At 39.9% G+C, this 144,179-nt stretch overlaps 2 protein-coding genes across 9 annotated transcripts; both read left to right on the top strand.

Moving 5' to 3' along the window:
* The first annotated feature begins 45,794 nt into the window (after positions 1-45,794).
* On the top strand, positions 45,795-80,746 carry IL1RL1 (interleukin 1 receptor like 1). Of its 2 annotated transcripts, XM_030827165.1 has the most exons (11): positions 45,795-45,914; positions 66,586-66,795; positions 67,308-67,518; positions 68,862-69,036; positions 69,430-69,592; positions 70,951-71,022; positions 71,764-71,905; positions 71,998-72,143; positions 76,664-76,810; positions 77,797-77,964; positions 80,245-80,746. In XM_030827165.1, the coding sequence occupies exons 2-11, from the start codon at positions 66,735-66,737 to the stop codon at positions 80,628-80,630; spliced, it is 1,671 nt and encodes a 556-aa protein (XP_030683025.1). In that variant the 5' UTR covers positions 45,795-45,914; positions 66,586-66,734; the 3' UTR covers positions 80,631-80,746. The 2 variants fall into 2 exon arrangements, with proteins under 2 accessions (XP_030683025.1, XP_030683026.1); XM_030827166.1 differs by lacking the exons at positions 66,586-66,795; positions 76,664-76,810; positions 77,797-77,964; positions 80,245-80,746 and having other exon boundaries at positions 67,452-67,518; positions 71,998-74,824.
* An 8,951-nt stretch (positions 80,747-89,697) lies between these two features.
* IL18R1 (interleukin 18 receptor 1) lies at positions 89,698-131,788 on the top strand. Of its 7 annotated transcripts, XM_030827161.1 has the most exons (13): positions 89,698-90,041; positions 90,207-90,323; positions 96,380-96,465; positions 101,542-101,785; positions 105,670-105,835; positions 107,639-107,695; positions 109,603-109,759; positions 115,372-115,434; positions 118,652-118,772; positions 119,929-120,068; positions 123,150-123,311; positions 127,497-127,655; positions 129,544-131,787. In XM_030827161.1, exons 6-13 carry the CDS (start codon positions 107,693-107,695, stop codon positions 129,897-129,899), a joined length of 1,161 nt encoding a protein of 386 aa, XP_030683021.1. In that variant the 5' UTR covers positions 89,698-90,041; positions 90,207-90,323; positions 96,380-96,465; positions 101,542-101,785; positions 105,670-105,835; positions 107,639-107,692; the 3' UTR covers positions 129,900-131,787. The 7 variants fall into 7 exon arrangements, with proteins under 7 accessions (XP_030683021.1, XP_030683019.1, XP_030683020.1 ...); XM_030827159.1 differs by lacking the exon at positions 107,639-107,695 and having other exon boundaries at positions 89,698-90,323; positions 129,544-131,788; XM_030827160.1 differs by lacking the exon at positions 107,639-107,695 and having other exon boundaries at positions 89,698-90,323; positions 123,153-123,311.
* The last annotated feature ends 12,391 nt before the right edge of the window (positions 131,789-144,179 follow it).

The following is a 144,179-nucleotide window of genomic DNA, read 5'->3' as shown; positions in this document are numbered from 1 at the left end:
ACCCCAGCACTTTGGGAGGCTGAGGTGGGTGGATTATGAGGTCAAGAGATCGAGACCATCCTGGCCAACATGGTAAAATTCTGTCTCTACTAAAAATACAAAAAATTAGCCAGGCATGGTGGTGCATGCCTGTAGTCCCAGCTACTTGGGAGGCTGAGGCAGGAGAATTGCTTGAACCCAGGAGGCAGAGGCTGCAGTGAGCCGAGATCACACCACTGCACTCTAGCCTGGTGACAGAGCGAGACTCCGTTTCAAAGAAAAAAAAAAGAATGAGGTAAGTTGGGCCAAGGAAACCACAGACATGCTGGTTGTAGTGTTGTGTTAGTGGAAACTCAAAATGTTGAAAGAACGTCCTTTGCCTGTCCTCATGGTGGACTTAAAACCCACACCTCTCTCTGTATAGTACATAAATGTAGACTGCCAGTGACTACTGTCCTCCTTGCCACAAATAAGACTGAAAAGGCATTACTGCCAGTGGGAGAGGCCAGTACGTGACAGTTCATCCTATCTTGTGACAGAGATCCCTGTCTGTATTAATCCACTCAGGCTGCCATAACAAAATACCACAGTCTTTGTTGTGTAAATAACAGTTTGGTTTCTCCTGAGGCATCCCTCCTTGGCTTGCAGACAGCTGCCTTCTTGCTGTGTCCTCATGTTTTCTTTCCTCTGTGTGTTCCCATCCCTAGTGTCTTGCCCTCTTATGAGGACACAAGTCCTATTGGGTTAGGATTCATCCACATAAGCTTATTTTACCTTACTTACATCTTGAAAGGCACTATCTCCAAATACATTCATATCCATATATACTGGGGGTTAGGATTCCAACATGTGAATTTGGGGGGGACACAGTTCAGTCTTCACACTGCCCTTAGTGGAATCAAGAATGTTGGCCTAAGTAGCAGAGTGGCACAGAGGAAAAACACCAGCCCCACAACCCAGTGGTCATCGTATTGAAAACATCCTCTCCCATGACTCTGCCTTTCCTTGAGGACATTCTGTTAAATGAAATAAGCTGGTCACAAAAAGACAAATACCATATGATTCCACTTGCATGAGGTCCCTAGAGTAGTCAGATTCAGAGACAGGAAATAGAATGGTGGGTGCCTGGGCCAGTGGGGTGTATAAGGAATGGACGTTACTGTTCAATGGGTGCAGAGTTTCAGTTTAGGAAAATGAAAAAGTTCTAGACATGGATGGTGGTGATGGTTGCACAACAGTGTGAATGTACTTAATGCTACTGAGCTGTACACTTACAAATGGTTAAGAGGGTCAATTTTATATTATGTCTATTCATCCTCACAAATTTTTAAAAAGGTTGCGAGCACGGAATCAGACCTGAGTTTTAGCTCCTTGTCCTCCTTCAACAATATGCACAACTCTTTATCTTTCTCTATTAAGCCTCAGGGTTTTGAACTGCAAAATGGGAGTAATGTTTCCTCCCTGGGGACTAAAGGAGATTGTGAAGCTAAGATGTTTGGTAAAGTCTTTTGTCATATAACTAGCATTCGGCCAATGATAGCTAATAATAGTAACAATGATAGAAGAAGAGAAAATGCAGAGTTCAAGCAGATGATGGCATTCGCTTTTGAGTGACTTATCTCTTCGTGGGGTCAAAGTAAACTGGAACCTTGCCTGGGCTCAGAGAACTAGGATCAGCCTCCTTGTCACATCAGGGACCCCGGGGCTAAGACTAAGAGTCTCCAGCAAAACTTCAAAGGAGGCTTTTCAGCACTCTCAAAAGAGTATGTTGCTTAATCATGCAGGCAGTAAATTCAAGAAGATGCAGGAAGAGTTTGCCAGTCACGGATGACAGTCTAGCTGCAGTCTGGTCTCTCTGCTTCTGGCTTCCACAGCTGCTCACTGAATCCTCTGCTGGCTCCAATGCCAGTCCTGCCAGGCCACAGTACACGAAGAACTTGGCCTCCTGCTGGGACATGTTGTCTGCCAGTACAGTGGGTTTTGAGGCCCCAGATCTGGGCCCATGGAAGCTTCAAAGTCCTGGCTGTCTCCACAACTTCCTTTTGCTTCTTCCCTTGCCATGGTGGGCCACCTTCTGAGCCCTGAGCTGCCTCACCATCCCAGGTCTTGGCTGTGGACTGTTACTGCCACCCTGCCCACAGTTTCTAAGAGCTAGCCCAGAGCCTGACCCAATTCACTCAGTAAGGAGTTTATTGGGATATTAAGAAATGCAAATGTTCTTGATAAGAATGCAACCCAGAACTTCCACTTGATACTAGAGGAGTGGCTTTCAAACGCTGGTGCAGAGCAGAATCTTTGGGTCTTTTTCCTCCTTCCCATACGAGGTTAGGTTCTGATAGAGGGGGTTTGGTGGATCCTGAGAGGAAACTCTCCTGGGGGACGCAAGGTGGGAGAAGGGCTGGATAGCTGGACTGGGCTGGGCTGTTCCTGAGAACATATTGCCATGGGGTTCCTTCTTTATTGTGGGCACCACCCTTTAATGCCATACTGTTCCTCCAGGGCTCCAGCCATGGCGTGCCTCCTGAGAAGTCCAGGTGGGCCCTGGTCCCTGCCCTGGGGTCAGGGGTCCTTCCCCTACCCCCATCCACGCAGGCCCAGCTCAGTTTTGCAAAGGTTACAGCTCCAGTGACTGGCCAGGACTGCTAATGGTGCAACTGCCTTGGGGACACCATGGGAGGCTGCATTGGGAATGATCCCTGAATGCCTCCCCCGTGGCCCTGACAGTTCCTTGCGCCATGCGTGGGGCAAGCTTTATAGGCCCTCCAGCCTCCTGAGCTCCTTGGCTCAAGAGCAACTGAGCCCAGCATAGTTAGCAGAAAAGCCTCCTCCCAGGCCTGCTGACCTCCGTTCACAGGGGCTCGGAGGGTCCCTTGGGCTTGGAGTAAGATGGTTGCTCCTGCCTCCAAGCCTTCTTTGAGGGGTCTGACTCCTACTCTCCTTCCCCTGCTCTCATGCCCTCACCACCATGGTCTTCCTTGAGACCTCAAGTCTAAGCTTATTATCCCTTTTATCCCTGGAATGCCATGCACCCCCGGATCACCCCTCATCTCCCATTCATTACATTACCCTGCTCTCAAAATCTCCATAACACTCTGGAAATACACAATTCCATTTCTGTCCTCCTTCCCTCCCTCATTCTCAGAAACTTTCTCCAGTTTCTCAAGAACTCACCCTGCATCCTGGCAAAATCCCCTGCATCTCACACTCTTCTGCGCACAGTTTCCCTTTTGCTGGGTCTTCCCTGGGTGTTGTGCCCTGCTGCCCTCTCAGAAGGGCTTTTCTCCCCAGTCCTCCCATCACGGGGGCTGGAGGTGCCGCTGATGTTGTCCCTGCTGCTTCTGGTCACAGATGAGTTTCCTGGCATTGGGCAGCAGCACCCCAGCCCCACTCTGCCTGGCATCACTCCTCTTCAGCTCTCAAAGGCTCTGGCCCTGGGTCACGGCCACTCCACTTGACATTCACCCTGCTTGTCAACTTCAAAAGCCACATAGATGATCCCCTTCATGTGACCTGTGTCCTGTGCCCTCTACCAGCGATCTCACCCTCCATCCGGTCTCAGGCAGGCCCTGGATCTCCACAACCGCTGCCATCATCTCAGCTTCCAGCCTTGCTCTCTTCTACCTCTGCCTCTTTCCCTCCTGGACCTTTCCTCTGCTACCTCAACTCCAACAATCAACAGAAAATCCTCTGACCCACATGTCTCTTCACTGTCCTTCTCCGTTTCATGTTTTCAAGTGAAATTCCATCCTCCTAAACCCCCCTTGCACAAACCCCAACTCCCTCACCCATCTCTTGCTTTGCTGCCCCTAGCTGAGATATCACCTGGTGATACCCAATTCCCGCCTCTGTGTCTGCAGCTTCGTGGCTGATGGGTCTGGAGGGAACCACACATTCACGCTGAGGGTCGTAACTTCAAGTTCATGCCCACGGACCTCCAGGGAATCCCTGCTGTGGCCTGACTGACCTCCTGCATGGAGTGAGTTCTTTTTTGCTCCCACCGTCCTAGAGGATGATTTCACTACCACTCTTTCTCTCTTTTCAAACTGCCAGCACCTCCTCCCATCCTCACTCTCAGCCGATGACCTTCTGAGAAAGCAGAAGCCACTGGAAAAGTGCTTCTGCAATCTCTCACCAGCATCTGCACCAGCTCCCAGCATCTGCGTGCCCTTGCTCAGCCTTCTCATCACTTACCAAGGATGGTCCATACACATTTCTGCCCAGGCTCAGCTCTTCCCTTGTGCACTAGATTGAGGCCCTGCTCACCTGCTCCAGCACTTCTCCCTTGCCTCTGGGGCATCCTCTTGAGTGAACACATTGATTGCCATTTCTTCCACTAAAAGCAAACATTGCCTTCTGTTCCTATTCCCTTCCAGATTTTCCTTCATTTCTTTCTTCTCCTTTACAACAAAATTCCCTGAAATAGTTCTATTTACTCATTATCTTTAATTCCTCTCCCCCTACATTTTCTTGAAACCACTCTAAACATGCTTTCATTCCTACCATTCCAGAAACACTAACTTCTCAAGTTTCCCATGGTATGGTGTTGCTAAATCCAGTGGCTGATAGCATTTAATGTGGCTGGTCATTCCTTCCTCTTTAAAAAGATTCCTTACTTTGTTTTTAGATTCTGCAAACTCCTAGGTTTCTTTCTATCTAACTGATCTCTCCGTCTCCATTGCTAGTTCCTTTTTTTCCTACCCACCTTCTTAATGTAGGAGGGTCCCAGGGCTCATTTCTTGTTTCTTTATCTTGGTGATCTCATCTAGTTTCATGACTTTAAATAAAATCCATAAAATCAATATGCTTATGATGCCCTTTTTTTTTTTTTTTTTTTTTTTTTTTGACACAGAGTCTCGCTCTGTCACCCAGGCTGGAGTGCAGTGGTGTGATCTCAGCTCACTGCAGCCTCCACCTCCTGGATTCCAGCGATTCTCTTGCCTCAGCCTCCTGGGTAGCCGGGATTATAGGCACACACCACCATGCTCAGCTAATTTTTGTACTTTTAGTAGAGATGGGGTTTCACTATGTTGGCCAGGCTGGTCTCGGACTCCTGACCCCAGGTGATCCACCTCCCTCGGTCTCCCAAAGTGCTGGGATTATAGGCGTGAGCGACCACCCCTGGCCGTGATGTCCAAATTTATATCTCTTGCCTGTGCCTGTCCCCTGAGCTCTAAGTAGCCCATTTAACCCACCACTTGGATATTTAAAAAACTCCTCAGACTTAATATATTCCAAATAGAGCCCTATGTCAAATCTCCTCTACCTACAACCTTTCTTTTCTCAGTAAATGCCAGTTCCATCCTTTCAGGTGTTCAGGCCTGAGATCTCCCTTTCCTCCTTCTTTCTCACCCAAACCCAATTCAGTGACAAATTTCATCAGCTTTACTTTCAAATTATATCCAGAATGTTACCACTTCTTAGGACCCTACCTCTATCACCCTGGTCCCAATCTGTCCTTCGGATAACACAATAGTTTCCAAATTCCCCCCTTCCATTTTTGACACCGTCCCCAAACCAACCAGCCAGAGGAAACTTTTGAAGACCTGTCTCAGGTTTTAGGTCACACTCCTCAAGCCTCCAAAGGCTCCCATCTCTGCTAGAGGAAAAGCTAAATCAAATCCTTACAACAACCAACGAAGCCTTCCCATTGCGTCCCCTTCAGCTTCTGACGCAGATCCTACTTGCCTCTCCCTCCCTCTCTCTGCTCCTGCCTCACCTGATTCCTGCCTGCATCCTAAACATGCCAGGGACTTGAACATTCAAGACCTCTGCATCAGCCGTTCCTTCTGCCTGGCATACTCACCTCTAGTCAATTTTTATGATGTACTTCCTTATATTCTTTGTCCTGATCAAATGTCACCTTCTCAGTGAGCTTTTCTCTGGCTCTTTCATCTCAAGTTTGTCATCCACCCTCCTCAGGTTCAACACACACACACTCCTCACTCTTCTTCACTGTTTAACTCATCTCAGCACTCATCATCTTCCATTATTCCTTTTTATCTTATTTATTGCCTCTCCACCATTCCATGAGGGGAGGTTTTGTCTCTTTTGCACCATAGGGTATCATTGATACTTAGAAAAATGCCTGGCCCTCAATAGGATTTGAAGAGTGGCCACTTAGATAGATGACTGGATGAATGGATGGATGGGTGGGTGAATGGACAGGTGGATGGATGTACAGATGGATGGGTGGATGAAGGGACAGGTGGGTGGATGTACAGATATATGGGTGGATGAAAGGACAGGTGGGTGGATGTAAAGATGGATGAGTGGATGAAAGGACAGGTGGGTGGATGTACAGATGGATGGGTGGGTGAAGGGACAGGTGGGTGGCTGTACAGATGGATGGGTGGATGAAGGGACAGGTGGGTGGATGTACAGATGGATGGGTGGATGAAGGGACAGATGAACGTATGGACAGATACATGGATGGATGGGTGGATGGATAGACAGATGGACCTTAACTTGCTACCCTTTAGCAAGGTCTGAATTTAATTACCAATATTGTGTTTGAAAATCTGGGCAAAGACCCTGGGACACCATTTGTACCATGTTAGTGAACATCATCCAACCCTGGATATTACTTGAAATCTTTGAAAGTATCAACACAGAACTTTCTTCAGACTGGAATTATAGGTAGAGTGCTGAAACTGGTTAATACCTTTGTGTTTCTCATCCAAGTTCTTCTTCATCCCAAACTAAATTCCATGTCCCTCTGAGTCACCCACTTTATCCTACTCTCATTCCAATACCTTATTTTGCCCACCCACCCACTCATTCTCCCACTGGTGCCCCCTGGACCAACCATGTGCACTCTGCTCTCTGGAATCCCTATGGATTGATTGATTCATGTATTCATTCCATAAATTATTTACTGAGTTACCATTATGTGGGGATACAATAGTGAATGCAGTAAATTCATTTCCTGGTCTCACCGGACTCATAGCCTAGAAGAAAAGAGATATTGAACAAATATATGAGTGAAGAGTGGCACAATAGGAGACTATTCTGGGTTATCGGAACATACAAAAACGGAAATGCTTTGAGCCCGAGAGTTCCTGAGGAAGTCATTTCAGTAGAACCTTGAAGGATCAGTAGGAATTAACTAGCATGGGGTACTTGGGAAGCAGGGCTGAGGGCAGAAGGAATACTTACTGTTCCATTGTTAATGAGCTTCCTTCACCCCTACATTCTTCAGAGAGAACACTCTCGGCTTCACTGAGACCTGCATCTCCTCTGAGGACTTGGTGCCTGCTGCAGGGATTGCTACTTCTGCCCCTTTTTATGTCTCTGAGGTGTGGTTGGAGAGGCCAGCAGTCTTTTTCATTTCATTGTCATTTTCCAAAAAGCATGGAACTTTCTGTTTTCACTTTTTCTAAAATTCATTTCCAATCCCTGTGTCCTGCCCACACCACCCTCCATATCTCTGAAATAACTTTGGAAAGTCATTAGTGACTGTATTTATGGCTGATGGAAACTTCCTTGTCCTTTTCAAACTTCACCACTTGGAGGCATTACCATTACTGTACTTACCACCGCCTCTTATACCAGCTCTCTCTGCCCTCTCTTTGTGCTCCTTCCTGTCACATAGGCAATATTTTTACTTTCCTTTGTGGGTACCTTTTCTCCTCTGGCCTCTGAAAAGTTCTGATCCGAGGGCTCCATTCTTGTCCCTTGTATTTCTTGCTCTGTTCTCTCTGCCTGAGTGACCTCAACTTTAACTGTAGTTTTTGTATATTGACAAAATTTGTATATTAGCAAATTACTAATGAATGGGTCTAGCCTAGAATTTAGCTGACATGTATTTCTAAGGGTATAATGTCAAGACAGCCCCTTAGCATCATCACATTCAAAGCTGAACTCACCATGCCTTTTCCCTTTCCTACCAGATATTTCTCCTCCAATATTTGGTATCTCTGGGAATGACTTTTTTATTTTTATTTTTATTTATTATTATTATTATTTTTGAGTTGGAGTCTTGCTCTGTCTCCCAGGCTGGAGTGCAATGGTGCGATCTTGGCTCACTGCCACCTCCGCCTCCCAGGCTCTAGCAATTCTCCTGCCTCAGCCTCCCGAGTAGCTGGGACTACAGGTGCACACCACCATGCCCGGCTAATTTTTTGTATTTTAGTAGAGATGGGGTTTCATTGTGTTGCCGCAGGCTGGTCTCGAACTCCTGAGCTCAGGCAATCCACCTGCCTCAGCCTCCCAAAGTGCTAGGATTACAGGCGTGAGCCACCACGTCCGGCCAGGAATGATTCTTTACCACCCCAGTTTGAGAGCTGTCCTAAACTCCTGCTCTTTTTCCCATTCCAATGCAAAATAAGTAAATGAACCCAACTGATTCTCCTTTTAAGCATAGAAATACAATTTATTCTTCCTTCCTTCTTTATTCTAACATTCGTTTTCTAAATTCTAGCCCTTATCACTTATTGATAGGGTTACTGAGGAAGCCTCCTAACATGGTATCCCAACTTCTTGTTGGTCACTTCTGATCATCTATGCTATTAACATAACAATCTAGGACCTAAACTGACTCTTGCATTTAATTAGAATGAAGATTGGGTTGCATAGGGTTATGGGATAAAAGGAAAACTTGCCTCTATTTCTCTTCCTTCATCTTCATCTCTTTTCTCTATACAAATTCCTACCAACTGCAGTTCCTCGGATCACTATTAATCCTCAAATAATCTTCTGAGTTCTTCCATAGACAAGCAAACAATGCCATGGATACGATTTCTGTGAAATATACTTAAGATCAAATTAAAATATAAAGGTTAAACCTCATTTATAGATTTCTCTTTGTTTTAGAAAATCTACCTTTAAAGAATGGTGAGCCATACCTGAACCTGCTAAGATTTTCAATGGGGATCCTGTCCTGCACAAATGTTCAGATGTCCCTCATCCCATTTCTCAACGTATTGTTTCCTTCATGTAGCTCTTTGTTTGAAGATCCACAGATTGTGTCGCACTTTTTACCATATAATTTCAACATGTTGTATGATATTTTGTTCTTTTAACAAAACTATGATTTAATTCATCTATTTTTAAAATGTTCTTTCGCTGGAAAAACTTTATACATTAATTCTTAATATTTTTTCTTATAATAATTCATCTGTAAGATGATCTTTGCTTTATACTTGATTCTAAATGTAAAATATCTCATAATCTGTTATAGTATTAGCTCAATGTGTTATTATTTTAAAGTGTTCTGTGTTCAATGAGGCTCAGAAAATGCTGACCTCAAGACCTCTGAGGACCTCTGTCATTTCCAGAAACATGTGGACTTTTTGCTTCAAAAAGCATTTCTTGAGTAGTCTGTTCTGTGGTGTACATGACATTTATACTTCTCTAAGAATATGGTGTTTGTTTTGAAATGTCTTATCTGTCTCTGCAAATGCTGTCAATACATCTGTGTTAGCACAGTACGTTCTAGAAGACAGGAAGCTTACATGTGATCTGTTCTCGTAATATGTCTAGGTCTATGACGTATTCAGTGCTAATGGACCTAAGTTATAGCACAAGGAGACAAGGTGGAGCAATAGCATTTCGTTACTGGGAACTAGCCTACACTTACTTCCTTATGCACAACCAGAGGCATCCACCTAAAGAATGATGCAAAATAGACAATAAACACAGAAATTAGGCAGACACTATCACTCTAAGAGCAGGTGTTGGAGTTGCCTTGATTAGACTTTGGATCCTGGCTTTCCCACTTACTATGTGACCCTCATATCTCTGTGCCTCAGTTTCTTATCTAATAAGAATAATTATGCCATAATCTCAGGTTGTTTGTCTCGTCCAAATGGCTAATATAGGAGCTTAGCTCAGGGCCAGACACAGAGAAAGATCTCAGTAAATGGCAACTACTGTGATTAGAACCATGGTACTCTGTTAACCAAAATGAGTGACTGAGGCAAGAGTCTTAGTTAATCGAGACTTATTGAGCCAGAGCTTGAAGATGCACCCAGGAAAAACAAAAGTGTAAACCAAAAACAAAATTTGGAGGTCCCTCACCCCCCAGCCCCAACCATCTGAATGGACTCCCTCCTTGGCCAGGGCACTCCATATTTAACCTGAAAGACTGGTTCAGGCCATGACAGAAAGAGGGGTGGTCAGACATGCCTCATTATGTCCTCCTCCCTTTTGGAATTCAGGAAAAGCTGACCCGTATTAACATCAACACAGACCTTAAGTCTGATAAGAAACATTTACAATCTATTTTCTCCAAAGACTGCCAACTGGAGACTCAATCTGCATGATAAAACTTTGGTCTCCACAACCTCTTATTGTCACCCATGATATAAAGTTAAGAAGAGATTATTTAAGCAGATAGTCAGGGTACAGAAGTCCTTGATAAGGCTTTCCTTTTAATGAAAAGTGGCCCCCAAATCATTTTCTTTTTTTAATGAAGAGCAGCCTGTAAAATTGAGCTGCAAACATAGACAAGCAATCTAGAAGCTTGCATGGGTGAATACCAGCAGTTGTGCTAATAGGAAAAGGCTACCTGGGACTAGGCATGTTCCAAATGGAAGCTGCAACTTCCTTTCTCTTTGTCAGCCATGTGTGCAGCAGACAATATGCTGCTGCCCAAGTGGAAAGCCTATTTCCATAATAAGATTGGAGTGGGGCAACCAGCCCTCCCCGCAGATTATGTTAATGTCACACCTGATCCAACCAATCTGTGGGCCCTACGTAAGTCAGACACCACCTCCTCAAGCCTGCCTATAAAATCCAGTGCACTCCCATTCTGGGCTGGAATTCCCATTTGGGAGCCCCTCTCTCTCACAAGAGAGAGAGAGCTGTTCTTCTTTCTCTTTTTTTTGTCTATTAACCATCCACTCCCAAACTCACTCTTTGTATGTGTCTGTGTCCTTAATCTTCTTGGCATGAGACAATAAACCCCAGGTATTTACCTCAGACAGTGACGCTGCTTCACCCAGACATTCCTTTCTATTGATAACTCTTTCAACCAATTGCCAATCAGAAAATTTTGAGATCTACCTATAACCTGGAAGCCCTCCTACTTCAAGTTGTCCCGCCTTTCTGGACTGTACCAATGTATATCTTAAATGTGTTTGACTGTATCTCAAGTCTCCCTAAAATGTATAAAACCAACCACCACCCCTACCACCTTGGGCACATGTTCTCAGGGTCTCCTGAGGGCTGTGTTATGGGCCATGGCTTGTCTCAGAATAAATATTTTCAAATATTTTACAGAGTTTGACTCCTTTCATCAACACAAGTCACAGATAACATGTGTGGCTTGCGCTCTCTGAAGAGGTTTTCAGGAGCTTAGTATTCATACAGTTCCCTAAAGGAGAGAAGGCTATAGGAAGAGGGGAGGGCACGTGTGAAGCAAATGGTTACATTTTTGTGAGACTTTAGTTAGTGCTCAGTAAATCTATATTTTATATAACGTAAAGTGAATGCTTGAAGAAAAAGGGAGTAAATAAAGACTCAATTATGCGGATGTCTCAGGGTAGGTGGAGGAATGACTGATCTCATCTTGTCTTTGTTCTGTACCTGGAACAGAAAATCCTGTACCTGGAAGAGAAAAAAGACAAGGTGATGTTCTGGCATCTGGAAGATAAACTTGAAATCCACATTGTCAGTGTGAAATCTAACAGACTAGTTTTAAGAGCTAGACTTAGATTGCAGACCTAAAGTTACAATTGACATGTCCTTGTTTTATGAGAGGATATACATCTTGAAAAGTTTCAACGTCATCAAAGAACAATCTGTGAGGGCACCCATCTGGCCATGCTTGAGGCCTTTTGCCTTTCCATGGGGGGTCTGGCTAATGTACAATGTTTTGATGCCAGTTTGTGCAATACTCACCTGGGAAACGGATGGAGGTGTTCAGTGACTCAGTGTGCAGTCTTAACTCTCCCTTTAGCAAAATAAGTTTGGGGATCTTGAGATTTTTATTTTTTTTTTTTTACAGCTCCTTGTCAAATATAACATTCTCCTTCACTGCCCTGACTTAGTTTTGTATAAAGTGGTGGAATGCCAAATGTGGTGGCTCATGCATGTCATCCCAGCACTTTGGGAGGTCGAGGTAGGAGGATCGCTTGAGCTCAGGAGTCCAAGACCAGCTGGGCAACATAACAAGACCCTACCTCTACAAAAAATAAAAAAATTAGCCAGTCATGGTGGTGTATGCCTGTGGTTCCAGCTACTCAGGAGCCTGAGGTGGCAGGATTGCTTGAGCCCAGGAGGTTGAAGGCTGCAGTGAGTGCTGTTCATGCCATTGCATTCCAGCTTGCATGGCAGAGCAAGAACCTGTCTCAAAAAAAAAAATGTGGAACTGTCTCTTTGTTATACTAATACATATAGAAATATTGAGTATCTTGAATTAAGCAGCTGCTGTGATCATTAAAAAAATGTCAATTTTTTTGATCTCTGTTGAGATAATGTCTGGTTCTAGAGGAGGTGCTGCCTGTAGTTGTGGCTCTTCTCAACTTTTCCTGTAAGGTACATGACATGGTTGTCAATGTCAATGCACATCAGCCGAACACCTGTCCTTTTATGTCAGGGTTTCTCACCCCAAAGAAGGTGTCAGGAAACCACTGGTCCAATTCTGTAGTTCCTAGAAAGACCACTTCCTAGGGTGTGATGACTAAAAACTGGGTATAGAAAAAAAATCTACACTCACCTCATACCTTTTTAAATTTTCAGCTGAGTTTGAATCCATATAGGTGAATTGAATTTCTGAGCCATTAATAAGTGTCTGGGATTGACCTCTCTTGTTGAACGCGAGGATTTCCTCTCATGTCAAAACATGTGAAGTGGGGACAGTCTTGTTGCCTGTTTGCTAGGAGCTGCCCACTCAGGGATGCTGCAGTCCTTTTCCCCATGCTTTCAGCTGGATAGGTCTCTCTGGGGTTGGTGAGGAAGAGTAATCTTGGCTGAAGTTGAATGTTCATCTGCACATGCTACATGCAAATGAGGGGCCACTGTCAACAGGAATTGCTCCAGTAATCTGACAATAGGTGCAAGACTATGACTGCTCATGGACACAGGAAGGGGAACATCACACTCCGGGGACTGTTTTGGGGTGGAGGGAGAGGGGAGGGACAGCATTAGGAGATATACCTAATGCTAAATGACGAGTTAATGGGTGCAGCAAACCAACATGGCACATGGATACATATGTAACAAACCTGCACATTGTGCACATGTACCCTAAAACCTAAAATATAATAAAAATAAAAAATAAAAAAAAAACTTTCAAAAAAGAAAAAAAGACTATGACTGCCGCAGTAGATTTGAAATGAGCCAGGGAGCACAATGAGCCATTGTAAGAGGGAATTCTCCTCCATGGCATTCCCGTTGAATGGCCCTGCAAAATAAATGTAGATTTTTGCCTTTAGGTCAAAATTAGGTCCTTAGATAACAGTACATGTTTCTCCATTAAAAAAAAACTTCCACAATTATTATAGATACTACCTGCTTCATCAACTCAGGGAGCTCAGGAGTATTGCCACTGCTCTTCCCCACCACATGGGTCGTAATGGGAAATGGCCATTGCTGCCACAAGGCACTCATAGCCTTGGAGGTTCTCTCTTTTTGGTGTGTACTTCCAGATGAGGCGCCCATTATTTTTCAATGGACCACAACTGTGCTGGGGACTCTGGTGACCAGTGCACACTCATAACTGAGGGACTTGGGTGGGGTCACCCTCCTGCCTTGTAATGTGCCCTCTCTAACTTGGAATCCCTGGGAACAGCCTCTCTCTCTCTACCAAGATACCCCTAGGCTGTGTAGCACACAAGCAGCTTTCACTAAGCCCATCAAAATGAAATGTTCAGTTGTATTCTTCTCTGGGCAAGGAATGCCAACTCACCTAAGAAAGCTTCTGCTGTTGTCTCACAAGCCTCAGGGTAATTGTTTTACATATGCAGAGCAAGCCTTCTTTTAGAGCTCTCTTTTTTCCTTTTCTTTTCTTTTGTTTTAAATGAACACCATTTCTTCTTTAGTGTCTAATCTAACAGCATTCTTACAAACAGTGCGTATCTATTCCCCGGGAAAGGTGACACATGCCTGTAGTCCTAGCTACTCAGGAGGCTGAGGCTGGAGAATCACTTGAACCCTGGAAGTGGAGGTTGCAGTGAGCTTAGATCGTGTCACTGCACTCCAGCCTGGGCGAAAGAGTGAGACTCCATCTCAAAAAAAAAATAAATAAATAAATAAATAAACCAGTAAAACAGTGCATATCTTTTGAAATTTCCTTTAGGTTTCTTTTGAGTTTTTTTTTTTTTTTTTTTGTCTCTACCCAAAAGAATTGCTGACTTACTATGTGATAAAGTCATCCATTCTTTCTATCTGTTCTGTTCAGTGATAAAAATCAACCAGCCCTAGTGGTTGAACCCTCAGGTTAAGTACTTGAGATCCACAATCTTAATCAGAAGTTATGCAATTAGAGATCCATAATTAACATAAAGCCACTAAGCAGAGAATGATTCTCTCTGCTGGAGGGATTGTGTACAGGCCTCCTGAACCCAAGATGGAGTTCCTCTAACAATACAGACTTTCCTTCATATAATAAAGAGGAACAGAATGTGGGCAGCTAACCTCCTGTTGCCACCCCTCACCCCTGCCCCACCCTGCAGCTTAAGAATCCTAGAACAAAAAGTCTCAAGCACACATGCACTGCAGCTTTTACAATTCACACTCCTAGAAGAGACACAGAATAAGGAGAGAAAAACATGAATTTCTGCCTAAAATCTCACACACTAGTGACTCCCAGCCTTGTTTTCCAATGGGGGTAGAAGAATACAGCCTTTAAGGCACTTATAGGCCAACCTAGTGTTTTGAAGTCTGCAGACTCACATGCTGAAATTCAGAGGTGACACCTCTAAGAGATGATTCCCAGTGAATTACTCACCCAGAGAGTAGGAATGCCACTCAGCTGAGAGCACAGGAGACCAGCTGCTGCCATTCTCGTGAGTCAGGGGGTTTGGTTTCTCCTTTTAGGACTCTGCCTCTCAGATGTCACTATTGTCACTTGCCTGGCAGTCTCCCAGCTAAGGCAGTGCATGTTGGACATTTGGAAATGTTATTTGCATCTCTCCTCCCTAAAAAACCTCACTGAGTAAGGAAAGAGGGTATAGAAGGGGATAAGTTTCCTCCAGGACATGACAAGCATAGAACCACAATTATCCTTAAGAGGAAATATTTCATCCAAATATGACGATCAGAGGCTGAGGACATTGTGCAAGAATCACAGACTAGTTGGGGTCTTGGCAAGGCTAATGTGAGGTGTTCTTTTCTTTGCATTTTCTGTCTATGCTCCCTCCTCTAGGCAAATTAGTCTCTTTCTGCCATCTTTGGATGGCACACACAACATGGGTCTGGAACGTGCTGTGTCCTGGGCTTTGAGAACATATAGCCGACGCTCTTTATTCACAGATTCCATCTGCGAATTTGTAAAATTTATTTATAATTCTAAAATCAATAGAGGGAAACTTTTTTGGTCATGTATGCACATGCACAGAATGGCCAAAAAAATTTACTTGACCAACATGCACCTCCCCAGCTGAGGTGGAACAAGGCTGGAATTGGGATGTTATTATATTGTCTCTTGGGTTTATTGTTCAATTTCTGCTGGTCTATTTGGATATTGTAATTGGGCATAACAAGATGAGAATTTTAGGCCATGAATTTTTGCCCCAGTTGCAGAAATGTATTTAACATCCCTTGGCGACCCATTGCAGAGTCATTTGGGAGCCAAAGCTGAACTCTCCCTTCCGAACATAGGAGTAGTGGGTGCTTTTTTAAGGAACAGCCTCAAAATGTGGGAGCAGGGCTTCGCCAACTAGCTCCTGCTCTCTTCTCTCAAAGGAGACAGTCAAGTTCAATCTGCACACAATTTAATTCACAAAGAATCCAGCTTGCAGGGTAGGTGGGGCAGCTTCAAAACTTCAGGCCTCCTGCTTTATCTTCTTCAAGTGGGCACCTAGTTTAGTGCTTCGTGGATACCTGGGAAATAGGACCCGATGCTGGAGAAGTGGGCAGATGGTGTGAGGTGCATCTCAGACTCTGTGGCCTGATCAGTGAGTTGAGAATGAGGCTTCATCTGCAGGGGGCACCTGAGGCAGGCGGGCACCTGGTCAGAAGGTGCCATGAAGGGGTGCGGTGTTCAGTCTGATGCTGATGTGCACACCCAAGGAGTTACTTCCAACCAGCTCACTGTGCATGAGAGCAGAGGTAATTTCTAGATTCTCCCTGTTAGGGAAGAGGGGCCTCTTCACAGCCAAGGGTCTCACCATTCCAGTTCCTCTTCCATAAGTTGACAAACTCCTGCGTCTTAGAAGAGGCTGAGCTGGGGCAAATAGACAGATTCCATCATCAAGCTCTTCTCAAACATGCGTTAACACGTGGTAGGATGAGATGTGGTTTTTATTTCTTCTTTGCATTTTTCATTTGTGTGTATGATACATTAGAGATTACAGATATCATTTTATATTAAAATACATATGTTATAAATTATATTACATATTTTAACATATTATGATTTTTATTCATTAAAAATATTTAATGCATTATACATACCATTTTGTATCCAAGAAAAACACATTTAATTTAAAAATAAATAGAGTACAGCATCTGCGATTCTGCAAAAGGTAGAGTTGGCATGAAGTTCTGAAGCATTTCATGGGCAATAGAAATTTAAAATTAGGGGGCTGAAGTTTTCAAAGAGTGATCAATGTTTAGTCTCTGCATGGGTCCACTGAAATCAAACTAGAATTAAACCAAGCCTGGTTCCACAACAGCCTCCTTCCAGATCCCACTGCAACATATAATCTTCTAGAACATTCCAAAACCCACTAATCTGCTCAAACCCACAAGCCATCCCTTTATTTCTGTGAACATTCCAGGTTTGGCTGCTTTTTATTCAGCCCTCTTCAAACACAGGGTACAATTCTTAAGATCACTATTCACTTCCTTATTCTGCTTCTACTGCGCTGTCCTCAGCCTTGTTTCTGTCTGATTCCACTTGCTTTCAATGCTTAACTGAGACAGTCTGTGCAAGCCAGTGGATAGATGTGACTGTTGTCAGGAAGTTGTGGTAAAGTGTTGAAAATGAAGTTTGGAGCTAGGCTGTTTGGTTTTATACCCCAGCTCCATTCTTTACTAACGTCATGACATTGGCCAAATTATCTGTATGTAAGTTTCCTTGTCCTACAAAGTGTCTATAATGCCTACCTACAGGTAGGACTAATCTGAAGAAAGCAGATAATGCCTGTAATATGCTTGGCAAAGAGTCTGCCCTACAGCAAGCTCCTAAGCTTTGGTCCTTCTCATATATTTAACCAGGACAGAAGAATAATTAATGAGTGATTCTACCTTTAGTAAATGGCAGAACTTTTTAAAAAAGAGCATATATTTTTTATGTACATATATTTGGGCACCTCATATGGGCCATGCAACTTGTGCTTCCTATAATGTTCAAAGAAAGCTTTGGGAAATCTGCTGAAAAGTTTTCATAGGTAAGCTATTCCAGCAGGACTAATCACCAGTGGGTGAAACCAAGAGGCCACTGTATGCTTTCAGACGTACCTAGTGTTTTACTGAAGCAGCTATTGCTCCGTGGGCAACAGCAATTGAGTTAATGCCTGTACAAGGAAAGATTGTACATTAGTATCATTAACCTTGACTATAAGTCTTTAAAAATTCATGTGGAATGTTTTTATAACCGAATTTGGGTTGACAGTATCACTGTGAGTTAGCATCTATCATGCACCCACAATGATGTTGCAAAATTATAGTCCCTAGAACACCTTGTCACAATTATCTGACTGTGAATCTCAAATCCCGCTCTCTTCTGCTTTGTACATAAACAGGATTGCTGGCTGAAAAGTGTTTGGAGCTGCTAAGAGAGTTTGCTTCTCAAAGGGTGTGTTTTCTCAAGGTGGCTCTTCTTTTGGAAGATTCAATGTATATACTATTGTTTGCATGGGCAAAAAGGGTAACATCAGAACCCAAGGAGGTATTGGTGGGATAACTGATTCATCCATTCAGATGTTCTGGGTCAGGCATTCCTTTTCAAACTCTTTTATTTTAATCAAAAATAGCTCTAGAAGGCAACCATAGCTATACAAAGGACACAAACTAATAACTTAAAAGGAGCAAAGGAATAAAAGTTGAAACATATCATTTCCTAATATAAATTAGCAAAATCACACTTACGGAATTTTTAGAATTTCTATGGAATTTCCTAACTCTTTCATTGGGATTAAAATACAGTCTTTTTGGTATTTGGTCTAATGTTCTTACCAAGGATTGCATCTGTCCTGCTATTTAGGCTTCCAATTCCATCCCCTATCTTACAGCAAATAGCACCAATCAATCATGGAACTCTAACACTGAGCCTGAATGGATTTTCAGCATCCCTTTCAACAGTGCTTCAGGGAGCCCTTGCCAAAGGATCAGAGTTGGCAACAAGTGAATCTATTAGTCATTTTAATTTTTCTTTAGTCTTCCCTTTTCTATTTTAATCAGCCAACCACATATTAGTATAGCAACATGTTAAGAAGATGATTTTGAGAAACCATTATCAGGGAACTTGGTATGTGGCTCTTGGAGTGACAGAGGTCTGACACTGAATGTGGTTATTGCTGTGAAACTGGGAATCCAGGAAATTTCTGGCCTGGATGTGTGTGATGTGTGTGGACTTGAGAGGCTGGAGAGCAGGGTGGGTGCAGAAAGCAGGGAGGTAGCAAGAAGAAGAAGATGACATCAGAATGTGAGATATAGGGAACTTGAAATAGAGAACAATGGCAAAGAGAGCATATAGGAATGGTTTACTTTAACTTTGGATTTCATAAATTGTTAGCTTCAGCAAGAAACTCATCTGTATTTGGATTTCAAAATAACCAGAAATAAAAGCTTAGTTAGAGGAAAAAGCACTTGGATAGGCTGGAGAAGTCATTGGGAAGCCATCTACCAGGTGGATATGAAATCACGAGGTAAGTGAGACTGTGAGTGGGAACAGCCAGCCTGCAAAGGAGAGACCTGAGCTGGAAAAGTGAGACCCATGGCTCTGATTCAGTCCTGAGGGATGTCCACAGGGAAATTCTGGGTGGAGGAAGACAGTCAGCAAAATGAAGCAGAGGAGAGTTTTCTGAGAAGTATTGGCTGCTGAGAAATATATGCAAAAATAGAGTTACTCTCTTTAGTAAATAGATATTATAGAGTCAGAGTGATTAAAAGTGTCCATATCAGAGAAATCAGCAGAAGAGAGAGATCAGACAAATCAGTCACTGGATTTGGCCAAGTTGAGATTGTTGGTGGTCATAGAATGAAAGACTTGGGTTGCTTTCCATCTTCTTTTCAGACAAGCTGCCTCCATGTTCTCATTTTTCCTGATGTAGCTGTTAACTCCATAGAAACCATCTCATGGTAGGCAATAATCACCTCCCTGCACTAGATCCTTAGGCCTCTTCTCATCTAGCCTTTCATCAGCATTTGACACTGTTGACACTCTTTTTAACCTCTTTCTTTCTTGGCCTCTGAGCTGCAAAATCTCCTTATTTTTCTATTAACTGCTTGGCTGCTCTTCCAGGCATCTTTGGCCTCTCCGTGGCAGTTCTGTGTTAAAGCTGTCCAAAGCTTTAGGTGCATCCTTCTTCTCACCTTATATTCTCTCTTTGACACCATCTGCATCTGGGGTTAATATCGCCATTTAAATACTAATAACTCCTATATTTATACTTCCAGTCCCAATTTCTCTTTGAGTCCATTCAGCTGCCTACTCACCTTTTTGCTTGGATGCTTCAACCTGTCTCTCAATTTAACATTCTCAAAAGCAAGTTTAAGTTATCCTTTCCACAAAACACAGTGAGCAAATTGGTCCACTTCCTCTGTCTTGTAGCTTAGTAAGTGGCACTGGCATCCATTCTGTTGCATAAACCAAGAACCCAGTAGTCATCTTCACCATCTCTTTTTTTGTCTCATATCAATTTTATCAGGAAGTCTCACTAATTTGATCTCTTACCTATCTTTTCTCCACTTCTAATACTACCACCTTCATTCAAGCTATCCTTATCTCTCACCATTGCTACTACAATAACCTTATTACTGATTTTGCTATTTCAAACATTGTTCTCAAGTTCTTTGATACATTTCTCATTGGTCCGTGAAGTCTATGTTCTATTCCCATGAATCTGCATGCACTTGGGACTGCACTGATCAGAAGAGTATCATTAAAGTAGCACCATGTGACTTTGGAGCTTGGTCATAAAAAGCAATGCAGCTTTATCTTGCTTGCTGGAACATTCATGTTAGGTGCCCTGAGATCACCATGCTATCAGAAAACCAAGCCATACGGAGAGATCATGTGTAGGCATTCTCGTTGGCATTTCTAGTCTTTGTGTTATCTTAGCCAGCGCCCAGACAAGTGAGTAAGCAAGATTTTTGATAATTCCAGTTCCTGGCTTTCAAGTCACTCCCCAGTTTTTGATTCTTCCCATCTCAAAGCCCCAGACATTATAGAGCAGCTATCCACTTTCTCTTTCTACCTTCCACCCTCATGGCCTGTCCAAATTCCAGAAGCATAGAGTCACTTTGCATAATAATAAAGTTGCTCTAAGCTGATGTATTTTGAAGTAATTAGTTATGCAGCAACAGTAACTGAAACACTGATATATCTTATTTATCTTTGTACATTTCTATTCCTCTCAACAACCTGCCTACTTAAAACTCTTCAATTATGTCCCACTACTCTTAGGCTAAAGATCAAAATTCTGAACCCAGCCTAGAGGACCCCATAAGGCTTCTCCATCCTCATCTTGCAGCACATACTGTTTTCCAGTCACACTGGCCTGCTTTTGAGTTTTCTGAATTTGCCATACTCCTTCCTGTTACTGCGCTTTGCACCGTTCAGTGCTCTTTGCTCCTCTCTCATGCTATTAATGGAAATTCATCTTCAGGTCATGGATTAATTTGGCTTCCTCAGGGAGACTTCCCTTGACCACACAGTCTAGGTCAACAGAATCTAAAATGAACTGAAATGAGAAGCATGAATACATTTTACATGTTGGGTTTTTTTGTGTGTTGTTGTTTGTTTGGTTTGTGTCTCTTTCTCATGCGAAACTGCCTTACTCTACTAGGGCAGATATCATGTCTGCTTTTGCTTCCAGTAATATTCTTGCTGCATTGCATGGAGCTAAATACATAACACATGATACAAACTCAGTATATATGTATTTGTAAAATGAAGGAACAAACCTTTGTGCCCTATTTACACGGCCAACATCTTTAACCACTGAACTCTATTTAATAGACTGAGGTTGTGGGAAAGATAGAGAGATGAATCAGTTATTAATCCACTCTTGAGGAAATTGCCGGCCAGTTGGAGAATTAGAAAAGGTACATAAATACCTCTGATTGTTAAGCTTCTATTACATAACAAAGCCTTTGCTAGGTGCTTTATATAAACTATTTTATTTATGCTTTAAAACCCCTACAAGGTAGGTATTGATACAACTCTTATTTTACAGATTACAGAACTAAAGCTCAGAGAGACTAAATAACTAGTCCAAGGTTACATAGCTAGTAAGTGACTCAGGTAGGATTCAAACCAAATCTCTGGTTCTAATAACTGGGCTGAAAACATTAGTTTTTTTATTTTTATTTTTATTTTTATAGAGGATACTTTGAAAGAGCAGAAGTAGGAGATAAAGTAGATTGGATCTGATTTTCAAGCTAAGGAATTTTGATTTTATTTGGCAAACAGTAGTAATCTATTAAACTATTTTGAGAAGGACATGGTCATAATCAAAACTGATTATTCAGCACCATGATAGAATATCTGAGGTTAGACTAGACTTCTCACCATAAACAACTGGGAAACTGAACAGCACACATGAAAAATCTACCAGACTTTGGACAACAGGCACTGTATTCCTTGAAAGGAAGGAAGTAGGTAACTCCCACATTACCCCAGCTTTTCGCCTGGAGGCCCTTTCTGAATTGTGCAGGGCAAGGAGCACAAACATTACAGTGGTCATGCTTATCAGAGGGGACAGTGATCTGAGTTTGAGATTATGGAGGTAGCTTATATTTTGGGGAAAGGATATCAGAGAGAAGAAAACTAAGAAAAGTACCAGAAATCTGCATAAGAGTCCTTTTGGGGATTTGGTCAAATATTGAGCTGTATATGCACAGGGTGAGACTCCACAATGCTAGGCAAAATCCCACTATCAAGCAAAGAACAGTGACAAGGAAGCTGTGAGCTGAAAATAGAGTCTAGCACTCTCCCAGAGGTAGAATACATTCAAGTTCTAGCAAACCAGAGTGGAGAGACATTATTGAAATTTTGAGTATTCAGGGGAGACCCTGAAAGGGGCATACATTAAGAGCACAGTTAATGAACCATGAGTAAAGCTTGCTCCAGACTCATCCTAGTAAAGCTATATAAAAATCTTTCAAAGGATTAAATTGATCCACAGGTAAATTACTCCTTACTAGAATAAGATTCAAAATTCAAAGAAAATAACAAACTTCAAATACACAATAATATAGCATCTAAAATGTCCAACATACAATTAAAAAGTACTAGACACTCAAAAAAGCAGGAAAATATAACCCAAAACCAAGAGAAAAATCAGTAAATAGGAATAGACACAGATAGAGATGATGAAATTAGCAGACAAAGATTTTTAAAACAGTTATTTTAATCATGTTCAAAGATTTAAGGAAATTATGATCACAGTAGGGGATCTAAACAGAGAAATGGAAAGACCAAACTGAAAGAAGCAGATGAAAATTTTATAACCAAAAAATTACAATATCTGCAATGAAAAAGTTGCTGAATGTGCTTAACAGCAGAATAAACCACACAGAATTAACAAAAAATCAGTGGACTTGAAGACAGGGTAATTGAAAATAAGAGACTGTAGTGTACAGAGGGGGAAGAAAGGCTGGAAAACTAAATAAAAGAGACTCAAGGACTTGTAGGACAATACACACCTGCAATTGGAGTTTCAGAAGGAATAACGAAAGATTAAGGCAGAAACAAATTTTTTTGGAGAAATGATCAAGGAAAAATTTCAAAATTTAGGCTGGATGTGATGGCTCATGCCTGTAATCCCAGCACTTTGGGAGGCTGAGGCAGGTGGATCACCAGAGGTTAGGAGTTCCAGACCAGCTTGGCCAACACAGTGAAACCCCATCTCTACTAAAAATGCAAAAGTTAGGCGAGCATGGAGGCACCTGCCTGTAGTCCCAGCTACTCGGGAGGCTGAGGCAGGAGAATCACTTGAACCCAGGAGGTAGAGGTTGCAGTGAGCTGAAATTACACCACTGCACTCCAGCCTGGGCAACAGAGCGAGACTCTGTCTCAAAAAAAAAAAAATTGATTAAAAAATCCTCCACAGTTTCAAGAAGCTCAACAATCATACATAGATAAAAAACAAAAAAGTTGCAGCATAATCAAATTGTTGAAAACCAGTGATTAACAGAAAATTTAGTCCCGAAAGGAGGAAAATACATTGCATACAACAGAAGAATGATAAGATTGATTACTGCATTGTTGCCAAAAATGATACCAGCCAGAAAACAATGAAACAACATCTTTAATATACTAAAAACAAAGAAACGAAAACATCAGTAAACATATAATTTTATATTCAAAAAAAAAATTTTTTTTAATTAAGGTAAAATAAAAAATTGGTGCAAATCAAAGATGAGAAAATTTATTACTAGCAAAACTTCAGATAAGAGAAGTTAAAGGAATTTCTTCAGTGTAAAGTAAAATGATGCCAAGTGGAAACTCAAGACTCCATGAAGAAATGAAGAGTGCAGGAAATGGCAAGTAAGAAAATATAAAATAAATTTTGTCTGTTTATAGTTGGTTTAAAACATATGTGACTATTTAAAGGAAAAAACAACTAGCCATGCACTGTGAGATCTTAACATACGCAGAAGTAAAATGTGTGATAATAGCACAATGAGGAGGATAAAATATATTGTTTTAATGTTCATTCAGTTTATTTATGTGGCATAATACTTACATGGTATAATACTATCTGAAGGAAGATTATGATGATTTACAAATGCGTGTTGTAAACCCTAGCAACCAGTAAGAACAATACAAACAAGACAATGGAGTTGAGATAATAGGCCCAATAGAAGAGAAAAACAGAATGTAAAAATAATCCAAAAGAAGTCAGGAACTGATGAATAAAAAAACAAAAACAGAAGACAAATGGGAAACAACAGCAAGATGGCAGACAGAAGCCAACAATATCAATGTTTACATTACAAGTAAATGGACTAAATAGCCCAATTAAAGACAGAAATTGCCAGACTGGATAATAAAAGCAAGTTCCAACTGTATACTATTTATGAGACACGCATTCAATAAAAAGACATAATTAAAAAATGGAAAGATGGTAAAAATATACAACGTATACCACATAAACTCTATTTGTTAGAAAGCTGGAGAGGCTATATTAATAGCAGACAATGTGGATTTTAGGACAAGGAGTACTGTCCCGTCAGAAAAAGAAAGACATTTTATAATGTTAAATCGGGGTGATTTGTTAAAACAGGAACAATTCTGTTGAGTACATGTACTTAATAACAGCTTCAAAATACGGTAAGTAAAAATTGCAAGATATGAAGTGAGAAATAGACAAATTGCAATTATAATTAGTTATCATTTAAATTTTCTTTCAGTAATAATACAAAAAAATACTCTGCCTGATATAGAAAACTTAATAGACATGGATAATTGACTCAAACTAATTGACATTTACAGAACACTTTACCCAACAACCATATAATACATATTCAAGTGCACATGGGCCTTCTCCCTCACGCCCCCATCCCCCAACTCTCATCGCCCACTTTGGGGGAAGCCATGCCATGAGCATCTATACTGAAGCCCAACATGAACATCAAGCAAATGAGCTTGGGAGTGAATCTTCCAGTTCCAACCAAGTCCTTTGAGACTGTGGCTCTGGCCACCAGCTTGACTAACAGCTTATGAGACAGCCAGATCCAGAACCACCCACCTCGGCTACTCTCAGATTCCTGACCCTCAGGAGCCATATGAGATAATGAAGCAAAATGCTCATTGTTTCAAATATCTAAGTTTTGGAAGATAATTTTTCATTCAGCAAAATATAACTAATATAGGTAGTCACAGGGGAGCTTTTGGGAATAATGGAAATGCTGTATATTTTAACAGAAGGTTATACAGGTTTATGTCTTTGTCAAAAAGTCATAGATCTGTGAATTTCACTGTATGTAAATTGTAACTCAATACCATAAACTCTGTATATTAAAATATTTAGATTTGGAAAATTTCATCCAGTGGAAAAGTACATGAAAAGGTGAGCACTGGGTTTTTAGAGACAAATTTGTGGAAAGTTTGGCATATTTCAGAGATTTCCCAGAATTATGCATGAGTGATTTTTCAAAAAACATAGTTGCAGGATTTGTAAGTAAGTATCCAACAGGCAACACCTGAGTGGCAGGTACTATTGATTCTCATGTTTTACCCCACGTTTGGTCACTTGTGAGCAGACTCTTCAGTTCAATTCTCTGGCTAGTTAATTTGGTCTGGGAGTCACACCAGAAAATGTTTCTGAAAATAGGTACCTATTGTGAAAGTATAATCCTCAAATTGTTAAAATTATGATTCTCATGAAGTAGATAGTGTCTGTCGAAGTTTAATTAATGAAGGAAACAACAGGATGTCAGGACTGAGTCCATAAGGATCTGAGAAACTGGTATTTATATAAGATGTTAAGATAATATTGATAACTTGGATACAAAACTGCTTAATGTCCTACAATGTAATAAAACAACTTGTGTTTTGTACGAGATAGAAGCAAAAACACCTCCCATTTGTCAGTTTTCTACAAGATAATCTTTAACTTTACAGGATTGTAAAATAGCTATGCCTGAATTATTAGTTAAAACCCCATTTTTTAAGAGAAAACAATGATCCTTAGACTCTCTTACTACAAATATGTTCTCGTATTTTTTTTGCCTTATTTTAAATATTTTTTCAAGCATCAGTATTCCTTATGCTTATTCAACTTGGGGAATAGCCTTATTTAAATTGGGAATCCTCAACTCATCTTTGTCTTCGGCATTGCAGAGAATGAATGTGTTTGGGAAATTGTGTCAGCTGAGCAGGGTATACAGGAAGGGAGAGGAAATCACTGAAATGGTCCAGGTTATAGTTAGATAGTTCCTGCCACTGGTTAGATCAGCAGAGTTAGATAGTTATAGTTAGATAGTTCTTCATGCTGGCAGTGGGAAACAAGAGAAGAGGACATATGAGGGAGATGCTCGTGTTATTGGGAACAATACTTGGCTCCTGGTAGAATGTTAGGGGCAAGGGAGAAGATTCTAATGTGTTGAGTTAGGGAGCCACTGCGCTATTAATAAAACCGGAAACCTGCTACAGTGCTCCAGGTGGGAGCCATTAGCATCAAAGGCAATTCTAAAATCAGTCCTGAAATTTATTCTATCCCTTGTTCTGCATGCAGAACAGCTCCTGAGGGCCTGTTGAGGGCCCAGGGAAACTTTGGCCCAGGGCCAAGGAAGGACTGGCATTCCCTTTTGGTTTAGCTCTGCTCACAGAGAACTGCCCAGAAGGTCCAGGATTCCAAGTCACTGTGCAGCTGACACATGTGAGACATAGGAAGCTGTTGGGACTACAGCACCCAGGGACTCTAAATCCTGTTTAACTACCACACCTGAGGGGAAGAAGACCCTGCTTCCCAATTAGTCAGCTGGGTAGAAGGCTGAGGATTTTTGAAAAGAGGTAGTCGGTTTAGCCTCAGCTTTCTTTAGAACAATATTGTGGTTTGAAAGTGTGCAACCTCCTAGTGTCATCATTTCCTTTTGTCCCTGACAGAACTGTCTTCACGCTGGAAATAAAAACTTCACGCTGGGACAGGCTTGAGGCAGAGTTGTGAAGTAGAAGTTTGCTAGGAATCCATTTTTTATCAAAAGCCCCAGGCAACTCTGATTAATTTGGTCTGGGAATCATACATAGAGAAATACTGTTCTAGGAGCTCATTCAGCTAACACCTCTCTCACCTAGAGGTCGTGAGGGGAAAGAAATGTGTACTGTATTATAATTCATAGTAGACTGTGAATGACTAATAGGAAAAGATTCCTTTCAGCCTCTCATGTCTAGTTACGTTTCAGCAGAGACACACCTTTAGCTCAAAGGAATGCATTTTAGTGGTGATGGTGGTGGTGGTGGTGGTGTGTCTTCCCAGGTCCTCTCAAATCACATCACATGGTGGAGGGATAAAAAGAGGCAGGTAAAGAACAGCATTTGTTCTACAATTGATGAATGACTAAATGTCCTCTTGAACATAAAGAGTTTATATTGGTAAAAGCTTCTCTGCTATGTGCATTAGTAAAAACAACAACATCGTGCCAGGCGCGGTGGCTCACGCCTGTAATTCTAGCACTTTGGGAGGCCAAGGCGGGTGGATCACGAGGTCAGGAGATCGAGACCATCCTGGCTAACACGGTGAAATCCCGTCTCTACTAAAAATACAAAAAATTAGCTGGCGTGCTGGCGGGTGCCTGTAGTCCCAGCTGCTCGGGGGGCTGAGGCAGGAGAATGGTGTAAGTGAACCCGGGAGGCAGAGCCTGAAGTGAGCCGAGATCATCGGGCCACTGCACTCCAGCCTGGACGACAGAGCAAGACTCCGTCTCAAAAAAAAAAAAAAAAAAAAAAAAATCATTCGCTGATTTAGAACTCTTCTTAAAGAGCCACCAGATGTTTAAAGAGCCATGCCTTATGACTGTATGACTATAATTTTATAAAGTGCTTTCCCTAAACTATCTTACTAAATCCTTTCAGCAATCCTTGAAGTACCATCATTATCTTTATTTTGCATATTCAAGTTCTGAAAGCCAGTTTGCTCCAGTAAGCAGTAGAGCTAGGACCAAAACCCAAGTTTTGGTTGGGTTTTCAGCCCTGAACCTTTTCATAGCTGCCTCTGAATTCATAGCTCACTGCATAAAGCCTTCTTCAGACCCACCCTCTGTCAGCATGGTCTAGTCTAGCCTGTCAGGTATTTTGGCCTCCATAGGAGATCCTATTCTCAATGTTTGAAAATATTTAGCTAAATCTGTAGCAGACATCTGGTTTCATAATGAGAAACAGCATTTTTGTTTTCATTAGGGAAAAAGATCATGACTGGGCACAATAACAGCAGTTTTCATCGTGGAGGAAAAGAGAGTGAGACTTGAACTTGAAAAAATGAAGCCAAGGAGTGCAGTTGGCAGGCAGAGGGTGGGGAGGAGGGAGAATAAAGACAAGTCAGGAGGAGAGAGAGGAAAATGATGCACAGAGAGAGGGAAGAGGCAAAGAGAAAGGAAGGGAGCCTGGACAGCAGAGAGGTCTCCTTCAGGAAACAGAGTTGAAGTGGAATAGTGTAATCCCCAGGTGGCAGGTACAACATTTCTCAGCACAATGACTCTGAACAACTTAATTCTTTCTTAGGGGAAGTAGTTACACAGCAAGTGTAATGTGTGCTGCACATTTGCAGTTGTGATACCATCAGAAAGAGGTACTTGCTGTGGAAAGAACTTCTCAACCCCTCCATGTAATGACCCTTGGAGAATGCATTATCAAAGCAGAGAGTCCTGCAGCCTGAAAGTAAACAGCATCTACTTAGAAACACAGTGACACGTAAACTTTCCCCAAATCAACAGTGAAACCAGTAGCAATTACTTTAATGAAACAAAGGGGCATTGCTGAGCTGTCAGGACACAACAGAGCACAACAGAACAGCCCCAGGTAAATACTGTAAAATTAGGTTTATCTGTGTATTTAGTCATGGGAAGTTGGGGCAGATAACCAAACCTTGTACATGTCCTTTATAGAGCTGTCTGATGAGTTTGGGCAATGGAATCTTGCTCTGTCGCCCAGGCTGGAGTGCAATGGCGTGATCTCAGCTCACTGCAACCTCTGCCTCCCTGATTCAAGTGATTCTCCTGCCTCAGCCTCCTGAGTAGCTGGGATTACAGGCATGTGCCACCACACCAGGCTAATTTTTGTATTTTTAGTAGAGACAGGGTTTCACCATGTTTGTCAGGCTGGTCTCGAACTCCTGAACTCATGATCCGCCCACCTCAGCCTCCTGAAGTGCTGGGATTACAGGAGCCACCGTGCCCAGCCTTTTTTTTTTTTTTAAGTGATTTTTGAGGGCAGTTTCATGGGCAGAAAAGACTCTTCGTGAATTTATTTTGATTTTAAAATTACTATTCAATTTTTCAAAGTTAAAAATGTAAAAAAATCATTTATTATAAATTGAAGACCAGGTTAAAAATCATATTATACCATTTATATGTCTAGCACATTTTAACAACTTCAACACTAGGTTATTCCACTTACAAATTTGGCAAACTAAATATTTTCAGGTATTTTAAACTTCATTTATACATTTACTGTATTCGATTTTTCTTCTTAAGAACTTTGGCTAAAACCTTCCCAAGTAATGAATTAATTCTTATAAATTTAAGTTCTCTTAGAAATTTTGATGCTACATATAAGCTTAAATATTGGATATAAACTTAGTAAGGATTTCACTTAAAATCATAAATCTAAACAATTTCCAATTATACCTTTTTAAAAAAGAGTTGCAGGACTATTATTCCAATGGGTCAATATTTTAGGCATTACAAATACATAATTACAAATATATAGATTCCTTAAATTATACCATGGTCTTGATTCTTACTACGTAGGTGTGTATGTATCTTTCTACCCAGGTCTAAATACCACTGAATACAGTACGAGTCTTGCATTCTAAATACTTCAAAATTCTTAATGGGTATTAAAAAGTGACCCAGTTGCTTATGGGTAAACCTCATAATTTGCCTTGATATTTGGTCACAAATTAAAGGTCATTCTACTGACAAATTACTTGTATACAATCTACAAAACAAATAGCATGCAGTTCTCATTACAGCACACGTGTTCAGACTTTAACAAAGCTGTTTGAAGTCTACATCATATCCTGAGTTAGAGAAGCCCCAGTTGCCACATACATATACTTAGTACTGTCATACAGAGAGTCACATATCTACTGGATTCTACCTGGATCTTAGGATCAAGATGCTTGTACTCAGACAAACAAATTAGGAGAGTAGCCTCCTTTGCAGAGTGGTCTGGGGGTGTTACAAGCCAAAAAATCATTCAGGGTTTTATGGTTAAGAAGTGAGATGATCTGTAATGAAACCTCACAGAGATTCCATTAAATAACAAGCGCCCAAAAGCTACTTGGAAAAGGAGTAGACTGAAGAGAAAATGAGAGAATCAAAAATAGTTTTAATTTCCTGTTAGAATCATCTCCTTTACTTTACTCTTGCATGTGTAACTGTGGAGGAGATTGTAAACATTCCCTTAGCTAACTGTACTTGTTACTCTTGATCAACATCCCTTAGTAACTGTGTATACATGATGCTTCATGCATTAGTCAGAGTTGGGAACAAAAATAGAGTAGCTCAAACAAAACATAGGTTTATCGCTCCCTCATGTAACAACACATGGGTAGCCAGGTGCTCTAGGGATGGTAGATGGATCTGCTTCATGAAGTCACTCAGAATCCCCAATTCCTCCTACTTTGCTGCTCTGCCCTGTGTGGTCCTCATCTGGCTCACCACTGAAGCCACCTTGCAGTTCACCTAGAAAAGAATATGTACTGTTTCTGCCAAATCTGTGCTATAGATACCAGATGCTTTTAATGGAGAGGTTAGCCAAGAACATTTATATTTCTCTTATAGGTAATATAATACTTCTCTCTATAGAAATACTTAGTTTAAAATTTTATTCTGCTATAGTTTTAGCAGTAGGATAAAAGCTTAGTTTGCAGGAGCAGAAATTGTCCTATATTTAGGCGAAGTGAGCTATCTGTGTGCTATGATTAGAGAGGATACCAAGAAGTGATTTCCTTCCTTAAAATAACTTCTCTAAATTTCCACCATTAACTACCCATTCTTCAACTCTCTCAATTTTTCTTATTCCTCCCATGGAGGGAGTGAATGTATTTAATTACTAACTTTACTAGTATTATATAATCTATGCTCTAAAATGGTTATTCTACAATTAGAAGAGGGATAAGTCTTTAGGGTTGGAAAGAAAACCAACAGTTATTAAGGATCTACTATTGCTGGACATCATACTAACTCTTCTTACTTACTATGTTATTTATACCACCTAACAGTTTGATAATATTATCCCCCCCCGCTTTTTTTTTTTTAACAGATAAGGCATCTATGACTTATATAGAGTTTAGGGGATTTTCCTCAAGATTAGACAGCTAGAAGTCTCTTGGGTGGGAGAGTAGTTCTAGGGGAAAAAGAAAGATCAGAAAGACAAGTCAACTACTTTGAGTAAAGACCTCTGGCTGAGCAGGTCATTGTGTATTCCCAGAATTTGTCACCAACTAGTTGTGTGGTTTTGGACATACCCCTTCACATCACCTCAATGTCACCTTTGGTAAAGTGAAAGAATTCGTTGTAGATATTATTTAAATTATCTTTTATTCAGGCTTTCTACAGCCCACTTCTCTCAATTGTTGACTTTTACTTAGAATTTTGGGAAAACACTAGCTGATACAATCCATTTACCAAGATGTGTATCTGATGACATTTTCATCAAGTTTCTAAAGATGCCATATTGTCTTTCTGGCAGGCTTTTGGAAAGTGTTCAAGATCTCCTGTTTTATTTTCACAGTTGGCCCCTGAGCCTCAAGTGTAAACAGAGCTGGGCTGAGAGGCTCAGGCCCTCCTGGCTGATGTCACTAGGCTAAGGGGCCTTGGGGAAGAAAACAAATTTCTCCCGGATTCAACCCTCCAACCAACTGCAGGTCCTGGAATAGTGAGTAACTCCTTTACTCAGAAGCTGAACATTAAAAGTCTTTTCTGATTCTTATCAACTTGGCACATAAGTTCCTCAAATACATTTTTATTATGACGGTACTGAACATTGTATTTATTGGTCATTTGCATTTTTTATAAATTGTAGATTTTTAAAAACCTCTTTGGCTGGGTGCAGTGGCTCACACCTGTAATCCCAGCACTTTGGGAGGCTGAGGCAGGTGGATCACCTGAGGTCAGGAGTTGGAGACCAGCCTGACCAACATGGTGAAACCCCATCTCTACTAAAAATGCAAAAATTAGCTGGGTGTGGTGGCGTGTGCCTGTAATTCCAGTTACTCCGGAGGCTGAGGCAGGAGAATAGCTTGAACCCGAGAGGTAGAGGTTGCAGTGAGCCAAGATCGCTTCACTGCACTCCAGCCTGGGCAACAAGAGGGAAACTCCGTCTCAAAAAACAAAACAAACAAACAAACAAACAAAAACATTTTTGTATTAACTAGTAAAGTCTCCTGATATATTAAGAATATTAAAGACTGGCATATAGTGAGGTTCTTTTTTTTTTTTAGTTTCCATATGCCTTTTAATTTGTTTAAGGATATAGTCATTTATTTAGACTATAGATAAGGAATAGTTACATCTTTTGTTCCAGAAAGTTTCAGATTTGGGGGGAATATTGCTATTCCTAAGGTTTTATTGACACATAAATTTTAAAAATATGATGTACTGAGAGCTATATATATTCTTCTTTTGTGTATTTTATCATGGTTACTAGGTTAAGTGTCTGTTTCTATGAACATACGACTTACTTAACATATGACTTGGAAACAGAACATGTATAGTAAATGTTTCTCAAGTAAATAAGTAAAAGTGTATGAGAAACAAATGTGCTATTTACATGTTGTCATAGGAGTCATCTTAGCACTAAATGGATAATTAGGATCCAGGTTCATCCTTGGGCTTGGCACAAATGGGCTTGGACAACCTGAAATATGGATGGTTGGTGATAGGTAATTAGGTTTAAATTATACCAGGAAACTGAATAACATTCAGAAAATAGTTACAGATAATTACAGAAGGTTGCATTACAGAGGAAAAATTTCTCACAGTGAGAGACAATTGGCCTCACATGCCTTTACTGAGGCATGCATTATGTCATAATTTTCTTTTATTGCACCTTCAACATTTTGAAGGGAATTCATTGTCTGAATTAGGCTAGATGTCATTTTTTTCTTGGAATTAGAAGAAAGATTGAATAACCCCTTATGTTTATCTGGAACATGTCTTTCTGTGCATTTGAAAATCTCAGAGCCCTTCAGAACCTTGCCCATGACCCATCATTGGGAATATCTTAAAAATGCGTGTGTGTGTGTGTGTGTGTGAACATAGGAATGAGGGAACACTCTGTTGTACACAGATATATCTGAAGCTTATCTTTTGGTTTAGGGCATTTGGTCTTGCATCACCTTTTAAGTCTTATGCTATCCTTGACTTTTGAACAGAACAAACTTCTAGATTTTTATATGTTCTAAGTTCTGCCTTTGCAGTATTAGAGGTCTATTTTCCCAGACTAGGGACTGGAGTGTTTAATCATCACTGTCATGTAGACCTAATATAGAAATACAAATGCAATAAGACAAATGTTGAGAAATTAAAGTCAGAAACATATTTGTTGTGATACTGTTCAAAAATAATATATTTCATTACAGGAAATAGCAAATCCAGAGAAATAAAAAGAAAGAAAAAAAATAATCCGCAATTCTACACATGCAGATAACCATTGCCGAGATTTTGGAGTCCTTGTTTCCTAGACATGTTTTCCTATGTCTGTGTGCACACATGTATGGGATGTTGCATATGTGTATGTGTGCATGTGTTTACACATGTATTTGCAGGTATGCGTTGATTATTATACATTGAGTCATAATGTATATTACATTTAAAATTTCCTGTTTTACAGCTTTATTAAGCTATAATTGAGATATGAAAAATTGCATACACTTAAATTGTACAATCTAAGTTTTGTCATATGTATACACACCAGTGAAACCCTTACCACAATCAAGATAATGAACATACCCATCCCCCTTAAAGCTTCTACATCCCTTTCGAAGTCCATCCTTCAACTTCTCCCACTGAATCCACAGGCATCCACTGACCTGATTTCTGTTACTATAAGTTAGTTCACATTTTCTAGAAATTGATATAAATGCAATAATACAGCATGTGCTTGTTTCTCTCTGGCTTCTCCCACTCTGCATAATTATTTTGAAATTCGTCCACACGATTGCATTTATCAGTACATCCATACTATTGCATTTATCAATATGTCATTCTTGTTGATTATTTATCATATTCCCCTATTATCTTCTTAACATCTATAGAAACTTAGTGGTGTCAACTCTCTTTTTCTTGATATTAGTAATTTGTGTCTTTTTTCTTTTTTCCTCAGTCAGCATTACTAGAGAGTTATCAACTTTATTAATCTTCTCAACAAATCAGCTTTTGGCGTCATTGATTTTTCTTTATTGTTTTTCTGTTCCATTTCACTGTTTTCTGCATTGATTTGTATTATTTCATTTTCTTCTGTTTTCTGTGCTTTCTTTGCTCTTCTTTTTCTAGTTTTTTAAGGTGGTAACCGATATTGATTTATGACTTTTATTATTTTGTAATGTATGCCTTAGTGTTGTAAATTTCCCTCTTTAGTGGCATATCCCAAATTTTGATATGTAGTGTTTTTGTTTCCATTTAGTTCACAATACTTTCTAATTGCCCTTTTGATTTTTTGTTTGAGCCATGGGTTATTTAAAAGTGTATTATTTAGTTTTTGCACATTTACAAAGTTTCTAGATATTTCTTTTATTGATTTTGTGATTTAATTCCATTGTTGTCAAATAACACACTTTGTATGCCTTGATCCATTTAACTTATTGAGACTTGGTTTTGGGACTGGACTATGCTCTCTCATCGTAAATGATCCTTGTATACTTAAGAAGAGTGCTTATTCCAGTGCTGTCGGGTGGAGAGTTCTGTAAATATCAATTAGGTCTAATTCCTTAACAATGGTTTTCAAATTTTCTATATCTTTACAGATTTTTCTGTTTCTTCTATGAATTACTGAAAGAAGAATATTGACATCTCTGACTGTAACTCAAGATTTATCTATTTCTCCTTTCATTTTTATCAGTTTTTTCCTCATGTATTTTGAAGCTCAATTATTAGAAGCATAAACAGTTAGTACTGTTATATTCTTTAGATAAATTGACCCCTTTATCATTATGGAATAACTCCCTTTATTCCTTGTTATATATAATATATGGAATAACTCCCTTTATTCCTGGTTATATATAATATACAGAATAACTCTCTTTATTACTGGTTATATATAATATATGGAATAACTCCCTTTATTCCTGGTTATGTATAATTTTAGAGCAATATATAATATGCATATTTTTTGTCTAATCTTATTATAGCCACTCCAGTCACGTTTTGATTGGCATTAATATGGAATATCCTTTTTCTTTCTTTTGCTTTGAACCTTGCTGTGTCTTTGTATTTAAAGTTGGATTCTTGTTGGCAAAATGTTGTTGGGTTTTCGTTTTTAAATCCAATCTGAGAATCTCTAGCTTTTAGTTGAGGTGTTCGGAGATCATTTACGTTAACGTGATTGATAGTTTGGGCTTAAAATTCTTCTCTTGCTATTTGTTTTCTATTTGTCCCATCTGTTCCTTGTTCTTCATTTATCCTTTTTGTGTCTTATTTTGGATTACTTGAATTTTTTTTATAATTCCAAATTTTCTCCTTGTAAGATCATTCTCTATAGCTCTTTGTTGTGATATTGTAGTAGTTTCTCTAGGGTTATTTGGAGTTAGTATACATCTTTAAATAGCACAGTCCACCTTCAAGTGATATTGTACCAATTCACTGATAATTTAAGAACTTTACAACAGTGAACTTCCATTTCTCTTCTCTGGCCTTTGTGCTGTTGCTGTCATACATGTTGCTTCTACACATATTATAAAACCCACATTATATTGTCATTACTTTCTCTTTGAACAATCAATTATCTTTTAAATAATTTAAACAATAAGAAATAAAAATCTTTTTATTTACCCCATAGTTACCATTTCTGGTGCTCTGCATCCCTTCTTGTGGATCAGATCTCTGTCTGGTATCAGTTCTTTCTACTTGGAGGACGTTCTTTTAACATGTCTTGTAGTATTTTTCTGTTACTGACAAATTGCTTCAGCTGTTGTATGTCTGAAAAAGTTTTTATTTCGTCTTTACTTTTGAACAATATTTTTATTAAGTAAAAAATTCTAAGGTGACTTTTTCTTTCAGTCATTTAAAGATTTTATTCTGCTTGCATTGTTTCTGATGAGAAATCTGATGTCACCCTCTCCCTAGTTCCTCTATAGTAACACGGTTTTTTCTTTTCTTACTTTTAAGAGTTTTTCTTTATCACCATTTTTAGTGTTTGAGTTTCTAGGTACTTCGGGGTTTTATACTTTTCAACAAATTTGCAATATTTTGGCGTTATTTCTTCACATAACTTTTTTTCTGTCCTTTTGTTCACTCCTTTCCTCCTGGAACTTCAATTACACTTACATTAGATGACTTGAAATTTCCCCACAGTTCACAGATGCTGTATTTTTTTCGGATCTTCTTTCTTTCTGTATTTTATTTTGCGTAGTTTCTATTGCATACAATATATTTTTCATCTGAAATGTAGCTTTTATCTGTAGATGTTTTATTTAGGTCTTTTTTTAATCTGCCGCATCTCTGCTTAACACAATATTTCATCTAGATTTTTTTTCACATATGGAATTTAGATATAATAGCTGTTTTCATGTCCCTTTCTACTAATTCTATTATCTATGTTAATTCTTTGCTAGTTTTGATTGATCGATTCTTCTCTTTATTAAGGGTAGTATTTTTCTGCTCCTTTTTATGCTTGAAAATTTTTTATTGTATGCCAGACAATGTTAATTTTAACATACTGAGTGCTGAATATTTTTGTATTTCTATAAATATTTGAGCTATGCTCTGAATTACTGTTACGTTGCCCTGAAACAAGTTTGACCTTTTTGGGTCTTCCTTTTAAGTTTTTTTATGTGTAACCAGAGTGACATTTAGTCTGTGGTTAATTTATACTACTATTGAGACAAAACTCATGAGTTATGTCATTTTCCATTTTGAATAGTGGGCACAGGTACTATTGCTGACCCTGTAAGAGTTGTGGTAATTGTTCCCTCTAATCATTTTGGGTGGTTCTTTCTTTGACCACAGAACACTTCCTCAGAAGCATGAACTCATCAGTACTGAGTTGAGTAATTGAAGAGGATGCCGCAGGTATCTCTGTAGTGATGTCCTCCTCAGTACTCTGTGAACTCAAGTTACCTTAGCCTTTCCAGAGTCCCAGCTCTGATTCCTCATTTCGGAGAGACCACTGGACTTCATCTGTCTTCCTCTTCTCTTTGCCAGAGTTCAGAAACTCTCCAGGCAGTAACCAGGGCCATTGCCAGGCTCTTTTTTTTGCTTCCCATCTCTCAAGATTCACCATCGTCCATTGCCTGATGTTTATATCTTGAGAGCCGTTGATTCATATGTTTTGTTCAGTGTTTAGTTATTTAAGTCAGGAGGGTAAATCTTCCTGTTACTCTATCTTGGCTGGAAGTAGAAATCACAAAACTTGCCCTCTAAACAAAGTATATCACAAACATTTTCTAATTATTTAAATATTATTACCGTACATCATTTTGGATGACTGCAAAGTATTTTATTATTTAAAAGTACCATATATTAATTAATACTTTATCTTTTATATTTAGTTTTTTCCTACTATTGTTACAACGTTGTGAGTGAGCAGCTAAATATTTTTGAACATCCATGATTATCTCAACTGTATTAATAGAAGAGAAATTGCTGAGTTAAGGGGCATTTTGATGCAGATTTCCAAATTATCATCTAAAAAGGTTGCACCAGTTTATATACTTATTATCTCTCCAAATATCTGGGTATTATTATTATAATTTTTTTAAACCTCCAAGCTTCATAAGTAAAAATGGCACATTTATTGGTTTTAATTAGTATTTTTATTTCTTTTGATGTATAATATTTTAATTAGTTTATTGAAAATCTCTGTACTTCCCTTTTGAATTTAGTTTCTATCTTTTGCTTATTTTAAAGTTTAGATTGTTGTCTTTTCTGTTATTAATTTATAAAATATTTGTGTTGAGTGTGTGTGTGCACGTGCATGCATGTGTATGCGTACGTGTGTGGTGTGTGTTTGTAACATTTTCATCAGTTTTTTGCTTGCCCTCTGTTTATGGTATTTTCAGATGTGATCAGATTTATTTGGTCTTTGACATTATGATTCCTGTCTCTATCATTGAGTTTAGAAGGCCAATATTGTTCCTACCTCATTACCAAATAAATACTTAATTTTATCTGCTTACATATTTAACTTTTTTCTTTTTCCTTTTAAATCTCTAATACATTTGGAATTTAATTTTCTTACTGATTAAACTTTTATATGTTTATATTTTATAATGATAATATTAAACCACTTGTAATGCTTAAATTAAATATAAAATGGTAATAACACCATTTATTTAAAGCCTATTCTTTCTCTCAGGTTTGATATACTGAGTTTTTCATCATGTTGATAATCTTGTGATAAATTCCTATTAATACTCCATTCATTTCTAGATTTTTTTATTCTGTTCTTATAAGTTGTCTGTCTCCTCCTGTGGCTGTTCTATATTATTTTAATTACTGAAACTTTATTGGACAAGAGTAGGCTCAAAAGAGAATATCTGTAGGACAACAGTAGGCTCAAGGAGAAATCATCCGTTCTCCTAATCTTTTACTATTTTTCATATTTTCCTGACTGATCTTAAGTATTTATGGAAAATTGACAAACAATGCAGATTTGGATAATAGTGCAGCCTTCACTTTCATTGTGCCTGGGTTCAAATCCCAGCTTCTTAGCTGACTGGCAATGTGATCCAGCAAATTTATTTACTTCGGCCTGGCTCAGTTTTCTTATCTGTAAAGTAAGGGTAATAGTAGTCCCTATATTATAAGTTTATTGTGATGATTATGTGGGTGGAACACATGTGTGGCACACACAAGCACTTAGTGAGAAGTTAGCTTTGCCATTTTCCTTTATTCTTCACTTTAATTTTAGAATTATTTTGTCAACTTCCAAAAAAGTTAATTGTGAATCTTATTGCTGAGTCTTCTCTAGAAGCATGACATGACTCTTCATTCACTTGTTTTCTTTTGCATCTCTCGGGAAGTTTTGCATTTTCTGTTGTGTATATATAATATTTGTACATTATATATATATATGTATCTTGCACAATTATATCCACATATACTCTAAGAAATAAGGCCAGCAGAAAATATGTGGGTATGTTAGACTCTAATTATCTCTGAGTATTAGGGTATGAGAATTTTTTCATTTGTAGTATTCTATACATTTTAAAACTTATTAACTGAGCATTACTGATATAAATCAATAATTTTTAAATGACTTTTGTGCCCCACTACTCTGGTGCTGTGTGCTTCAGACTGAAGGGCAGTGCCTGTTAGATCTTATGTGCTACATATTACCCAAGTACATTGGCAAATAAGCTGTTGTTTTAAAAAATGTGTCATCAATTTCTTGAGAACCGGACATAAGTTTGAAGCAAAACAATTTTAAGTGGATGACTAAAATCCTTCCTGAAAATGCATGCCTGTGATCCCTGTGAAATAACCTTTTTTCCCCCTTTCCTAATCTCCTTTCACTCCTAAATCTAAATTTTCTTGTAATGCTTCAAAATATCTGGACTTGATCTCAGAGGATATTCTGTCATGCATGTTGACAGGACTGGGTAATTTCAGCAAAACAAAGGATGTCTTTAAATTTTTACCAGCCCCAGATAGAAGTTTCTAGAGTTCTAGGTTTTAGAAGAAATACAGCCATGAAGGAAAATGTTGACATTTATTTCAACGTTTCAACAGGAGGAAAGAGTGAGAACACGATCTACAGATCAGCCTTTCCTCTCATGTTCTTACAATGGGCGAAGGAGAGAGGGTATTTGAGACACCAAAGCATGAAAGCCACGACACAGGGAAAATACTGAGAACATAACCTACAGATCAGATTTTCCTTTTATGCTCTTACCATGTCATAAGGCAAAGTGCTTGTTTGAGATTTCAGGGCACAAGAGCCACTACAGCAGGAAGGCATCGCATCATCGGAACATTTGTGATCAAAGAGAAGACTGTCTGCACAAAGCATGGACTGCTGCCCAAGGGGTCCTTCACCCACTGTCCTCACAAATGCTTGCCTTTGCTATCACAACTGCTATTGCCAGCTGGACGCTGAGTGTCCCCTCAGGGTTCATAGAGATCTGTCTCCCTGAGGTCTCTCAGACGCTGCTGCTGACCAGTAGTAACTCGGGGAAGACCCCCGATTGTGAGGGCATTGTGGTGAAATGTTGCTTTCTTGACAAAACAAATGTGTTTCCTTCTGATCCATGAACAAAGATCTGTTGAATAAATAGCATGAGCGTGTAGAAGGGAGAGACTTTATCTGATCAGACTAGGGAAAGGGTGCTTTTAATATCTGTGGAACAATCTGTAAGATTGGACGTTTCCTCTGATAACAGAAACTCCAGAGTTACAAGAGAAATGGCTTCCTGACATCACAGACACTAAAAGGCCTTCTGAGTAGGAGTAGCAGTTGAATTTTTGACTACTTTGTAAGGGAAATACAGTACCAAAAAAAAAACCCCATGGAGATCAAGTCATTTCTTACTAGCAAGTACCCCTGACTTCTATATATTTGTTGTTAGATCCACAAAGAATATAGTATAACTTCATTTTCTATCAACTATTAGGGATCTATTGTGCCATAACAAATTACTCTAAAATTTATCAGCTTAAACAGTAAACCTTTATTATCTCACATGGTTCCTGAGGGTCAGGAATCTGACAGTGACCTAGCTTGGTGATTCTGCCTCGGGGTTGCTCATGAAGTTGTGGTCAAGCTGTTGACTACACTTTGTCATCTCTGAAGACTTGACTGCAACTGAGGGACTTGCTGCTAGGGTCACTCATGTGGCTGTTGGCAGGAGGCTTCAGGACCGGTCCATGTGGAGTACTCTCTGGGGCTGCCCTTGAGATGGCTTCTCTTAGAGGGGGTGATTCAAGAGACAGAGTCCCAGACGAGTACAGGATGCCTTTTTGGAAATGGCACGTGATCACTTATTCCATATTATAATGATGACATAGACCTGACCTGGTACAGTGAGGGAAAAGACTACACAAGGATGTAAACACCAGGACGCAGAGATCATGGGGCCATCTTGGAGGCTGCCTGCCACAGCTATTAAAGGTATTTTTTGTGACAACTCACAATTTCTAGCTACCCAGTTGCTCATTCTTTTGCTTAAACTATTCAAGGCTGGTGGGGGACATGTGAATCCTGTTAAAATGTGGAAAGATCTAAATGTGTTTTATAGAAACCATTGAGTAAACTTTTTTCTGCTTAATGAGCAAAAGAAGGATGAGGAAGGAAGGGGCAATTGGGTGTGTGTGTGTGTGTGTGAGAGAGAGAGAGAATACAAAAATCTAATTTTTTACCAAAATTATTTTTTTTCTTCCGGGTGAACATGTGGCTTTAACATAACTTCTATTCCACAAACTCAAAATCAATCACCTCTGTTAACTCTTAACTAAACATAGACTTTTTCTGAACTTTGGAATAGGAGTAAGGGGGAAGAGTGAAACACACTAACTTTCATGTCTTGTTTAATTTTTAAAAGAGTGGACAAGAAAGAGAATGAATAAAGCAAAGTCTTTGATCCCTACAGTTCATATTCAGACAAATAGGAGCCAATTATTAAGGCTAACTGCCTCAGTAAAATAAAAAACAGCCAATTTACCTTCTGAACACAGGAAGATTTTTTACCCATTATGGAATCATGAAAGATCTGAATGCACATAGTATGGTGTAACCATTTGTATTTTTAGTAAAGACGGGGTTTCGCCATCTTGGTCAGGCTGGTCTTGAACTCCTGACCTCAGGTTATCCACCCACCTCGGCCTCCCAAAGTGCTGGCATTGCTGGCATGAGCCACCGCACCTGGACTGTCTGCCTTCTTTCTAAAAGAGATAAAGCTTTCTAGCTGCCTAGTACCTTGGTGAATTTGGGCTGAGGCCATTCAGTGACAAGCACTGGAAAGAATTGAAGTGCTCCCAAGCACCTCTGCAAGGGAAGAGGGGTGATGAGCAGGGGAGAGGAGAGGAGGAAGAGGACCTGGTGGATGGTAGGAGGCCATCAGGTCTTCCATGTGATGTGCGAGTCTTTAGCTAGGTATACCATATTTTAGAAATGTTTGGTGTAAATGGATGTCTTTTGCAAACTGGAGAGGGGACTGAGTATTGGGCTGATGCTGAGTGGAACAGAGATGGGAGTCCTGGAGCTTGAGACACAGGATCTTGAAGAAAATGAGCCCCAGAAATCAGCAGATGTCATGAGGGGACTCTGGGTTATCATAAGCTGTGGAATTGGTATCGGATCTGAACTTGTTTCTTCAAAGTGCAAGGAAGACCAGCTAATCTCTTGATTTTGCCAACTTAGGGCAATTTTCAACATTACGAAAATTCATTTAGTTTGGGTGCAGAGCTCAGATGTCCTTTCCATGTGGACACAACCCTCCGTGTGCACACACAAACAAGCACTTGAGCACACATGTGTGTGCACAAACCCCACTTTTCTGCTTTTCCAGGAGCACCGTATGTTATTCTCATTTCAGACAAATAAGTTTGGCTAACTTTGATCTTTCCTTTCAGGTAATTGATTGGTGAATTGTCACAGACGTTCTGCCCTCTTTAGGTTCTAGGGCACTTTCATTAAGGAGAGTTACCTCCAAGAGGGGTCATGGCCTGCGAGCAAACCATACTTGGGGTGCACTATTAAAGATCTCCACCCCTGGAGAGGGATCCTCACAGCGGAGCAGGACTTGGCCCCTTACAGGCTTGCCTAGTCTCTCCCTGACAGGTGGGTACAGCAGCAGGAGTCTGAATTCCACATTTTGCAGAGCCCTAGCATAGAGGGATCATTCAAGGGAAACTTCCTCAAGCTGCCCATGGCTGCTCAGGTCCTCATGTCTGCATTCGGATGTGGCCTTCTTTATTACTAACTCAGGAGGACCTTGATGGATGTTGGTCTCCCTGGATTTGATAACTATTTATGGGAGCACTGAAAATGGCGTTATTCATTTTGATGGCAATCAAGTACGTAAATGCCAATGATAGAGACTGAAGGATAGGTTCCAGAGCGGATGTGGTTCAAGTTTCTAAATACTGCTGCCATGATTCTCATGTGATGTGAAGGATATTAAGAGATCTAGAACTAGGATAGAACTGTAGCTCAACCATGATAGAAAAAAATTTTTTTAAGTTCCACTCTATTTAAAAATTTTTGTGTAGAGACAAAATCTCACTGTGTTGCCCAGGCTGGTCTCAAACTCCTGGCCTCAAGTGATCCTCCTGCCTTGGCCTCCCAAAGTGCCAGAAGCCACTGTGCCAGGCCAAAAAGTTATAATCCTGAGTAAAGACTACTTTATAGTCTCTTGATAACATACCATAATTTTAAAAATATTCTGATTGCTGTAAATTTCTGTATGATTTAAATCTTAAGGCCAGGGGCAGTGGCTCATGCCTGTAATCCCGGCACTTCAGGAGGCCAAGGCGGGGGGGGATCATCTGAGGTTGGGAGTTCGAGACCAGTCTGACCAAAATGGAGAAACTCTATCTCTACTAAAAATACAAAATTAGCAGGGTGTGGTGGCAGGTGCCTGTAATCCCAGCTACTAGGGAGGCTGAGGCAGGAGAATCACTTGAACCCAGGAGGCAGAGGTTGCGGTGAGCTGAGATTGTGCCATTGCACTCCAGCCTGGGCAACAAGAGTGAAACTCCATCTCAGAAAAAAAAAAAATCTTAAATTTGCAGATTTGTAAAATCCTACATCCCTGTCCCCACCCCTCTTTTCCCATGGTCTTTAGTTTAATTCCTCGAGGTCAGGAATGAGTCTCATCTTCTCTTGCACCTCTCACAGTGCCTGACACAATATTGGAGACATCAATAAGTATTGTTTTGTGTATTACTTAGGCATATTTTCTCTGGTTCCCAGCAGTGGAGAATAAATGACTGATGATCTTATGAAGTCATAATCCACCTAAAGACTGCATAGTATGCAAATGAGTCTACCATTATCTCCTCGATGTAGATTTTCATCTTTTACGTATGGTGACCCTAGGTAAGGAGAAGAGGTGATCTAGCTCACTTGGTGGGATGAGCGTCTGGACACAAATCCACAAAAAAAGGACAATATACACAGCTGTTCATTTGTCTGTGTGTTGAGGCGGGGGTAGGGGAGGTGAGGTTGTATTCACACAGAGAAGACATCTTAGCGCTGCACCCAAAACAAAACGAGCTTCAGTGATATTAAAGATTGAAGGTCAGGTGCTACCCAGGTTTTGTTAGTCTCTTGACATAAACATGATGGTTACATATGTATATGAATCATTCCATCTTTTCAAATACATTTTGAAAGGTTTTTGCTTGTTTGTTTTTGAGACAGAGTCTCACTCTGTCACCAAGGCTGGAGTGCAGTGGTGCAATCTTGGCTCACTGCAACCTTTGCCTCCCAGGTTCAAGCAATTCTCGTGCTTTAGCCTCCTGAGTAGCTGGGATTATAGGCGTGCACCATCACACCCAGCTAATTTTTGTACTTCAGTAGAGATGCGGTTTCAACATGTTGGCCAGGCTGTTAGGATTACAGGCATGAGCTACCATGACCGGCCGGAAGGTTTGTTTTTATTTTAAACACAATTGTGCTGGATGTGATAGGATGGGTATATGATAGAGCAGAAAATCACTAGTATTTCATTAATATGGATGACACCCTCCATAGGTTATTGATTTGATATTGACAACAATACCCTTCACACAAGAGAGAGAGGTTAGAGAATTTGCCCAAAGTCAAGCAGCTGGGAAGAGGAAAACTAGGCTGTGCTCTCCCTAAATCTCATGCTCTACTATATTAGGGAGGACTCTGGCAGATGGCACATCCTGATTATTTGAAAGTCACCAATATTTTTTAAAATTGCATAGATAATTAAGGTTAGTTTATCCAGAATTCTAATAATTGCAGCACATGTCCATAAATCTCTATTACAACCACCTGAGATTGGCCATCTGGTGCACGTGGAAAAAGCCCAGGTATAGACACTTTGGATCCTGGATTTCCCTTGTACTGGCTGCTACCTTGGATAAGGTAATTCTCCTCTCTGAGGCTCCTGTCAGCTTCTGAGGATTGCATGGGACAGCACGTACCAAATTACTGCACACGGAGCCTGGTGTACACTTAAGCACACGAGATGTGTCAAAGTTTTCAAAAACATTGCCAACAAGGCATCAATTATAAAACTTGCTGCAGAGTGAGCTGATGTTGTGCCACTGCATTCCAGCCTGGGTGACACAGTGAGGCTTTGCCTCAAAAAAAAAAAAAAGAAAGAAACACCAAATAGACAACTTGCTGTGGAAATGGGCACTGTTGTTCTTAGAAATGTGACAATAGGGAAGTTACAACTACCAACTCGCGTTAAGGGAAATGAGTGACCTGCCACCTACATGGAGTTGGTGAGGTTTTGCTGAGAAAGTCACTCATGAAGAAGGCAAAATATAGTTAAGACAAAATGTAACCATCTATTGAGATAAGGTAAAAACTGGAAATAGAACTTCGTTAAAGATCTTTCAAATAGAGGAGAATGTGGTGAAAACTGCAGTTAACATTTGTTAACAGTGTGATCTTCGGGTTCAGTTTATCAGTAACCTGGTTCCTGTCTCTTAACTGATAAAGAAAATGGGAGGTTTTTAAAGAGAGGGTGGCTTTTGTATTTAGTAAAGCTATAAAGCTGTTAGAGAAATTGGCTTTCCGAGTTATGAAACTGTGCAGAAAGTTGAGGAAGAAAGAACTCAAGTACAACCCAATGAGGGTAAGTGCCTTTGGGGTGTTTTTCAAAAATACTTTTATCTCAAAGGGAACAAAATTTTCACATACAAATTTAGGTCATTATAACAATAATATTCATTGTTATATTATTATAACATTATATCATAATTATATTATAACATTATATGTTATAATAATATATTATATATAATATATAATACATAATAATGCTATAACATTATAACAATTATGTATTATATAATACATTATATATTATATATATAAAATATATAATATATATAATATATTATATATTATATAATATATATAATATATTATATATAAATTTATATTATATATAATTATTATATATTATATATTATATAATTACATATATTATATATTATATAATTATTATATATTATATATTATATAATTATATTATATATTATATATATTATATATAATATATTATATATAATTATATAATACATATATATATATTATATATAAATTTATATTATATATAATATATATATAATATATAATATAAATATATATTATATAATACATAATTGTTATAATGTTATAGCATTATTATGTATTATATATTATATATAATATATTATTATAACATATAATGTTATAATATAATTATGATATAATGTATATATAATATATATACATATAATTATAACATTATAACAATAATAATCATTGTTATCAATTTTGCTTGTGAGAAAAGTAGTATTACCAATGGGAAAATCATTGTACAGATTGATGAAATCCCTTGAAATCTTGTTTGTGTAATACGGGACTTTGGTCTAATGTGTTGGAAAAGACATTAGTTGTGGTTGACGGTAAGAAAGGATGGGAGCTTTGTAGTACACACATAAACTGCTCATATTCTGGAGTTATTCTTTCTGAAATCCACAAAATCCAGCAGTGTAATCTACTCAGACGGAGATGAAGGAAAAAAACAAAACAAATGAAGCAAGAAGCTGTTGGCCAAAAGGGGTGAGGAAGCAGGGTCGTACCCATCTGCAAGAAGAAAACAGAGAAGGGATATGAGGGGGGTGGATATGTGGATATGAGAAGGCCCTCCTGAGTAAGGGCCATTGTTTCTGGAGGGGTGGGGAGTGAACTACTGATGTAAGTTCAAGTTTGTTGCGGGTGCCTGCTTTGATCCTCTGCTTGGTGGCTCCATTCTTCTTCTCTCTGAAGGCTACTTCAACAGAGGGTGCAGAGGTAAACATGGCAGAACTGGCCCCCAAAGCTTTATCCACTGAATTTCAGTTTTTCCTTATAATTTCTTCCAGGCATAAGGAAATCGGAGGCATGTTTCTGCCTGGCTATTACAGTTCTCCTACTAGACCCTGAGGCCAAACTATTCACATGCCATTGTTCCTGAATACCATTATGGACATGGTCATCTCATTTTGGCTATTCCATGCATAGGGTTGGAGACAGAAAGCTCTGGACTAATGCAAATCTGCATTTAATCCCTGCTCTTACACTTACTTGTTGCATGACATTAGGCAACTCATCTATGTCTTTAAAACTTGGGTTCCTTGCTTACAAAGAGGTGACTAGCATATTAGTACTAATATCACGTTCAGAGGGTGGTTTCTGAAGGTTAAATGGGTGTAAGTGTTTAGTGCATTACTCAGCCAGCAGTCAACACTTAATGATGTCAGACCTCATCATTGTCCTTATTTTTTTTGTTCCCCACTCTGGGAACTTTTATCTCTGCACCCTGTAGATATGCTGCTGTGACTGCTGACTTGAATGTTACAGGATCCCCAGTAAGATCTGGGGTTCTCTCTGTTCTTGAATGCATTGTTTAGGTGAGGAGATTGATTCCAAGTTACTTTTCTACTTGGGTGCCTCTGTGTTTGGAGATGTGGCCACATAGCTCAAGTGTATGTGGGGTGTCTTTGGTTTTCAGATACCTGTTTTTCATCCAGGAGAACTCTTCATCTATGTCCTTTAAAATATTTGTCCTATAATCACAAGGGTTTATATTTCTCTGCCCACTCCTCCATACTTCCTGGTTTTCTGGGAGTGCAGAGGCAGACAACTGCAAAGGAGAGCCCCCAAGGATTTGGGTGATGACTTTGAGCCAGGCTGACATCCATGTCCAAGGGCAAATGCAGTCTGGTTGGGGGGATACAATGCAGGAGTCTTACAACAGTGGGGATATCAACATTGTGGGAGCATGCACGTGTGTGTGCATGAGTGTGTGTGTGCGCTTGTGCTTGCATGCGCGTGCATGTGCAGTAGGGTCCTACTACAGGTTGGTGGAAAAGATCCCTCTTGTTCTAGAACAAAAATCTAACAGCAACCAAGAGTCCAGTTCCAAGAAAGAGAAAGGAAAGGGCTAGTTAGGCAGGGCATCTGGATTCTGAATAGGGGCTGAGGCCTTGGCTCAGACACAGAGGAGAATGGAGAAATGGGGTGATGACAGAGACATCTTTAAAATATTTGTGGGCCAAGGGTAGGATGGCTCCAACTTGTCTGGGATGTAATTGTCCTTAGCACACTTGGAATAACATAGCAGCAACAGCAGCAATCGACACTTACTGAGACTGCTATGTGCCAGACCCTGAGACAAGCACTTTCCACACACCACATCCTGCTATTCTTATGATGGTAGTGCTGTGAAGTAGGGATGAAACCAAGTCCTTGCTGACTCCAATCCTGTACTTCCAATCAATGCTGGTGAGGGCCCCAGGCCCCCTGTAGCAAGACTAAACATGGGCATGTGTGTGGCTGGGCTGAGTCTGTGGGATTGGCTCTGGAGTTGGGTGTGTCTGAGCCCTGGGTAGAAGGGGATGCTATCCTAATGGAAAAACACAGAATAAAGATGGTGTCCACCAAGATGTAAATGAGATTTAGAGAAGACTTGATAACTTATCAGGTGGGTGGGTAGTCTTGAATTTCAACAACTGCAGATCCTATCTAAGACCACTTTTGTCTTGTGACAACTTAGTTAAACATGACTTTAGTGTGGATATCAGTGGCTAATTTTGAGCCCATTCTATGATTGGAACGAAGACTTCCCTGTCATAGGTGAGCGACAACTATCTGGTCTGGTGGTATAGGGGTAAAATAATTTACTAAGACAGTTGTAGATAAAGAAAGGCAGATTTATTAGAGAAAGTATGAAAATACATTACAAGGTTGCAACGGGCAGCACAGCCAGAGAGGAGCTGACTGCAAAGAAACAAAGGCTTGCTGGATATTTATAGGATAGTTCCTGGGCTCCAGGGGGCTATTTGCAGTACTGATAATGCCAAGGTTGTAGTGAGCTAACTTGCAGGTGTCTGGTGATAGTTGGGTGCAGGAAGATTCTGAGTTATTTGCTCAGAAGAGCTGTGTGTCCTGGGCCACGAAGAAAGGCAAATTTATAGTTTATCTGCTTTCTCTCTTTGCTTTCCCTTGGTACTGCTAGTCTGACTTTTTTCCCCTAATTAGGATTCTGCACATCCTATGCCTTCCTCTCAGGAGCCTTGCAGTCAAAGTGTGATGGAGTGTCTGAGGGCCGAGTCATTGAGTAATGGGGCCTCTGCCCTCTCAGCCCCACTGCCACCCAACTGAGGTTCCCTGGATGGGGGTGTATGCCATGGGGAAAAGGAATGGGATGATGTGGATCCCCCTGGGGTTGCAGGTCATCCTCCCAAATCCCCACTCTCCCTGTCTACCCACAGGACCAGTCAGCATTTCTGTAATTCCTCTTCACTCTGGGGCATTATGATCAGAAAATATCATGTACCTTTTGCTGCAATCTTGGCTGAAAGAACCCCACACTATGCTTGAATGTCTTTGATTCACCATCTGAGCAGAGACCTCAGACTATAAAGAAAATCAGAGTCTCTTGATGCCCATGTTCAGAAAAAATTTTCTTGGATTTCATGACTCTTTAGGAACAGTGAGCTTATGGGTGAAGACCAAGAGTTTAGTGAGAAATTCCCTCATCATTTTTCTCTTCTTGAGCAAAACCTTGTCTGATTTGGGGTTGTAGTGTTCAAAATCATTTTCTTTTCACTTCACCTTTTTTTCTTAAATAGTGGTTTCTGGAAATCTGAGCTGCTTTGTGCTCTCTGACCAGTCTGTGCCAGATCATGAACGTACACACCAACTCTCAAGACACCAGAAAAATCACCCTTTAGAGGAATTATCTAGAAAACTAGCCCCCATGCAAAGTGAATAACCTTTTCAAAATATAATCTACATTAAGATTTTTGAAACTAACACATTCCTCGATCATAGCAACCAAATGAATTACTTAAAGTGGGTTTGGTTCCTGCTTTCATTAAGGGAGTATTTTCAGGAAATTAGAGGTCTAATGTAAACGTGGCTCCTTTTGGTTTTTCCATTTTCTTTGTCTTCAGGCTGTTTGCTGCCACTTTCATCCTCCCCTTATCTCAGTCTGCCAGTGATGGTTTGTGCCTCTGGTCGCTGGGTCAGATCCAGGGCTAATTCACTCACCTCTGATTTCTAGTTCCACCCTTATGATGAAAGCATTCTTAAATCTGATATTCACATAAAAAAGGATTTGATTGTCTTTGGCATGTCTCTGCAGTTAGTTAATCATGTCTTGAGCACAGAAAAATGGAAAGAAAATGGAAATAAGATTTCTTTAATAGGAAGAGTCCTGCTAAGACTTGTCTGTCCCTGAGCTGAGATATGCTAATTTACCTTAAATCTTTCCATAAACCACATTCCAAATTCCAGTTTATAAATCTTTATCCTATTTCTCAAACCTCATCTCATACTTTTTATGTAATCTGGTGGGCATAGATATTCTCTCAGTGAATCTGAGGAAATCTGGAATGACCAAGGATCTAAAATAAGTAACACAGTTGCTCATGTTCCTGGGCCCTATGGTAGAATTTCCTTCTTCAGAGAAGGGGAGAACAAGGTAGATAAAGAAAGGAGCATTTCATCTTGCAGCAGCTTGGAAGATAGCTGGGAGTTTAATTTTTATATATAAAAAAGCAATCAAACCATCCAATACAGCCCATTTTCAACCAAAAGTATTTCAGAATTACCTGGAGATTTATCTAAAATTATGTAAAAATTACCTAGAATTACCTAAAAAAATTGTACTATTTCATTTCCCTTCTGTTACTTGATATGGATACCCACCTACTATTTATTAGTAGTAGATACAGACTATTTAAGAGACAAAATATTATATTCCAAAAAGTGTGACCGTTAGAAACCAAAATTCCAGAGAAGAGTTCTTTGTAATTGGCAAGGTTGGCTCTGATTGAGTGTCAAACTTCCTGTACAATGATGGATCAACTTAGAAATTTGATTGATTCAAAGCATTTTGAAATTGTACAACTCTCCCAGCAATTGTATTATTTACATGTCTTCTTTTATTATTTTCCATTGAATGATGTTTTCACATACACTTAGCTGCTTATAAGGGCAATATTTTAAAATCAGAGCAATTTCTTTAAAATTAAAATGTTTTGGCAGGGCATGGTGGCTCACGCCTGTAATTCCAGCACTTTGGGAGGCTGAGGCAGGTGGATCACTAGGTCAGGAGATCGAGACCATCCTGGCTAACACGGTGAAACCCCATCTCTACCAAAAATACAAAAAATTAGCTGGGTGTGGTGGCGGGTGCCTGTATTCCCAGCTACTTGGGAGGCTGAGGCAGAAGAATGGCATGAACCCAGGAGGTGGAGCTTGCAGTGAGCCGAGATGGCGCCACCGCACTCCAGCCTGGGCGACAGAGCCAGATTCCGTCTCAAAAAAAAAAAGTTTCAGCAGAATACATTTTAAAATGCACTGTAATTACCCAAACAATATTACACTGTTACAGATAGTTTAAGAATAATACTGGATTAAGAAAATGTGGCACATATACACCATGGAATACTATGCAGCCATAAAAAATGATGAGTTCATGTCCTTTGTAGGGACATGGAAGAAACTGGAAAACATCATTCTCAGTAAACTATCGCAAGGACAAAAAACCAAACACCGCATGTTCTCACTCATAGGTGGGAATTGAACAATGAGAACTCATGGACACAGGAAGGGGAACATCACACTCTGAGGACTGTTGTGGGGTGGGGGGAGGGGGAGGGACAGCATTAGGAGATATACCTAATGCTAAATGACGAATTAATAGGTGCAGCAAACCAACACGGCACATGGGTACATATGTAACAAACCTGCACATTGTGCACATGTACCCTAAAACCTAAAGTATAATAATAAAATAAAAAACAAATAAAAATAAATAAATAAAAAAAGAATAATAAAAAATGTAATTCATAAACTCACTCCTTTAATACAACAAACCTGATTAATATTCTATGTTCCTTAATAGACTTTCTCCAATGTATAGCTTTACAAAGTGGTAGTTGATGAGTAAATACAATTTGTGATTTTTTTTATATGAGAACAAACTCAATATGTAAATTACTTCATAGATTTTTAACTTATAAAAATTTTCTCATATCTATTATAAAAATAAAGAAAGGATTTGATTTCAGTAAGCGTACATTTGGAGAGAAAGTTGATCCTCATATAAACTCAACCATAGACCATTCAGTGTGTTGCAAGTTATAAATGCCATGGAGGAAAAAAATCAAGTAGAGTTAGGAAGATTGGGAGTACAGGGTTAGTTGGTCAAAGGGTTGGGGAGGATAGACCTCATTTAGAAAGTGGCAGACCTCATTAAGAAAGTGAGGGAGTGAGTCACACAGACACCTGGAGGAAGAAAATGCAAGAGAGGGTAAACAGTTGGAGCAACACCCTGAGGTGGGAGCAGGCTTGGGAGGCCACGCAACAGGAAAGACAAAAGTGCACGTGTTGTGTAGTTACGATTGGGGGTGTAGCAGGATATAAATCAGAGAGGTGAGGGGTGACAGATCCCCAGAGGGTCTTCTTGTTCATTGCAAGCAGTTTGGCTTTTGTTGGGTAAAGCAGAGGTTTGAAGAGAGGAGTAATTTGAAAGGATCACTCTAGCTTCTGCTTTGAAAATCAATTATAGGGGACAAGGGAAGGACCAGTGCAAAGGCTAGTGCAATAATCCAGGCAAGAGATGGCGGTAGCTTGCATCGGCAGAGATGGCCATGAGAAGTGGTCACATGGCTGAGTTCTGGCTATATTTGGAAAGCAGGTTCACTGGGACTTACTGGTGGCTTGGGAGTGATGTGCTGGAGAAAGAGAGGTGTAAGGATGCCTCCAAGGGTTCTGATCTGTGCAGCTGAAAAAAGATGAAGTTGCCATCAACCAAGATGAGAAGGATGGTTGGAAGAGCAGAATTTGGGAGAAGAACAGGGATTCATTCTTGACAGGTTAATGTTGTGATGTCTGGAATACAGACAAGTGAAGGCGTTGAGTCAGCAGGTGGACATGTGAACCTGAAGTTCAGGGGGAAAGTGTAGACGGCAGGTGTAACTGCAAGAGTGTAATCAGTATAGAGATGGTGTTTCAAACCAGTTAACTGGATGACATCATGTGGGGAGTGAGTGTGGACAGAGAAGAAAAGTGCTTCAAGGACTGAAACTTGTGGTGGAGAGAAGAGGAGATGTGAAGCAGTAGCCTGTGGGTCCTGAAGAAAGATGAGAAATTTCCTGAAGAAAGAGAAATTGCTCCACTTTGACAGAGGCTGCTTATAGCTCAAGGTAAGGGGAAGATGCAGGACTGAGGATTCCTAACCAACATGGTGGTAATTGGCGATATTGACAACAGCATAAAGACATCATAATTTAAACTAATTATTAACAAAATTGAAATTTAAAGAAGCAAGTAATGCAATGTTTCCAAAGTGGATTCAAATTCTATAATGTTATTGAAAAACAAACAAACAAACAAACAAAACAAGAAAAACAAAGAAAGAAGAGATTCTAAGGTAAAAGAATTTAAAAATAAGTAAATCAGCTCAGAAAACTCAGCAGGCTATATCTTCCTGGTGGTTAGAAATATATGCTTATTAAAAGGTTTCAAAGGTCCTTTGGGAACAGAACTTATTGCAATGTGTTTGGCTGTACATGTCTTACACTTTTTTTTTTAACTGAGGAGTCAATTAAAATATCCTGAAGTGACTGTCCATAGAACACATTTTGAAAACACAAATGCTGTATAATCACAAATATATCTCCCTCCCCTTTGCTAGTCATGGTTACCAAACTGCCTCTGCTAGCTAGGATACAACTCTTTCTGTTAACAAATATGCTTTGATGGAACAATTTTTTTTAGATACAAATATTGTCAATGAGAACAATTATTATACAGTGCAGTCACAGAAGGGAAACAAAAGAAAAGGAGGTGCAAGAAAGTGAAAGTAAATTTAGCCTTCACATTTAAATACATTTGATGAGGGGATAAAATGTACATGTAGGTGTGGATTTATGGGTTGTGTTTTTCAAACAATTACCAAATATTTATTAACCACCAACTCAGTGTAAGCTAGTACACTAGGTGCTTACAGTGATCCAGCAGGCTATAAGGCAGGATTTCTGCCCTTATAGAATTTTGGGATGTTTCCTCAGTATCTTTTGTATCTCTCTCTCTCTCTCTCTCTGTTTTTTGTGACACAAGATCTCATTCTGTCATCCAGGCTGGAGTGCAGTGACATGATCATGGCTCATCGCAGACTTGACCTCCCAGGCTCAAGCGATCCTCTTGCCTCAGCTGTCCAAGTAGCTGGGACCACAGGCATGTGCCATCATGGCAGACTAATTTTTAAATTTTTTTGTAGAGATTGGGACTTACTATGTTGCCCAGGCTAGTCTTGAACTCCTGGGCTCCAGCAATCCTCCCACCTCAGCCTCCCAAAGTGTGGGGATTACCGGCGTGAACCATCACTCCCAGCCCTTTCTTTTGCTTTGTTATTTTAAAAACTTTTCTCTATTCTCTTTCCATTGCCTTTTAATAAACTGTAAGAAGATATTCAAAACAAAAATGTCTTAATGTCAGTGGGTTAGGTTTTGTCCTGCATTATTTTCTTTTACCCCATGGTGGGGAAAAAAGCAAAAAACTGTTTGGTGCCTATACAATGCCTTATCGCACAGCTTCGGTTTGTGTTTACTCCAGTGTCATCTTTAAGGTGATGGGGCCAGTGCAGCTGGCCTGGGTCAGAACTCAGGGTCACTTCATGCCAGATGCTCACCACCTCTGCAGTGTTGTACGTGGAGATCCAAATTCATCCTTCAGGGAAGGATGAACACTTATTCTCCGGGATGTTTTACAGTGAAAATCAGAAGTTGCTCTATTGTGCCCTCATGGCCTAGCTACTTGCACTCTTTTGAAGATTTCACCTGGTCTCATGGGTTTAATTCATCTATACACTGACATATCCCAAATTTATATCTCTAGCCCAATATGTCTCCTGAATTTCAGAAGCAAATATTCATCCTACCGATGAGTTCACATCTCCGGTTTTATGTCTAATGAGGTGTCAAGCTGAATATGGCCAAAACTAGTGTAATCCTACTCTAAAACCTATACCACCTGCCATTTCCTCATTCAGTAACTAGCAACCCTATTTGACCAGTTACTCAGGACCCCAAACCTCTCTTGACTGCTCTTGTATCATTTCCATCAAGAAGTCCTACTAGTTCTACCCTCAAAATCTATCTGCATCCCAACCACGTCTTAACACCTGCACTTCCCCTCCCTGGTCATAGCCACCGTCTCTGTCTCACCTGGATACCTCATCCCTTGCCATTCTTAAGAGTATTTTCACACTCAGAGTGTTTAATACCTATGTCAAGTTAGAGGTCATGTCACTCCTCAGCTTGAAACACTCCAGTGGTCTTCATCACACTGAATAAAAGCCAAGGTGCTCAGGGTGACTCACTCGCAATCTAGTCTCTACCCCTCTCCAACCAGCTCTCACTGCTCTGGAGTTCCTCATGCCCTCTTGGCCATGTGGCTTCCCTGCTGGCCCTTGGACACACTGGGCTTTCCTCCATGGCTGGGCTTTCATGCTGCCTGCCCCTTCGACCTGGGCTGTTTATTAAATGTCGCCTTCCTAGTTGGACTTCCCAGGTCATCTGGCCTAAAATTGCTCTCCTCCTGCTGTATTTTTCTCCTTAAGTGAATCACAGTCTAAAATCTTTTATAACTTTTTTTAAAATTTCCTTATGTTACTTATTGTCCTTCTCCTGTAGGACATAAATTCCACAAGGGCAGGTGTTTTTTTTTTTTTGTTTCCTTTTGTTCTGTGTGGTGCGTTGCTGTATCCCCAGCATCTGAAACAGTGATTGGCATGAACAGAATAACCCTCACTTGTTGTCTGGATTCAGTATTTTGCTTTTCTAAGCTCAGTTGATGCAGAACAACTGGTTGTCTGGGTTCAGTATTTGCTTTTCTAAGCCCAGTTGATGCAGTGTTGGTTTGTGCAGCCATGTTAGATGTTAGAACACTGACATCCTTTCCATTGATGAGTCAATAGCCACTGCCCCCGACCCTCCTGATATTTTATGGTCCCAATAATTACTTGATGCATCTACATTTAAGGCTGCAAACATGAATTTACTGGAGGAAGGACGGTGGTGGTGGATGACCCAATCTCGCTCTCAAACTTCTCAAAATCACCAAGGAATCATAAATCCACCCCTCTTTGCATCTTCCAAGCAAAGGAAATTGTAGAAAACACAAGTGAAACTGTTTCACAGAAATATCAGCAATACATAGCAAATTTGAGATGACGGAGATTAAGAGGAAAATTAAATCATTCTTAAGTGGTCAAGGTAAAAAATTATCATGTGGTTCACTATAGTTACATTTAAAACAGTCCAAAGTCAACTCTAGTCTGATTAGTCTTGTCATTGATATGTGCTGTCTTAGAGTTCTCCAGAGAAACAGAGCTAGTAGGAGATTATCTATCTATGTATCTATGTATCTACCTAATCTATCTATACTCTATCTATTTTAAGTAATTGATTCATGAGATTGTGGGGCCTGGCAATCTAAAAGCTACAAGGCAGGCTGGCAGACTGGAAATTCAGGTAAGAGATGGTGTTGTAGTCTTCACTCTGAATTCCATAAGGCAGCCAGTTGGAATTTCAGGCGGGATTTCTGTGTTGCAGTCTTGAGGCAGAATTCCTTCTTCTTTGGGAAACCTCAGTTTTTGCTCTTCAGGCCTTCAGCTGTTCACATTCCCCAGTGCCGTCCTTCTGGCCGTCCTTCATGCTTTTGTGTTGCCTGTCCCATTGCCTTTAATCTTCCATGGAAAAATAGAAATAAATTCAGAGGGGAAACTTATCTAAAAGTTTTGAGGGAAAAGTGATAGAAACCAGAGTTATTTACAGGACAACTTGTTCTATGGATAAGTTTTGAAAAGAAACCATTTCCTCTACAGCTGGCTTATTATGAGGAGCTTGATGATAAAATATTGGCAAGGCCTCCAGTGGAGATTTATCACGTTGTGACAGATCCCAGAAATGAATCTGGGTCTCCTGACTTCAATACAGTTCTCTTCCTATTACATAAAGGGAGAATATGATTTTCTACTATTTTCTTTTACTTTACTTGTTGAGAAACAACTAATATTCAATTAAAAGCATCAATCTTACATATTCAGTTAAATGAGATTCGGCAGTCATATCCCCCATGTATCATCATCCATATCACCATCCTAACAGCACAGAAAGCATTTCTTCTTCCCAGAGAGTTGCCCTCACCCCTTCCCAGTAAAATTTCCACATACTCTCTAGTTTCCAGCATGATAGATTATAATTTGCCTATTGTTGGGCTTCCTATAGGTATGATATATAATATGTAGTCTTCTGTGTTTAGTTTCTTTTGCTTAGCATAAATTTTCGGGAGCAAGACTTTATTATTTTTTTGTTTTGAAACAAACTCAGAGTTACAGAACATGCTGTTTTTGACAGTCAGCCTGTGGTTATGTCAGTATTTCCTTCCTTTTCATTGCTGAGTAGTTTACATTAAAAAAAAGGATCTGTTCTCCTGTTGATAGACATTTGGATTATTTTTAATTTTGGTATTATGAATATGGCATTTATGAACATTCTTTCACAAGTGTTTTGTGGATATGTTTGTTAATTCTCTTGGGTAAGGGGGGAGTTACTGAGCCATACAGTAGATGTTCTTTAACTTTCTGTTAGGTTTTATATATATATAGTGTATACATATATATATAGTGTATATAATTTATATACACCAAAATACACACATTTTTAAGTGTAAAGTTGAATAAGTTTTGATACATGTATACTCCATTGTCTTTGTTTTGTATTGCTATAAGATAATACCTGAGGCTGGGTAATTGATGAAGAAAAAGTTTATTTGGCTCATGATTTTAATGGCTGCAAAGTTCAAGACTGGGCATCTGCATCTGCTGAGGGCCTCAGGCTGCTTCCAATCCTGGTGGAAGTTTAAGGGGAGCTGGTGTGTGCAGAGATCACATGGGAGAGAAGAAGCAAGGGGTGGGGGAGTGCCAAGTTCTTTTTAACAGCCAGCTCCCATGGGAATTAATAGAGTGAGAACTCACCACCAAGCGAGGGGATTGAGGGAGGGAATTAATCTATTCATGAGTGGTCCACCCCCATGACCCAAACGCTCCCCCTTAAGCCCCACCTTCAATATTGCGGATCAAATTTCAACATGAGCTGAGGAGGGTACAAATATCCACACATAGCACCTATGAAACCATCATCTCAATTGACACATTCCACACATCTCTCTCATACTCCTTTATAAGTAATTGCCACCCTTCATCTTCCACTCTAGGTACCCACTCACTGGCCTTGCAGTTTGGGAACATTATATAAATGGGACCATATAGCATGCATTCTCTTAAAACTGGCTTCTTTCATTCAGTATGTTTCTAAGATTCATTTATATTTTGTGAATCAGTAGTTCTTTTTTTTTTTTTTTTTTTTTGCTGAGTAGTGTTCCATTGTATGAATATAGAATAGTTTAGCCATATATGCGCTGATGGTCATTGGTATTATTTCCAGTATTTGGCTATATGAATCGAACTGGTAGGAACATTTGTGTACAAGTCTTTTTGTGTGTATAAGTTTTTATTTCTCTTAGGTAAATCCCCAGGAGGAGAATTTCTGTAGCGTAATGCAAGCATATAGTCAGAAACTGCCAAACTACGTTCATTGTATCATTTTACACTCCTATCACTGATGCATGAGAGTTCTAGGTGCACCACATCCTTGCCAAAATTTGGTATTGTCAGTCTTTTTTATTAGCTATGAAATAGAATCTTATTGTGATTTTAATTGTTTACATTTATCTAATAACTAGTAACTTTGAGCACTTTGTGCTGTGCTTATTGAACACTGATATATTTTCTTTTGTGAAATATCAGTTCAAGTCTTTTCCTCATTTTAAAAATTGGGCTATTTTATCTTTTTCATATGAACTTGTAAGAGTTATTTATGAAGTATAAATACAAGTCTTTCATCTGATGTGCAAATTTTGAGTATTTTGTCTGAGTCTGTGGCTTAGTCTGTTCAAATTCTAATGATGTCTTTGAAGAAGAAAAGTTTCTAATTTTAATAAAGTCCAAGCTATGATTTATTTTTCTTTCATGATCAGTGATTTTTGTATCCATTTAAAAAATATTTTCCTACTTCAGGTTTAAGATTTTCTGTTATGTAATACAATCCATTTTTATTTTATTTTTCTGTATAATGTGAGGTAGAGCTTTTTCATATAGACAGTCAATTTTTCCATCATTATGTGTTGAAGGCAGTGTTTTTCACCATAAACTTATGTTGGCACTTTAATCAAACATGAATTTATTATATATTTTTGAGTCTACTTCTGGATTCTCTCTTCTTTGATCAACATGTCTGTCTTTATGTCCATACCACACTGTTTTCACTATGGTAGCTTTTATATTAAGTCTTAAGGTCAGGTTGTGTAAATTCTCTGACTTTGTTCTTATTCTTTAACCATGTCTTGGGTATTCCCAGAACTTTAATTTTCCATGCAGATTTTAGATTTCCATAGAAGCTTTAGAAGCTGATTCTGCTGCTGGGAGAATAAGTTACACTGACCTCAGGACAAAAGAAAATGTACATGAATTAAATAAAGGATGACAAATGCAGACCACAGCAATAAAGTCTGTGGAATTAGTATGTGAGAAATTACACAATGGTCTAAAATATTAGTCTTGAAGGGATCTTAATGATGATTTAGTCATTTCACATGTGCAAACTGTTAAGACTGCTGACTGTTTTTCACATAGCCACCAGCCCATTTCTTTTTCCTGTGTGTCTGCAGTCCACAGAGCTTCTTCTGGCTCTCTATGCTCCATCTCTTCTTGGCCCAGGAGTTCCCATGGGACCTCTCAAGGGTGACTCAGGTCTCATCTTCCGATGAGATAAAAGGAATAAGACAGATATTCAGGGTAGAGGTGTAAGAGCATGGTAAAAGGTAGAGTGCTCCTGTTCAGATCCATATGTAAAAGCTTTATTTTTTGAATCCCAAATTCCATCCCCTGGTCATCTGTACTGGTTCATTCAATAAATATTTCTGAGGCTGGGCTTGGTGACTCAGGCCTGTAATCCCAGCACTTTGGGAGGTCAAGGTGGGTGGATCTCTTGAGTCCAGATGTTTTAGGCCAGCCTTGGCAATTTGGTGAAACCCCATCTCTATGAAAAATACAAAAATTAGCTGGGCATGGTGATGTGTGCATGTAGTCCCAGCTACTCTGGAGGCTGAGGTGGGGGGATCACCTGAGCCTGGGAGGTGGAGGCTGCAGTGAGCCATGATCACACCACTGCACTCCAGCCTGGGCGACAGAGGCAGACCTTGCCTCAGAAATAATAATAATAATGATAATAAATAAACATTTCTGAGCACCTACCTGGTGCTCTTCCAGGCACATGAGCTATATCAATAGACAAAACTCACATAAAATAATATTGCCTTCTGGAGGTCATATTCCAATGGATAAAACAGAAAATAATAAACATGATGCATAAGTAGAATGTTAGACAGTGATGAATGCCTTAGAAAAAGATTGGAGCAGGTTAAGGAGATGGGGATTGGGAGAGGAGACACTGCAATTCAAAACTGATTGGTCAGGAACTCAAACAAATACTTGGACACTAATAGCAGCATTATTCAAGATAGTCAATAGCTAGAAGCAACCCAGATGCCCATCAAGGGATGAATGGATAAACAAAGTGTGGTAGGTACACACAGTGGAATATTATTCAATCATTAGAAGCAATAAAGTACAGACCCATGCTAAGTGAAATAAGGCAGTCACAAAGGGCACTTATTGTGTAACTCCATTTATAGGAAATATTCAAAATAGATAAATCCATAGAGTCAGAAAGCAGATTGGTGGTGGCCATGGGTTTGTGGTGGAAGAGGAAGAATGGGAACTTCATGTTAATGGGTGTGGAGTTATACTTGCGGATGGTGAAAATGTTTTGAAACTAGATAGACTTAGTGGTTGTACCACATTGTGAATGTACCAAATGTCACTAAATTGTGCACTTTAAAATAGTTAATTTTATGTTATATAAATTTCAGTGCAATTTTTAAAAATCAGAAGCAAAAAAAAAACAGAAAATTGAATAGTCAGGCTAAGTCTCACTGAGAATGTACAGTCTGAGTGCTCACTTGGAGGAGGTAAGTTAGCTTTTGGAGGAGGTGGGTAACAGGAAGAAGCTGTCCAGGCAGAAGGAACAATGTCTGCCTAGTGCCTTCAAGGAAGAGCAATGAGGATATGCGGTTGGAGGGGAGGGATCAGAGAGGTGATCGGTGGTGTTCCATCGTGTGGGACCTCCCTGCTTCTGTAAAGATGTTGGCATTTCTTCTGGGTGAGGTAGGAGACTCTGGAGTCCCTCTTGATTTGACCTAGGTTCTAACAGAATCTCCAGAGTATCTGTTTTAGGAATAGACTTAAGAGGGTACAGCTGGAAGCAGGGACAGCAATTTAGAAGCAGTTATTAAAATCCAAGTGAGAGATCATGGTGGCTTGGAAAAGGATGGTGGCAATGAGAATGGAGAGATGCAACTGCAGGTAGGATGTCCTTTGAAGACGTAACCATAAGTTGTCCTGATGGATTGCATGTCATGGAAAAAATAATAAAGGATTGTCTGACAATCAGCTGATGAATGATGAAGACAGTGGGAGACACTGACTTTTCTTTGGTGCAAGGGTGGCAAGGAGGCTGGAAGAGATCAGAAGTTCTGTTCTGGAGACATGACGCTTTTGTGAATTCCACTTGTTCCTTGAATATCTGATGGTTTCTTCTGTTTTTGTTTGTTTTTTTAAATTTTAGATTTTAAGGTACATGTACTTGTTTGTTACAAAGGTATATTGCATACTGGTGGGGATTGGTCTTACCCAAATAGTGAATATTGTACCCAGTAGGTAATTTTTCATTCATCACCCCCTACCCTCCCTACTTTTGGAGTCCCCAGTGTCTATTATTTCCATCTTTATGTCCATGCGTACCCATGGTTTAGCTCCCACATAGGAGTAAGAACATGTGGTATTTGGTTTTCTGTTTCTTAACCGGTTCACTTAAGATAATGGTCTCCAGCTCCATCCATGTGGCAAAGGACATAATCTCATTCTTTTTATGGCTGCATAGGTACAACATTTTCTTGATTTAGTCAACTGTTGGTGGACACTTAAGTTGGTTCCATGACTTTCCTATTGTGAACGGTGCTGCAGTGAACATACTAGTAGAGGTGGAGAGGTGTCTTTTTATATAATAATTTCTTTTCCTTAGAAAAGTAGTGAGATTTCTAGGTTGAATGGTAGTTTTACTTTTGGTTCATTGAGAAATCTTCGTACTGTTTTCCATAGAGATTGAACTAGTTGACATTCCCAGCAACAATGTATAAGCATTCCCTTTTCTCCACATCCATGCCAACATCTGCTGTTTTTTGAGTTTTTAATAATAACCATTCAGACGGGTCTTCTGGTTTTTGGAGGGGAGGATTGGGTGAAGCAAGAAGGAGTTTGGAGGGAAGGAGTGGAGGCTTGAGTGGGCCTAGAGTTTGCAGTGTGGGCAAGAAGGATCCCAGAGGCAAGCACTTTGCCCAAGGCGACACAGCTAATGGAGCCAGGGGGCCCAGCACATTCTCCAGAGGCCCAGGCCAGGCCATCTAGGGCCATGCTGGTTCTGCCCCATCCACTGCAAGTCCTGCAAACATTTTTTTCAAGAAAAAAAAATAATAAAAAAACCACAGTAAAAATCGTACCCAGATGTCCTCTAATGAAATGAGGGGAAAAAATCCATCCCCAGCTTATTGTGAGAGTCAGCGAATGAGAGCCTGACTCACTGAAATTCATACAAGATTAATGTAACCAAGTTCCCGGTCTTTCGACACCAGTTTACAGTAAGAGCAGGCCACACATGGCCAGCTCTGGAGTGTGTTAGGACATTTACATTTTACATTTCGGTGTGATATCTGCTAAGTCAGACGAAGAAGTCTTGAAAGATACCTTCTAAGTTTGGAAGTATTTGAGTGTCACATTCCATATGCCAGCAGCTAGTTGTTGCCCTCAAAACATAAAGTTTTGTTTATTCTTTTGTTTTTTGTTTTTTTAGTGGATATGTCAGTGAAGTAGATTATAAATAGGCACATACAGGATTTCAAAACTGTAACAAAATTAAGAAAAAGCTGGTTCAATGAGGTTAGATTCTATGAGATTAATCTGAAAAGGGGGAGTAGTTATGAGAAGTCTCAAAAAAGTGGATGTTTGCCAGAGAAACAAGTAGACACTGGAAGATTTCTGATTAAGTTGGCAGAAATTTATGGGTGCTTAAAATGCCTTGCTTTATTCATGTATTAGAAGCTCCTGCCTTTTTGCAGTTTGTCTTAAGTTGCTATAAACTACTCTCTGTTATGTTGGATGGTGCCTGAATAGTGAGAAGCCAAAATGATTTAGTTCTTTTCAAAGAAGAAATTATAGACTAGCTTATTTTAATAACCTGGTCCCAATTATAAAAAGAAAAGCTTTACCACTCGAATCTCTGGTATAGAGAACATTCTCTTTTTTAGTTGACATTGGGGTGGGGGGGGGGAAGTTTGACTTTGAAGTTCAGCAAGTCTGGTTTCAACCCCAGCCACAACTGGGTGAACTTGGTCAAATTACTTAACCAGTCTTATCCTTGGGTTTTTATTTGTATCTATAAAATTTGAGTGATGTTGATGATAAGTACCACACAGTATTGCACTTTGGATGAAAGGTCTTAATTGTCAAATAAACAACTGAATTATTTTACAGGAAGAGTTCAACTTGAATAAATACTCCTGCAGAATTTCATCATTATGTTGTTAAAATTGACGGAAGCTTTATTTTTTAAACTGAGAAACTAATGCTCACGTGGCCTAGTTTAAGAATGAATGCTCCAACTTAATACATGTTTTAAAAAGATGTTTTGGGATACCAAATGTAAAACAATTCTGAGTTTGTGTTATTTTATTGAACAAACCCTATTCAGCACTTGGGGAATCGCAGGCAGCGTTGCAGACTCGCTGGCTCCCGGCTGTGATCTCCTGCCCAAACTGCAATAATATCCTGATAAAATGGACTTCCACAAGTAGGTCAAGAATAATAATGTGCAGACCTAATTTCTCTAATTTACGGCGAACATCTCATGGTCAATCTCCCCGCGGTCAAAGGACTGTATATCTCTTCCTGTCAGAGCCACTCCACAGGCCAAAAGGCTGACTAAACTCCTGACAGGTAAGAGAGTCAAGAGTGGTCCCAGCCCCCGTGGGGAGCAAAGACGCTGTCTCAAAAAGTGTACTGAGAACTCTCCCTTTTGCAGCTCCTCCTTTCTTAACCTTCCACAAGCAGTGGCAGTTGGATTCTGTGATTAGTCTGGTCTTTACAGCCAGCCTTCTTGAGTTCAAATTCTGACTTCACCCCTTAATGTGAAGTGACATGGGCAAGTTGCTTAATCTCTCTGCGCCTCAGTGTCCTTGACTGTAAAATGGGCATCATAATAATAGCGCCTGCCTCATTGGGTGAGTGTGAGAATGAAGGAATTAATACATGTAAATCACTTAGACTGTGTCTGGCATAGAGGACATTCTAAAGAAAGGTTAGCTATTATCATTATATTATTATATTGGTCTGGAATTAGTTCCTGAATCCTTCTGAGATGTGATGACTTATAAACGTAGGTTGAGTTTACTCATGATAGGGTCATCGCAACTATGCATAGCTAAAATCAAATTTTGCTTTTCAAGTTTGTTTTACCTGGAGCCCGAGAGTTCAGGGTTATGGTTTCCTTTGTCACTCCCCTTGAGGGAAGCTTCTTAGTCACAGCCTCCTTCTCTTTCTCTGCACTCTAGAAAAACTCCTTTTTTTTTTTTCTTCATCTAGGCAGAGAGGCCTACTGGGACTTAAATCCAAAGAGCTGAAATCTGTTTTGGGATGGGGTGCAGTCACATTCTGGACCCTAGACAGAGAATTTCTAACTTCCAGAAAGTGCTGCTTACTTTGCATTGCCTCTCCCCCACCTTCACTTTTGAAACTCCTGGCACCAACGCTGCCAAGGCTGGCGGAGCTTTCCTGAGTGGTGTCTGCCAAATGAGGAGTCAAGGAATATCTGGAAAGGCAGCCTCCAGGCCCCCGATGTCAAGACCATTTAGAACTGAAAGCGTCCTAATATTGAGGCACAGGCAATAAGCCTGAGAAGTTGATGCTAAAATAGGAGGAATGATTCAATTATTTCCTCTCAAGGGATTACTCAATGTTGTTTTTATGTTTAAATATTTATTTGTCAACATCAAGAATTCTTAGTACATGATGCACCAGCATTTTTGAACAAGTCATAGATTTGGCCACAAATCAAATTTCAGGATGGGAGGAGAGTCTCCCCTTTAAAATAGAGGAGAGTGAGTAGTCTATGAAGAGGGACCTACAAAGACCGGTAACTATTCTTAGCTCTGTCACTGACTCCAAGTTCATCCCCTCTGTCTTTCAGTTTGGGTAAGCATCAGTTAGTTATCTAAAATTTGTAATAAGAAAAGTCTTCATAATTCATGATTGTGTTTATCCTTATGTTAGTAAATTTCTATGTTGATTCTATTCTTCCCCTTATATTTTAAGAAAAGAAGTAAGAAAGTAAATGATTATTTTTCTGAAAGAAAAAATAAAGGTATTTATTATTATTCACAGACCTTCAACTACTCTTAGAAAGCCTTTGGTGACTCCTGGGAATAAGCTGAGTCAGGAATAAAAGTTTGAGGGTTTGGGGTTGAGAATAGGACAATTACTTGGCTAATGCTTTAGTCTGGTTCTGACTTTGCTCCTCCTTAGTTGCTTTGTGATGACTACTTGCACATGTGTCTGTTTGTGAGTTATTTTGGTGAGCATGCTGCCGCCAGCCTGTGTGGATGTCTGTGGTTTCTCATGATACAATGTATTTTCTAAAGTCCACTGAATTTTATGTTTTTTTTTTTCAAAAATAGAAACTCATATTCTTTCCTTCTTAATTTAGTTTCTTTCAGGACATCCTCATGAGACTGGTAAAATATAACTGAGAAGTGGCATGATAATTGTGAAATAGCATGATCATTGTGAGAGCTATATGACTCAAAACTTTCGTAGGAATAAGTGCAGTGCTGCATATCTGAAACCTGCTGTTATATCTCTTTGCACTTAATAAATATGTGTTGACTGATTCATTCTCCTGGGTGGTACTGGGAAAGTAAAAATCATGGCTGATAAAAATTCTGTTTATGGTTTTGTCTAATTTATTTTTCAGTTGAGATATAGGCTACTCTTCCCAACTCAGTCTTGAAGAGTGTCACCAACCGCCTCATGTGTGGTGGCCTTCACTGTCATATGCCAGTGACTCATCTGGAGTAATCTCAACAACCAGTTACCAACACTTGTTCTTGATTGATAAACAGAATGGGGCTTTGGATCTTAGCAATTCTCACAATTCTCATGTATTCCACAGCAGCGAAGTTTAGTAAGTGTTGCCTTTTAACTATAATTTAAATTTTTATAAATTAAATAATTTCAAGAACATTCACCTTGTTTTAAGCAGCTTGCTTCCAATTGTTCCAGTTGAATTGTAAACTGAAAAATGTATTGTTTTTGTACAATCATTCTTCATTACAAATCTATCAGAAGAAATTCTTTGTAATGAATATATCATCAGTTTGGCTTTACATATTCAAATGCAGCAGAATTTAATGTGGTGCCTGCACGTGGGAAGTGTTGTAGATGTTTATTGACTGACACATAGTTTGTTTAGATAGACATGGCTGCTTTTCCACTGGATAACTGTGGGAGATTTAGCTCCAAATTAATTCATTAACATTTCATAAGAGATCTTAATCAGTTACTTATTCTTTCCCAAGGTATCACAGTATATGACCGGCTTCTAAATTTAATCCTAGAAGAAAATATTGAGAGTATAGGAATTATGATCTTTTCATCTGATCATTTCAGGATTGTCTTTATATCTTTTATTTGCAGGTAAACAATCATGGGGCCTGGAAAATGAGGCTTTAATTGTAAGATGTCCTAGACAAGGAAAACCTAGTTACACTGTGGATTGGTATTACTCACAAACAAACAAAAGTATTCCCACTCAGGAAAGAAATCGTGTGTTTGCCTCAGGCCAACTTCTTAAGTTTCTACCAGCTGAAGTTGCTGATTCTGGTATTTATACTTGTATTGTCAGAAGGTATTATGCAGAAAGCTCCCATCTTCTTTCCCCCTGCTCCCCTTTCTTGAATGGTTGATTGCCTGAGCTGCCCTTGCTTTCATTCCTTCCCTAGTCCTTTCTGGAACGGTTAAATTTATAAAGTGATTTGAATAAAAGTGATTTGGATAAACTTCTAGGAATACCATCAGGTTGAGGTCTAGCTCATTCTGAGCTATTTGGATTTACAATTGCAGGGATTAATTTGTAGCTGACTTAGAGAAAAACCTAGCTTTCCTAGTGACCAAGATAACTGAGAGCAATTGCTTACGTTTGGCTGGAATTAAGAACAGGCCGGGCGCGGTGGCTCACGCCTGTAATCCCAGCACTTTGAGAGGCTGAGGCGGGTGGATCACGAGGTCAGGAGATCGAGACCATCCTGGCTAACACGGTGAAACCCCATCTCTACTAAAAATACAAAAAATTAGCCGGGCATGGTGGTGGGCACCTGTAGTCCCAGCTACTCGGGAGGCTGAGGCAGGAGAATGACGTGAACCCGGGAGGCGGAGCCGAGATAGCGCCACTGCACTCTGGCCTGGGCGAAAGAGCAAGACTCCATCTCAAAAAAAAAAAAAAAATAAAAGAACAAACTAGCACAGAAAATAGTAATCTGGATGTTTTCTGTCTCAGGGGGCCTCTAGTAGGTGAAAAGAGGCTTTTAACCTTCAAGTTAAGCCACAGAAGGCTGAGGAAATTGTGTGTCTAAAAATTAATTACTCTTGTTCACAAATTGTTAAATGTTTTGATTTTGTGACTGTATTTGGCACACACAAAATGTCAAATGAATTACATCAAAAAGCAGGATGTATTAGTTAAGGGCCTAGGTCTGAGGCTAGACAAGTGTCAAATTCATGCTCTGCCACTAGTTAACTGTGCGATGCCAGCAAGTTACTTCTCTGCCCTTCAGTTTCCTTCTCTGTAAAATGCATATAATGGACTCATATAATTCACCTCAAAGCATTATTGTGAAAATAAACTAAGGTAATGTGTGAAAAGTGCTCATCATCGTCGCTGATACAGAGTAAACTCTGAATAAATTGTAATTATCTTTATTACACTGGGATTACAGCATTACAGCAGATGTAGTGTATGAATAAATGATGAAGAAGTCATTGTTAGGGCTACTATGGGGGCTATGTTTTTAGCTCAAGTGTAACAAAAAAGTATTTAAGCTCTAGATTTTAATGTCTATTTTTAAATAAAATAACCATTATGTATATTGATGGTTTTTAAGAAGAAAAGCAATATTAAGTAAAGGCTGAATTTAGGTTAAGTTATTTCACAATGCTAAGTGACTCTTTCAATTGCCTGACTTATTTTAACAGTCCCACATTCAATAGGACTGGATATGCAAATGTCACCATATATAAAAAACAACCAGATTGCAATGTTCCAGATTATTTGATGTATTCAACAGTATCTGGATCAGAAAAAAATTCCAAAATTTATTGTCCTAACATTGACCTCTACAATTGGACAGCACCTCTTGAGTGGTTTAAGGTAAGAAGAAATTTGGAAGGAAATAGATGAAAATTACACAATTAAAATAGACACAAGTGGCTGGGCACAGTGGCTCACGCCTGTAATCCCAGCACTTTGGGAGGCCAAGGCAGGCAGATCACTTGAGGCCAGGAGTTCAAGACCGGCCTGGCCAACACGAGGAAACCCCATCTCTACTAAAAATATAAAAATCAGCTGGGTGTGGTGGCACACACCTGTAATCCCAGCTGCTTGGGAGGCTGAGGTATGAAAATCACTTGAACCTAGAAGGCAGAGGTTACAGTGAGCCCAGATTGCACCACTCACTCCAGCCTAGGCAACAAAGATTCTGTCAATAGATAAATAAATAAAAGTGAACAATTACTGAAAAGGAAATGGAATTTCTTATTTCAGGATTGTCAGGCTCTTCAAGGATCAAGGTACAGGGCGCACAAGTCATTTTTGGTCATTGATAATGTGATGACTGAGGACGCAGGTGATTACACCTGTAAATTTATACACAATGAAAATGGAGCCAATTATAGTGTGACGGCAACCAGGTCCTTCACGGTCAAGGGTAAGCTACCGACATTAATGAGATAGAATACTATGGGAAAGAAGTCAAAGTGGGAACAGTTGTGCCCTTCTGGTTGGGTTTCTTGCACTTCACCCTCCTCCCTCTACTTCCTCCTGCTCCATCTTATCTTATACATTCTGAACTATGACGCAAAGAGATTTTCTGAACACACTATCAAGATTTAAGAAGTTTCAGGGGAAAATTATATTACTAATTCAAAGCTACATCTATTCTTTATTCTTTTTTTGTGACTTAATTTTCCAAAGATAAAGCAATCTGAATGCTAACTTAACTTACTTTTTTTGAATGGCAATACAACTATTTGGAGAGCAAAACCAGCTTTTTTTTTCTAGTTTGGTGTCAGAGTTTCTGCAATAAAAAAGAAGAACTTAATCTTTAGTAATACTCATTGGATTCAAAGTTTAATGAGAGGCTTTGTGATGGGATACTATGTTGTACATAAATGTTGTTGAGTGGTTTTTAGTCTTTGTTTGCAATACTTTCAACATCATCAATGACCTCAAGTAGGTCACTTCATTCCAAAAATGTGTTTTCCAAGTTATTTTAAATTTTATAAAAGCTTATTTAAGGGAAAGACTTCACAATCATAGCTTATCAATCTACAAAGAATTGGGGTCTCCTTAGCACAAGTTGATCTACAGACGTAGATGAAATAGCCCCTTTACATATGACAGTTTTTTCAGGGCAAAGCAATACTGGAGACAAATTTTTGGAGTTTTTCAATACTCCACTGCTATAAAATAAGCATCACCAGACCACATTCCTATCAGTGCCTCTTTCGGTTTAATATCAACCCTTACAGTGGTCCTTAATCACACTGTCATTAAATAAATGAGCATGAAGGGATGGAGGATTGCAGCAGCACTCCACAAGCACTGCCCTTCTTTCAGCCTTAGTGGTCACAGGAGTCAGAATTCCATACGGGCAAGATTTCACTGAGGATGGGCCACCCTGGTGGAGAACTGCGAGCAAATCTGTGGACTCATCCATTTATTATTTTCATGGGCCTTTTGAAATCTTCCCTGTAGTCTTATTCTTATTCTGTAGAAGTGTAGTTTTCTAACAACTACTAGGTCATGTAATTAGTTTTATGGGTTGGACCTGCATTTGTTTCAAAGAGAATAAAGATATTAAAGAGCATCATAGGTAATAAAAGAAAGTTTTAAGTGCTTATCTGTTTCGTGTGTGTGTGTGTGTGTGTGTTTGTCATTATGGGTTATTGTCAGAAGAACTTGAAAAACATTGCTATGAAATAGAATAGAAACACGAAAATACAAGCTTTCTATTGACTAGCATTCAATGCTCTCCTAATATTTATATTTCTTTTTGTCTTTAAGATGAGCAAGGCTTTTCTCTGTTCCCAGTAATCAGAGCCCCTGCACAGAATGAAACAAAGGAAGTGGAAATTGGTAAGAAAATTTATCAGAATGCTGTAAATATTGCCTGGAAAATCCTTCCATATGACCCGTGTTCTGAATTCCCTTAGCAGGGGTCAGGCAATTAGCATAGAGAACCTTGAGGAGTAAGTGAAGTGACATCCCTGGAAGCACCTGCCCTGAGAATTCGCTACTATTGGGAACCAGGACACAGCGATTGCAGTGGTTACATTTGTTTATTGCACGTTGTAATTCATGGTGCTTTCGTGTATGCATCTAATTTCATCTTCATCTCTATCCCAGAGCTTGGGATGGAGACCTGCAGAGTGTTCATTCTGGGCAATGGTAGCCAGGTCTGGTAAAACACATTTATCTTCAAAAGTAGCTTATGGAGAGAGGAAGAGAGTTCTGTAGAAAGATGTGGAAGAGAGCAGTTGGAAAGAAACTCTAATTTCTAGTAGAGGGCAATCCTTTTACTAGAAATCCTTTAGAATGTGAGGTTGGTGAAGCCAGAATCATTGGCCTTGTTAGTTTCCCATGCGGGTGAGAGCATAGTGGGAGCTGAGCTTCAAACCCAGCTGGGTGAATGAAGGTAATGGGAGCAGGGAGGAGGCAAGAGAGGACATAGAAAGAGGAAGGTGGTAGAGATGAGGGAGGGAGGTCCTGGTGGGGTGCATACTAAGTGTTCAGTAAGGTTTTTTTTTTACATTAAGTGGGATAAAATGCCAGTCGCAGAAGTTAATTTTATTGGTGAATGTCCTTACTCCCCTCTAGGAAAAAACGCAGACCTAACTTGCTCTGCTTGTTTTGGAAAAGGCGCTCAGTTCTTGGCTGCTGTCCTGTGGCAGCTTAATAGAACAAAAATTACAGACTTTGGTGAACCAAGAATTCAACAAGAGGAAGGGCAAAATCAAAGGTATTTTTATATTGAAGAAAACCATCCTCTTCCCCTTGCACATGGTTTGCACCTGCAAAGTAGGCATTAAAAGTAACAGGTTGCTTTCTTAGTTTCAGCAATGGGCTGGCTTGTCTAAACATGGTTTTAAGAATAGCTGATGTGAAGGAAGAGGATTTATTGCTGCAGTACGACTGTCTGGCCCTGAATTTGCGTGGCTTGAGAAGGCACACCGTAAGACTAAGTAGGAAAAATCCAAGTAAGGAGTGTTTCTGAGTCTTTGGTCACCTGAACTTTCTGTAGCAAGTGTAAGCAGGATGGAGTGTGGTTCTGAGAGATCCATCAAGACAATGGGAATGGCCTGTGCCGTAAAATGTGCTTCTCTTCTTCGGGATGCTGTTTGCTATCCGGTCTTTGTAGACTGTTCCTGTTTGCTGGGAGCTTCTCTGCTGCTTAAGTTCCTCCTCCTCCCCCACTCACTCCTATCATTGGTTTCTCTAGAACACTCAGCTGCTTCTTTGGTCATCCTTGTTTTCTAACTTTATGAACTCCCTCTGTCTCACTGTATGTGAAAGAAAATGCACCAACAACAGTAAACTGAACGTGTTCTTTTGGGCTCTTTTATAACTTGTATTACATGTTGTAAGCATGGTCCCTTCTGTACCTTTTTCTGGTCATAATGAACACTCATTTTGTTAGCGAGGGTGGTAAAGTGAACAAAAAGGGGAAGTATCTGACTACTGCCATTTCAGTGAGAAAATCCTAGGTGCCACTTTATAAGACATTTGTTAGGCCATTCTTGCATTGATATAAAGAAATACCCGAGACTGGGCGATTTGTATGAAAAGAGGTTTAATTGGCTCATGGTTCTGCAGGCTGTATGGGAAGCATGGCGGCATCTGCTTCTGGGGACACCTCAGGAGCTTTACTCATGGCAGAAGGCAAAGCAAAGGCAGGCACTTCAAATAGAAAAGCAGGAGCGAGAGAGAGCTGCCACACTTAAACAGCCACATCTCATGAGAAGTCACTCACTATTGCAAGGACAGCATCAAGGGGATGGTGCTAAACCATTCATGATGAACTTACCCCCATGAGCCAATCACCTCCCACCAGGCTCCACCTCGAATACTGGGGATTACCATTCAGCATGAGATTTGGGCAGGAACACAGACCCAAACCATATCACACACATTATCATTGTTAAACTTTATAAAGTATTTAAGGTACATGGAACACATGGGAAGTCTGGTAGCTCAGCCCATTTCTTTATTGCATCTGTTATTCACCTTGCAATTCAGGTACCACCTATTCCAGGGAGCCTTTCTTGGCCCTCAGTTTGCAGTATACACACTTTCCAAGTACTCTTGTAGCATCCTGTTTGTATCATAGTACTGGTCACATTGCCTTACCTAAATCTGTTTGACAGTCTGCTCAACATGACCGCAAGTTCCATGAGGGCAGGGACATCATCTCATCCATCTTTGGGTCCTTAGTGCAATACCTGGCAGCTAGCCAGCGCTCAATTAAATATTTGTTGACTGAATAAATGAATGCACAACCAAATTATTGATACCAAATTTTTTTGTGTGTACATTTCTACTTCTCTAGCTATAAGTCTTAATTATACAACAAAATACTATTTTATATTTATGCTTGGTAAATTCAATAACATTCCTCATCATTTGGAAAGTCAAATTGTTTATTGCTTCCCTACAGTTTTTTCTGAATCTAGCAGGATTTTAATGATATCATTATACTTTGACACAATAAAAGGACAACATGAAACTGACGAATCTTTATTGGGTTAATTTCAGATGCTATATAATCTTTTAAAATGTAACATTCTTTTTTATATATAAATAATTGGTGGCATCACAAATAGCCAAAGCAGCGTGGAGAGAGTGATCCCTCCTGGGTGCAGGCAAGAAGGGGATATGTTGTCTACAGAGTTTTCAAAAACAGTGACAAAGCTGTCTACAAGTCATTGTGCTTTTTATCATCATTACGCCCAGACAATGTGAAACATCAGAGATGAAGTGCTCCTCCCACAGAGTTGGACTGATCCTTCTCCCCACTCCTGTGGTGTGTCTCTGAATGCAATGTTGTCTTGGAAAATAGCTTTCCAAGCATTTCACTCCTGAGCACTTCTCAGTTTCCTCACTTGTTCTTCGCATATCCAGGCAAAGACATCCTGTTTGCTATATGAAGCATTGTATCCCGTATAAAAGGAAGGAAAGAGAGAAATATATTTTTACACTCATCACTCCTCAGGGGCTGTACAACCATGTAGAAATTGTTTAATGTGCTTTTCAAATAGCCAAAGAAAGTGTTAAACCCTGAGTTCCCACCCATGTGTGTGCTATGGTCCAGATTCATCCAGATACACACAGAGAGGCACAACAGGAGGAGAAAGGATAGGGGTGTGGGGACAGCGGGCCCCCAGTATGGTGTAATCGTGGCAGGTCTCTGCCTGAAGTGGTATATGGGGTTTTTCTTGTTTTAATTTTGACCTTAACTCCTGATTTGTAAGTTTTTCATAAAATAGACAGAAACATAACTCATGTAGATGGCTATAAGTGCCGTAGTGTTCTGTGGGTCTCTGGTGTCTGCCAGTGATAAGTGTGGCACCCCAGGAAGGCTGTGGACCCCATCAAGGTGCTATGTGAGGGCCATGCTTGGGGTGCTGGTGGGCCCAGTGGACCCTGCAGCTATCCATCCAGCCTGCCCACCCTCACTGCCCTTGTGTCCTCCTGCTTTGCTATGTTATCATTGATCAATGTCCCTGGTTACCTATGTGTTGGAATTGTCTTTGTGTTACAGGTGTTTAATGATTTTGTTCCTTCTAGCTTATTTGTATTTCACCTGTTTTTCTTTAAATCAACATGGTTACACTCTGTTTCAGCAACTGTATAAATTAAACACAAATTATTACTACTGCTATTGAGTTGTCATGATGAATTCTTTTTTATTTCTGAAATTATAGCATTTCTTGAATTTAAGAGAACAAAAACTTAAAAAGCCTGTCTCCATTTTACTATTACTAAATACATATTTGATGCTCATAATAATAATAATACACATTTATTCATTATTTCCTGTGTACAAGGACTCATCTACTTATTTTACATTTAACTTTCTCATTTATTTTCTCAATACTTCAAAGTAAAAGACAAAGAAAGTTGAATAACTTGCCAAATACCACAGTTATGGAGCAAGGATTCAAACACAGCCAGCATTTTCCTATTTATATGTGTATACAGAAAGTAATGTTTCGTCATCACATACCTGAATTACTTATACTTTTATAAAATAATTCACACTTACGAAGACTTCCTTTGATGTCTTGGATCAACTTCTTTCCTCTACTTGGAAGCATCCAGCCAATGGCATGGTTACTTCTCAGCAATCCCCACAGGAAGTACACATTCCTCTGTGCATCGAGCTGGGGTTTTTAGAGAGAGTTACCTGGAAAGGAATCCTGCTGAAACGATTTACTTACAGAGTTTTCATTATTTAACCTGATGACAGTAAGCTCTTTGTCAATTTTCACTTTTTCCCCCCAATTTTGTGTCATATCACCTTGATAATTCTTGATTTCATACTGCTGGTCACTGAGAGAACTGATAAACTATTAGAGGCTGTGGAGGAATTCGTGAATATGGGCCAGTGATTTTTCTACCTTAAAACTGGGAGCCCATGCATGGAGACTTAAGATGGAAAAGAACCATATCAGCAAATCTCATTTGAGATTCTTCTCACATTCATCGGTGCATATGCATGTTGCATCTGCATTTTGTGAAGCAAGGAGTACTAGGAAAAAGTTCAGTGTTGGCTGAGTAATGCTCACCATGAGAGAAGTATGGGCTATGAGTAGGACCTAGAACTTAGTAATTTGACTTTTGAATTCTTTATCAAAGATGCTTTAGCCACTTAGGTGACTCTTGCTTCTTCTTCTATCTCCCACACTGCCAAGCCCTTAGAGGCAGCAAGTCTCTCAGACCTGTTGATGCCTTCTCCTTAATGCCCTGACAGCACCTTGTCCGTTCCTTTCTCATTATTGCATGAGTTACAACCCTCTGCATCTTGCAACACAAGTACCACACTCCATTCTTCTCTGAGTGCTTATAGTTTCTTTCCACAGAAACAAACTTTCTGCTACCATCAGATTAATCTCATGGGAAAACCACTCAAGTCTCCAATGCTCCTGTGACCTTCAGAATAAGGCAATCTGCCTTAGTTGGGGTTTCAAGTCTGGACAGAACCTGGCCCTGACCAAACTTTCTAATCATATCTTCCACCAATTCCCCAAACTGGGTTATTCTAATTCCTCAGAAAACACACTTCCTCTCTGCACTTAGGCTTATGGTATTCTCTCTGCCCAGGTGGGCATTTCCTTTTTTGCATCTCCCTGAATCCTACTCATCTTTCAGAGGCCTCCTCCTCCTCCAGGAAGGCTCCCTTTCCCAGTCCTGCACTGAGCAAGCTCTCCTTCTAAACTCCTCTGCCAGCAAAAATCATGCTTTTGCTTCCCATCTTAGTTAAGTTGACAAGTGTCTCTCTGCCTCTTTTGCCTTTGAGAATTCCCTATAATGCTTAGCCTGATGTGTTGTAGAGGCTCAATAAATGTGAATGTCCTGGTACTTAAAGCAGCCATGAAAATTCCCAGTGGGTATATCTTACGTGAAATTCTTGTACTCCCAAGGGAAGCCAGCATCCATGTATCTATTTATTATATCTTGTTTCAGTAGTAATAATAGACTTTTTCTTTCTTTTGAATAGTTGATCGTCATAGCACCTACTGCATAATTGCAGTATGTAGTGTATTGTTAATGCTAATCAATGTCCTGGTTATCATCCTAAAAATGTTCTGGATTGAGGCTACTCTGCTCTGGAGAGACATAGCTAAGCCTTACAAGACTAGGAATGGTAAGTGGCAAATACCAAGTTTTTCTCCCAAAGAAAAAGTCCCATAATAACTATTGGTTACTTGTCTATTAAACTTTCAATGGCTAAGCTGCTAAACCCAGATTCCATTTTGCTTGCTAATCTGTTATCAGTGAGTTGTGTTTTTAGATTTTCTTAGAGGCCATTTACCACCCTGCTATGTAAATCCTCATGGTCCTGAGATTCATCTCAACAGCTCACTTTTCTTCCCCGATAAGATGCTATTCCTACTGAGTTCCCAATAACAGAATCTGCCCCAAGCCCAGACAGGTGTAAATTTTAAAATGTATTGGTAAGACATTATGAAGTTAAACACAGTAGCAAAATTGTTCCTGTTTTCCAGATGTGAGTAGGTTAGAAAGATCCGTCTGAATGCATGTGTGTTCTACCTGAAACCCTGATCTGTAAAGTCTAACCCAGGCACACAAGCATGGGCATGAAAGGAGTCAGTTCTGCCTGCTAGATGCAAACCTCATGCTTTCGTTTGGAGGCAGATACATGTTGCATTTTTCAAACAGTTGACTGAAGCAGGAGCTCATTGTTTGATTTGTGGAAAATTCAGATCCCTTAAAAAATTTTATGCCCTTGCTACTACTAGCTTTAAATTTTTTCACTTCTCCAGGGGAGTATGGGGAAACCAAAGATGAAACCAAAGTCTATTCAGCACAGAAGGCCCCCTTATTCATAGATTATTAATCAAAATTGATGAGATGGACAGGCTCTTGTCCACTTTTTTGTTATTTAGTCTGTGACAGTAAAAAGGAGAAACGCTTTGGGATGAAGACTGTTATTTCCTGATCCTGTTTTGTGGCAGTGGTTTGCCGTCAACATCTCTTGAGTCTAGAATATTTTGGAGGATGACATACATTCACCAACAGCCATAAAACTTGGAGAGGAATGTCTTTGAAGAGTCCAGTGAGAATTTTTAGAATCAAATAAGAAGTTGTACTTCTTGTTTTCATTTTCAGATGGAAAGCTCTATGATGCTTATATTATCTACCCACGGAACTATAAATCCGGTACAGATGGGGCCAGTCATGTAGAATACTTTGTTCACCAGATTCTGCCTGATGTTCTTGAAAATAAATGTGGCTATACCTTATGCATTTATGGGAGAGACATGCTACCTGGAGAAGGTAAAGCTATTGACATACATTAGGGACAGAAATTCATGCTTATTAAAGGCTGTGAACTAGGTGGCCTTATTCCTGCATTGGATAAGGAATTGCATTTACTATCTCAGGCCTTAAGACCAGAACTTTAAATATTTGTCCAGAAGCAGACACTTATGCTTCAGTCGTCCCTCTCCCGTCATTGTCCCGGTGATGAGATCTTCACAGTAATGTTGGTGGTGTGAATTCAGAGTTAGAAGTCCTTTGCTTCAAGGACTTAGCAAACCATCATCCCTACTTTATTTTCTTGGTCCCCCACCAGGATAACTCTGCCACTTCTTAATTCCGTCTATAAGATTTGAAAGAGGACTTAAAAATTGATGAATTTTGTTCTGGTAGCCATAGGCACTAGCTGAAATACCTTAAAAGGACTCAGAGAGTCTTCATGACTTTCTTTATGTTGGTGAAACATTTGCAAATTTATATTCTTACCAGAACAAAAAGAACTATAGCTTCTGTTCCTTAATATTCCTACCCAATTTTATATACTTTTGACAGTTTTACCACAACTCCTGTGATTGCAGTAGTTATTTTTCGCTTCCCTTCATACATTTATGTCCAGTACCTATGGACCCTCCTTGTGAACTTTTCTCTAATTTCTCACAGACCAGGGAGGGTTTGGAATATAATTGGGGCTCAGCTATCAAGGACCTAGGCATAATAAAGTAAATGTTCAGTTTTACATTTTAAACTCATTTTACTAAGAAGAGGAATTCACATGCCTGTAGATGTAAAGGTATGAACAACAGGTGAATTTGGTTTACCCTGGAATATCTGGGAATGCTAATAGCCACAATAACGGCTCAAGAGACTTGTGAAAGTTACAATTTAGGAGAATCTAATGCATTTCTTCTCTCGAGGCTCTCTTCTTCCCCCTCCCACTGGCCACCCATGCAGGTAGAAGTAATGAGTAATGCTCTCAAACACTCTTTTCATATTACAAATGTACTCAAGAACCTGCAGAGACTCCTGTTGTTTGTGAGCTCAACAGTGTGCCCCATCTGGCCACAAGCTCTTCACTTCTTCTTTCTCAGTCCATCCACCTAAGTTCTAGTTACACTTCTCCCCAGCCAAACCCAGATGCTAGCTCTCTCACACTCAAGCCTGTGCTGCCTTCATTGTGTGACAACATACTAATCTGGAATGGTTTTCTACTTCCCTCTGTCAATGCATTTCCTCTGACCTTTCCTCAACCAAAATAAATGAAACCCAACAAAACAACACCAAACTTCACTCTTCGCTTAGGAAAGTTCATGACTGACTAAGGTACTGTCTATAGTCTCATGCAACTTATCTTGCATTTGCCCCATCAAAATCCTCTCTGAACCACCACTCCATCCAGTGGCCCTGGGTGGCTGATCATCATGGAATCCACTGCACCCTTGTCGTCTGCTCCAGGCTGGGTTTGGCCAATGGGAGGCACTGGCAGGAGGTCAGAGGGTTCCTGCTCCTCCAGGTGGGGCTTCTGGAGCAGCTGTCCTCCTCCGTCTGGGAGCACCTCTTCTCAGCTGACCTGCCTCATGCATCTGCAATCCCTCAGACACCCGTCTGTGGGAATATCTTGGGTTGTTTTATTCACGGTTGTGCTTTCTCCTGTTGCAGTGAGGACTGGGTATTTCATGTTCTTTCTAAGTCCACCCAGAGCTAATTGGAATCACCATGGAGTCTATGCTGCATAAACACCAAATGGGAAAGAGGATCTATTGTCCCTTAAGATTTTTCTAGTTTGGATCAAATCAATTTCTACAACAGAGATTAATGGGGGGTGAAGTGAAGTCAGGACTTACTTTCCTAGAGACTTTGGTCAATTTTGAGCGGCAAAGCTTCCTGAGTTTGTGCTTTTTAATATGTGAGTTAAAATTTTAAGCCATTGAAAAACATAGAAGCAAATATTCTAAGAAGATAATATGTATCTAATGAACCAGAATTCTAAGTCTCTAATGCAACAATAGACTAAATAGCTTTACATTCCCATTTACTTGGAAGAACTCTGTTTTAGTTAAGACTAAGCTACCTGGGAAATAAAAAGAGGACATTGGGGCTGATATTCTCACAAATGAAAGGAACACAAAGAACAAAACGGGTTCTCTATCCACGTATATTTCCACTTCTCTGAATAAGTGACTTGATTGATGTCAGAGAATCTCACACCAGATTATAACAATAAGACTTTTAAATGTTCAGGATGTTTATGTTTAAAGCATTAGACTGATAGGAAATCTGATATATTTCTTGTATGACTAGATGTAGTCACTGCAGTGGAAACCAACATAAGAAACAGCAGGCGGCACATTTTCATCCTGACCCCTCAGATCACGCACAGCAAGGAGTTTGCCTATGAGCAGGAGGTTGCCCTGCACTGTGCTCTCATCCAGAACGACGCCAAGGTGATACTTATTGAGATGGAGGCTCTGAGCGAGCTGGACATGCTGCAGGCTGAGGCGCTTCAGGACTCCCTCCGGCATCTTATGAAAGTACAGGGGACCATCAAGTGGAGGGAGGACCACATTACCAATAAACAGTCCCTGAATTCCAAATTCTGGAAGCACGTGAGGTACCAAATGCCTGTGCCAAGAAAAATTCCCCGAAAGGCCTCTAGTTTGACTCCCTTGGCTGCCCAGAAGCAATAGTGCCTGCTGTGATGTGCAAAGGCATCTGAGTTTGAAGCTCTCCTGACTTCTCCTAGCTGGCTCATGCCCCTGCACTGAAATGTGAGGAGTAGGAATGTCAAAGGGATTCAGGCCTCAGGTTTCATCTGGTAACTTTGCTTCCATTTCCCTGATTCTGGGTGGATGCAAAATGCCCAGAAATTTTTCTCCTCAATCCTCCCCCATCCTCCAGTCACCATTTCCTTCCCTTTTCCCTTTTGCTTGCCTCTCTCCACTGTTGTGTGGGATGTTTTCACTACTCTCTTTTCCTCTCTCTCTGTCTTGCTTTGTTTCTCCACATTCTTTGTCAATAATCTGAATAGCAAAGTAATCATTTGACGATAGATTTTCACGTCATGTTGAAGAACATTCTGATTCCCTCAGGCAGAATGTCAGTTGTAAATCTTGTTCCCAACATGCCAGATTTTCTTTATTTTATATATCTATAATATTATATATGATATTATATATTATCTATAATATTATATATGATATATAATGACATATATATGATATATATATATATATATATATATATATATATTTGTGACAGAGTCTCTCTCGGTTGCCCAGGCTGGAGTGCAGTGGCTGATCTTAGCCCACTGCAGTCCCAGTCTCCTGCGTTCAAGCGATTCTTCTGCCTCAGCCTCCCAAGAAGCTGGGACTACAGGTGCATGCTACCTTTTTTACTCCCGGCTAATACATTTTTTTTTTTTTGGATTTTTAGTAGAGATGGGGCTTCATAATATTGGTCAGGCTGGTCTCGAACTCCTGACCTCAAATGATCCACCCGCCTCGGCCTCCCAAAGTGCTGGGAGCCACCGCGCCTGGCCTATTATATTTTATGTGAGTGGATGCTCAGTCTCATCATCTCAATATTGTTAATTACGTTGGAATACCTTATCCCCATTGCCATTATGATCAAGCTTTTTTTCAATTCTAAAATTCCTTTCATATACTTTTATTCTATTTAGAAATATTATTGTCTCCCTATAAAAGTGATATACAGAGATTATGGAAGAAAATAAAATATAAAAGAAGAAAATAATAAGAATCACTCATAAATCCATCATCTTAAGATTTAAATTTTCTTGTTTAAAGAAAAAATTTATGGCTGGGTGTGGTGGTTCAAGCCTACAATCCCAGCATTTTGGGAGGCCAAGGCGAGTGAATCACTGGATGACAGGAGTTGAGACCAGCCTGGCCAACATGGTGAAACCCTGTCTCTACTAAAAAATACAAAAATTAGCCTGGCACGGTGGCATGTGCCTGTAATCCCAGCTACTTGGGAGGCCGAGGTAGGAGAATCGCTTGAACTCGGGAGGTGGAGGTTGCAGTGAGCCGAGATCGTGCCACTGCACTATAGCCTGAGTGACAGAGTGAGAGCCATCTCAAAAACAAACAAACAAAAATTTGTTTTTACAGATATCATTTTTATAGCTGAGATGATACCATGTGGAGTTTTGCAAAATCATAATGAAAACATGTGGCACGTCACTGAAACGTTTTAAAAAATATAAAAATATTCATAGTTTTCCATCTCCCAATTGTACCACAGGGATGCAACTTAAATATCTATCCTGATAAATAATTCTGCAACAATCCTATCAGTATATCATATATGTCCTGCTTTTAAAATGTCTTTTAAATTTGAGACCATTTTGTTGTAACATTTCTATAAAGGTAGTAGGGGATTTTGACAAAACCGTTTTGGCAAAATGGAGTTAATTTACAGTCAGGACCACTTTAGTCAGAGCACTGAAGGGAAGCACACACCCTGGGGGTTGCAGGACTGGATCCAGAGCTACCACAAATGTCCCCTCAGATAGGAATCCTGTTGGTGCTTCAAATTTTATAAGTGGATGGAGAGCTTATCTCAGTTGAACTGCTTAATATTGTATATGATTCTGTATTTCACTGGCAAAAGAAAACTGAACTCTGGACTGTTGACAGAGAACATCATCTTGAACTCATCGTCATTCAACACCTTTCAGAATCCGTATTAAGAGAAATCGCATCTCTAGAAGATTCCTTATGGTTACTCATTTGTCTAGGTACCTATACCTTTAATCTGTACCCCCAGATTGGGTTGCCAGATAAAATACAGGAAACCCGTATTAAAATATCAGGACACCTGTTGAGATTGAATTCAGACAATGAACTTTCATCTGAAGACCGAAAATTCAGTTTTGGCTGGGGATCTTGTAGTTTTATTTGCTAAATCTGGCTACCTTACTTCTGTAGATTACCATTTGATTTTGTTGAGTTACTAAAATATTGGTCAATGAAAAGGGTATTGTGTGGCTAACTGGTTGATATCGTAGTATTTGGAATCAACAAGCCATCCTCTGCAGGTCTACCAGCTGTGCGATCTTCAGGAAAGTACTTAACTTCCCCAAAGCTTAGTTTCCTTAGGTAAAATAAATATAATACTATAAAACACTTTGGATTTCTGTGCTAATCAAATGTTTAAAAAATATTTGGGCCAGAGTAAGAATTCAATAAATGGCAATAGTTGTTATTACAAAACTTCACTGTATTTCTTTTCATACTAATTATATTCTCTGACTTCTCTCAATGAAGACCACTAAAGAATAAATTATCCCCAGTCTCACTCTCAGGAATAGATGTGTCCTTATCCTTGATTCTTCATCCACCTAGAATGACAAGTGTGGTTTTGATTTATGGACTCAGGAAATTTTGGAATTGATTTGTTTTCCTCTTTACATTAGCTACTTGAAAGCACAGAGCTAAATTTGGGAGTTTTCTACAGCAGGCATATAGGACATCATTACACCGATTTTGTAATGATCTCTTTCTTGGCTCCCTAATACCTTTGTTTTAAGTTTGCCCCCATATTCCTTATTTTAAAATATGTTTTAACCATTTATATTATAAGCTCCTTTGCAAGTATTCAACATTTACATTTTCTGAATGTGTGTTGAGTGCCTCTCTGGGAAGGATGAGGAGGAAGGTGTGATGGGAGCCATGTATATAGCCCAGGAAGGCACACTCCTTGCTAACCCTGATGGGGTTTAGAGCCAATCGTGAAAATGCTCAGGGAAGAGAGAAGCACTTCAGAGACCTCAGACAGGGCTGGCCTGGGGAAAACTCTGAAGTTGCTGAGCTCTTTTCTCCATTGCCCGTTTCCTAAACTTATACACCACTTCCCAAGTCACCTGACCTCCCTGGGGCTCAGTTTCTGCAACTGAAAGGAGGATGGAGAAGATGAACCCAAAGGACTTTCTTAGCCGCAGTGGCTCATGATTCAGGCTGGTACACTCATAATGAGGTCAGGAAACTGCGAGAAGACCTGGATTCTCACACCAGCACCACAATTGACCTCTCTTATTTCCTCCTCTGTACAGTGACAGTAATACATGCTTCTCCTGCCATACAAGTTAGTGTGAATAAAACAAATGCAGCCAAAACTTGTTGAATGTCTACCACACAAATCATGGTGAAAATGACTGTGAATTGTAAGAAAAAAATCAATTATTTTTAATTGAATCAAGTTTGCATAGCATACAATAAAACGTTGATCCAAGTGCTCAGTTTGACGATTTCTGACTGTTGAACATACCTGTGTAATTATCACCCCAGGAAAGTTCCATTGTGCTACCAGGCAAACACTGTTTAGATTTCTAACTTCATGGATTAGTTTTGTTGTATCTTTATATTCATATCAGTAAAGTCATATGGCATTGAGTCTGGCTACTTCTACTCACCAATACTTTTAAGATGCATCCATGTTTTGCATGATTCAGTAGTTCATTTCTTTGTGTTTCTTGTTGATGAACATATGAGTTGTTTCCTGTTTATTGCTATTATGAATATGGCTCCTATGAACATACTTGGGGACTTACGATTTTATTTCTTTTTGGTTGACACTTGAGTGGTCATATGGTAGTGTGCCCGGAATTGTTGGGTTCTTGGTCTCACTGACTTCAAGAATGAAGCTGCGGACCCTCGCGGTGAGTGTTACAGCTCTTAAGGTGGCGCGTCTGGAGTTTGTTCCTTCTGATGTTCGGATGTGTTTGGAGTTTCTTCCTCCTGGTGGGTTCGTGGTCTCGCTGGCTCAGGAGTGAAGCTGCAGACCTTCGCGGTGAGTGTTACAGTTCTTAAGGCGGCGCGTCTGGAGTTGTTCGTTCCTCTCGGTGGGCTCGTGGTGTCCCTGGCTTCAGGAGTGAAGCTGCAGACCTTCGCAGTGAGTGTTACAGCTCATAAAAGCAGTGTGGACCCAAAGAGTGAGCAGTAGCAAGATTTATTGCAAAGAGCGAAAGAACAAAGCTTCCACAGTGTGGAAGGGGACCCAAGCGGGTTGCCACTGCTGGCTCGGGCAGCCTGCTTTTATTCTCTTATCTGGCTCCACCCACATCCTGCTGATTAGTGGAGCCGAGTGGTCTGTTTTGACAGGGCACTGATTGGTGCGTTTACCATCCCTGAGCCAGACATAAATGTTCTCCACATCTCCATCAGATCAGTTAGATACACAGTATGGACACAAAGGTTCTCCAAGGCCCCACCAGAGCAGCTAGATACAGAGTGTCGACTGGTGCATTCACAGACCCTGAGCTAGACACAGGGTGCTGATTGGTGTGTTTACAATCCCTGAGCTAGACATAAAGGTTCTCCACATCTCCACCAGACTCAGGAGCCCAGCTGGCTTCACCCAGTGGATCCTGCACCAGGGCTGCAGGTGTAGCTGCCTGCCAGTGCTCGCACTCCTCAGCCCTTGGGTGGTCGATGGGACTGGGCACTGTGGAGCAGGGGGTGGCGCTCGTCGGGGAGGCTCGGGCGGCACAGGAGCCCATAGAGCGGGTGGGCGGCTCAGGCATGGCGGGCTGCAGGTCCTGAGCCCTGCCCTGTGGGAAGGCAGCTAAGGCCCGGTGAGAAATCGAGCACAGTGCCGGCGGGCTGGCACTGCTGGGGGACCCAGTACAACCTCCGCAGCCGCTGGCCCGGGTGCTAAGCCCCTCATTGCCCGGGGCCGGCAGGGCCGGCCAGCTGCTCTGAGTGAGGGGCCCGCCAAGCCCACGCCCACCCGGAACTCCAGCTGGCCTGCAAGCGCCACGCAGCCCCGGTTCCCGCTCGTGCCTCTCCCTCCACACCTCCCTGCAAGCTGAGGGAGCAGGCTCCTGCCTTGGCCAGCCCAGACAGGTGCTCCCACAGTGTAGCGGTGGGCTGAAGGGCTCCTCAAGTGCCACCAAAATGGGAGCCCAGGTAGAGGAGGCGCCGAGAGCGAGCGAGGGCTGTGAGGACTGCCAGCATGCTGTCACCTCTCAGTAGGTGCATATTTAACTATCAGAGAAACTTATACATTGTTTTGCAAACTAATTTTACTACTTTACATTCCTACCAGTTGTGTATGAGAGCTCTGTTGCTTCATTGCCTCACCAGTAATTGGTGTTGTCAAGTTTCTTTATATTTTAATAATTTTCACGAGTGTTAGATGAAGATCACCATGGTCTTAACTTGAGGTTCCCCGACTAATGATGATGAGCCCTTTTCATGTTTTCATTGGCCATTTGTATATATTTTTTAGTGAAGGCAAAATATTTTGCCTTATTTAAATTGTATTTCTTTTTATATTGTTGATGTGTAGGAATTATTTATGTATTGTGGATGCAAGTTCTTTGCCAGATAGATGTAAAGTGAGAATATTTCCAGGGTTATCTATTCATTTTTAAGTGATGTCATTGTTTAGTAGACATTTTTAATTTTGGTGATATCCAATTAATCAATGTGTCCCAAATGGCTATTGTTTTTTGTGTCCTAGCAAAGAATTTTTTTTTTTGCCTGTCCAAGGGCATGATTTATTATTATTTTTTTTGCCTGTTCAAGGGTCTTCTCTGTATTTTTATGAAATATTTACAGTTCTAGCTTTTATGTTTAGGTCCATAGTCTATTGTGAATTAATACTTGTATACAGAACAAGGCAAGGATGAAGTTGTTTTTTCTGATGCTGCTTCTTCTGTAGAGGTACCCAGCTGTTCCAGCAACGTTTGTGAAAGATTGTTTTTTCCCCACTGAATTGACATGGTGCTTTGTTTAAAAAAATCAATTGACTAGATATGTGTGGATCTATTAGTCTACTTTCTATTTTGTATGTTTGTATGTTTCTGTGAACATCACATTGCCATAATTACTATTGCCTTATTATAAATCCTCAAGTCAGTATAAGTCTCTCAACTTTGTTCATCTTTGTCAAGATTGTCTGCACAGGCCAGGCAGGTGGCTCACCCCTGTGATTTCAACACTTTGGGAGGCCGAGATGGGTGGATCACCTGAGGTCGAGAGTTCAAAACCAGCCTGACCAACATGGAGAAACCCTGTCTCTACTAAAAATACAAAAGTAACCAGACGTGGTAGTGCATGCCTGTAATCCCAGCTACTCAGGAGGCTGAGGCAGGAGAATCACTTGAACCCGGGAGGCAGAGGTTGCAGTGAGCCGAGATCGCGTCATTGCACTCACTCCAGCCTGGGCAACGAGCAAAATTCCGTCTCTGTCCGGACAATCCTAGATTATTTGCATTTTCATATGAATTTTAGAAAGAGCTTCTTATTTCTTCAAAAATTTTTCCAGGGATTTGGATTGGATTGCATTAAATATATAGATTCTGTAATATATACAGTCTAAAAATATATGGTGTGGAGAATAGATGTCTTAAGTCTTCCAATCCATAAAGGTGGTATATCCCTTTATTACTTAGATGTTTCATCTCTGTTAGTAATATTTTGTAATTTTCACAAAAGATATTGAGAGGTGACAGTGTGCTGGCAGTCCTCACAGCCCTCGCTCGCTCTCGGCACCTCCTCTGCCCAGGCTCCCATTTTGGTGGCACTTGAGGAGCCCTTCAGCCCACCACTACACTGTGGGAGCACCTGTCTGGGCTGGCCAAGGCAGGAGCCTGCTCCCTCAGCTTGCAGAGAGGTGTGGAGGGAGAGGCACGAGAGGGAACTGGGGCTGCGTGGCGCTTGCGGGCCAGCTGGAGTTCCGGGTAGGCGTGGGCTTGGCAGGACCCTCACTCAGAGCAGCCGGCCGGCTCTGCCGGCCCCGGGCAATGAGGGGCTTAGCACCTGGGCCAGCGGCTGCGGAGGGTGTACTGGGCCCCCCAGCAGTGCCAGCCCGCCGGCGCTGTGCTCGATTTCTCACCAGGCCTTAGCTGCCTTCCCACGGGGCAGGGCTCAGGACCTGCAGCCTGCCATGCCTGAGCCCCCCACCCCCTCCATGGGCTCCTGTGCGGCCCGAGCCTCCCCGACGAGCACCACCCCCTGCTCCACAGCGCCCAGTCCCATCGACCACCCAAGGGCTGAGGAGTGCCAGCGCTGGCAGGCAGCTCCACCTGCAGTCCTGGTGCAGGATCCACTGGGTGAAGCCAGCTGGGCTTCTGAGTCTGGTGGAGATGTGGAGAACCTTTATGTCTAGCTCAGGGATTGTAAACACACCAGTCAGCACCCTGTGTCTAGCTCAGGGTCTGTGAGTGCACCAATTGACACTCTGTATCTGGCTCCTCTGGTGGGGCCTTAGAGAACTTTTGTGTCAATACTCTGTATCTAACTGATCTGATGGGGACGTGAAGAACCTTTATGTCTAGCTCAGGGATGGTAAACGCACCAATCAGCGCCCTGTCAAAACAGACCACTCGGCTCCACCAATCAGCAGGATGTGGGTGGAGCCAGATAAGAGAATAAAAGCAGGCTGCCCAAGCCAGCAGTGGCAACCCGCTCGGGTCCCCTTCCGCACTGTGGAAGCTTTGTTCTTTTGCTCTTTGCAATAAATTTTGCTACTGCTCACTCTTTGGGTCCACACTGCTTTTATGAGCTGTAACACTCACTGCGAAGGTCTGCAGCTTCACTCCTGAAGCCAGGGACATCACGAGCCCACCAGAAGGAAGAAACTCAGAACACATCCGAACATCAGAAGGAACAAACTCCAGACGCGCCACCTTAAGAGCTGTAACACTCACCGCGAGGGTCCGCAGCTTCATTCTTGAAGTCAGTGAGACCAAGAACCCACCAATTCCGGACAGAATATCTCATATATTATCCAATGAATTTATACTTTGGTATTTTGATTTTTAAATGCTATGGTAAATGGCATTTTTAACAAACTTCACTTTTGAAGTTTCCATCTCTAAGATATAGAACTACTATTGATTCTTATATTCCATGATCTTGATAAACTTAATATTTCTAGCAGTTTTTTTTTTTTGTAGATTTCAAAGGTTGGTCTACATATAATTATGCTCTCTATTAAAACCAGTAGTTTTAATTCTTCTCAATCTTTATGCTTTCTAATTTTATTTTTATTTCTTCACTTGTTGCAAAGCAGTTGTCCCAGGTGGGAGCCAAAATCTTTATCTCATTACTAATCTTAGGAAAAAGCAAAATGTTTCACTACTATGAAGGTCACCTGTAGGTTTCTTATAGATGTTCTTTATCAGATTAAGAAAGGTCATTTCTACTCTCGGTTTTCTGATCGTTATTAATTCAGAAAGGGTGTTGAATTTTGTCAGATGCTTTTATTTGCATTTATTGAGATAATTACATATTTTTACTTATTATGTGGTGAATTATCTTGATTGGGTAAAAAGAATTAAAATAATTGTCTCATTAAACATTTTGCCTGTCAGCTATGGGTTTCCCTTTTCCTTTTGTTAAATAACAGTTCTGCCACAAAATAAAAATCTAGAAACACACATTCCCCTTTGGCCTCCTTAAAAAAAATTAAAGCTTCAGCAATTGCACCCCTCTCTGTTACTTCCCCATAGTGAACCCCCATCCTTCTGGGAAAGCAAAAAGCCTGGGGCGCACTTGTGTACTTGAGACGCGGAGCCCCTCTCACCTTTGGCATCCCCCGGGGACCCCTCTTCCACCCTCAGCCCTCCCCTCCTCTTCCTCTGAAGAGCCGGGCGGCCGCTGCGGCCAGCGGTCCTCCCTCCTGGCATCCTCTGCTGTGAACGGCGGCCTGCAGGGTGCTTGCGAGCGGCCCGGGCGCGCCCCCTTCCGGCCCTGCAGGTCACCCGGCTACCGCCCGGGTTTTCCCGGGACCAGCGCCGCGAGGCTGGGGAGGAAGCGCCAGACGCCTGGGGGCCCACGCCGTCCGCGGGAAAAGGGCAAGGCGCTGGGTTTTCCAACTGCGACCTTTGGACCCCGCGATCCAGTAGCTCCGGTAACTCCACGCGGGGCGCCTGGGTGGAGCAGCCGGTCCTGGAGCACAGCTGCGAGGAGCACCCAGACCGAAGGGCCCCTAGACCGGGACCCCCAAGTCTGGGAGGATTCTACGCCCGGGAGCGCCCCAGACTGAGAGCGCCCCAGACCGCGACACTCCCGGACCCGGAGCGTCGCCCCACCGCGGGCAGTGCCCAACTGCAGCTTCCACTGGCCGGGGTTAGCAGCCAGGAGCTGCCAGACGCCTGACATTCTTCTTTCTTTCTGTTCCTACTTCTTTTCCTTCTTCTTCTTTTTGCTTTGTTTTGTTTTGTTTTTGTTTTTGTAGCCCTCTCTGGGTGCCTTATCTCTTTAATCACACCTCTCTTTCACTTTCCACGGTAGTCAGGAGGCGGGGATCGCTGCTTCTCACCTACTTTCTGAACTTGGCCTCCGCAGTCGCGACCTGGCGTGAAGGAGGAGCTGCCGCCCCCGCCCAGCCTCGGGGACGCCTCTCTGAAGGTAAGCGTGGGCTCCGCTGCCACCCGCATACCCTCCCCACCCCCCAGGGGAAGGGAAGACCACCATCCGGGGAGGGATTCTCAAAACAAGATCAATTAAGAGAGAGAGAGATAGTGTGTGTGTGAATACGTGTGAATAATTGATGAGACAGCATCCTGTCTTTCTCTGAAAGTATAGTTTCAGAAATTAAGACATCCCCAATTATTTTCTGGAGAGGTGAGAACGACTGAAATAAATGATAACAATAGTTGTCATTTTTTAAGTGCTTACTGTGTACCTGACATTGTAGAAAATTTTTAGATATCTTATTTTCACTTAATCCTCCTAAGGGCCACATGAAGTAGGAACTATTATTATGCTTTAATAAGAGGGAGGAGGACTTCCCTCATTTATCCAAGAGTATCCAGCTACTAAGAAGTAGATCCCAGACCCACACCTACTGTTTTTCTGATTCCAGAGTCTTTGTCTTTTTTCTGCCCAGCCTTGGGAAGTTAAAATGCCCAGCAGGTTGCATCGCAGTTATCAGACAAATTAATGAGGTGTCAATTGCAGCCAGATACAGAGATCCAAGATTATTGTATGCATTTCACTGACTTCCCTTGCTTCATTCTCAAGACCCTTTGCAAATACCGATTTTGTGTCATACACAGTGCTGCTATTGGGAGCACACCTCTCAACCTCAGGGCCTTGGATGGGCTAGGAGGGGTAAATTTGGGGAATTGGGTTTGTGCAGGTTCTGGGGACAGTGTGTTCCCTCTCCCTGCACAAATACACATCCAAAGGCTAAGAACTAAGGCTAAGGTCTAGGAACGTGGCTTGAAAAGCAGGGTCTATAATCCCAGCACTTTGGGAAGCTGAGGTGGGTGGATCATGAGGTCAGGAGATCGAGACCATCCTGGCTAACATGGTGAAACCCCGTCTCTACTAAAAATACAGAAAATTAGCCAGGCGTGGTGGCATGCATCTGTAATCCCAGCTACTTGGGAGGCTGAGGCAGGAGAATCACTTGAACCCGGGAGGTGATGGAGATGGGCTTGGACAAAGGCATACGCCATTTGGGGCTGTTGCAGTTGGAGAGCTTCCTTAAGAAGGCAAATATTGAGCCAAGTTGCAAGGACTCTAGGGACCTGGCAGCTGGGAGAAGTGGGGAGGGTGGCCTAGGTAGCACAGGCATAGGCAGATTTGGGGGGAAGCATAAGGCTAACAACAGACACTTGTGTGACAAGGACTATAAGGTGGCATTGATTTTCTTGGCCTTACAGATGAGAAGCCAAATTCCACACAAATTCTTTTGTTTGTTAGAGTTTAAGAGTGTGTGTATGTTATGCTCCAAAATCATTTTCTTCTCTTTGCATTTGGTTGTTTTATCATCTCACAGGCTGAGTAAAATGACTATGCATGGAACACTGTAGAAGGAAAATTATATTGAAAAAAACTGGTGTTATGATTTTCATCCAGGCATTTTGTCTCAGGAGTTGCTCAATTGTATGTGTTGCTAATGAGTGATTTATATTGAGGCATCTACATTGATTCATGTGTGTCCTTGTGAATAGCTGTAATCTGAGGCTGGCCATTTCACTTTCTCAAATCTCAGGTTCCTCATTAGAAAGAGCTTTGAAATGGCTCTTTCCCTGTACATTATGTGTTTCTGTGAATTACTTTTAGAGAAAGGTCAGTTTCTCAGGGTGGGGCCCATAAACGAGGGCAACTGGGCAGAGCCAGGGGTTCAGGTGACTGTTTGGACCCTCTGGAAGGGCTTTTTACTGTGCTGCCTTGGGAGACAGAGTGGTCAGCTTGGATCTGACCTTAAGCCTAGGTCACCCAATTTTTGAAGGAAACTTTTTTTTTCATTTAGAGAAAACTTCATGCCTTTGGGTGATTTAGGTAAGTTTGTGACTATTCGTTATGTGTGTGTACACAAATGTATGTACTTATGTACATGCACAATATTTAATATGTCTTAGACACATCAAACATGTGCATTTAAGATGTATTAAATGTACTTTCCTAAGAATACAAATAAGTGCCCTATGTCGGCGGCTCTCTACCTGACTGTACATTAGAGTCACCTGCGGAGTTCTGAGGACTCAGGATGCCCAGTCTGTCCTCCAGACCGCTGGGTGGAGCCCGGGCATCATTATTTTTTTTCCAAACTTGGGTGAGAGCTGGTGGCCTAGACTTCATATTAGTTGCTAAAACATACTTTCCAAGATATCATGCTTTAAAAAGCATTTCAAAAGTAGATTATGCAGATGTGCCAATGGATCAGATGATCACCTAGATTCAAAATTATGTATATTTTATTTATTTAATTCATTCAATAATTCAGCAAATAACAAAGAAACAAGCAGACATAAAGTGAAAATATGACAGTTAGTGATAAGTGCTATGAATAGAAAAACTAAACGTGGGAGGGTAGAGGAACACTGGTGTGTGTGTGTGTGTGTGTGTGCGTGTGCATATGCATGTGCATGTTTGCATTTGGGCAAGCATGCTGTGCTAGATTTTCAGTAGAGTGCTCAAGGAGGACCTGTACGTTATAAGCTAGTGTCAGCAAACCGTAGGGGAAATACAGGATTATTTAATTAACAATGGAGACGTAATTAGTAGGTATTTGAGGAAAGTAAGTTTAGTTACTCCCTATCTTCATGTCAGTCAAGAAAATTAATTGTTGGTGGATGAAACACGTTAAATATAAAAACAAAACAAAACAATACTGAGCCATAAAAATGAAGAAACTACGTAAGCATCTATTTGATCACCAACAGGAAAGGATATTCTACACTTAAAAGTAATGAAAACATCTCAAAGCAAAAGAATGATTGGTTTGACTACATCAATATAAAATTTGTCATATATTAGCATAACAAAAGAGAGAAAGTAAATAACAAGTTAGACAAACATCTGAAAACTGGACAAAAGACATAAAGAGATGGTTCATAAACATGAAAACAAAATGGCTGATAATAAGTGATTAATATTTGCCTCATTTATACCCAAAGAAATGCAAACTCAGAAAACAATGAGATACCATTTTTCCATTTTGGCTGTGTGATTACATTTTAAAAGTAAGCTGCTCAGTGCGCTTCTGGGTGTGGTCGATAGGTGCTGTCTTGTGCTATTGAGTGAGAGAATACGAATATTGCAACATTTCTGGAATGCAGTTTGGCAGCATGCATGTGGCAGGTTTCAATGTAGTCTTCAACTCAATCACTGTACTGCCATCGAGTAACATCCAGGAAATAATAAGAAATGTAGACAAATAATAATAGCTAACATTTAAGTGGTATTACCATTCACCAGACACTTGCAATAGTAACTCATTTAACTTTCACATCAGCTCCAGGAGATGGTATTATTATCCCTTTCTATAGATAAGAAAGTTGAGGCACAGAACAGTTAAGTCAGCTGCCCACAATCGGTTAGCTGGTAGAGGGTAGAATGGAGATTCAAATCCACCCAGGCTGCCACCTGAGCCCATGCTGCAAAAAAAAACTGAGCCATCCTGCCTTACCTGTGAAGATGGTCATGTGATTATCTCATAATACATCTGGTAAATGATAATATATCCACACGAAGTAATATTAAGTGGCAATTAGAGTGGTTTTAACGAAGAGTTTTGTGACATAGGAAAAATGCTCATTATGTAAAATTAAGTGGAAATGCAGGATATGCAATTATTTAAACAACTTTTTTTTTTTTTTTTGAGACGGAGTGTCGCTCTGTCTCCCAGGCTGGAGTGCAGTGATGAGATCTTGGCTCACTGCAAGCTCCGCCTCCCGGGTTCACACCATTCTCTTTCCTCAGCCTCCCGAGTAGCTGGGACTACAGGCGCCTGCCAACATGCCCGGCTGATTTTTTGTATTTGTAGTAGAGACGGGGTTTCACCGTGTTATCCAGGATGGTCTCAGTCTCCTGACCTCGTGATCTGCCCATCTCGGCTTCCTAAAGTGCTGGGATTGCAGGCATGAGCCACCGTGCCTGCCCAAACATCTTAATTATGTGACAACATTTATAAAAAGTACAAGAAAACATGCTAAAATATTATACATGTTGAGATTATTTTCTTCTTTCAGTCTTCATTTTGTAAATGTCCTGCATTGAGTGTAAATTGCTTTAGAAATCAGAAAACCTTTAAAAAGAAAGAAACATAAGAGTTATGGAGAAGCAAAAATATTGATATTAAACATAACAATTAAAAATCCTTAAAATTCTTACATGTAAGACATTTAATATTTATATTATTCTATAACTATTTTATTAATACTTGCTAGAGTATCTGTTACATTTATCAGAATAACTCTTTTTCTGGAAATGAATTCATTATTTAGTATAAGCTAAATCTCTTAAATTCACACATAAAGCTTAAGTACATTAAAAATTTTACATACACACATCCACATTTGCAGAATGCTGTGCAAATACCAACTAATTTTTATATACTGAGATCTTAATATGTTTCATATTGAAATTCAGAGTTAAATTGTCAGTTTGCTGAATCATCTCCTAATAACTTTGTCTCTTGGTAGATATTGAATTTTTTTTAAAGTGGTGCTTTTTATAAGGTTATATCAGCCTTAATCAGAGTGACATAAAGGAAATAACATTTTTTATTCTATCCAAGATAAAAGAATAGGCAGAGATAATAATAAAAGTGTGTGGAGGTAGTGGGGGAGTTTTCAAACCATAGAACTGGTCTAATTTGATTATGCACAGTTGGTACTTTCCATTCATACTTGTTTCTTTGGCCTTTACATTATTGATTATTATCTCTTGGAAATTCCACCAAATATTTGGTGATTTTTCCCTAAGGATGGATGTGAATGGTTTGGCAGCTTAGCCATTAAGCTTTATCCTGGATTCAGGCATTGAGAACCCTATTTTTAAGATGGAAGATGAGTAGTTATTGGTGAGAGGGGAATTATTCTGAGCTGAGAAGCTGCCATGCACTCAGGAAATCTCCATAGATGGTTTAAGTCTCCAAGCCTTAGATGGTTTAATCACTCAGTAATTCCAGAGGCAGGCCTTTTTATCATCTCCGTTTTGGTAATGAGTAAACAGGCTCTAAGACTTGCTCAAGTTTTGCACAGCTTGTCAGGACTCAAACTGGAGTGGCAGCCCAGGTTTGTGTATTTCTGAAACCAGACTCTGCCATCAGGCTGTGCTCCCTGCACTCAGGATGGTAAACAAGGGATATGGTGTTGTTTATGCAGTATTTAGACTCTGAATGGTCTCCACTGTGGGGGATCCTTTCTCCATTGGGCTCTCAAAGCTGTAATCAGAAGTCCAAATGCTAGGTTGTAGTAGGATCAAAGTTCAATGCAGATCTTAGTTCCACTGGGTCACAGCCAATGTAAAGGAGGAGTCTGGAGTGCAGGAGACTGTCACTTCATCCCTCCATTTCCCTAAAGTAAACTCATATGGGCAGCCACAGACACATGCAAACGCATGCACACACCTATGCCTCAGTGACACATGTTAGTGAGTGCTGGCCATGTGCTAGGCATGGTGCTGGATTTTAGTGATACGGTGAAGAGTAAAATAGACAGTACCTAGAATTATGAAACCTACGTTCTGAAGAAGGAAGATGGATTTTTAAAAATTCAATCCTAAATGAAGATCTCATTACAGTTCAGGAACATTTTGAAGTGAAAACACACACACACTCTCTTACACGGGCAGAACTGCCATACATAGCTCAGCGTGTCACAGATTGTTTATTCACAGAATGGTAATATTTGTAGCAGCACTGTTGTTCTCAACTTTGACCTTGGAAGCAGGATTTAGTAAACCAGGCCTGAAATCCATCAGATTCTGTTGTATCAGTAAAATAAATTACTAGGGATTTCTTCCAGAAGCAAAACTTCATTGCCTTGAAATTTTATTAATTTTATACGGCCGAAAGTTCTGAGAATTGGTTGCTATATTAAGGATTATAAAAATCTTCTAGGTTGGTTTTTAAAAAATCTGTGTGCCAGAAGATTTTTAAACCTTCATAAGATAGGCATGCTTTTGTTTGAAAGCTTTGGCTGAATCTGTTTTATTCTGTTTTCCAGAGAAGCCATTTAAAGCAGAATCCAAACCATGAATTGTAGAGAATTACCCTTGACCCTTTGGGTGCTTATATTTGTAAGCACTGCAGGTAAGTGATTATACACATTCTCAAACATATTTCATTAGCAATCGAGGAAGAATGTCAAAGTTTTTTTTTTTATGTGGTGGCTACTGAAGATGCTGAATTTATTCAGGAAAGAAAAGATTCTGCCGTCTGAGTTTATGTAGTGAGAGCATAGTGAAAAACTTGCATCTTGAAATAAATTACATTTATCTGAGGTGAAAATTTATTTCATGTTATTTGAAACTGAGGAGGTGGCAGCCATCTTTATTATTGGGTTTTAGGAAGTTTGAAACACACTCTCTCCTCCCTGAGAGGGAGGCGAAGATTCATCTCATTATTTAGGTAATAATGAGAAAAGTAAATGACAAATACATTAGACAGGTTTAAAAAAATTAGAGTGAGACGGAACATACAAAAAAGAGACTGGCTAGACCAAGGAGCTCAAGTAGGCTTCATAGTAGATGTCAAATACCAATTTTAATTTATTAGCAGTGATTGCCTAGAGTTGTTTTTTTTTAATTGAGAAGGATTCTGAGACTCTTTTCTTTAGCGTTTCATGATTGAATAGCAAGGCATTTCTTAGGCTTTGGGGGAGAAAGTGGGAGCACAAATATTAATTTGCCTTGATCTATTATCTAGGAGAGGGAAACACATGGGCTCATTTCCCTACTTTGATAATTACTGCTGAAGAGATAGCTGAATTAAGCTTTTGGTACTTTCAAATAACACAGGTCCAATCTCAGGGCATATTTACTTACGTGAATCCATTTATTATTGAGATCTCTGGAATACAACCCTACCAAGATGGTAAAAGAATGAGGTAGATCTTCGTTTTTTTATATGTAATGATCTGTCGGAAACAAGTGAGTGGAAAAGCAAGGTGCAGGAAAATGTGTCATGAGTTCCATGTCCTGTGGACATACACTAATAGCCTTACTTCTCATTATAATGAGAGCACGTTTCAGGCACAGAAACAGCTATGCAGCCAGTTGTGCAAAGTTGCCAAGCTCCTAGCTGCCTGCCCTGGAGAGCACTTTTCATGAATGTTTCACTCTAGGGAGACATGACAATGTTCTACCTGTAGGATTCACTGAAACTAGTTGAGTTTAAGTGACAAAATGCTATGATTGTCCAAACCCAAGACAGTTTCAAACACAGACTTTATTCCAAAGGGCATTGGTTGTTGGCCCTGCTGGGTTCTTATACTGCGTTTATGGAACAATAGGAGTGCCTATTTTGGCACTTGGAACTCCACAAACCTTGAATTCCTCTTATTTATCCCATCAAGGACCATTTCCAATAAGCATTATGGTAATCAACAAAGCCTCTAATGGTAAACCATGATTAGATATCCAAAGCTTCTAGCTGCCTGAGGAGGGGGGTGGTGTGGACTTTCAACTGTCAACCTCCCACCTCTGGAAAGTGTGTAATTCACATTAAGTTTCTTCAAATGATAATACTTCCAGAGAGCACATGTCCATCCAAACACAGTCATATGTGTTTATAGAAGCTTTTTAAGACAAGCGAAAACCTGAAAACCTAAAAATAACCCAATATCCAATAGACATTTGTTTAATAAACCAAATCCCCAACATGCATCCTTTTATAAAATGGATAAATTGCCAAATGGTAACAAGATTAGATACTACATTGCAATGAGAAAAGAACACATCACTGCTACAGCATGAATGCATTTATAACATAATCATGTCAAAATAACCCAGACATAAAGGAGCACATATTGTATGGTCTATGCACTTTATTATATTAACTCTAAAACAGGAAAATAAATGAACTGTTAATGACTCACCAGGGTTTTGCATGTCAATTGAAGCTGACACCCACATATACACATGTATCACACCTTCTATGTTGAAGTATTAGTATAAGATAGAGATTGTATTGCAACCAGAAAACATGAAGTTGGTGCTCCTTAACTCTTGTGTTTTGAGGTAGATTCGACATCCATGTTTTCAAAGAATGTGCATTAGTCCATTCTCATGCTGCTAATAAAGGCATACTTGAGACTGGGTAATTTATAAAAGAAAGAGACTTTATTGATTCACAGTTCTGTATGGCTGGGGAGGCCTCAGGAAACTTACAATCATAGTGAAAGGGGAAGAAAACATATCCTTCTTCACATGGGGGCATCAAGGACAAGGCTGAGCAAAAAGGGGAAAAGCCCCTTATAAAAACATCAGATCTTATGAGAACTCACTCACTATCAGGAGCACAGCATGATGGTAATCACCCCCATGATTAAATTACCTTCCACCAGGTCCCTCCTATGACACATGGGGCTTATGGGAACTACAATTCAAGATGATTTGGGTTGGGATGCAGCCAAATCATATCATTCCACCCCTGGCCTCTCCGAAATCTCATGCTCTCACATTTCAAAACACAATCATGCCCTTCTAACAGTCCCCCAAAGTCTTCACTCATTCCAGCATTAACTCTAAAATCGAAGTCCAAAGTCTCATCTGAGACAAGGCAAGTCCCTTCCTATGAGTCGGTAAATTCAAGAGCAATTTAGTTACTTCTTAGGTACAATGGGAGTACAAGCATTGAGTAAATACACCCCTTCCAAATGGGAGAAATTGACTAAAACAAAGGGGCTACTGGCCCCATGCAAGTTCTAAATTTAATAGGGCAGTCATTAAACCTTAAAGTTCCAAAATAGTCTCCTTCAACTCCATGTCTCATATCCAGGTCATGCTGCTGCAAGAGGTAGGATCCCATGGCCTTGGGCAGCTACGCTCCTGTGGCTTTGCAGGGTACATCTCCCCTCCTGGCTTCTTTCATTGGCTGGTGTGGAGTTTCTGGGCTTTTTCAAGTGCATGGTGTAAGCTGTCAGTGAATCGATCATCCTGGGGCCTGGAGGATGGTGGATGTCTTCTCTTAACTCCACTAGCTGTACCCCAATGGGGACTCTGTATGGGAGCCCCAACACCACATTTCCCTTCCACACTACCCTAGCAAAGGTTCTCCATGAGGATTCCACCCCTGCAGCAAACTTTTGCCTGGACATCCAGCGTTTCCATACATCCTCTGAAACCTAGACGTAGGTTCCCAAACCTCAATTCTTGACTTCTGTGCACCTGCAGGCTCAACACCATGTGGAAGCTGCCAAGGTTTGGGGCTTGCACCCTCTGAAGCCACAGCCTGACCTGGTATCTTGGCCTGTTTTAGCAATGGCTGGAGGGGTAGGATGCAGGGCACCAAGTCCCTAGGCTGCACACAGAAGGGTGCCCTGGGCCCATCCCAGGAAATCATTTTTTCCTGTTAGGCCTCTGGGCTTGTGATGAGAGGGGCTGCCATGAAGATCTCTGACATACCCTAGAGGCATTTTTCCCATTAACTTGGCAATTAACATTTGGGTCCTCATTTCTTATGCAAATTTCTGCAACCAGCTTTAATTCTGCACCCCCCATCCCTGCGAACATGGATTTTTCTCTCCTACCACATCCTCAGGCTGTGAATTTTCCAAACTCTTATGCTCTGTCACCTCTTGAATGATTTGCTCTTTAGAAATTTCTTCTTCCAGATAATCATCTCTCAAGTTCAAAGTTCCGTAGATCTCTAGGACAAGGGCAAAATGCAACTAATCTCTTTGCTAAAACATAACAAGAGTCATTTTTGCTCCAGCTCCCCAAAAGTTCCTCATCTCCATCTGAGACCACCTCAGCCTGGACTTTACTGTCCATAATATTATCAGCATTTTGGTCAAAGCCGTTTAGCAAATCTTTAGGAAGTTCCAAACTTTTCCATATTTTCTTATCTTCTTCTGAGCCCTCCAAACTGTTCCAACCTCTGCCTGTATGCAGTTCCAAAGTCACTTCCACATTTTGGGTATCTTTGCAGTAGCACCCCACTCCTGGTACCAATTTACTGTATTAGTCCATTCTCACACTTCTAATAAAGGCATACCTGAGACCAGGTAATTTATAAAGGAGAAAGATTTAATGGACTCAGTTCTGCAGGGCTGGGAGGCCTCAGGAAACTTACAAAAGGGGGGAAAGCCCCTTATAAAACCATCAGATCTCACTATCATGAGAACAGCGTGAGAGTGACTGCCCCCATGATTAAATTCAAGATGAGGTTTGGATGGGGAGACAGCCAAACCGTATCAGAATACTTCTATCACATCACTTCCTCTTTATATTGTGGTTAACAATTTTGAGTTAAAACCAGACTGCTGCTTTGAGAAACAAACCCTGACTATAGACAGGGCATTCTGTCCATGTCCTAAGGGAAATGTTTCATTCAATTTAAATACTCTCATCCTCAAAATGCGGTAAAAGTGCACCCGAGAGTCACTGGAAGGTAGATTATGAGAAAGACCCATTAATGCTGAACTTGAAGTACCACAAGTGCAGAAAGAGGGGAAGGAGCAACTATCCTGTGTAGATGAGGGTCAGATATATTTCCAAAGCCAGAGAATCTGGGTCAATTGAGAAAGAGGGAAAGTGACAGATATGCAAATTTGGATTGATATTATATTAATGAATTCTTGATTATCCACACAGTGACCTACAGTAATAATAAATGTACACACACTGTAAGTTACATAGGCACACCTTTAACCATCCCCACACTTGCCAGGGAATGTTAGATAGGCAGGGTGAATGCAAGGTGAGTGAGATTTCTGATGGTGCAGAAGAAGAATGCCAAGGCTGCTAGGTTTCTTATTTTCTTTTCTACTGAGACTCCTCAGCAGGGTATGTTTTGAGGTAGGTATGGCAGCACTGTGACTTCTGTGGTTTTCCTTATGAAGAAGTTGTAATGTGTAATATTTTCTTCTAAGAGATGACACAATTATCAGTCTTCTAGCTATGGTTGGTTAAGTTCTGATACCTTCCTGTTGGGGAGAAACTGTCAGAAGTTGTGTTTTCATCTATGTTCTGAAAGTGTCTTATCCTTTCTAGCGTTGGAAAGATTGATGCAAAAATAAAGAACCCACAGGAAAGTGACACCGAGATTTCTCAGGACTTTCTTACTAACCTTGGTTCTTCACCTTATGCATTAGGAGACCAAAAAAATTACCTTTGTCATTTTGGTTTTTGTTTTTATTTATTTTACTTTACTAATCTTTTGAAGAATCTTGTACTTCACGTCCCCACATTACTGTGGTTGAAGGGGAACCTTTCTATCTGAAACATTGCTCGTGTTCACTTGCACATGAGATTGAAACAACCACCAAAAGCTGGTACAAAAGCAGTGGATCACAGGAACGTGTGGAGCTGAACCCAAGGAGTTCATCGAGAATTGCTTTGCATGATTGTGTTTTGGAGTTTTGGCCAGTTGAGTTGAATGACACAGGATCTTACTTTTTCCAAATGGAGTGAGTAACCCTTTCTTTTTAAAATGTATTTCACAGCCCTCTTGTCCTTTGTTCAGCAACTCAAATATGCAGGAATCTGAAAGGCCAGATAATCGGCACATCTTTTTCTTTCCTACTCTTCCTACGACATGAAATACATTCTTTGTTATGGAACAAAATAAGTTTATCTCTCTCTGCTTATTTTCTTAGTGACCTTAATGAAAGGAGATTACCTTGACAGGATTTCCTTTTAGGGGATCCTTACCAATGATAAGTGATGATTGCATGAAAGTCAGTTTTAAAATTCAGCTGCTCCTGTTGTCTACATGCCCCCAGTCAAATGAAATCAGCAGCTCGGGCTTCACGATAATATTAATATGTTGTGAAATGGGGCAGTGTCAGCTTCCTGGGTGGCATCCTTGGTGGGGGTTGATGCAGACACACACTAGTCCAGTCTGCAGGGGCTCACTGGGAGCCAGGTGGCAGTGCTAGTGGAGGAAGTGTGTGTCTGGCAGCCAATCGCAACCCACGGCTGGGGGCAGTGAGAGAGGGCAACACGGAAGGGCTTTGCATTTTACTCATGAGGTGGCCCTAGGTTGTGCCAGGATACTCATAATTGGGTTGCATAACTTCCATGAAATGGGCGCAGCCAGCTGAAAGCATCACCCACACTTACCAAACATGTTTCTTTTTAGATGTACCTACCTACATATGTAGGTATTTTTATAGAGACTTGAGACTGACCTGTAGGAAATAGCTCAGGGCCAGCTGAAGGTGATGGTGTGTAGATTTCATATGTAGCAGATTTCTTTTAGAAGCACTTCTAGAGTGAGTCCTCATCATTATCAACCATGCTGTTGAGAGCAGAGTGAGCTATCACTGTGAAACTTTGGTAGCACTCCTGCGGTTTTGCACCAAATTAGGTCATTTTTGTTTGTTTTTATACATAGGAACTTCCAGGCATCAGAAAAAAATTAAATAACTCTTTTGATAAAAACCAATACATCTTTAGGTGACCTTTTAAGAGTGATAATTACAGAAATGGGTCACAACTGGGATTTTTCATAACAAGCTAAGGAAGAATGAATACTCACAAATGGGGTAAAGGAAAAAGAACAACAAACACCGCCCCCCCCCCACCACAAACTTCCGACTCCTGATTGAATGAAGGCACAATTCAAAGGAATAAAGTATTCTGGAGAGGGCTGAGAGAGCACGTTGAGAGGAACAGCCAGGCATCTATGATCATCACTTGGAGATAACAGAAGCAAATGGCATTGGCCATCTTTCTGATATGGGGAGTAGAGAATACAGCCTGGCTTAGGAAGCAACAATGGAAGCAAGAGATTGAGGCAGGATTTCAGAGAGGTGTGGAGAGACAGGGTAGCAGACAGGAGATGCTAAGAAAAATGAGGTGTCCCAGAGTGGATATTGGAGACTGATCACTATGAGAGTAAAGTGATGAGGTGAGAAGCAGCTTTGACAATGGCCTTGAAAATAAATGGAATTCTACATGGAAGCAGGTTGTTTTAGACACCCAGGAACATAGAAGATACAGACATATTCAAATATAGCATAATTAGTAAGCAGTATTTACTGCAGATGTGTGTGTATACACATATGTGTTCTAACTTAGGTGTGTAACCCTTTGTAGTTTGATGTGGGATCTATCAGTGAACAGACTTTATGCCTAAAAATTTCCCATTAGAACAGTAATTCTTTAATTTTTAGGAGTACATTGCTAATAATTAAATGCCACTGAGGACTGATAATTTAATCCTGCAGTGAAAATCACTTTATCCCACCAAATTTTAAGAAAGAAATCAACCAAGAGGCAAGGGGATACAAAAGGGATAGTTTTCAATGATAGAGATGAAGAAATGAAGGTAGAGGGAAATGTACACACAGAAATCTAATAAACCAATCCTAGGCTGACAGGCAGCAAATTCAGCTTGGTGAGCAGCCTCAGAAGTGGGGGCTGGTGTTTATCCCCTGGTGTGTGTGGACACAAATGAGTGGTTTTCATAACCAGGATGGGCTGGGCCTGCAGCAGGAAAGTGTGGTCACAGCTTTGGGTCAGTTGGCCTCAGTGTTAACACCAGCCTTGGAGCTCCTGGGTGGCAGGTGCAATGTGTTGTTGATTGTTTCAGTGTTCCCAGCACAGTGTCCTGCACATGGAGTGTCATCAGTCCTCTAGCATTTGTTGAGTGTTAGGAATTGAGGATTACAGAGGTAGAGAACAATGTAGTCTGAAAAAATGGGGATATTCATGTACCCTATTCCTTTTAAGCAACAAGTCATAGAGATCCAGAAATCTCTATCTCTCCAATTCATTGAGGCCAAAGTTGGGGAGACTTTACAAAAACACACTTGAGAAGAAGGTGCTGCCAATGGGATCCTGAATCCATTTCAAGGGCCAGGTAGCTCTATCATGCCCCATGGCCACAGACCCACTACCTATAACTGTGACAACAGCCTGCCACATTCTCCAGTCATGGCCAATCTTTTATAAATTCATGCCCAAGGTGAAGGGACCAGATTCATTGGATTGTGAAAGTGTAGAATTGTGCAGAGCACTTCTGGCCTCTGGGACCAAATAGATGTGCATTTGCATCCTGGCCCCATCTTGTAGCAAGTGTGTGGCCTGTGTGAGGTGTTTAACCTGTCTGAGATTTAGCATTCTCATCTGAGCCTAAGGAAAATAGTAATTTCCCTTACATGTCCATAGTCTAATACCTGGAACTCAGTAAGTGTTAGTCTTTTCTTCCTTCTATCCTATTGTAGACCTAAAGGGGAATTGGAAGAGCCTAAGGTGGGCACAAATGTGTCAGGCATAGAGGATAACTTAAAAACACGTGTCTGCTGTATTTAGCAAATGAATCTATACATCACAGGTGCAGTGGAAGCAAACATCAAATATGAAACATTTTCTCTTTAAAAACTTCATTTAAAAAATACCGTATTGTTTTCCAATTCTAGATCACCTTTTTTGTTTTTTTGTTTGTTTTGTTTTGTTTTGTTTTGTTTTGAGATGGAATTTCGTTCTTGTTACCCAGGCTGGAGTGCAATGGCGCGATCTCCACTCACTGCAACCTCCGCCTCCTGCCTCAGCTTCCCGAGTAGCTGGGATTACCACACCCAGCTAATTTTTGTAGTTTTAGTAGAGACAGAGTTTCACCACATTGGCCAGGCTGGTCTCAAACTCCTGACCTCAGGTGATCCACCTGCCTTGGCCTCCCAAAGTGCTGGGATTACAGGTGTGAGCCACTGCACCTGGCCTAGTGATAGTCCTGATCACTAATTTCTGATCAGGAGTAACAACAACTATAAAATCTATTCACACTCATTTTTGGTCAGTAAGGCATTTAAAGAGCTAATTCAATTACACTGAGGGCAGCAACTCCAGACTTTGGTTTATTCAACAGTAAAAGAAGGGGATTGGAACAAATTGCCTTGAGAAACAAAACCTAATGCATATACACACACATTGAGAAAACAACATCAGGAGTTTATTTACCTTTTGAAACCAAAGCCACCCTCCCATCCTGGGCCAAGACTCTCTGAACTTATCCATCAGTGAAGATCACTGACATTGTGAAGATTTGCTTTTCTGACGTCCATAATATATTGTCTGCAGTAGGATATGTGCGTGTGTGTGTGCGTGTGTGTGTCTCTGTGTGTAGACTGCTCAGGTTTTCATTTATCACCCCCTGCTCCCATGACAGTTTTTAAAGTTCTTGCTCCTCTGAATCAAGAGGAGGCAGAGCAGGGTTTGCACATCAATGAATCAATCTCTTTAATAAAAATAGAGGAAAAATATTATAACTGGTTACTAAAGGGAAGATGGGTGATATTTGCAAAGTTTCTGTAGCATTATAAAATACCTTTACACTTTTATTCCATAGAAATTATACTCAGAAATGGAAATTAAATGTCATCAGAAGAAATAAACACAACTGTTTTACTGAAAGACAAGTAACTAGTAAAGTTGTGGAAGTTAAAAAATTTTTGCAGATAACCTGTGAAAACAGTTACTATCAAACACTGGTCAACAGCACATCATTGTATAAGGTAATGCTTTTATAATATTTGAACTTTAAGACTTGATGGAAAAGATCAAATTCCCAAATGAGGGGCTGAGGGCTACCATTTTGGTCTCATAACAAATAAGCTGCCTGATCCCACATGGCTCACTTGCCCTGTTTGAGCCAAGTATCTTCACTGGCTTGTTGTCAAGAGCTGATACGCAGCATTAAAATATGTTCCACAGTAGTTTCCCTGGATTTGGTGTTCAATAAATGATCACAGCTTCTTCTCCCACACTCTTCCTTCACTTTCCTTCTCTTTTGATAAGTTAATTTTTAGGAATTCTAGTTAAGGATTTCCATTTTCTCCTGTCACATGTACTTAACATGTAAAACTCAATTGTATATGTTTTTCTGAATATATTAGTTCATTTTATAAAATGGAAATGGTAATGCTTTTGTAATATTTTAACTTTAAAACTGAAAAGTGAAGAAAGCAAAAATCACTCATAAATCCATCAGTTAGAGACTTTGTTTTTTCTGTGAAGCATCTGCTTTTTGAAAGTGGTATATTTTATTTTTTGTGTGTTTTTTCCTCTAAGAATTATGTTGTGACTATCCCTTCACATCTTTAAATGATCTTCTAAACATGGGCTTTCAGTTTTAACTAACCCCCTTGTTTCATCTAACTAATCCCATTGTTATTGGACATTTGTGAATTGCCTATTTTTCACTATTATTTAAAGGCTAAAATGAATACCACTTCCACAGATCCTTCGGTGTTTATATAATTTGTCCTTCAACCAAATCCCTAAATGTAGAATTACTGGATCAAAGGCTGTGAGCATGTTTATATGTCTTTTTCTTCACACTATCAAACTCGTCTCCAGAGAGCCCTCTGCCAATTTTACCCCACACTTGAAAAAAGAATCCCAATTTTTTGTCACCTCCACAACACTGGGAAATAATGTTCCTAGAATGTTTAAAATTTGATATGAAAAATTTCTAAAACTCCTAGTGGTTTTTTCACTTTTCTTAGTAATAAATTAAACTTTTGTCTATACTTATTGCATCTTACTGCAATCAGGCAATTTTGTGGGTTGCCTGTTTATTTTTTTCTGTTTTCTTCAGTTGGCATACCTTTTACTTGTTGAATTTTAAAAGCTCTTATACACCATGGAATACTATGCAGCCATAAAAAAGGATGAGTTCATGTCCTTTGTAGGGACATGGATGAAGCTGGGAACCATCATTCTCAGAAAACTAACACAGGAATAGAAAACCAAACACTGCATGTTCTCACTCATAAGTGGGAGGTGAACAATGAGAACACATGGACACAGGGAGGGGAACATCACACACCGGGGCCTGTTGTGGGGGGTGGGGGGGAAGGGGATGGATAGCATTAGGAGAAATACCTAATTTCTCAGATTGATGGTTCCAGCAAACCACCATGGCACGTGTCTACCTATGTAACAAACCTGCACATTCTGCACATGTAACCCAAAACTTTAAAGTATGATTTAAAAAAAGCTCTTTTAGACCACCGTATAGGAATTATGTATACACATACATAGTGTGTGTGAGTATACAGTGTGTGTATGCATAAAAAACATACACACTCCCATCCACACACACAAACACCACAAATTGTGTAGTTAAGGGGTCCCCAATCCCTGGGCCAGTCTCCCTCACTCACATTACCACCTCCTGTGAGGTCCACAGTGGCATTAGACTCTCACAGGAGCAAGAACCCTATTGTGAACTGTGCATATGAGGAATCTATGTTGCGTGCTCCTTATGAGAATCTAATGCCTGATGATCTGTCACTGTCTCCCATCACCCCCAGATAGGACCACCTAGTTGCAGGAAAACAAGCTCAGGGCTCCACTGATTCTACATTATGGTGAGTTGTACAATTATTTCATTATATATTACAGTGTAATAATAATAGAAATAAAGTGCACAAGAAATGTAATGCACTTGAATCATCCCAAAACCAACCATCCCCCCTCAACCCCTACCCACCCTGGTCCATGGAAAAATTGTCATTCATGAAATCAGTCTCTGTGTCAAAACGGTTGGGGAAAGCTGATGTAGTTTATATGGAATAACAAATCTGAATAATGTGACTCTGTCATGGAGACTTTAAAGACCGATGAGAGAGTGCTCTGAACAGAACTTGGGAAAGCTGAAGCGAGTGATGATAATATCCTTGAAACTTTTGTTTGTGCCTTATGCTTGAACACTGTTTACTTGTGATTTCCAAAGACAGCTCTTATCTGAAATGTTTTCTAGACATCCTGAGTTGACTTCACTCTATTTCTTATCAATGTACAAATGTGCTACAGTACATGTAAATTAGTGAGGCTTGGTGTGCTAAGTATTAAGAAATTCCATTCGGGTGTGGTGGCTCACGTCTGTAATCTCAGCACTTTGGGAGGCCAAGGCAGGCGGATCACAAGGTCAGGAGATGGAGACCATCCTGGCTAATAAGGTGAAACCCTGTCTCTACTAAAAATACAAAAAATTAGCCAGGCGTGGTGGCACGTGCCTGTAGTCCCAGCTACTTGGGAGGCTGAAACAGGAGAATCATCTGAACCCAGGAGGCGGAGGTTGCAGTGAGCTGAGATCAGGCCACTGCACTCCAGCCTGGGGACAGAGCAAGACTCTGTCTCAAAAAAAAAAAAAAGAAAGAAATTCCAAAATGCAGATATTTAAATTGAGAGCATTGGTGCACCAAGGATGTTTAGTCAAACAATTGACCACAGGGCTAAGTATTCTAAGCCTGTTGACTGATCATGACTTCACCCAAGAACAAGGAAGCTAAATCAGTAGACAATTGATTGGAAAGGAAAATGAAGAGTCTCTGATCTTTTCTATAGCTTGAAAAAATTAGTTTGGCTTTATTAAATTTTGACTTATATATAAATAATTTACTGATGTGAGGTACACATGTGGGTGCTTCACGGGCACATTCTATGCACAGTGGGTCTAGCTCCAGTGGCTGCCAGCTCTGAGGGAGAAGTCTGTGGGCAGTAGGTTCTCCTTGCTTGGTGTTTGCAGAAACAGTGTCCAATGGTCAAGGATGGCCATTTAGCCCCCAGCCTTCCCACATGGTCCCTGCATGGCCCTGGGACCTACCTCTGGGTGTCAGATGTGCTGGAATGAAGAAAGTGGCTTTATTACAATTAGTATTAATTCCTGTGACATGTATGGAAATGTGTGTGTGAGAGAGAGATGTTTGAGTGTACCTATGGATTTGAATATTGTTGATGCATTTCTAATCAGCTCGCTGGCTTCTGATGGAGGGTGTCAAAGGTGTGGGTGGTCTGCTAGCTACTCATTCTCTGAGTAATTCTACACCCATCCCACTATCCACCCCTGGGATGCATAGTCCAGAATACACAAAATTGGACTGAAAATGTATGAAATAGGGTTGTGACTCAAGCAAGGATTTTTGAAGTAGTGTTCTCTCTCTCTCTCTGTCTGTCTCTCCCTGTTTGTCTCTCTCTGCATGTGTGTAAAAGAGATAGATGAAAGAATATTGATGAAAGCAGCTACAGTGCTCATATTGCCCCATGCTCTACTTCCCAGCATATATTAATAATGATAATCATGCCAACAGCAATGGGACCGCATTTAATTTTTTCAGTAAAAGTACTACCAAGTAACTGGGACATATATCCAGGAACTGCTACTTTCCATTCTTTTTTCCTTTTTCTCTAAAGATCTTTAACTCAAAAATTTGGATCACTCTAATATCAATTCGGCTTTTACTTAAAGTATTTTAACTTGCTTTATTAAAAACAGAACTGTAAAAAGCTACTACTGGAGAACAATAAAAACCCAACGATAAAGAAGAACGCTGAGTTTGAAGATCAGGGGTATTACTCTTGTGTGCATTTCCTTCATCATAACGGAAAACTATTTAACATCACCAAAACCTTCAATATAACAATAGTGGAAGGTAAGGGAAATCCTAGAATTGGGAAGAAACAGATGTATTTTAGTAAAATGGAATTTTTTCATTCTTCAAAACTGTGTAGGGATTGAGAGTCCACTTAGTTGGGGTTGTGACCACACCACTAGTTCAAATATAAGGGTCAAAATCTTCATTTTGGTGCTCCTCTACTTGGCTAAATAAACCTTTCTTTTTGGCAGGAAATGAAAATCTGTATGAATAAACCTCACATGAGTCAGCTCTCTCTTATATATGAAGTTTGAGTAAATTGTGGAATCTTTTGTTGTTGAATTTACATTTTCACTTCACAAATATTTAGTGAAGGTATCTATACTCAGTGAACTGTACTTAGCACAGGGAGGCAGGGAAGCAAGGAAATATGAGATGAAGTGAGCACTGTACTATTCTCAAGGGATTTGATTATAATCAGGAGAGGCAATAAGCTACATAAAGGTGTATGAAACAGCATCATCTGTGAGGCTGCAAGAGTGCAGGGGGAGGTTGGGGGAAGGACAGATGCAAGAGGCTCCATTTGACCTGGGTCTTGGAGGGGGAGCCTCATGAAGCAGTGACCTGCTGGGGAAAGGGATCTCGACTGAGAGAGTGTAAGGAACACTGATGTGCTGGTGGGAGGGGAGAGATGCTGGACCCAGGCTGTGTGTGATGGAAGAACAGAATCCTGGGACATTAAAGGTATTTAATTAAACCTCACCCAGTGAAGATATTCATCATAAGGCACAGCCAATGATTGATCATTCAGTCCCTTCTTGGGAACTATCAAGGAAATGATCAAATCATAGAGCAGTGTAGTCCAGATTTTAATATCTGATTGTTGAAGTCTGTTTTTCCACTGAGTCCAAATATATCCCTTCTCGTAGCTTCCAACCACTGATTTTGATTTGCCTTCAAGAATTTCACAGATTAAATCTGGCTCCTTCTTAAAATGACAACTCCTTTCGTGATTTGAAGACAGGTGGCTTATCCAGTCTGAATTTTTTTCCCCATCATCCTGAGAAACTGGAAACTGTAACACTTGTGTGGGTGGCTTGCTCAACAAAATCTGTGGGCTCACATTTGCTACAGCCTTTGCTTTAGCAACATCTTTCCTCTTCACTACAACCATGTAGCTATATACACCCACGCATTGCCACAGAAACAAATTACCCCAAGTTTAGGGTCTTCGGTAAAATCAAGGTTTTGGCAGAATTGCTTTACTTCGGGAGGCTGTAGGGGAAAATGCGTTTCTTTTATTTTTTAATTTATTTTTGTTTTTTTGAGATGGAGTCTTGCTCTGTAGCCCAGGCTGGAGTGCAGTGGCGCAGTCTCAGGGCTCACTGCAAGCCCACCTCCTAGGTTCACGCCATTCTCCTGCCTCAGCCTCCCGAGTAGCTGGGACTACAGGCACCCACCACCACGCCTGGCTAATTTTTGTATTTTTTTTAGTAGAGATGGGGTTTCACCGTGTTAGCCAGGATAGTCTCAATCTCCTGACCTCGTGATTCGCCCGCCTCGGTCTCCCAAAGTGCTGGGATTACAGGCGTCAGCCACTGCGCCAGGCTGGAAAATGTGTTTCTTTGCCTTTGCTTTCTCCAACTTCTAGAGACCATCTGCATTTCTTGGCTTGTGCCACTTCATTTCAGAGCCAAACACATTCGCTTCCCTCACCTCATCTCCTTTTTGACTCTGACCTTTCTGTCTCCCTCTGACGAGGACCTTGAGATGACATTGTGCCCACCTAGATAATCCAGGGTGATCCCCTATCTGAGGACCCTTAATATAATCACATCTAGAGGTTCCTTTTGCCATGTAACATATATTCACAGGAACTTGGGAGTAGGATGTGGGAAACTTCGGGGTCTATTATTCTGCCTGCTACAGCCCAGAACCTGAGAAACCCATAACTGAATTTTTAAACTCAAAAACTTAAATTCTATGTGTAATCATATACCCTAAACTCTCCAAATTTACTTTCCTACATGTATTTTTAATCTCATATAAATCTCTGTTCCTTTGATACTTTCAGAACCTACCCTGTCTCCCACCATCTTTGCTTTCTGCCTATCAGCAGCTCTTTCCTTCCTTCTTTGATGAAGCTGTAGGAATATCCATTATTAAAAAGGTACTTGCTATGGGCCAGGGATAGTGCCAAGTACTGGAGTTGAATCATGTCATATAATCCTCACAACAGCTCTATGAGACTGTGGCCTTGGGTGAGTTAATTTCCTTAGTTCCTCTCTGCCTCAGATTCCTCATCATGAAATGGGACAGTAATGGTTCATCCCTCGTAGGGTTGGCTGACGATGACTGAGTGAGTGTGTGTACAGCTCTAGGATGGCTCTAGGGACAGTAAGAGTTCTGCTGTAATGACCATCTCCCACTGCTGGGTTCCCAAACCTCACCTGCAGCACAAGCTATTCTTCTCTCATAATTGTCCGTCTTATTTTTCTTGTCTTCTTGGAGAATGTCAACTGAGTCTCTCAGGACTCCACTCAAATGTTGCTCCTCCTCCATGCCCCCATGGCCTTTTGTTTGCATTTCCGATTGCTGTCAGATTTGCATTACATGTGTGCCTCTGTCAATAACTTGAAAAGTTTCTGGAAAGGTTTGCACTGAGTTCTGTTCCTCATCTTTGCATCTTGAATACCTATGATTGGCACTTGGCACATAAAGGTGCTCATTACATGACTGTTGTGTGCATCACTGAGACAGAAACAACTCCTTCGATGCCACATGCAACAAGAAGTCTAGACACTTCACCATCCTGGCTATTTTTCTTTGGATTTGGCAAAGTTTGCCACGAGTCTACAGAAATTAGAGCTTGGAGTTGGGGAGGACAGCCAGGAGGTGTTCTGACCTGTGTTGAGGACAGAGGGGTTCTGAGCTCCCGCCTTCTCCATGTTGTGTCTTTATTACGGTCCCCTTGCCTTCACAGATGGACATCTGTCAGCTGCAACATAGTGACTGCTGTAGTGGTGGAAAGGTGTGATACCTCTCCTCCCCATCCTAAGGGTCATGGCAATGTTCCCATAACAAAAGGCTGATTAACAAGGGGCAAGCAAGTTTTATGTGACATGGGAGCCTTCAGAAATGAAGACCCCAGGGCCGGGTGTGGTGGCTCACGCCTGTAATCCTAGCACTTTGGGAGGCCGAGGTGGGTGGATCACCTGAGGCCAGGAGTTCGAGACAGGCCTGGCCAACATGGCAAAACCCTATCTCTACTAAAAACAGAAAAATTAGCTGGGCTTGGTGGTGGGCACCTGTAATCCCAGCTGCTTGGGAGGCTGAGGCAGGGAAAATTGCTCGAACCCAGGAGGTGGAGGTTGCAGTGAGCCGAGATTGTGCCATTGCACTCCAGCCTGGGAGACAGAACAAGACTCGGTCTCGAAAAAAAAAAAAGGAAATAAATGAATACCCCAAGACTCAGGAAAAACCACTTTTTTCTTTTTAAATGCTTAGATTCTAGAAGCATGGACAGCTATGTAGAAATGTGATTGGATAAAAGGGTATGACCTAATGCTAATGGACTGCATGGGGAAACCCAGCAAGACCTGTCCAGATTCTTCTTGGCCTCTCTGTTACATTTCCTTTTCCTGGGTAGAGGGCAGAGGGTCTTAAGACTTACTGTCAGATCAAAGAAGGCCAAAGAATTTATAGCCAGCTCCTAGACAGAAAGGCAGGAGAAGGTTAGAGTCATGCTTCTAGGTTCTATGGCTTACTTTGGGGAAAAGGATTCTAGTTTGTATGATCCGCCTTTGGAAAGAGGGAGTCTGGTTTCTATGACTTGCTTGGGGGCATGAAGCAGGAGGGCAGGAGAAGCTCAGACAGATCTTGGTTTTGAGCCTGCTTTGAGGCCTTCCAATGTCCTTTGGTTTAAAGTCCTCAGCCTGCCAAAATGCCATACTTTGGGCACTGTTTTTGGAGCCCAGGAGTACCATTGCCTTCAGCTCGTACTCATGAATCACAGTCATCTGAATTCCCATGGGGCATCTGCAACTTTCCTGGTCTCACGCTCTGGCTGATCAGGTGGCGTCTCCTCCTACTGCTGAGGACCTCTCTGCCATTTTGACTCTGATAGCCTCCTAGGTAGACTGGTCATGTCAAGGGCACGAAATAAGATGTTGTCTTCCTTCCGTGACCTACATGGGACTGCACCCTTCACTTTACACCAGTTGTGCAAACTCAGGGCTGATCTGGGTTTCCAATGATATAACTTGAGATTTAGTAGACAGCATCCTTTGCTAAAGATGTCTTTCACACTGCCTCATCTCAAGTCTCCCATGTAAGTTCCTGGGGGAAAAAATGGATCCAGAGAAAGGTAGTCAGTAGGAGTTTTCCCCCTCACACAGAAATTGCCTCCTGCCCCTTTGTCTTTGAATTCAAGCCCATTTTGCTTCTTACTGTCAGACCTGAGAGTTAGTTCTTTCCCTGGATACATCTCAGTTCCTCCTGCCTGTCTGCCAGCATTCCAGGCTTGCCCAGAGACTCCAAATCCCAGGATAACCCAGTCCTGACTCTCAACCCCGGAGTCCACTGTGCTGGTTTCATCCTCCTGTTCTTGCCCACATATCTTCCCACTGCATTCTCCACTACTCACTCTGGCACTGCACTTTCTGAGAGGGCTCAGGGAGGTGTAGGAGCTGCAGGAGAGCTCCTGAGTCTCACTGTACTCTACTCAACCAGGCATTCTGCTTGTTGAGCACCTGCAAGTCCCAGAAGGGATGTTCTGGATGTTGCTTGGGAACACCCCCAAAGCAGCGGGGCTACTAGCAGGGAACAGTCCTGGTCGTGAGGAAAGTTACCAGTGCGGATATCAGGGCTAACAATAACTTAACTATGCACCAGTTCAAATCTATGACCATAGCTGCTCTTAGGGTTTGCAGTTGCCAGCTACCTTGGGCAAGAGCCTGCTGGGTGATGACTTACTTCATCAGATGGGGACTGAGGGGGCAGCATCACCCAGATGGGGACTGAGGGGGCAGAATATATGTGCAGTACTTCCAGTCGGGGTCAGAAGCCGCTCAGGAGCAGAAGTAGAACTTGGCCTATAGGCATGAACTTAACAGAAGGGCCAGGGCCGAGGTGAGGCTCCCGGGGCACAATATTGAAGGGACACTGCTCTCAGCATCCTGCAAGGGAACGGTGGGCACCTAGAGTGAGGGATTTGCTTTTCTCAACCTGTCTTGTCCCTGCAACCTGTAAATCCATCACTGGCCAGCTGAGGAGGACAGATGGAGGGAATTGAGACAGGGCAGAAAGGCTCTTCCCAGTGATTTTGCATGGTCCAACTCTTGCATGTTTGATCGTCTGGGAGTCAGGCTGCAGTGGATGGGCATCTTCCTCTGCCTTTTAGTTAAAGTGAGCAGAAGCTGCCAATTTGAGTGAGAGAAAACTAGATACAAGGTGCTTTCAACATCTCCGTCAGCATGGAGTTGATGGAGAATGAAGCTATAAACAATATGATCTGTGACCTTTAGTTAATGCAAATAGGACTCAAGTGAACGTAAACCAGTAACTATTGGAATCTTTGTTACATGAAATGAGCATATTATCATAGATGCTTGTCTTAGAGAAGCTCAAGGCAACACTAATACATTTGTCTTTTCTTTTGTCACTTCTAGATCGCAGTAATATAGTTCCGGTTCTTCTTGGACCAAAGCTTAACCATGTTGCAGTGGAATTAGGTATATTTCAATATACATATATTCTGCGTTTATAAGTAGGGGACATAATAGAGTCTTCCGAGGGTAAATATGATTCATTATTGAATGACACTGGATACACATTTCATACTTACTGAATAACATTACAAAACTAAGAAAAGGGTGCCATTTTTTGAATGTTGCCACTTTTAATCTGACTTAAAAGTGGCAACATTTTAAAGTTCAAGAGACGGTGGAACTGCCTGTGATCTGTAGACTAAGGTTTTTGTTGTGCTGTGTGTGGCTTGTCTTTAACTGTCTCTATGTTCATTTCTAAGTATGAAAATTTAGGCCAGGCGTGGTGGCTCACGCCTGTAATCCCAGCACTTTGGGAGGCCGAGGCAAGTGGGTCACTTGAGGTCAGGAGTTTGAGACCAACCTGACCAGCATGGTGAAACCCCATCTCTACTAAAAATACAAAAATTAGCCAGGCATGGTGGCATGCACCTGTAGTCCCAGCTACTCAGGAGACTGAGGCAGGAGAATCTCTTGAACACAAGAGGCGAGGTTGTAATGAGCTGAAATCACACCACTGCACTCCAGCCTGGGCAACAGAGCAAGACTCTATCTCAAAAATAATAATAATAATAATAATAATAACAATAATAAATTTAAAAATTCGGTGAAAACACTCTGGAGAGATGAGTCAAACTAATTTTGTGGTCTGAATGTTTGATTAATTGATTCACTTTGAATCAATTGACTGAGTTGATTGTATATTTGGGGTTTGTCTAGATAAGCCTTATGAATCAACATGTCCAATTGAGTAATTTCTTTCAAAAGAGAAAGGAAAGAAAGAAAGGAAGAAATTCACATATGCTAAATATACTAAGCCAGGTATTGTGCTAGGTCATTGAAATATATTATTGAATTAAATCCTCCAAGCAACACTGAGGCATGTATTCTCATTTTATGAATTAAATAATTGAAGTGCAAAAAGGCTAAGTAACTTGTCTAAAGTTAAATCACTAAAAAGTGGCAAGTCTCTGTTGATTGCTTCCAAAGTCCCCACCTTATAACCACAGTTGGGGTCACAGTGGTTTATATGACCACATGTGCCCAGTGCAGCTGGAGTCCTATGCCATTTGTACATGAGGTTTACCTGCTTTATATTTTTATTTATTTCTGTCTTTGTTTCATTATTTTTTTCTTCTACTCAGTGGGGCTTAACTTGCACCTTTTGTTCTAGTTTGTTGACCTGAAGAGATAGATAATTAATTTTAATTATCCTCTGGTAGTGTATACATTCAAACTCCAAGTTTCCCTGTAAACACTACTTTAGCTGTTTCTCATATTTTCATTCTATTCAGTTTAAACCATTTCTTAAAATTTCCCTTGTGATTTCTTTTTCCAGCAAAAAAAATTGGTGTTTCTTAATTTCCAAATATTTGGTGAACTTTCTAGTTATTGTCTCTTATTGATGTCTTGTTTAGATTCATTATAGTCCAAGATTATACACAGTGTCATTTCAACCTTTTGGAATTTGTAGTGACTTACTTAAGGCCCACAGTATGGTATATCTTGCTGAATGTTCCAAGTGCATTTGAAACAAAGGTATATTCTATAGGGTTTTGTTTTATTATTCTTTAAATGTCTATTTGGTTAAGTTCATTATTGGTGTTGTTCAAAAAATTTATATCCTTACTAATCTTTTATCTGCTTTTTCCATGTGATGCCGAAAGAGATGTGAATATCTCCAGCTGTTGTGGTCAATATGTCTCTATCTCCTTTAGTTCTGTCAATTTTTGTCTTATATAGTTTGGAGCTATCTTATATGCATACACAGATTTATGCCTGTTGAATTAACACTTTTATCATTATGAAATATCTCTCTTTATCTATCATAACACTTCCCCTCTCAATGTGTAGCTCTGTCATATGAAATAGTCACACAAGTTTTCTTTTGCTTGGAATTGGCATATTTGTCTTTTTTTAAACATCCCTTTACTACTAACATTTTTTTTTTGTTCTATACATAAGTGTCTCTCATAAACTGCATGTATTTGGATCTTTTTTGAAATATGGTCAGTATGGTGTTTAGTCCATCTGTATATTTAAAATTACTGTTACAGTTGGTATATCATATAAGCATGCTATAAAAATATTCAACTTATTCTTTTTAAAATAAATTACACTTTGTTGAAAATGACTGTATTTCCATCCACTTGTTTATCTTTTCCTCTATTTTCTTTCAAACAGTTACTTAGAGTTTTATCTGCTAAATTCAGCATCTGTAGATCTGCTTCTATTATCTGTCTTTTCTATTGATTATTGTGCACATTTTCTGTGTCTCTGTACGTCTCTTAACTTTTTATTGTTGTTGATCTTTGTGTATCAAACAATTAAAGTGAATACAGTTTGTGTTATTTTTTCTTACAAGTAGGTAGCCTGAGAGTTGAGTATCTCAGTTGACTCAGAATTGAGTTGGGATGGCTGGGATGTAGGTATGTTCGCTCCAATCTGTCTTCATCTCTGATAGCTGGTGAGGGAGGAGGTGCTGCAGTCATGTGTTTGATGCAGGCCTTTTCTCTAATGAGACTTGTGCTCCTGATTACCATGAGATTGCAAGTGATATCGTGCAGCCTTTACATCCTTTTATGCTGTCTGAGCAATTAGCAGTAATTCTGCAAGCCTGTGCAGCTGCTGAGAGCTTCGCTGGATTTTCTTGTTTCTATGAGACTCTTTCTGTTTATTCCAAACCAAAGCAAATTCCTCCATGGAATGAAATGGCCACCTATCTTAGCTCACCCTAGAAAGGATCCTTCCTAAGCACACTTTCAGTTCAAAAATTTGTCTTTATTTTCTCTGCACTTTGATGTCTTTAATGTTTGCTTAATGTAATTTTTTTGTGATTTATGCATTTGGTTTATCTAGAAGTCTCAGTGAGAGTATTGTCCTGATGCTACCTACTAAATTGTATACTGAAAAGAAAGTACACTGATCACTCTAAGTTTTAATAGTTGATTAAAAAATAAATGTTTAAAAAGAAGCCAAATCATGTTTTGATGATGACTTGTAATTGCTACCTATTTATTCTGCTTTATATATATTTTTAATTTAAAACAAGGCATATTTATTCTCTTTCTGGGATGGAGTACCATGTTTTGCTTTAGGTTAACATACATTGATTATACTGTTTTGAAACTTTTGAGAAACCTGAGTTTCAAAAATCAGAACTTTAGTTGCCAACTTTTACCAGGAAAAAATGTAAGGCTCAACTGCTCTGCTTTGCTGAATGAAGAGGATGTAATTTACTGGATGTTCGGGGAAGAAAATGGATTGGATCCTAATATACATGAAGAGAAAGAAATAAGAATTATGTATGTATGTGTAATATGTATGTCATGATATATACCATATAACAATCATATATATTATATATGACATCATATTAAAAACACTGGGTGGCTGATGTGTATTTTGGGCTAGTTTAAATTACAATTATAATGGACATATTTTATAATTATAATGGCCATACCCTAGGTGGATGGATTATGCAGAAATGTATTGCCAAGATCTAAGCTGGAAAAGAAGGTCCATGAGAAGGCCATTGGGGGTATTTAGCATCACCTTATAAAGTAGCACTTGGTCAGTCAGGATCTGATGGCGATGGGGATTTTACCTAGCTTCTTAAAAAAGGGCAGTGGCCTAGGCCAAGCTTTTTTTTATTTTTGAAAAATTGATTGTTTATTTTTCTAATGTGCCAAAAAGGTTCCAAATGGCATGCATGTTGATACTTAAATAAGCCTATATTCTTCCATTAAGGAATGGTCAGACTTATAAAAAGAATCAGTCTAAACATATAGTCACTTAAGCTTTTCTGAATGACTTTGGGTCATACTGTAATTATTCATTATTATACTGATACACTACTCAGGGTCTAGTGAGTGCTGAGCCTAAGGAAGAGAAAGAGAACGTGCTGCCAGTGGCTTTCTCAAGTCATTTTCTGACACTCATGGAAAAGCTTAACTGGCACTTCTCATGTGCCTTGGGGTGCTTGAGAACAGTGTTATGTTTTTAATGCTGAACAAATTAAACCAGTTTGTTGGATTCCATTGATAAATGTAATACAAATCTGCATCTATGCCAAACAACTTACAGCCTTGTCATAATTAGTGGGAACCACTCTGTGGGAAGAACTCCAAGTTGTTAGGAAGAGAGAAGTAGAGAAAAATAATTGAGAGACAGAATATTTTCTCCTATTTTCAACTTAACATCATGATCTTCCAGCCATTTAAACTTCAGGTAATTGACAGCACCATTCCCAAATGGCCTCAGGAGGGCTGTTTCTGTCAGTTCTGATGCTCCCCGGAGGAGGGGACGTTTATTGTAGTCCATGCTTTAAAAGTACCGACCAGAAAGGGAAGAAATAATGCAGGCAACGTCCCAGCTGCCTTCAAGCATTTTAAACATGTGAATTCCCCTCTCAAGGGTAACGAACAGAGCCTACTGCTAAACTATTTTGCCCTCTTACAGGACTTCAGAAGGAAAATGGCATGCTTCAAAAGTATTGAGAATTGAAAATATTGGTGAAAACAATCTAAATGTTTTATATAATTGCACTGTGGCCAGCACAGGAGGCACAGACACCAAAAGCTTCATCTTGGTGAGAAAAGGTGAGAAAGATTTATTTTTGGAAGTTTTGACACTTAGCTCATTGCTACTGAGAGACATCTCAGAGATGGCCACTTTCTCATTTTCCACACCAGAACCCAGCTCCTGAGAGGGGAAATCAGTCACCTCATGTCACAGGCATTCAGTGGCAGAGCTGGTGCTCAGCTCTGCTGGGCCCCTCTGTTTCATGAGGCCAAGCAGAGAATGAAAACAAAACTCAATCACTTGCTCTCACAGTCATATTCCACCCCATGTGGAAATCGGGGGGACTGAGGCTTGGAGATACAGATGCTGAGAGTGAGGCTCATGGGGAGGCCATCAGGACAACCCCTGCACCCAGCACTGCACCCAGAGCAGCCAGAGGGGAGTTTTCAGATCTGTGTAGGGTCAGGCCAGTGCAAACTTGGTGTGACTGCTGCTCCAGCCTGCCTCAGCAGGGTACCAGGCTCAGGGGCCTTGTGTGTGCTCATTCATTCATTGCCTCCTGGACTTGGCAAGCAGGCCATTGATAGCCCTGATCCGTGGGCTCTTAAAGTTTTTCAGTGCTCACCTGATGGAGGGCCCCAGGGTCACCATCCCTTTCCTCCACCAAAGTAGCACAGCCCAGGGCCTTCAGCCCAGTAGCTGCTCAGAAATGGCTGTGACTGGAGCCAGAAAGCTGTGATTTCAAGTTGTCACTACTCATTCACTGTCCATTCCCAGGCTCCACCATGAACTCCCTGGATATGTAGAGAAAGGTCAAGATCTGCAAGAGAGAGAGAAAGGGAGAGAGACAGAGACTAACACACCCAGAGACAGACAGAGACGGAGAGAGACAGACACAGAGAGAGGAGAAAGAGAGATATGTGAGATGGAGAGACAGAGACAAACAGACAACTCTAGAGAGATAAAGACAGAAAGAGAGAGAGAAAGCGAGACAGAGACACAGAGAGACAGAGAAATGAGAGAGACATGGAGAGACACAGAGACAGAGGAACAGAGAAAGAGGGAGATAGAGAGGCAGAGACATGAAGGGATGCAAAGACAGAGAAATGAGAGCAAAACAGACAGAGAGACAGAGTAAGGGAGAGATACACACAGACACACACAAACATGCAGAGACAGCCACACACACAGACTGGGCCTTGGCTTTGTGAGAAACGGAAGGAGTGGGACAGGAAGAGCACAAAGGCTGGAAACCCCCTCCAGCTGGGCTATCTGGTGCCCAGGGGCAGCTCCCCCAGCACACATGTTTTAGAACTGCCTCTCTACCATATGCACTCATAACAACAGCTCACATCCCATACATGTTAATTACATGACAGGATCTGGGTGAAGTTCCTCCCCTGATCTCATCCAGTCTTAACGACAAGCTTTATAGAGGTGAAGAAACTTGCCCAGGGTCACACGGCAGGTGAAGGTATTGAAACTCAGACCTGATTAAATCTGGAATCTGTGTTCTTACCTTCCACAGGGCTTGTCGCCTGTGGTCTTCCACCCCTGTGTGATTGCCTGTGCTGTGATCCACTCACTTGTGAGGGAGCGGGGCTCAAATCTTTGTTGGACCATCGCCTGGCCAGGCTTTCCTGGGGCCTGCTCACCACCAGTTGCCTCTCCTCTCTTAGAACAGGGCAGGACTGTCCTATTCCTGCCCTAGACGCTTCTGACCAGTCAGTTCTGCTGCTGCTGCTCTCACAAATGTAGGCTTAGAAATTGGGGCTCACAACCCACCATTACCCCCTGCCAATGTGTGCGTGTGTGTTTGTGCAAATGTGTGACACAGTTATGACTATGCAGTCCTTTCAAAGGTACAGGAGCCCCAGACCCTGGGTCTGTTCAGAGTTCACTATTAAGCAACATTAGCTGCTTACCTGAATCCTAAAGATAGTAGAAAGATATGGAAAGATAATTTCTAAAAATTGCACCAAGATGGCAAAAGTTTTAAGCACGTTTATGCTCATTGACCTAGAGATGCCCCCGCCATTACAATCTATTTTAAGAAAAGAATTAGAAATATGGATAAATGTATATGCATTTTTGTATATGTACATACATATATGCATGTATATATACATATATTTGCAAATGTATATGCATATACATACATGGTTACACATTTATATAAATATTATACATGTATACACTTATACATATAAAAATGTACTGCAACTTTATATCTACTTACTAAAATTTGCAATCAATCTAAATATTAGGATATTATGAATTATAATTTTAATGACCTACTGAAATGCTCATAATATTCAGAAATAACGAATGATTACCATATGATCTCAATTAACTAAAAACTTTAAGAGACGAAAAGAAAACCCAGAAGGAAATATTCTATCCTGTTAACACAGCCGTCACCACATTGTGATTGGTTGTTGAAAATTACTTTATTCTTTTTATTCCTCTGTATTATCTTAGATTGTCCATAATAAGCATAAACGGAATCAATCTAGAAAATGTATTTTTTTCCAAATGATACTTTTATACAAGGAATTTGCTAAAATTCCAAGAGCTGTGTGCTGTATTAACTACTTTTTGTGTAATATTTCACTTAATCTTCCCTAAAGGAGAAGCCTTGTAAGTGAAGCAGAAACTGTTAATTATCTTCATTTTACAGATGAAGGTACAAAGGTTTAAGGGCATTCGCGATTTTTCCTACAATACAAAATAATTGATGGAGACCGGCTACAAACCGAGACAAATGTCAATCCAGCGCTGTCTCTTTTCTCTCAAAACTATGCACCTCAACACACTTGCTAAGATTTCCGTGAGTCCCTATGTATTTCAGCCTAGTATCTCTTCACCCCAGAAATCTGATTTCCACAGGTACGGATAGAATATATTACTGTGTAATGTTTTCACTTTAGGTCTCTAAATATCCGTGTACACATTTTTATTCTTTAAAAATCTGAGTAGAAATATCACTACTCCAGACTAAAGGCAGGAATGTGGAGTCACTCAGTGGAATGTGTCAGCACGTGGGTTGGCAACTACTGCACTAGCGTTAACAGTAAAAATGGACAAGCACGTGATGATGGACAACACTGGTAAGATTTTTTGATTATTTTCTTTGCCTTTTTCTCTTTCTTTTCTAGCAGACATGGCTGATATCCCAGGCCACGTCTTCGCAAGAGGAATGATCGTAGCTGTTTTGATCTTGGTGGCAGTAGTGTGCTTAGTGACTGTGTGCGTCATTTATAGAGTTGACTTGGTTCTATTTTATAGACATTTAACGAGAAGAGATGAAACATTAACAGGTAACACATATAATGATGGAATTTCTTACCTTATGTTCTCATTAAGAAATCAGATAAACAGACATTAATCTTCATCTTATTGTGATGATATTGTAGAATTAATCTGTGGGAGAGGTTTTCTATGGGAAATATTGTTCTGCCTGTACCATCCATTATGAATGTTGTTTGTGTCTTCTTTTCTTGTGCTTACTTATGTGTTGCCCAAAATTGTTCTGATTGTCTCGTGTATGTATGTATGTCATAGCCTCCTAAATGCCCTGGGACATGCTCAGGCCCAGAAACTGTATATCTGCATGTCCTTGTGCATGCATCACCTAGGTATCTTTATAGTTCATACATTCAATAAAGTTGCTTTAAGTTGGATTGAATTGTCCTATCGCTCTTTATTTCAACCTGGCAAAGGAGGCTTACATAATGGGTGTGTAAGAACCCCGAGCTGGCCAGGCATGGTGGCTCACGCCTGTAATCCCAGCACTTTGGGAGGCCGAGACGGGTGGATCACGAGGTCAGGAGGTCGAGACCATACTGGCTAACACAGTGAAACCTCGTCTCTACTAAAAATACAAAAAATTAGCTGGGCGTGGTGGCGGGCACCTGTAGTCCCAGCTACTTGGGAGGTTGAGGCAGGAGAATGGCGTGTGAACCCGGGAGGCGGAGCTTGCAGTGAGCCGAGATCGCGCCACTGCGCTCCAGCCTGGGCCACAAAGCAAGACTCCGTCTCAAAAAAAAAAAAAAAAAAAGAAAGAAAGAAAGAACCCCGAGCTGGAAGCCAAATGATCTGGGTTCATGTCTCCTAGATCTGCCAGTTTTTATCTGCTACTATGTCGACCCGCTGGCTCTATGCCTCAGTTTCCTTATACTTAAAGGTGACTAGAAGTCCTCAAGTTTCCAGATAATTACTAATTTAAAGGAAGTCAGTCTAATTCATTGCACTTGATTTTGTTTTGCATGTGTGTGTTTGCAGGTGAAAAACCTTCACAGATTTCAAAACCCAAAATGTCTATGAAATTATACTTCAGAAGCCCCCCTTCCAGCCTGGTCCTGGATCTATGATTCCCACCCCTCATTGATAGCACATCTGACCAAATATAAATATAGATTCTTATTACACACCTCCTTTTAAAGAGAACAAATCTTGGCTTAATATGCACACTCTTTTCAACTTTGCTCTCTTATACCTTAGACACACTTGCATGTTACTTTATAAAGAAGTCCCTCATTTTTTAGGGCCGCACAGTATTTTATTTGTGCAGAGCTACCACTGTTTATTTAGTCTCCTTTTGATGGACATTTGGCTTGTTTCCAATCTTTTGTTATTACAAAAATGCTGCAATGGACAGCTTTATACATTCATCGTTTCATATGTATGCAGTAGGTCTGAAAGAAAAATTCTCCAAAGTGGAATTTCTAGAATACAAGAAGGAGACACGGCTATTATTTTGCTAGATACTGTCAATTCACCCTCCCTACTGCCTTCAAAAGATGACAGCAAATTTTTTCCCATAACCTTACCCACAACCATTTGGAGTTGTGCCAATCTGATAGGTGAAAAGTTGTATCTAAGTTACATTTTAATTTGCATTTCCCTTACTATGCAAGAGAATCAGCAACTTTTCATTTGCATAAGGCTCAGTTGTATTTCCTTTCTCAACACACCCATTCATATCTTTTGCCTATTGTTCCGTGGGGCGATGGCTTTATTTTGCATATTTATTTCTAGGAGCTATTTATATTTTAGGGAGTTTAGCCTATTATCTATAATATGAAATGCAAATATTCCCAGGCTGTAATTTGTCTTTTGACTTTGCTTATAGTGGTGTGCTATATAAAAGACTTTTTGAAAAACATACTCAAATATATCTTTTATGCTTTCTGGATTTGGGGTCATAAGTAAAACAGCCTTCCTAACCTCAAGGTATATAGAAATTATATTAGTTCCTCTGAGATTTTTATAGGTTTAGTTTTCACATTTGGAACTTTAAATCGAACAATATAAAATTAGCAAGGTTAGTGAATTTGGCTTTGAGCCTGCGTGTGCACGTGTGATTTTGCTATGGGGAGAGATGATGCCACAACAAACGGGGAAATCTGTATTTGATATTTTCTGAATGGTCTCTGTTTGCATAGATCAGTGTTTGTCTTCAAATAGCCATTGACTAGTTCCTCTCTTTCTGACTTTCTGGAGCTAAGATTTCTTTTTTTATTCTCCAGTTGTGTTTGGCATGATTTGCAGGTAATTTTTTCAATTCACACTTCTTAACTGTCAATATGGCAGTGCACAGAGACATTTAGAGACATGCCCTAAATCACTTCCATTAAATTATGGTCCGCGAACAAATGTAGACCATGAAAAGGACAGAAATGGAGATATAAGTATGAAAATAAAAACTTTTATCGCAATTTAATACTGCTGCAATATCTAACAAAGTGTTCAGTATTGGTTTGTGAAGGATTGGAAATGAAACTAATCAATAAACAACAACAACAAAAAGGCAAATTTAAATTAAAACATGGCCATTCACCAAGCATAGTTTGAGGAACATTTGTTCAACTTACTCCTTGAAGTCCCAAATATCCATTTGAATTATAATTTCCTTTATAATTTTCCTTTATGTTTGAATATAGAGAATAAAAACATTACCATTAGTTTTCAAATTCCTTTTTTTGAGCACTTTACTCTGTCAATTCTCAAATCCCCTAAACCTTTTACTACCTGAATTTAAAATATATTGTAATAAAGTTAGCAGATTTATATTAAAAGAATTGCTTAAAATAAGGAATTTGAAAGCAGTTAATAGTTGAAAAGTTAATTTTTCATAGGTAAGAGCAAAGCTATATTGTATGTAATATAAACCTATATTCGATGAAATTGTCTTCCCAGTTTATTGCAATCCATTACATCATAAGAAAATTATGCCTTTTATAAAAGTGTGCTTAACTAGTAGGTAGTTATATTTGATAGCAGTTTAAGAAAAGTTTGAGGGGGACCTGCTTACTGATTGATAACTGGTTTTTATTTTTACCAACATTTCATACCTTTGATATTTATGTAAGCCTGAAATTTTTACCAAAATTTTTCATCTTTCAACGCATGCAATTCTGCAAAGCAATTGCTTTAAATCAACAATAGGTTCTAACCCAAATTGCTAAACAGAATACTGTAGGTAGAACTGAAGAAGCTTTTGCCAGAAGCAGAAAGTGTTATTTGGTGACCATGAGTACTATGGAGGATGCCAGACTGGGCTGTTGAGCATAAATGATGTGGCACCATAAAAGACATAGATCTAGAATGGTTTTATCCTATTAGATTTTAACAGGGGATGCAGTTATATGTAGCCTCAAACTCCGTAGCAAATTCATTAATCCCAATAATATGCCATGCATAAATCTTACCCATCTGCCATCATCTGCCATCAAAACAATTGTCGTGGGATAAAGGTAGACCATTCCCCACTGCTTTCCTTCTTTCTCTACAGATTCCAATTAGCATCCATTGCATTTTTTAGGACCTGACTCAAAATTTCCTCCTTTCAGAAGGCATGTCCATCGGGATCACTCTTTATTCTCTGGCCAGGTTACTTCGTCTGTGAGTTTTGTTATTTTTTTTGTTGTTGTTATGCTATTTTTCTTCTGCTAATGTGTTGTCTGTAACTTTTTCCAAGTTGTTGCATGTATCTGCTTTGCTTTTAAAAATAGATTGGATGAAGCTAGAAGAGAGAGTGGTATCATGTTTTAATTACCCAATTAGGAGCATGGTCTTTGTTATTTAGGAGACATTTTCACCGTCTTGGGGGTCTTTTTGAGCATAGAAATTGTGATGGTGGTAGAATTAAATGATATGAGTAAACCAGGGTGAGATTTTCTTTCCACTCCTGGAATGAGGGCACCTTTGGGCTCTTGGCCTTCTAAGGAACTTAAAGACTTAAGTTCCTTTAGTGCCCGGTTCTATGGCTCATATATCTCTCTATTCTTCTGTGGTGTCAAGCAGTGGGATCTTAAAGTAGATGCTTAAAAACACATTGGCTAATTGGTTGCTTGGTTAGCATGGGAGGTTTAAATATAAACAACTTTATATATAATTTGTTTTTTCAATGATTCTATACTTATTACTTAGACATTCACTTGTTTGTACTTAAATAAAATTTTATTTATACATGAATTAAAAGAGTCAATCTTACCTCCTAGATGGAAAAACATATGATGCTTTTGTGTCTTACCTAAAAGAATGCCAACCTGAAAATGGAGAGGAGCACACCTTTGCTGTGGAGATTTTGCCCAGGGTGTTGGAGAAACATTTTGGGTATAAGTTATGCATATTTGAAAGGGATGTAGTGCCTGGAGGAGGTAAGAGGGAATGCGAGATAGAAAAATAATCAAGATAGTTTCTTTTTAAAAAATGAATGAGCTAGCCCCCAGAGAGCTATCCTATTTTCCTTAAAAACAAATGGATAAGGTCCTTTAAGCCAGAAATAACCAGGTAAGTCAACAATCAATAGTGAGAAAACAAACTAATGAGCTTCCAATAGTCTCTCTCTTGGGCTCTGTTCTTTGTGCTTCATGGTTCTCTGAAACTTTGGGAAAGGGAGAGGGCATTTCCTTTTCAGAACCAGGTCCAGAGCTGGCATTATCATGAAGCCTTTATTTAGAAATGACCCACGGTGAGAATATCTGTACCACAGCAGCGGTTCCTAATTTAACATGTGATGTGTAGACTAGTTAATCCTCACTAGTAACTCTTACTAGAAATAAACACGGGTTAATTATTACTGGAAAATGTATGGGTTTTTATTGTGTTGATATTGGTGATGAAATTTAGGTAGAAAATAGGAAAATTGGAAAGAGAAAAATAACTGGAAAGTGGTGATCCCCATCAGATCATAGCTATGAAATTCAATGTTTTTTTTATTAATATAGGAATACAAATGGCCATAGTGCATCTATTAAAGCAAATTACCGTTACATTTTTTTTAAAATGAGTAACATTTTTAGATTTTCTCTGAAGTCTAGAAGAAACATTTAAAATCTGGTGTCAAATTATTCTGGATACTGATGCTTAAAAAAAAACAAATGTTTCATTATTACCATCATTCATGTATTAATCTAATATTTATTGGATACTATTCCTGTGCCAAGTTGTGAACAGAGCATCAAAGATGTAACAGTGAGCAATAGTTACATTCCCCCCCCATATTACAAATTAGAAGTGAAAATATTGCTAACTTACACTACTGTTTTGTAATAAACAACTTGTCAAAAAAATATGCCAGATTATCAGATGCATACATTGTGGTATTTTTGGGTAGCAGTTCTTTGCATCTAGGAAGGCATATTGTTCCTTAGAAAGCATTTATTCTGGGCCGTACATCAATTTTACTATATTTCCGTTATTTTCTAGGGATCTTTCTTGAAAACAGATTTATTCTTAATTCATAAATAAAAATAATGTTTGAATATTCAGTTGTAATTAGGTTTGGTTAACCCTCTATTTGAGAACAGTGAGAGGTCTAGAACAGGCATTGGCAATTTACCAGCCATGGGTTTCATCACACCTGCAACCTTATTGAAACACAGCCACGTGCATTGGTTTACCTGTCGTCTGCGTCTGCATCTGAGCTACAACAACAGAACTGAGTAGTTGTGACAAAGACAGTGTGACCTGCAAAGCCTAACATATTTACTATCTGGCCCTTTGCAGAAAAAGTTTGCCAACCCCTGGTCTAAAATAATGGATGGTTTTGTTTTGTTGTGCCTTTTTGCCTTTTAATCTTTAAATTCTGATTTTAGCATGCTCTTTTCTGCTTGAGGAGAAGCAGGATAGTATAATAGTTAGAAAAATGTGTTCCACTTGGGTTTAGATTCTGATTCTGCCATTTGCTAGCTGTGTGACTCTGGGCAGGTTACTTAACCACTCTGTGCTCTGGCTTCCTTGTCTGTTAAATGGCGGGATAACAATATCTTCTCTGTAGGGTATTATGATGATTAAATGAGTTAATATAAAAAAATTTAAAATAGGGTATGGTACAGAATAAATGCTAAGTAGATGTTCATTATTATTGTTACCTAGAGATTTTTTTAATAAGCATATAAAATTGAGAACAAATGGTTTGTCTTAAAGAAAAACTTATTAGTGGGGTTAGGAGTTAATATAAAATAGGACTGCGCAAAATAGCTTTTATCTCATGTTCCCCCTTTCAGTTATCTTAAATTAATATCGGTTATCTTGCATTTTCAGCTGTTGTTGATGAAATCCACTCACTGATAGAGAAAAGCCGAAGACTAATCATTGTCCTAAGTAAAACTTATATGTCTAATGAAGTCAGGTATGAACTGGAAAGTGGACTTCATGAAGCATTGGTGGAAAGAAAAATTAAAATAATCTTAATTGAATTTACACCTGTTACTGACTTCACATTCTTGCCCCAATCACTAAAGCTTTTGAAATCTCACAGAGTTCTGAAATGGAAGGCCAATAAGTCTCTTTCTTATAACTCAAGGTTCTGGAAGAATCTTCTTTACTTAATGCCTGCAAAAACAGTCAAGCCAGGTAGAGAGGAATCGGAAGTCTTGCCTGTTCTTTCAGAGTCTTAATCTTCAGAAACGATGAATGCCAAAAAGAACTCGAGATATTCTGGGGACTGAGAGTATGAACCTGTTCATAACAAAGGCTGTGACTCAAAATATTTAACTCTGTAAAAATCCTGCTCACAATCTGGAGACAAAACTTGTCATTAGGTTGGCAGGAATAAGACTAAAGATTGCGCTGTGGGCTGTGGTCACGTGCTCCCAGAAGACCTGGAATTCAAAAGAAATGGAGCTCTTCTTCTTCTCCCTCTTTCATAACTGGATGCAGCTGCCCATACTCAAGCCCATATTCAGCAAGTGTGAAGCCGAGCGTGATGCAAAATAACCTATGCCCTACAAAAAGGGTGCATCTTTAAGAGTTGTAATGCCAGTGCTTAATTTGAATGAGGGGATTTTAAGTGCCTGAAGAGGCATTTTCTAGGGACCCGTGGGTGACCGAGTAACTGAAATGCTGCTTTCACTCTCTAACACCATGGATCTGGTTGTGCATAGGATGTGGGAGGAGGGGCTGGAAGGGCCGCCTTCAGAGCCTGCAGGGCCTCAGCCTCAGGATGCATTTAATGTATCCCAGCCACAGTTGCAGCCAACGGTTCTTGAAAGCTCAGTCCGGCCCTGCAACGCAGAGCCTGCTTATGTGGATCTATTTATGGGAACTTCTTAAAAGGACCCCAGAATAGCTCTTTATCTTTCACAAGAGACACAAATTCTAATTTAGTTAATTATCTGGGCCTTTACTTTTGATGCTCTGAAACATTTGTTGATTTTGTGTGAATGTTTATATCAAAATGTTTGCCAGGTTGTATTAGCCATTGAATAGCAAAAAACTGATAGTTACTCCCTTGTTTTTTAAAAATTACATATTAAAAATGCCCTTGGCGTAAGGCAGCATGGTGTGGCAGTTAAGAGATGGACTGTGCAGCCCATCCTGAGCTCTAGTCCTGAGTTTGCTACTTACTTCTGTGGCCTCTGGAACCTTATCCAACCTCTTGGTGCTTCAGTTTCCTCATCTGTGAAATTAGAATTTATAATAATTGTACCTACCTCCCAGGGGTAACTAAATGAATAAATATAATAAAGTATTTACAGTGGTTCCTGACACAGACTCAGCACTCCGTCAGTGTTGCCATGACTATTTTTATTATCATTATTAATGATTACTTAGATCAATTATTTAGCAGTGGACTAATGGAAGCTACAGAGCAAGGAAGGGAAGCAGATCTAGGGAGGAAGGCAGTTTTGATTTGAGGAGGTTTGCACATGTAGAGAAGCATATTGGAGAAGCATATCCAGAGGGCAAAAGATATCTCTCCATTGAACATCTGCCTCTTTTGACGTTAGAAGACACATGTCTTACTCCCTAAAGGGAGCCCAGCACTGGGAGCCTTCTTGATGATCTCAAAAATAATAGCTATTCAAGAAAATCACCAAGTGACTGTGAAACCGTCAGTTCGGAAGGCCGGTTAGAACACGTGGGAGCAACGTGAATGTTCTACAGAAGTTTAAAGCAGAGATTGTTTCAAATAGATGTAGTAGATATTACTGAAAACCAAAAAAGAGTGAGATTGTCAGTGTAAGAATGTGACTTAATGTTGGTAGTGCTTACAATTTTGTGTACCAACTGGATGGCTAAAAAGGGTAAAATAATTTAATTAATAACTCATATTTTATGTGTGAAAACCTGTTAGTGAACATATATAATCAAAATAGATTTCATTGCTATTGCATAGTCTCTAATACATAGAATGATTTTGCTTTTCTCTTTTATTATACTTGCTTTAAAATACTTGAAATATATTTTGTATTAAATGCATTTCAAGTTAAATGTCTTAAATGTATACATTAGATGTGTGCTTTAAAATGCATAAAATACGTTGAAATACATTAATGAACCATTAGTCTAATGCCTTTATTTTTGAAATGTCGTGACATCTTTTACACTTACTTTAAGATTCCAATTCCTCATTCTCAACATAGACTCCTACCAGTTTTAATAGAATATGGGCCATTCAAAATGAATTCATGCACCTCTCTCTTTTTAAATGTCAAATTGCCTTGCACCTACCTTCTTGTTTCACACCTTCCATCCAGAAGCAAAATAATTTTCTGTTTCTCACAAGCCACTCAATACTAAACACAGGGACTTATACATGGTAAGTCTTCACATGTCAGTTAATTAATGGGCATATTTTAAAATTCTGGTTTAAACACCCCCAACCAGGACCAACGAATAACTTTTCAGGTATAAAACAGCTTTCTTTTCCATGGTTCACATGCCCTTAAACTGTGAAGTCTATTTTAGAGAATCAGAACAGCTACCTTTCTAGGGCACGTGGAGAAACACCTCCTACATTTCTGTCATGTCCTAGAAGCATTTACTCATTAGAGCTATATCCTCTCAACGCAATGAGAAGCCTTAGGCCCCACATATTCCAAACCCAGGAACTTGAGGCATGGTAAGTCCAGGGACTTGGTCACAGTTGCACACGAGCGGTCTGACCAGGTTGGCACAGGACAGCGTATGGCCTCCTCTTGGAAATGAGCATCTTGGAGGCTGCAGGCACTTTTCTGGGGCCGACAATTTAGACTAAGAGGGCCCAGGGCAGGGGCCTGCAGAGAGGAAGCAGGCTGCCTAGGACTGGCTCTGAGGAGGAAAAGAGAGTGAGAGGGATGCTCAGGATTCCTTATAAGCCATTAAAAAAAAATAGGCATTCAAGTTCAGTGCAGAGTGAAAGAGAATACTTGATGCAGCACATCCGCCCACTGTGGCCTCTGCTGAGATACAGGGAGTTAGAATTCCCCGCATCTGCTAGGAGCCCCTGGCCTGTGTTGAGGCAAATGACTCGCCAGTTGGGTTTGCTGGGGCTCTCAGCAAGGTGCAGAAAGGAGGCCGTTGTCCAAAGAGAGGACATTAGCAAAATCAGTGCCCCAAACCAAGTTGAATCATAGCTGTAAATACTTAGAGGAATTAACCTGTCACCTTGGTCTGAAGTTCAGCTGTGAGGGAGGGGACCCGGGGTTAGCAGAAGCCGTCTGTCTGAGCAGAAGCTGCTCTGAGCAGTGTGACCTTAAGGAATTCAAGGATTTTCAAAGAGTGACCAAGCCACAGACCTAACAGGAAACTCATGGGCAGGACACAGGGCCCTCCAGCCCCACCTGCATGCCATGCTGATAGTGATCACAGTCCAGGCTGGGAGCTGAAGACCAACACCTAGATTTCTGTGTGAGGCTTTTGAAAATTTTTATCTCCTTCTGGCGTATAACTCACACAGACACACCCGGAGAACACCATACCTCATTTACATGATTGCTACAATTTGATGTGTGTGTTTAATAGTTAATAGTGAACATGTTAACTGACTTTCAAATAGTGGCTTGGGAGTCTTGGGGTTCCTCAGAGGTGACTCAGGGACCATCCTGGATGGTGGAATGGAAAATTGGAGAACATGGGAACTGGGCTCCTGGATCTTCCCTTTCACCTCACTGCTCCCATCCCCTCCACATACCACAACTAGAGCCACACTGCTTTTATCCATGTTGTATGTTGAGGACTCATGTAACATTTTATTTAACAGAACAGAATACTTCTGAGGAGGTCGTGGTTTAGATACAATGAATATAATTCTCTCTAGCCAGTTTAAACAGAAATCATTACAGAATTATTTAGAGAGATGAAGAAACGGACTCTAGACTCCTCTTCCAGGGATGTCTTCCAAAGTCATATGAAAAACCTGGGCTGCCAAATACAGCTGTTGATCTTGCCACAACCAGAAAGAAATCTGTGCAACCAGGAAGCTCTTGCTGCAGCTGCCAGCTCCAGAACCAGACAGGCTGAAGTCTAAGTTGACTGAGAGCCATCTAATATGGAATTGTTGATTGAGAAGGCCAATTGCTTCTGTACACCTAACTGAGAACGCCAGGAGCAGCAGCTTTGAGTGGCAGTCTTAACAGGAAGTGAGGCTGGCCACTGCCGTTCAAACATCGGCAGAAATGGCACTGCAGGCGCCACCTTCTGATCCAAGCCTTTTGCTTTAGATGTTCTCCAAGTGAACACTATTAAGATGAGAGATGAGACAATAGCAGAGCACAGACATCAATAAGTCAACACCTTAGGCCTAGAGTTTTCTCTAGAAGAACATTTGGCTCTGGTTACTTGCACATGGGCCTGACGAGAAACCATCTTGGTCATAGGGTGACCTTGGAAAGAAACAGACTAAAGCCACTTTGGGTTTTATACCACTTACAACCTGACTTAATATGGACAAATATAAACTCCAAAACATGCCTTAGAAACAATGCTCTCTATAATGAAATTGACTTTAGAGTAATTATCTCAAATGGCCTGTGAAAATGAATGAATGAATAAATGGCTTTTTAGAAATATGTGTAGCAAAAGAATTAGCTTTAAAACTTTCAAGATTCTGTTACATTGTTTATTTCTATTCAATGATCATGTGCACTGTGTACAGAATGAAATTAAAAGATGAATGAAGGTGTTACTAAGATATGATCCATAACTGGCTTGCATTTTTTAACAAACATACATGAAATTAAGCATTTATATGATAGCTGTCCTCTTGGAAGGAAGCATGTAAGCAGATCACACACTTTCTATAATGATTTTCTTGAATCAAACCACTTTTAAAATTCGTCTTTAGAAACTCGCAAACCAAGGCACAAAATAGCCAATACCCTTACATTTTCATTCTTTAGTCATGTAGTTTTGAAATTACCAAAGTCACTTGAGCTAAGCCTGATGAGTAATGGTGATAACCAAGTTGATTTTTTAAAAAATCAAAAGCAAGGTGTGATGTTAAAGTTACATTTGTTTTCTGCATTGAGTTGCAAACCAGTTACTGACTTTTCAAGTTGTTTATCTTGATTTTCAGTGTTATCATATTATTACATTCAAATTGTGAAACTTAGAAAAAGTATGGCCAAGAGGGAATTCAAGCTTATATTAAGCAAAGAGAAAAAAAGAGAGCACTTGGCTGCTTTAACTGTACATTTTAAAATGTTTATTATGAAACATTCGAAACATATGGAGAAGTAGAAGGAAATATGCAACAAATATTCATATATCTACAATCCGGACTCAAAGGTTGTTAACATTTTCCCATATTTAATTTAGCCCTGTCTTTTTTTCATACTGGATGTTTTTGTTGTAGGTTTCTTGCATCATGATGACATTACCCTTGAATACTTCCGCATGCATCTCCAGTAAATAGATGCTTATCTTCAAAATCATTATTGCCAACATTTAACAAAATTAACGATCATTTTCTAACACTAAAATCGTCTATTTTTGGCCATCTTCAGGTTGATTCCTAAGTTCTTTTGACTCAACTGTAGTATTTTTGATCGTTTCCTAATTTTGTTGTTGTGATTTTCTGATATGGGAAGGTGTTCCAGACTTGTTCTTTTCTTAATCCCGGACAAAGCCATTTGTCTAAGGAGCCACAGTTCCTTTCAGTGAGAAATTGTTTTTAGAGACCACAATTTGGGTCTAACAGTTGCACACTCTTAACTGAGTTCATCAATATTTCTAGGCTTTCGAAGTAGATATAACAAGGAAATACATATACATCCATAAAATGAATTCTAAATTAATACTGAAAATCCAATTTAAATTTAGGACTGCATGTTTTACTTAGCCTCATCAATTTTACATTGGAATCACTGCCACGCAGAAAATTCCAGTTCCCAATGGCATCAACATAATTGTTAATTTGCTTTATCCTACGATGCATATACATCCAATATGCATATATTTCAGAAGAATTATAATACCAACACATCCATTAATATTTTGTTTCCTAAAAGCAGTTGAAAACATTTTTGTACTGTTTTATCCCTTGAGAATATTTCACCAATATAGAGTCATCATTTTATTATAAAGTTATTTGAAATTATTCCTCTTATTGTGGCTTTGTCAGCTAAACATATTTATTTGTTTTGCTTTGATTTTTAGAAATTAATTTTTAAAATTTTATTTTGTCTTATAATAGGGCAAAAACATTTTTCAAAATGATTTTGGTTTATCCTTCTATATTTTTATATAAGTAAATACTCATGCATATTTATTTCTTGTCACCTCTCACAGATAAATAGTAGATATTATATACAATTTCTCCGCTTGATTTTACCAGTTGATAATATATTCTAGAGATCACTCCGTAATTGTACGTGGAACTATTTCTGATAAATACTTTTTTTATACAGATACGTGGTATACCATTTTGTGGTTGTACCATAGTTTATTCAACCAGTCCCAAATATTTCCAGTCTTCTGCTCTTACAATGTATGTTACAAAGAAGTCTTATGCATGCATATTTCATGCTTTTTCCTTAGAATATTTTTGGGATATTAGACGTAGGATTGCTGGATCAGAGGGTAATACATATGTAATTTTGTTCCATATTGCCCAATTCATCTTCATAGGGGTTGTAACATTTTGTGTTCTTATCATCAATGTCTAGGAGTGCTTGTCCCTTAGCTTTGGCCCATTTCTCTACAGAGATTTTGATCTCTTTCATTACCATTGTGGGAAGGTTTTTACATGTTAGACATATTAAGACGTTATCATGTAAATTGCAATTGTTTTCCAGTTTTTTTTCTTTGCTTTTAGATTTTAAAAGAACTAATCCATTCTTTCAATACTGATATGGACTCATTTTTCACTTTCAATCTTCAATCCATTTGGAATTTATTATGGTCTTTAGTCTGAGAAATGGATCCATTGCATTGTTTTCATATGTCTGTGTATTTATCACAACACCACTTCTTAAAAAGGTCATTTTTTACCCACTAACATAAGATACCCATTTAATGTCTATTCAATTTCCATATCCTGTTACACCTAGTTCTGGACCATCTATTCTGTTCCATTGGTCAATGTGTTTTAAATTGACACATAATAATTGTACATATTTATGGGGTACACTGTGATGTTTTGATACATGTGTACATTATTAAAACTGAAACCAGGGTATTTAGCATATCCATCACTTCATACATTTATCATGTCTTTGTGATCAGGACATTTAAAATCCTCTGTTCTAGCTATTTTTAAATATATAATACCATCTTGTTAACCATAGTCACCCTATGTGCAATGGACCATCAGAATTTACCCCTCCTAAATGTACTTTTGTACCTATTAACCAATTTCTCCCTATCCTTCTGCTTCCCAGCCTCTGGTAACCACTATCCTAACTCTCTACTTCCATGTGATTGACTTCTTTAGATTCCATGTATGAGTGAGATAATGCGGTATTTGTCTTTCTGTGCCTGGCTTATTTTACTTAACATCATGTCCTCCAGGTTTATACATGTGGCAAATGACAGGATTCCTTTTTGTTAATTGGATAAGTAATATTTTATTGTGTATACACACTCCATTTTCTTTATGCATTCATTCACTGATAGACACTTAGGTTGATTCCATATCTTGGCTATTGCAAATAGTGTTGCAATAAACATGAGAGTGCAGATATCTCTTTAACATACTGATTTCATTTTGTTGGGAGGATACATACTCAGCAGTGGGATTGCTGAATTATATGGTAGTTTTATTTTTTAATTATTTGAGGAATCTTAATACTGCTTTCCATAATGGCTGTACTAATTTACATTTCTGCCAACAGTATATAAGAGTTTCCCTTTCTCCATGTTTGTACAAACGTTTGTTTTTTTTTATCTTTTTGATAATTGCCATTTTAACTGAGGTGAGTTTATATCTCTTTGAAGTTTTGACCTGCATTCTCCTAATAATTAGTGATACTGAACATTTTTTCATATACCTGTTGACCATTTGTATGTTATCTTTCGAGACATAGCTATCCAGATATTTTCTCCACTTTAACAGTATTAATTCTAATCCATGAACATGGAATACCTTTCCAATATTTTGTGTGGTCTTCAGTTTTTTAAATCAGTGTTTTATAGTTTTAAGCATGGAGATTTTTCACCGCCTTGGCTAAATCATTACTAAGTATTTTATTTCTTTTGTAGCTATTGTAAATGGGATTGTTTTCTTGATTCCTTTATCAGACAGTTTGCTATTTGCGTATAAAAATGTTGTTGATTTTTGTATGTTGATTTCATATCCTGCAACTCTACTGAATTTATTAGTTCTTACCATTTTTTTAGTGAATTCTTTGGGGTTTTCTATACATATTATCATGCTGTCTATAAACAGGGATAATTTCATTTCTTCCTTTCCAATTTTGATGCTTTTTACTTATTTCTCTTGCTTGTTTACACTGGCTAGGACTTACAGTACTATATTGAATAGAAGTGGTGAAAGTGGGCATCCTTATCTTATTCCAGATCTTATAGAAAAATTTTTCAATTTTTTCCCATCCAGTATGATATTAGTTGTGGGTTTTTATGTATGGCTTTTATTGCATTGACATACCTACACCTTTGTTCCCAATTTGTTGAGAGCTTTGCTGTGAAGGAATGTTAAATTTTGTGAAATGCTTTTTTGGCATCTATTGGAATGATCATACAGTTTTTGTCCTTCATTCTGTTAATGTGATACATCATGTTTATTGATTTGCAAATGTTGAAACATCTCACATTCCTGGATTAAATCCCACTTGATCATGGTGAAGAATCTTTTTAATGTGCTGTTCAACTCAGATTGCTAGTATTTTGTTGAGGGTTTTTGCATTTATGTATGTCAAGAATATTGGCTGTAGTTTTCTTTTTTTGTGTGTTCTTGTCTGATTTTGGTATAATGGTAATGCTTGCCTGTACAATGAGTTTGAATGTATTCCCTTCTCTTCAATTTTTAAAGAACAGTTTTAGTAGAATTGGTGTTAGTTATTCTTTAAATGTTTCAAATAATTCAGTAATGAAGCTATCAGCTCCTGGGCTTTTCTTTGATGGAAGACTTTTTACTGACTTAATATTATTATTTGTTATTGATCTCTTCAGGTTTTCTGTTTCTTCATGGTAGGTCATATGTGTCCAGAAATGTATCCATTTTTTCTAGTTTATCCAATATGTTGGCATGTAATTGTTCACAATAGCCTCTTAGGATCCTTTGTATTTCTGTGGTATCGGTTGTAGCATTTCCTTTTTTGTCTCTGATTTTATTTATTCTAGTTTTCTCTACTTTTTTTCTTAGTCTGACTAAATAGATGTAACAGACATTTCCAGAACATTCCACTCAACAGCTGCAGAATATAGATTCTTCTCAACTGCACATGGGACATTCTCTAGGATAGATCATACAGTAGGCCACAAAACAAGCCTTAAAATGCTCAATGAAATAAAAGAGGATACAAACAAATGGAAGAACATTCCATGCTCATGGGTTGGAAGAATCAATATCGTGAAAATGGCCATGCTGCCCAAGGTACTTTATAGATTCAATGCCATCCCCATCAAGCTACCAATGACTTTCTTCACAGAATTGGAAAAAACTACTTTAAAGTTCATATGGAACCAAAAAAGAGCCCGCATCGCCAAGTCAATCCTAAGCCAAAAGAACAAAGCTGGAGGCATCACGCTACCTGACTTCAAACTGTACTACAAGGCTACAGTAACCAAAACAGCATGGTACTGGTACCACAACAGAGACATAGATCAATGGAACAGAACAGAGCCCTCAGAAATGATGCCACATATCTACAACTATCTGATCTTTGACAAACCAGACAAAAACAAGAAATGGGGAAAGGATTCCCTATTTAATAAGTGGTGCTGGGAAAACTGGCTAGCCATATGTAGAAAGCTGAAACTGGATCCCTTCCTTACACCTTATACAAAAATTAATTCAAGATGGATTAAAGACTTAAATGTTAGACCTAAAACCATTAAAATCCTACAAGAAAACCTAGGCAATACCATTCAGGACATAGGCGTGGGCAAGGACTTCATGTCTAAAACACCAGAAGCAATGGCAACAAAAGCCAAAATTGACAAATGGGATCTAATTAAACTAAAGAGCTTCTGCACAGCAAAAGAAACTACCATCAGAGTGAACAGGCAACCTACAGAATGGGAGAAAATTTTTGCAACCTACTCATCTGACAAAGGGCTAATATCCAGAATCTACAATGAACTCAAACAAATTTACAAGAAAAAAACAAACAACCCCATCAAAAGGTGGGCAAAGGACATGAACAGACACTTCTCAAAAGAAGACATTTATGCAGCCAAAAAACACATGAAGAAATGCTCATCATCACTGGCCATCAGAGAAATGCAAATCAAAACCACAGTGAGATACCATCTCACACCAGTTAGAATGGCCATCATTAAAAAAGCAGGAAACAACAGGTGCTGGAGAGGATGTGGAGAAATAGGAACACTTTTACACTGTTGGTGGGACTGTAAACTAGTTCAACCATTGTGGAAGTCAGTGTGGCAACTCCTCAGGGATCTAGAACTAGAAATACCATTTGACCCAGCCATCCCATTACTGGGTATATACCCGAAGGACTATAAATCATGCTGCTATAAAGACACATGCACACGTATGTTTATTGCGGCACTATTCACAATAGCAAAGAGCTGGAACCAACCCAAATATCCAACAACGATAGACTGGATTAAGAAAATGTGGCACATATACACCATGGAATACTATGCAGCCATAAAAAATGATGAGTTCGTGTCCTTTGTAGGGACATGGATGAAACTGGGAAACATCATTCTCAGTAAACTATCGCAAGGACAAAAAACCAAACACCGCATGTTCTCGCTCATAGGTGGGAATTGAACAATGAGAACTCATGGACACAGGAAGGGGAACATCACACTCCGGGGACTGTTGTGCGGTGGGGGGAGGAGGGGAGGGACAGCATTAGGAGATATACCTAATGCTAAATGACGAGTTAATGGGTGCAGGAAATCAACATGGCACATGGATACATATGTAACAAACCTGCACATTGTGCACATGTACCCTAAAACCTAAAGTATAATAAAAATAATAATAATAATAATAATAATAATAATAATAAAACAAGCCTTAAAAAATTTAAGAAGATTAAAATCTTTTCAAATATCTTTTCTGAGTACAATGGTATAAAACTAGAAATCAATACAAGAGAATTTTCAAAAACTTTACAAACACATGGAAACTAAACAACATGTTTAATGTTTTTTTTTAAAACATAAATGAACGTTTATTTTTGTTCAAAATCTTTTCTGCAACTTTCAAGGTGATCATATAGTTTTTCTCCATGGAGAATGTTAATGTTTTCATAATATCAAACCAACTTTGCAGTTCTGGGATAGACACCACTTCATCCTAATGAATTTTAAAAATATGTATTTTATGTGCTAATATTTTATTTAGGACTTTGTATATGTACTTCTAAATAAGATTGGTCTGTAGTTGTATGTGTGCAAAATCTTTGTCATAGCATCCCATTATTAAATATTAGTAGATAGTGAAAAATCCTTACATATTTAAGAAAATTCTTTACTATGAAAGGCCAAGATTAACAAATAACAAAATGGAACTTGGAGGAAATGGAGATAAGCCAAAGGAAAACATATTTAAAGAACAAACTTTAATATTTTCAGAGAGACAAGAAAATATATTACTTCAGAGCATAATAAAAATAACTTGGAAATTAAAAAATGAATTAACTAAAGTGGAAAAGACAATATCAGGGTTGGAGAATGATGACGTGTTACCCAAAATGTAAAACAAGGAGGTAAATAAATGAAAACAGAAAAAAAAAGAAGAATTTGCAAATTAGTCTAAATTAGAGTAATAGAATATCTATGAAATGACAATAAACAGACACTCTTTAAAATAAGAATAAAAAAACAAAAATAATATTTTTGGAAATAAGAAATTATCTCAAAATAGAATGATATGAAGTTCCAGATTGAAAGGGCCCACCAACTAATTACTCAGCAAAATGGAGACAGTAATGCCTTAACATTTGGGAGAAAATGTGATGTATCTCCAAAATTTCTCTACTGAGTCAAACAATTATTCAAATATGAGGATAAAATAGATATTTTCAGACATGTAAGGCCTCAAGATATTTCCTGCCATGTCCCTTTGCCTGAGATCTCCTGGAAGAAGTGGTCTTCCACAAAGAGAACATATAGTACTTTGGGCTTCAGGGAAATGGAATCCAGCTAAGGAGAATGGTGGAAGGCATCTCCAGATCTCCAGACTGATGGTAAATGGAAATCCAATGCTGGAAATTGTGTATTTGCCATATTTAAGCAGAAGAGCAACTTCCAGGTAGAGATGGTCTTTAAGAAGGAGATTTCCTAATGTGTTGAATGCATTGAAAATGCATTAATGTGAGAATGCATTAATTGTCCACTAGAAGTACATTTCTAGTGGAGAATTTAAAAACATATTGATGAAAGATATAAAGAAACTTAACTAAATGAATAAAATAATTGTTTTTTGTACTATTCAAGGACTGATAATGAATAATAATAGAATTTAATTTGGAAAATGCAAGCATGAAGGGGATCATTGAAAATTTGATAGGATCAATGTAAGATTCTTTTGTGACTAAATGAGTATTGGAATTTGAGTATTTTGGAAAGTAAGTTGGATGATAGGAGCTAATTGCCAAGGGAGTGGGATGCTTTCAATTGGGAATATGGAGGCATAGCAATTATTAGTAATGACAAGTCTAGGTTATGATTACAGGAATAAATAGTGAAGTAAGGATGGAATACAAGAGCCCTGGAGGAGAGGAAGTCAAAGAACTGAGAGACGAGGACGTTAAATGGGTCATCTATATCAATGCTAACACCAAGAATCAAAACAGGAAGAGTTCTGGCAAGAGTAAGAGTGAGCCCAGAACTAAACTCTTCAGGGGATAAAGCAGAGTGACCCAGGGCTTTGTGGATGACTGCAACAAGGAGGGATACTGGGTGGGATAGCCCAAGGACATGGTATTTGAAGCTGGGGGTTCTTAGGGAGGAGGGAGGTACAATGGCTGGAAACCAATGGTACCTGGAGTCGGGGAGGGAAAACAACCACCATGTAAGTGAGCTGCTAGAGAAACTATGTCCTGAGGGGAGAGTAAAGCAGCAGGTGGTGGGGGACAGAGGATTGAAAGTCTAGAGAAGAGTGTGAAAATATTAGAGCTCATCGCTGTCACCATCTACACCTAAGGTTTAAAAAAAATTAATGAAAATTCAGTGAATTATCTCGAGAAGCCATCCTTCAGTCCTCAGGTTGGCTAAGAGCTCCTCTCCTGTGGTCTGCTGTGCATATCTTTGTCTAGCATTACCATATAAGAAGTGACCTTTAGAGGTTCTGCTCCCTCAGCTCAACTGTTAACCCTTGAAGGACAAGAATCATCTCATATTCATCTGTAGAATGCCAGTTCCCAGTGAGAAAAGAAAAATAGTTCAGAGCAGCATGAGCCATGTGAGGTATGCAAAGTTTATCAGGCCCAGAGAGACATAAGTATGGGACTAAAGTCATGCCCTCTCTCCACCCATGCCTGGAGGCATCTTCCTGCCCCCCAAGCCAATTAGGCCTTCCTGCTTTATGTATGGAGGTCAGGCTCACATCCATGGTATAGACAAGATCTAGGGAACTCAAAGGTTACCGACAGCAGGGGAAAGGCAGCGCATAGGTAAATGCGGATAGTTCCCACCCCCTAGGCCCCCTGTTAACATGGGTGAAAAGCTCCATTGGCACCCATGGGTTGCACCCTGCTGAGGTCACTAGGACTTGGGAATATAAGGATGGAAGAAAGAAAAGGGGATGCTTCTTTTTCTCCCTCACATACCCCAGGTATTCGTTGGGAAGATAAAGACACTAGGGATGCCTTGTTCCCTTCTTTCTAGATGGGTAACCAATTATCTTCAGCGTGTATTTCTCTCAAATGCCTCCTGAATCACTGGGATTCCTTTGAGAAAAAAAAAAAAAAAGCCTTCTTTCTCCTTTTGCCTCCTCTGTCTTCTCTTCACAGATGGGTAATTGTGTCCCCATACCACAGGACACTCCCCTTGGGTGCACTCCCAAACAGGGAAAAGTTAATTACCCCAAACCTTAAGCTGCTTGGCTTAAAATCGAGCTCAGGGGAAGGGAAGCCAGAAGTCTGTCATAACCTTAGTTGAGTCTTGTTGGTTTCATCTGTGAGGTTACTTTTGCTAAAGTTCAGAAGCCAGAAATATTGGCCGCATGGCCTGGCTAAAGTCGGGTAACAAGGGACTGAAAAGGACTTTCTTAAAGGGTGCTCAGCTTAATTAAAAGCGGATATCCAAGCTATTGGTATATTTAAAAGTCCTTTTTTTTTTCTTGGATCTTGTTTTTTTTGGAAAAAGGCTTT

This window comes from Nomascus leucogenys, chromosome 14 (genome assembly GCF_006542625.1).
Source record: "Nomascus leucogenys isolate Asia chromosome 14, Asia_NLE_v1, whole genome shotgun sequence".
In the NCBI taxonomy this organism is placed as follows: domain Eukaryota; kingdom Metazoa; phylum Chordata; class Mammalia; order Primates; family Hylobatidae; genus Nomascus; species Nomascus leucogenys.
This window is presented reverse-complemented; position numbering and strand designations above follow the sequence as displayed.

What these genes read in the sequence shown, in the direction of transcription:
- IL1RL1 (XM_030827165.1), top strand. Translation starts at nt 66,735, where the DNA reads ATGGGGCTTTGGATCTTAGCAATTCTCACAATTCTCATGTATTCCACA. An exon ending in CAGGTCCTTCACGGTCAAGG is followed by an intron (nt 69,593 to 70,950) that starts GTAAGCTACCGA and finishes TTTGTCTTTAAG; the next exon opens with ATGAGCAAGGCTTTTCTCTG. An exon ending in GCCTTACAAGACTAGGAATG is followed by an intron (nt 76,811 to 77,796) that starts GTAAGTGGCAAA and finishes TTTCATTTTCAG; the next exon opens with ATGGAAAGCTCTATGATGCT.
- IL18R1 (XM_030827159.1), top strand. Translation starts at nt 96,408, where the DNA reads ATGAATTGTAGAGAATTACCCTTGACCCTTTGGGTGCTTATATTTGTA. An exon ending in GAGAAAGAAATAAGAATTAT is followed by an intron (nt 118,773 to 119,928) that starts GTATGTATGTGT and finishes GCCCTCTTACAG; the next exon opens with GACTTCAGAAGGAAAATGGC. An exon ending in GGATGTAGTGCCTGGAGGAG is followed by an intron (nt 127,656 to 129,543) that starts GTAAGAGGGAAT and finishes TTGCATTTTCAG; the next exon opens with CTGTTGTTGATGAAATCCAC.